The 144,179-nt window shown below is 31.9% G+C and overlaps 1 protein-coding gene across 1 annotated transcript; it reads right to left on the reverse strand.

Moving 5' to 3' along the window:
* Positions 1–25,234: 25,234 nt before the first annotated feature.
* LOC145314538 (leucine-rich repeats and immunoglobulin-like domains protein 1) lies at positions 25,235–116,782 on the reverse strand. Its single transcript, XM_080154500.1, has 11 exons — positions 116,689–116,782; positions 115,941–115,998; positions 76,235–76,358; positions 66,032–66,102; positions 63,508–63,553; positions 53,946–53,991; positions 44,950–44,981; positions 40,445–40,541; positions 39,670–39,763; positions 39,110–39,240; positions 25,235–26,499 (listed from the first exon to the last, which is right to left on the reverse strand). The coding sequence occupies exons 1-11, from the start codon at positions 116,762–116,764 to the stop codon at positions 26,267–26,269; spliced, it is 1,008 nt and encodes a 335-aa protein (XP_080010626.1). The 5' UTR covers positions 116,765–116,782; the 3' UTR covers positions 25,235–26,266.
* Between the last annotated feature and the right edge of the window lie 27,397 nt (positions 116,783–144,179).

Genomic DNA, 144,179 nt, shown 5'->3' on the forward strand with positions numbered 1-144,179 from the left:
GCACTGAAGATTCCATAAAATAGATACCTAACTAAATTAAATATTTCATTAAATAATGAAAAAGAATTTCTATAGGCGATTTCTTTTGGGAGGATGTCATGGTGTCTCAAAACTAGTTATAAAACTTACCAGGACCTATAAGACGCTTCACTTTAAAGTATAATCATATTAGTTCATTGGTTAGTGAGTTAATTATTGTATTTTTATGTTCTAAAGAATGAGATACTACTATATATTTGAATAGTAGTGGCGCCCTTAGCATCTAAGAACTCGTGTTTTCTAAAGGGTAAAAAGGGAGGAGAAAAATAGCCTAAAACCACTCAAAGGATTGACCTATAATAGTGTGGAACCATCATGGGATCTATGTAAAGCTTTCCTAAAAAGGAGAACTCAGTATTAAAAGTAATGAAATCTGAAGCTATAGTCAAATAAACCTTACTTACTACTTTATGTTATAGGATAGTACTTATTAACTTAATAGATTAGGTAGGTGCTTTTTTTACATAATTAAATTACCCCCCCCCCAAAAATTTTACCCCCGGGGTAAATTAGTTTGGGGGGGGTAATTACCCCCCCCAACAGATTTGGGGGGAGTATTTACCCCCCCCAACAGACTTTAGGGGGGGTAATTACCCCCCCAATCAAATTTTACCCCCGGGGTAAAAATTTTGGGGGGGGTAAAAAAAAATTTCGGCGCGCTTCGCGCGCCATTTTACCCCCCCCAAACACGAATTACCCCCCCCCTAAAATTTTTTACCCCCCCCAAAATAAAAAGCTTGGACGCCCCTGCTCTATTATTCTACATTCAAATTGATAATAGTACACAAGGTTATTAGGTACATTGTTGTATTGATTTTTTAAAGGAAAAAAGAAATTTAATTTTAAAAGATAATTTAATAACAACCGTTCGAGATTATATTAATCAATAATAATTTTTAGATTTTTTCGTTTAATTAAATTCTTTGAAATTTTGGCGATAGTTCTCAGTGAGTAAACATACAAAATGAATGTTGTTATATATTTTTGACTTTAAACAAATGCTTTAGTTAAGACAAATTAGTTGTACCAAATATTTTTTTTAGTAGAAGAACTACTCTATAACTCAAAATTTTAATGTGTTCGTCTGTAAGAATTGGTATTTGAAAAAGCTAAAGATTTTAACTGCTATATAATAAAGATGGCTAAATTTTTATGGAAAAATTATGGTTTCCTCAAAGGGACTAGTTGAGCAAAGAACACCGCAAACACTCTAAATTACAAATAAATTGAAAATAATGAATTCGGAAATTTTTAAAGTGAAGCTTCTCTATAATTATGGTCGATCGGTCAGTCTGTCTGTCCGGCCGTGACGGTTAGCTCTTTTTGTTAATTTAGACATTTTTTCTTATCAATTAAATAATTTTGTATGTTGATTCCTATATAAGTCAAATACAATTTAGGAAGCATAGCATCTGTTAAGTAAATGTTACTAGAATTTCTGTATGTCCATTTCAAACATGTTGATTTTAAATTTTTTTTTGCGATAGTTGGCGATAATTGAAATAATGATTCCTAAGACAACATTGTACAGTGTTTTAGCCGAAGCTTCTCTATAATTAAGTCCTAAAAATGTAAGTATGTCCTTAAACAGTATCCTATATTTATGCAGTTTTACACTCTACAAATGTTGATGTGCGTTTGACCTACCACTTCAGATCTTTGCATTTATAGATGTTGTTTATGAATGTTTTCATAAAATCATAATGTTATTATAATTTACTGTATATGCACAAATTTATATCCAATAATATTAACCGTTCCTAACCTCTCTGGAGGGCCTTAACCCTGTCAGGATTATTTAATATTTCCTAAACTAATCTAACTCAACCTAACCTAACCTAACCCCTGGGAAGGGGGGTAAATCCTGGAGGGTTTCTGTTATAACTAACATAACTAAACCTAACCTAACCTAATTTTACTGAGCCAAAGTGAATCTAACCCCTGCGGAGGTTTCAAACCCATTAGGCTACTCAATATTATCTGACCTTACCTAACCTTACCTAAACCCTGCAGGGAGCCCTAATCCTGCGAAGCTACTCTATATTATCTATTCCTATCTAAATAAACCTAACTTAACCTAAACTAACCAATGCAGGGGACCCTAACCCTTTTGGGATACTCAATATTAATTAAACTAGCCTAACCTTACCTAATTGAATCTAAAATAGCCTGACTCCTGGAGGCAGCTCTAACCCTGCAGGGTTACCCAAGATTATCTTACTAAACCTACCCTACCTAACTCTATCCTAACCCCTAACATAACGGGTCTACTCAATATTACCTAACATAACCTAGCGTAGCTTAGCCTAACCTAATCTGACTTAATCTATCATAACCTAACCCCTATGGATGTGCTAACCCTTCAAGGGTACTTAACATTACCTAAACTAACTTAACATATCCTAACCTAACCTAACCCAACCCATGTGGAGGGCCCTATTTCAGCGGGACAACTCAATATAACCTAACCTAATTTAATTTAACCTTGTTTAACCTAATCTAAACCCTGTGGGAGGCCCTGACCCTATGGGGCTACTCAATTTCATCTAAACTAACCTAACTAAACGTAACTCAATCTCTGGAGGAGGCCCTAACCCTGTGGAGCTACTTAATTTTACCTAAACTAATCCCTGTGGAGGAGAGCCCTTACCTTGTTTAACCTAACCTTACCCGTGCAGGGGGCCCTAACTCAGCGGGGCTACTAAACTTTACCTCACCACTGCACTGTGGAGGGCCTCCAGGGCTTTAATCTGATAATTTTTCATTTTTAATATCCGAGGAAAGCTGTCTATAATACGATGCGTTAAATAATTATTACTCAGCTTTAAAAGAAATCAGATTTCTTCAAGTCTTTAACTTCCCTCATGTCCAATTGTTGAAATTTTGAAAGTTTTTTAAATCTGCCGTTTGAATCATATTGTTTGTTACATCTATATTTAAACCTTTAAAGATTTTATATTTCTATAAACCATTTCAAAATTAATTTATGATATACATTATTTAATATACAACATTCAAATATAATTTTTTTATTTCATAAATAACATTTTCTACTTTTCATCCCTATTGTTCTTAAAGTGTTAACTCAGTATAAACTTTGTACTTTCCCCCAAACTAATTTGTCTAACTACGCCTCCCACAATACAAAACTGTATAAAAGTCGTAAGAAATTAAGACGGAAAAAACTCGAGATATTTGTCATGCACGTAATACGTGGACCCACCATTTTAGGGGTCACCTATAATTACACCTTTACTTTAAAGCGCTGCGCTCCCATATATTTTGTTTAAGCTTTGATTTTACATAGTTCGTCGTTCTTGTTTATATATTGGGTTATATAGGTTCAAGTGAGCTTCTAACAACAATTCATACGCGGGTTATTACAAAAAATAATAAAACTTTGAAGGGTTTTAGTTTTAAAAAAGTAGCCAGCTGTAACTAATAACTCAATTGATTCAAAAAAATATTTTGAAATTTCTGCAATCTTTTATTGATTACGCTCCGTAGTAAAGACGACCTTTTTTATCCACAAAAAATTATTATTCTAGATATATTTTGCTTTTTGGATATACCTTATTTCTGCATATAACGTTTAAATAAATGATTATAGATTGTCAATTAGCGATATATGAGATTCTGTAGGGACATTGCTCTATGTACATGTGATTAAATATTTACATTCTATAGCTTTTCCCAATGTAGTTTTACAAAACAAAATATGTGAAATGGCAATATTAAAGTATTAACTAATACTTATTTAACAATACTTTTCTCCAAATGAAGCAAAGGCATTCTACTTTTAAAAATCTTTAACTGGATAAATTATGTTTTATACAACTTTTTAAAATTTGCATTTCCCTTATACACACATTAAACATGTTTCTAACAAAAAAAACACTCAACCTATATAATCAACTATCTTTCTCATTATAGTGTCAATCACTGGTCGCCGGAAGGGAAAAGCAGTTTTTTGAAACAGGCTCTCTGAGATTATTACAGATTATCTGATATATACATATATAGACTAATGAAAAATGCAAAAAACGAAATCAAAAGCGTTCCTTCTTGGGAGAAAATGCGGGAAAAAGATTTTAGCTATTTTTAACCTAAAATTCACATTGGCAAGCCTGTAAAAAAAATATACACACACAATCCAAGGTGAGAAGGAGAGTTTTTACACTTATAGGCAATGAAATTCAGTATAAAATTTTGCTCTGGATGATTGGGCATGTTGTTATAGTTATAAACCTGATCATTGTAAAATCTCTTATATGATTAAATCTACCAGTAAAACTTAAGTTTGGCACTTTCCTTCTCTGGACTAGTGGGGTAAAACTGCCCCCAAAACTACTAAAACTTTAAGTTCTGGGCTTATTTTTAAAATATTGAGCTGATTTTGTTAATGAATTCCTTTTTTTCAAATCACTATAGATTTCAATTAGGCACTCTCTTTCAAGGACTAAATCATTTTTTTCTTTTCATTATGTGAAATAAGTTTTCATTAAAATTCAACATGAATCAACAAGTAGCCTACTTACCACTAAAGCCACTAAAGATTTCATTTTGGCACTTTCCTTCTTGGGCTAGTGGGGTAAAACAACCCCTCAAACATTAAAATTATGTCTCAATATCATATTTTGCCCTGGCTGTTTGGACTTGTTGTTATAGTTATCATTAATGATTCTTTTTTAATATTTTCTTATATGATTGGATCTACCTTTAAAGCTTTAAAAATTGAATTTTGGCACTTTTCTTTAGGGGATTTTGGGGTAGAAAAGCCCCTAAAACACTAAAATTGTAACTAATGAGATTATTTTTAAAGATATCAAGCTAATTTTTAAATGTAAAAATTTTTCACATAATTGAACTAAGTAGTCACTAAAGATTTCATTCTGGCACTTTCCTTCATGAGTCTAGTGGGGTAAATGGGGTAAAACATCGCCAAAATACAAATATTATGAGTTCTGAGCTTATTTTCTAAGATATCATGTTGAATTTTAATGAAAACTTATTTCACATAATGAAAAGAAAAAAATAATTTAGTCCTTGAAAGAGAGTGCCTAATTGAAATCTATAGTGATTTGAAAAAAAGGATTTCATTAATAAAATCAGCCCAATATTTTTTTAAAAAGTCCAGAACTTAAAGTTTTAGTAGTTTTGGGGGCAGTTTTACCCCACTAGTCCAGAGAAGGAAAGTGCCAAACTTAAGTTTTACTGGTAGATTTAATCATATAAGAGATTTTACAATGATCAGGTTTATAACTATAACAACAAGCCCAATCATCCAAAGCTAAATTTTATACTGAATTTCATTGCCTATAAGTGTAAAAACTCTCCTTCTCACCTTGGATCTTGTAAGTTTACAATTGGGTGGTGTTTCACCTCACTATCCCCTAAAAAGAAAGTGTTAAAATAAAATCTACAAACTATACACATTTAAAAGACAATCTTTAATTAAGCTAAAATTGAAAGTACCCAAAATATAAATTTTACCTATATAAAATAATTATATAACTAATAATAATTATAACTCCTAGGTGCTAAGTAATATAATTTGAAAAAGGTTTGTGTAACAAGTATCAAACTTAAAATTCAAGAAAAAACTGCATTTTAAAACTTGTGTATACTTCAAAGGATAGCTCAAAAACTAATAAGAGTACAAAAACGTTATATACCAATATGAAAACTAGAGGTTATGAGCTTTCCAATGGTATGTGTAGCATTTCTCTACCACTTTTAGGTGCTGAGCAATGCCATGTTTAAAATGTGTGTATATTTTTTTTTACAGGCTTGCCAATGTAAATTTTAGGTTAAAAATAGCTAAAATCTTTTTCCCGCATTTTCTCCCAAGAAGGAACGGTTTTGATTTAGTTTTTTGCATTTTTTGTTAGTCTATATATGTATATATCAGAATCTGTAATAATCTCAAAGAGCCTGTTTCAAAAAACTGCTTTTCCCTTCCGGCGACCAGTGCAATACTCCCTTTCTTCTTGAAACCCGTATGATTTACTTCTTTCAATTTTCATTTCTTTATAGCATAAAACTAGCATACCATGCTTATATTCGTATGAATATGAAAGTCTTAAGGTCCCTTTAAGTATATAGGAAATAAACCTCTGACGTACGTACCCACTTATAGAGTAGCTACATTTACACACAAAAATAGTATTTACAATTTACATAACTTCCAACTGTTACCTAAACCTAAAGTTTAAAATTTAGAAAAGTTTGACAGATTGTTATTAATCATAGAAAACAAACACATAATTCAAAATTTTTAATGCATTTTTGGTTAGAGATGTGGGACAGGGATGATTACTTCGAAGAAAAAAATAAATAGGCAGTGTCAATATTCTGATTTTCACCTCCGACTTTGAATGACAGTAGAACTGTAGCTTCTCTTCTCTATAAATGAGACTTATTCGTTTGACTGTTTAATAGCCCGTCAATACAAGATTTTAAATTAGATTATCCACTGTACAGTTTCTATTTACACACTCTCTACCCACATTTACTAACAAAGAAAAAAATTATCAAATATATAAAACACAAAAACATGTCATAAAAGTTATTTTTTTTCAGTTCAGTTTAGTCTATTATTTATTCTGGATTTCTATAAAAAGAACCCTCAGCTTTTTCTGATTCGCTACTTATAAACAGCTGTCCTGAGGAAAATTCTTTAAAAATTTTGGCCTCACTAAAATCTTAGTGAGGCAGAATTATCCCCTCTAAATTTTTAGTCAGCCTCAGTGAGGCAAACTGGTTTTAGTGGGGCAATTTTTTTTAAGAATTCACCTCTGGTTTCTTATATTTCACTCCTTTTTAGATTTTAAGATTACTTATTTCTATCCAATATTATCCCTATGCAAACATCTGAAGGGAAGTGTGGTTTGTGATAAGTAATGCAGTTAGGAGGAAGTGGTAAAACATAAGGGAATATTCTCAAAGCTGTTTCATCTCTATATTTATGATTATAAATGAAGTTGTTTAGTGAAAATTGAAAATTGCCGCTATTTTATATTTTTCCTTTTGTTAATTTATGACATTAAAGAATTTTTGGTATCAAATGCTGTCTTTAAGTCTAACTGACTAAAATTCTTATGTATATATTAAAAGCATTAATAGTTTATGCCTTATGACATTCTAAATGCCAATGTTTCTAGATTCATGACAGGAGGCTGTTTATAGCGCCTATAAGAATGAAATACAAATGACAAATGCACAGACTAAGTTACCAATGGCAAGTCAATATACATTTTAATTAACCAATAGTAGGCCAGTATAACATATTTTTTAAGCACTATAAAAAGCTTCTCAAGCCAGTCCAGTACGGTATTGTAATTGGCTCTATGGATATATCAAAAAATAAAGAAAATCGTCTAGGGTAGGTTTATTTGGCTATATGGTGTAAGCAGAGGAGAAAAGACGACCTTCTTTATAATACATGGCTAATGGGAAACATTTAGGCGTTCCCTCTCCCCCCTCATTCTCTTCTTATTTCATTAAATCTGTATGGAAGCACCCCTAAGTTTATAAAAAAAATCTAAATTTGTTTTTCTTTCTGAAGAATTGTGACTTTTTTATGCTTTTCTTTGAAGTAATGTGTAACACAATTGAATAATTTATTAGATTACAGTACATACAAGAATAAAAATATAAATTCCGAAAAAATATGTTATTTTTAAAATTTATCTTAGTCGATTTTTAAATGACAGGTTTTCAAAAACTTGTGATGTATATGAGATATATCTATGTATGTTTCAATATAGACAAAAATCATTAACATTGATATTTTCTAATTCAATAGGTACATCAAAAGTCTTTCTGTATTTTCTTAACGAATTTAAAATTTTATATCTAATACTATATCTATAAAGTTATTAGAAAAGCATATAAGGACTAATACTAGTCTAAAAGTAAGCATTTATATATCATAAGCTATCTGTTCTTTTATGATAGCTACATTCAAATGTCTAAGTATAATAGATAATTAATCTTTTCATGCAAAAGTAGTAAAGAATAAGTAAGCAATAATTGTCAGTTACTGCACATGACAAAAACATTTTGTGTATAGTGAATATTACTGAATATCTATATCTTGCGGGGAGTAAATGATACAAAACCATTCAATTTGGGATAAAGAGGATAGGTAATGAGTAAAAATAAAATCTAGTAAATTTATATAACACGAAAAATCACATTAATGTTGTTTTAAACCCAAATATCAAAATTGCTCAAAGTAGGATTTTAATCATTTTAATTTAATAAAAGTTACTGTCCTGTCTTAAATTCTTTATTTATATATCATTAACCCTGTATTCCAGGGAATAGTTAATTAACACTTCTTCTTCTTCTAAGGCATTCTGGACCGATAGTACACTGCCTACTGCTCGTGCTTTTACACTAACAGTGTCCGGCCTACATGTTTTTAAGGAGAGAGAGAACCCAGCTACTGTTCTCCCCCTCCGTTGCCAAAAAAAGACTGCTGCAGGTTCCAGGTTGCCCTGTACATTCCAGTTTTGTCTTCTCTGGCCTCCTGGTCGGTTAGCCATCTGGATGGACGTTCCCGCTTGGACTACGTGGAGGTCCGACCATACCCCAAGCAGTTAATTAACACTGTCTCTAATCTGTGTTTATCATCATCATCACTTATATATCCTTATTTCTCTGGAAATAGTCAATTAACAAGAGTATTTGTTCTGTCTCTAATCTGTGTTTATATCTGTATTTATATATTCCTATATCTCTGGGAATAGTCAATTAACAAGGGTATTTGTCCTGTCTCTAATCTGTGTGTAAATCTGTATTTATATATTCCAATATCTCTGGGAATAGTCAATTAACAAAGGTATTTGTCCTGTCTCTAAACTGTGTTTATATCTGTATTTATATATCCCTTTATCTCTGGAAATAGTCAATTAACAAGAGTATTTGTCCTGTCTCTAATCTGTGTTTATATCTGTATTTATATATCCTTATTTCTCTGGAAATAGTCAATTAACAAAGGTATTTGTCCTGTCTCTAAACTGTGTTTATATCTGTATTTATATATCTCTATATTTCTGGAAATAGTCAATTGACAAGAGTATTTGTCCTGTCTCTAATCTGTGTTTATATCTGTATTTATATATCCCTATATCTCTGGGAATAGTCAATTAACAAGGGTATTTGTCCTGTCTCTAATCGTCCGAACAGACAAAAGCATGAATGAGGGAGAAGATATAAATAGTATGGATGCACTATGGAAAAATATAGGATATAAAGAAGATTTTATTTTATTATTTGTAATTCATAAAAATGTGTTCAAAAGTTTAGAACATTTAATAAAAACACACTATAAAACCTAACATAAAAAATCTTTTTTAAACAGTAAAAACAAATTCAGTTAAACATTACACTAATATTAAGATCATAGAAAAGGTTTAATTGTAAAGAACATTTTAATGCAAATAAGAATAAAAATTAGCAACAGCTTTCATTCATAGAATTATTTGAAATAAGACATACATTGAAATTTACCTAATCATATAGTTTTTTTTTAACTGTGTTGAAGGTTGGTGACATCTTTTTGGGTGCGACTGATACTGAATAATAAAAAGATAATCTTTAGAGACATTCTATAATTTATCTGAGTAAGTGTTATCTGAGAACTATTTATAAAAATCCTCCTAAATAAAGTAGTAAGGTTTTTTTAGTTTGTAGCTGAATACTTTGATAATTACTGAAACGATTGAGTCAATTTTAGGAATGAGATGTCTTATTTTTAAATTTAAATCTTAAGATAAATTTAGGCTTTATCACTAACCTCTTGAATACAGAATCCCTAGATGTTAGGGGCTAACCAGCTAGTTACACATACAGTAAGGAAAATAATATAAACTCAATGCATATAGGAAATATTTTTTCAAGCTGTTTAATTTCAGGCAGCAAGCAAACATATTCCCTATATATATTCAAATCTGTACTCTTTCAGAGACATCTATAACAAATTTCTGGAACTACGGATGAAGAAAATATTTTTATCCAAAAAAATATTCAGATTGTCAGACAAACAGATAGGCGGTCAGTCATTTTGAAGTATAGGGTAGCTTCACAACTAAAGATGGCATTCATTTACCTGTAAATTAATCAATTAAGCCTACGGAACAGGCTAAGAATTATATTCTGATCTTTTTTTCTCATATTGCCAATACCTGTCTGAAAACACCCGGAACCAGAAATAAGTAGCGGAAAAAACATGGCATGTATCTTGGATATGTTTGTAAAAATAAACATGTGCAATGACACAGACTAACACGGTCTTGGTTTTGCAAAAACAAATAAAAAATAGGAAGAAAACAGGGACGAGTCTCCAAAATAACATAACATGCATATTGCATAGTCTTCTGGTAAATGAAAATATCAATTATCAATTGGATATTCTTTCGAATATAATCCAAGATATTTATCGTGTTCATTTTGTTATTTATTTACTTTACATTATCATTTAGTCTTGGAAATAAATTGGTAAGGTGTTTTTTATGTCCGTTAAGATTTGGGTTTTTTCCTGCCTCCTTCCATTCAAATATACAACTTCTATAGACAATTTCACTGTTTTTATTCTTATATAAATATATTAAGATTAGAAAAAATCTTATGTTTCTTTTGCTTTATAATCCACTGCACTAGTGTTATCAGCAGACCAGCAACTCTATAGCAAATCTTATTTATCCTCATTCAATTTTGTGACTCAGAGCTTATTTGTAACCTGGAAGCCTTGTTTCAAGATGTAATTCCATATTCTGATAATATGGTATAGTATAAAAGTGATTATTTCTGACTCAATTTTCTATTAAAATTAAAAATGATAAGTTTCAAGTTGTTCCCTGAAGATCCTATGCCGAGGCAAACAAAAGATATTTACTTCAACAATCTTAATAAAATTTTTCATGAAGATATGATACTATGTATAAATTTTCAGTATGACCCAATACCAATACAAACAGTTTTCCGCGGATATAAAAATGTACAATTATAAGATTTAAACCAGCTTTAACGATTTTTCAGTGAGGCTAAGAACCGATTTTGATTCTGCGGAAATTAATCTGATTCGAAGCCGTACTGGAAATTGTATTACTTATTATTATTTAGATAAATTGATTCTTATTTTTTCGATTTAGATCAGGTATGTCAAAGATTTTTAACTTTTTTATGAGGCGAAGTACTAATGCGCCAAGTGCACCGAATTCTTTTATATTTAGCACACGTCATTTTATTTTTTTTTGTGGGGGGGGGGATGGTAGGGTAATCACCCTTTGACCGTCACTTATCTTGATTTGGAACACAACTTTATGACACATAATCATCCTTGTTCTAATTACAATGCATTCCCAATGCGAGCTGTCACTTTTACATTTTCTTTTTATCATAAAGATGCTATTCGCCAAAAAATATGTTATTTTTCATCTTCGCTTATATAACTTTTTCTTACATTTTTTATTTAAAAGAACAGTTAACTATCACCTCTTTATTCTAATGGGCCTTGAGCGGAATAAAGATATGAAATAACCTATCCGACGTGAAGCTTTTCTAAAATGGAGAACTCAATCGGTTCAGCGATATTTTAACAGACATACAAAGAAACTTATTATTTCTACGACCGACAAAAATATGTTAATTTTCATCATAAACTTATGATTTCTTAGTGTGATATCTACTAACCTAATTCATATTGAGTCAAAAAAAGTTGTTTAACTACTTTTGGGTATAGTCCCTTTCGTGGCAACGCACCTTAAGAGGCGATTCTTCGTATTTTTTACAGTAGCTTTTCTCCTATTTCTAGCACCTGCGGTGGGCTCTAACCCTGCGGGGTTAATTGCCTGACCCTGTGTGGCAATCACCTAACCCAATATAACCTAACCTAACCTAAAATAACCTATAATAAGCCATTTTAAAAATGCAACGAATCGCCCCTTAAGAAGCGATGCCACGAAAGGGACTATTCCCCTACTTTTTTGGAGGCAAGCATTTTTCATCAGAAGCTTTTTATGATGCCCGTATTCATACTTTATTGGTCACTAGCGGCTTCGCCCCTGGCCTCTAGAGGCTTTGCCCCAAGAGGTATAATTACATCTTCTATTACTTACCCAGCAGAACGGATCGCAAATTTTCGCACCTACCCAGCAGGAAAACATTTTCTCGATTAAATAACGAATTCGCAAAATTTGTAAAAAAAATAGTCTAATGTGTTCTCAAGAAAATTACTACTGGTGCTGCTCATATTCTAATGTGTTCTCAAGAAAATTATTTTTTTTTAGGGGGGGTAAATTTTCATTTTTGGGGGGGTTGGGGGTGTCCCACCCCCCAAGAAACTAGCTTAAAACCACCACAGGACCGATAGGTAGATACCCTGAAGAGTAGAATCCGATCGGTTCAGCGGTTACCGAGATCTTAAGGGACGGACAGACAGACGGACATACATCGTTCTACTTTGTATTATAGATAGGGAGTATTTTTTGATTAAATATGAAAGAACTTGCGGTTTGCATTGATTTCATTGTAAAATATATCCTATTAAATAATAGATGCTAGGTGCGCAACCGCTAGTATAATATTTTTTTAAAACCTCTATACTAGATAAATTCCTGATAAACCTTAATTCTCATACCTACTCTGAAGGTCCTTGTAAACAAATATGTTATCCTTGAAAATAAAGCAGCGACAGTTGGCGGCTGCAACCTTCAAAAAAAAATACAATTTCCATTTAGTAATATTCGGTCGTTAGGAACTCAGATTTGTTTTATTTTAAACAAGTATCTTCTCCTTACCATAATGTAGAGTGTTGACAATTGTAACGCGATTAAAGGAAAAGAACAGAGTTATCATGAGCTATATATAATTCTGCCCACAGGGCGGGACTCTGTCCCGATTTTTATTGAGTCTTTAAAATCAGCTAATAGCGTGGCAAATAAAAACACAGACAAGTACCTAAAAAAGAACAGAAAATATTTTCCTAGCATACGGAAATGGTCCCTACCACTTTGACCGGATAGTTTTCTGGATTATACATCTAAACTTTTACATTTATAGTTACGCGTCTGATATATTTATGACAAGGCTTTAGAAACAATAAAAACTTGCAAGTCTGAATGACAGAGAATAAAAGTAACGATAAAGTCTTTGTTTATTAAGTGATTTGTATGTACATCTATAAATTAAATATAAATAACTTAAAATCATTTTAGCTTTTTAGCTAAAGTTTGTAGTCATAAAATAAAGCCATTTAAAAATCACAAAATTAATGGTCTGAATATTCTTTTTCTCGATTATGTGCAGTGAATTGTATGGAAGAAAAATTCTTCTTTTGCAGCAAAATATTATTGTCAATGTTTCCTGTATAGAATAAATCACAATGTTCCTGTATGTTTCAAAAAGCACCCTTCCCCGGCCACCTTCCGGCTCTCAAACTGAGCTGCTATTTTTAAGCTCTACAAGTTAAAGTAACTATGGTTTGTTATTTGTTAAAGAAACTTTTCTATAAATTCAATTTATAAAGTTTAAAAATAATTATTATTGAATTACTTGAATGATTCAAACCAACACTTTGATTGAACGAAACTTTTCTGGAGGCTCCTTGGATCTTAGGAGATAAATTGATAAACACAAATTATAGGTTGAAAAGTTTAATCAATGCTGGTTTGCACAACTCATCAAGATTTGATAAAAGTCACTAAAGTTTTTAAGACACTGAATTAGAGAGAGCATTCTAAAACTTTGGGGACTTATTTATGTCCTATTGGGGGCTAAACTATGTTCTTATTAGCCAGATTGGGATTTTTCAAATAAATCTTATATTGTATTTTGATATTGTCAATTTATTCCATACATTTATTTTACTTTTTTTATTACATTTATTCTTGTTTTTTCTTCAATACAATTACAAATAATAATTTGTTTGTATTTTTTAGTTGCATAAAAGCTTATTAAGAATGTTCATATATTAATAGAGGGAGATGAAGTAGGGATGTTTATTACTCTAGTTCCCAAAGTTTTATAATAACGTTTTCTCATTTGTTGGGCCAATAACTTTATTGAATTTTGATTGGTTAATTCATTAATTTGAGTGTCCACACGTTTCAACCACTATTTGTAATCTATAGAAAGTGTAATTTTGTGTAACATTAAGGATATACAACAATTTATCGGCCATTGTCTCATTCCTTTAGATTCCTGACATATATTACAAACCTTTTCCTAACCTCAAAATAATTTTAATAAAAATGTTTAAGATTATGTTTATGTTCAGTTTGGTAACCTATTTTTTTTTTGGGGGGGGGGGGACACTCATAGTAAATACAAGGGTATCCCTCAAAAAAGTATATCTAAAATCAGAAAATATTTTTATTGAATTAGTTCAGTTGTTGGTTTTGCTTTTATTGCTTAGATTTTTTAGTCAAATGCCATGTTAAAGTCAAACTACCTCTAATTAACACACAACAATGTTTAGCCATGTTTTTATAAATATTTTTTGGCTAAATTAGAGCTTTTTTCTAAACATCTTAATATGAAACACAAAGTAAAAGGTGTATCATGGGATAATGGGAAAAATGATGTTATCTTGTGCTACTAACATCAATATTTTACAACTAGATGACTATTTTAAACAGGCAAGAAATATTGAAACTTTCACATGAATTGTCAATAAATCAAGTGAAACCAGGAATATGAGTTTTACTATATTTTATAAAATAAGAAATGGACAGAAAAGGACGTATTTCCAGAGGAACAGACAGGGACGCTATAGCTATATAGTATCTACGCTACTTAAATACTATTTATTACCTGGTCTTAAAACAATATATCGTTCCTCTAGTTAACATTAATAATCTAATCCTAAAACTCTCTTTTGCGAACATATTGTCTTAATTTGAAATGAGTGTCTTTAATGTCCTAACTTATATATTTTCCCTCGCTTTATCAACATAATTTTCACAAACTTATATCTTTCTTTTTCAACTAGTTAAATTGGCTGTTAAAGATGTGTGTTGCGTCTCTATATATATGTATCCCTTCAAGGACGTCCATGCTATTTTATTACGGCACCCCCATATTCATTTTTAGGGAGGATAATCTTTATATCATATAGGAGAGAACGTCCAAGCTTTTTTTGAGGGGGGGGGGATGGTTAAATTTTTTTAAATACGTGGGGTTATCATACGTGGATCCCTTTTTACATGTTATTGAAAATAATTTGAATATAGAACCAATAATATCAAGAATAAAAATGGTCTTATAGTGAACAAACCTACATTCTGATAATGTAAATAGAGTGCAACGCTTTATAAGTTGTACCAAATTGTTTTCAAAAATCATCATAAAAGTACAAAATATGTCGAACGATTCTATACAGTCTAACATGCCTAAATTACAGTCGTATCATCTACGGTCGTGCTTACGGAGGGATGCACCCTATAAGTAGAAATGTTTTTAAAATAAGTTTCAGAATATTTTATCACTTTTTATCTTTTATTTATCTATCTATCCATCCTTCTTCCTGATATTCCCTAAAAATATAATGAAAGTTTGTAATTGTGTTTTTATCTTCACTTACCACTAGATTGCTGTCATTTATCTTTATTCCATCTTAAAAATCTTTACTTTATATTCTTCGTATTATTATTTATGTTTTATTTATTTTAAAGATTTTTATTTAGATAAAAAATAAAGTTAGGATTTCCAGTAAAAAGTATAGAGCTAATGCCTTGGCCATAAACAGGTGTAACTTAATGCCACACACAATTAGGATTACTATTAAAAGATAATATCCTAATGGAAGGAATCCTTTAATTCATAAAACTATCAAATAAGAACCTGCTATTAATATAAGGTTCGACTTGAATAGTTTGCTAAGACAGAATTCATAGTATGTTCTCAAAAGCTATTCTGTATATTGGTTGTTGAATTTTCAAAAAACGTCAAAGTCAGGTCTAACTAAAAGGATAAATAAAAGGATCCAAACTCTCTATAACGTCCAACAGACCAACAACTCTTTGTCTGGAAGTCCTAGCTGTGCATGGTAATGGGTTGCGCCAGTTTTGGTCCAAATTATCCTTCTACTCTAACTATTATTGTCGTGAATCTGACAGAGCAGCAGTGGGAACCATTTTCGAATTCATGTTTTATGATGTGTGGTTGAGTCGAGATTAGAGCACATCACCTTCCCTACAGGTAGTAGGTAAGTAATTAGATAAACTTGCTTTGATATTTATATTTTGGAAAACTTTATATCACGATAAAAACTATAAACTATAAAATTAAAATCTGTACAAATAACCAAAATCAATGTTTACAACCAATAGAGGACATTGACATAATTAATATAAATTGTGTGACTGGCTGTATATTTGTTGCAAACTTATTAGAATAACAAATTTATTTCTTAACACCTTTGCTTTACTGTGAGATAAAAGGATAGGAACATTGCCAATTAATTACTATACATACAACGATAAGAAAGAAAAGTAAACTTTTATAAAATTCAGTCAGGTTGTTTCATGTCCGTTTGTTTGCCCCAGTGAAATACTGTAACGTGAGTGATATAATAAAGGAGAGCAGCTCGTTTTAAAATGTTATTTTTTGTGAATTAGTGTCATCTATAATATAAAGTAGAATGATGTCTGTCTGTCCGTCCGTCCCTTAAGATCTTGGTAACCACTGAACTGATCTGATTCTACTATTCAGGGTATATACCTATTGGTCCTGTGGTAGTTTTAAGCAATTTTCTTGGGGGGCTGGGACACCCCCAACCCCCCAAATAATGAAAATCTCCCCCCCCCCAAAAAAAAGCTTATTTTAATTTAATTTCGTAAATAATTAGCGCAGCATTTCATCAAAACACTAGATTATAAAAAGAACAAAATCATATCTTTTTTCCCTTGACATTTTCCCTTTGTGTTTAATCCTCTCTTCTCTATATAGCTTTATTATTTGAAGAAAGGGTAACAGTTCATTCCTTAAAAAAATATCTTTTGAATAATGAACAGAACAGTCGATTTCAGTTAAGACTGTAATTTGAGTTTGAAATTTAATTTTTTCGTTTATTTTATCACATTTTCTTTTCTTATTCAGATCATTTGATTGGTCTCATTCTTGTTGAAGAATTGACTTTTGACTGCAAAGAATATTAATTAAGTTAATGTGTGTGTGTGTGTGTGTGTGTGTGTGTGTGTGTGTGTGTGTGTGTGTGTGTGTGTGTGTGTGTAAGAAGCCCTTTAAGCAGGATAAAGGGTTATGAAGAAAGGAAAGGATGATATCTTTATCCCTTATTAATCCTACCCTTTCTTACTTCCAAAATTGTCCCAATTTCCCGCATGACTCTACCTCCCTTCCCCTCGGACAAATCCTTCCTGGATAAACCTACCCCAGGATATTATCCAACTAGGATTAATTGCACGTCCACTTAATCCTTCTATCTATCTATCCTTTAATCTATCTATCTATTGCCTCTAAATGGTAATCATAAGATTTGCATATCAAAACTAATTGCCTTAAGTGAAAAGGCCTTCTCTATTACGGGGAGAATCTTAGATACTGAAAAACAAATTTAATCCTATTATATAAAGTATCAAGGTTTTTTTTATCTAAAGCTTAAGATCTCAATAACTACTGAAATGGTTGAGTTCTCCATTTTATGCAAGCTTTATAGGTCCAGGTATGGTTTATACTTTTAGGCTGTTCTATTTTTCGCTTTAAGCCATGTTATGGTTTTAGGCTATTTTCTTTCCCCTTCTTTACCCCCATTGAATAAGAGCCCCTAGAGGGTAGGGGCACAGTAACTATTGTAATTTAAAAATTAGTAAATAGTTACCTTAAAACAAGATTATTATTTGATTGGATAAAAATTAAGATATTTAAAAATTAGTGGTATTTACATATTTCCAAACATTATGCTTAAAATTAAACTGGCTCTCAAAGATTTATAATCACGTTCTCTCATTCATTGGTTAAAATTTAGTTATTTTTAGATTCCAATCAAAGTTGTGTAATTGACCAGTGTTCAAGATTACATTAATAGCATGGGTAATACTGCTGTTTTTATTTGAAGGTATTCATCGATTTATTGTTTTAAAGTTAGTATTTTTTTAACCTATTTTTTTTTTTAAAATACACTATTCTAAGACATGAAGATATATATCGATTTTAAGAATCATACCTGCATCCGATAGAAGGTACGCTCTTGAAATCTTTATTTAAATATTTCCAATTCTCTATAAATATTTGTGACGAAGCCCAATTTGTACCACTTTTGATTTCTTTGACGTCATATAATAAGGGAGATGAGAGGATAAGTGGAAAAGAAAACCCCTAAAAAACAGATGGAAAATCCCTCATTTTTATTTATTCACAGGAATCAAAAGTTGTGCAAAAGTGGTACAGATTGGGCTTCGTCAATATCTACTATTTTGCCCTATTTATATAAAGAAATATGTTACTTAAATTTTATTATAGTAGTAGCTTTATACAATTTATCATAAGCTAAATTTGTCTGTATTATCATTAATTTTATGAATGAAATATTACGTTTTACTGTAATACAGTTTCCTATTAAATACAAATGAAGCTATGTTTTCCATAGTGTTTATATTCTTGTGAGAATGGAGGGTTCCAGGACAAAAGCAGGAGTCCCAAACTTCGGAGTGGACAAACGCAGGAGTGTTAAAATATTAATATAATTAGGAATTTCTATACAGGTTAGGTTAGGTTAAGATATGAATATACAAATTAGCCCCCCGCAAGGGTTAGGCATTTAAAACACCTTAAAATGGTTTTAAATAGGTTAGGTTAGGTTATGTATCCACTTCTGCGTTTGTCCACTCCGACGTTTGGGACTCCTGCGTTTGTCTATTGAAGTATACATTGCACTCTTAAACCAGCAAATGACATGTAATAAGCTTCCATCTATAAAAATCTCTCGACATTAAGCTTATATGTTTTACTTTAGACAAAAAAATCTTACTAATTTTTGAATAATTCATCATTTTTAAAAATATTTTTTGGGTGGGTATTGTAAAGGTTGTTTCAAGCTACAAAATATTTGTTAGCCTAGCCAATATAATATTATGTGGGGAAATGAGGTTTTGCATATTAAAACATATGTAAATATACTTTTATACTTTTATGCTAGTTTTAAGCGGAATTATACAATACATTTTATTCTCATTTAATTTCCTTCAAAATTTGAAACACCTAAACCTACACAAATCTTAATTAATTTTATTATGCAGATAATGTAGATGGAGTGAGTGAAAGTTAAAAAAAATATTTTCAAAATATAATTTTTATCTTATTTAGTCAAGATTCGATAACACAAAATTTGAAGAAAAAAAATATTGTATTTGTAAGGGTCAAGATACATATTATTTTTTTGTATGAGTTAAAACTTTATACATGGCTGATAAAAATCCTATTTTACAAGGTACTACAAGTTGTGTGTTTGTTCTGAAAGACCTCGATAATAAATGTACCAATATTCAGGATTGTTAAGTAGAGGTTTCAGGCTATTTTGAAAAGGCATGCATCAATAAAAAAAAACTTCTACCTCTCAAATAACTTTCTTCAAAATTTTCTTTAATCAAATATAATTGGGGGGGGGGGGGGATGACCCTAATTGGACGAAACCTCTAATGGCTAGTGTTGAAGCAGCTAGAAAGTACAAAAACAATACTTGTTGAAATCTACATGAACCTCAAAACCAAAACTTCTATTGACTGACTAACTATGTAAGTTGAAGAACACATAGTGCACTGCAAACCACCTACCCTGCCCTAAAGCCTTTTTACTTTATGACTTTAAAATTTCCTCATCACAAAGTGGATTTAAGCCCAGAATATTTGACAAGGTCAGGGGAAAAGGAACGTTAGAAAATTTTTTAATTACAATGTAGTTTATTTATACATAATTATTGATTCATATCAATTAAGTACTGCTATATAAGTATTTTAAAGATAAATTGAATAACATGTACACGTAATTGGATACTCGTTTATAAAAACCTTTGTAACTTTCGTAAATCAGTTAAACATAAAAAATCTCAAAACATTTTAAAGACTCTAACATTCAACTTATTGATTTCCGTTTTAAATAGATTAAACCACTTGAATTCACCTATCCCTACAACCCTGATATGAAAGTAGATATAATCCCTGAATTTTGAAAAAAATGCACTTTCGTCAGTGAATACTGTCCTCTAGAGATTTAGGAAGAATGACAAGCATTGTGATAAACTAATTTTAGGACAATACTGAATACTATATACTGAATATATAGGAACAAGGAAAGAACTCTACTTTAGGAAAGTTCTATAGGATAATACTGAATTATGTTAGGAATGCTAAATCTCAAAAAACGCGCGGCTAGGAATGCTGTCACATGTTTATATAGGAAGTGGAAAAGGGTATATACTTTAAAATGTATTGGAAAATAAAGAAAGTATTCTATTAAAATTACAATCATTTAAAAAATTCAAACAACATTTAAAAATGTTTTAGATTTGTTGTCATAATATGAATTTACAATTTTTCTTCAAATGTTCACCATTTCAATAACTAGATAAGAAATGTTTTCAATAAATGTCTAGTAATATTATTTGTAACTAATTTAATTTTATTCCATTTCTTTGCCTTATGATTTTTTTCTATAAAACTATGTCCTATCTCTAGCTCACTTACAAACTCTCAGGGAATGTGTAGGACGGTACTTCCTGAAAAAAAGTAACAAGTATGATAGCTTCATTATTTACTATTATTTTTTTAGTCTGCACAATAAAGTGTTAAAAAATAAAAAAAAATCAAATCTGTAGTCTCAATATATATACTTCTTATAAAAATACTTTAAAGTCTTATTCAAAGCAATCTTGTATTTATGTACAAAATATTTTTCAAAAATGTCCAAATGTCGAACAATTCCATTAGTCCTTGAGAATTCTTTCTGAAGAATGGAAAAATTTGCATAAAAGAGCAATCTAATTAGGCAGTGGCAAACCAGAATTTGTAGTTAGATAGATAGTAGGTTATATAGATATGTATATTTAAAGGTAATGATAAGTTATCTAATTAGGCAGTGGCAACCAGAATATATAGTTAGATAGATAGTAGGTTATATAGATATGTATATTTAAAGATGATTATAAGTAATCTAATTAGTCAGTGGCAAACCAGAATTTATAGTTAGATAGATAGTAGGTTATATAGATATGTATATTTAAATATAATGATAAGTAATCTAATTAGGCAGTGACAACCAGAATATATAGTTAGATAGATAGTAGGTTATATAGATATGTATATTTAAATATAATGATAAGCAATCTAATTAGTCAGTGGCAACCAGAATTTATAGTTAGATAGATAGTAGGTTATATAGATATGTATATTTAAATATAATGATAAGTTATCTAATTAGTCAGTGGCAAACCAGAATATATAGTTAGATAGATAGTAGGTTATATAGATATGTATATATAAATATAATGATAAGTAATCTAATTAGGTAGTGGCAAACCAGAATCATAGATAGATAGATAGATAGTAGTTATTTAGATATGCATATATAAATATAATGAAAAGTAATCTATAATTAGGCAGTGGTGGCAAATCAGAATATATAGTTTGATAGATAGTATGCTATATAGATATTTATATTTAAAGATAATGATAAGTAATCTAATTAGTCAGTGGCAAACCAGAATTCATAGTTTAATAGATAGTAGGTTATATAGATATTTATATTTAAAGATAATGATAAGTTATCTAATTAGGCAGTGGCAAACCAGAATATATAGTTAGATAGATAGTAGGTTATATAGATATGTATATTTAAAGATAATGATAAGTTATCTAATTAGGCAGTGGCAAACCACAATATATAGTTAGATAGATAGTAGGTTATATAGATATGTATATTTAAATATAATGATAAGTTATCTAATTAGTCAGTGGCAACCAGAATTTATAGTTAGATAGATAGTAGGTTATATAGATATGTATATTTAAAGATAATGATAAGTTATCTAATTAGGCAGTGGCAAACCACAATATATAGTTAAATAGATTGTTTGATAGGTTTGAAAGTACAGATTTCTCTCCTTGTCTATAAAGTTGTAAACCTTATGTATGTGGATATCTATGATCATTCTATCCATAGGCGTCCAAGGGGGGGGGGGTAATGGGGCGATTACCCCCCCCCCCCCATTCAAAATTTACCCCTACCCTGGGGGTGCCGTAGGCACCCCCAACCATTTAGGAGGGGGTATTTACCCCCCCCCCCAAACAATTTTGGGGGGGTAAATAAAAATTTTGGGGGGGGTAAAAAAAATTTGCGGCACGCTTCGCGCGCCATTTTACCCCCCCCCCAAACACGAATTACCCCCCCCCTAAAAAATTTTACCCTCCCCAAAATAAAAAGCTTGGACGCCCCTGATTCTATCTATCTGTCTTTGAAGCAGAAAAAGACATCATCGAATTTTATGGATTTCCAAATCCCTTGAGATTTACATATTTGTCTGTTACCTTGTTTACTGCAACAAGGTGTTTGTTGTATTTTTATGTAAAAAGGAAAGGTTTTTAATTGGTCAATGTACAAAAAAATTACAAAGCATTTTGATTTAATGATTACCATTTTGCTTGCTTTATAACTCTATTTTATTTTTTTTGGTGGGGGAGGGGGGTCAAGAGGGGCTTATGTTATCTTAATTTCGTAGTAGGGATGGAGGCATATATCTGATACTAGTTGATAGTTAATAACCAATCTTCTATCTGAAAATTTTGTAACAACAAGGATAACAACATTCATAAAAAAAATGATTAGGCAAATCTTACGATTTCGAATATTAGTACATTCATCTGCAATAACGGGTTGAGGAGTAACCCTCGTTGTAGAGCAAAAAAATGTACAAAAAAAGAAGTTCATGTAAAATTTTGCTGAAGTTTAACACAATAATGCAATTTAAATTTCCATGTTCAGACATGTAAAGAAATATTTGATTTATTATCAAGAATATTATAATACATGTATTACATAAAGAAATTCCGGATCAGACAGAAAATACAACGAGTCCCCTCATAGGCGTCCAAGGGGGGGGGTAATGGGCCATTTGGCACCCCCAAACGATTTTGGGGGTGCCGTAGGCACCCCCAAAATTTTGTGAACAATACCCCCCCCAAAAAAAAATTACCCCTACCTTGGGGGTGCCGTAGGCACTCCCAACGATTTTGGGGGGGTATTTACCCCCCCCAAACCATTTTGGGGGGGTAAATACTCCCCCCAAAATAGAAAATCTTTAACAAAAAAAATTTTTGCGCGCTTCGCGCGCATTTTTAATACTAAATTTTTTATAAAATTTAAATTACCCCCCCCAAAAATTTTACCCCGGGGGTAAATTTTGGGGGGGGTAAACAAATTTTACCCCTGCCAACAGATTTCAGGAGGGGTAATTACCCCCCCCAAGCAAATTTTACCCCCGGGGTAAAAATTTTGGGGGGGGTAAAAAAAATTTGCGGCGCGCTTCGCGCGCCATTTTACCCCCCCCAAAACCAAATTACCCCCCCCTTCAAAAAATTTTACCCCCCCCAAAATAAAAAGCTTGGACGCCCCTGAGTCCCCTCCCCCATACTAGGGATGTAAAAAAGCCTAAAATCATTCTAAAAAAACGAATTTAAACATAAAATTAGCCTCTAAACATCCTTAGACGTATGTAAAGCTTTCCTTATTGGATCAGGGGTTAGTAAGATCTTAGGACTAGCGGCTGCGCCCCTAACGAACAGACAAAACATAGGAGTTTTTAAAAGAAACACAAACAGACAGACTAGGGTACATACAAATGAAATAGACAGATAGACACACATATTGTTACTTTATATAATCTAATAACTCATAACTAAACTATGTTTGCATATCAAAATGTGGTATAGAATAATGTGGAATAACCAACCATTTCTTTTTTTTATGCGTCAACATTTTACAAGCTATTTATAAATCTGGTAATATTTTTAAAAGCGAAGCTTTTCTATAATTAGGGTCGGTCCGTCCGTACGTCCGTCCGTAATGGATAGCTTTTTTCGTTAATTTAGACATGTTAGAATTGTCCTATCGATTTCAAATTCGGCATGGTGATTCCTTTAGTAGTTAGGTACGATTTAGAAAGCGTAGCAACTCTATAATCATTACCAAAATGTCCGTACGTCCATTTTAAACATGTTGATTTTTTTAAAAAAATTTTAATTAGTTTTTTTCGTTAATTTAGGCATGTTAGAATTGTCCTATCGATTTCAAATTTTGCAATGTAGTTAGGTACGATTTAGAAAGCGTAGCAACTCTATAATCATTTCCAAAATGTCCGTACGTCCATTTTAAATATGTTGATTTTTTTACTTTTTTAAATAGTTTTTTTTCGTTAATTTAAGCATGTTAGAATTGTCCTATCGATTTCAAATTTTGCATGGTGATTCCTTTAGTAGTTAGGTACGATTTAGAAAGCGTAGCAACTCTATAATCATTACCAAAATGTCCGTACGTCCATTTCAAATATGTTGATTTTTTTACTTTTTTAAATAGTTTTTTTCGTTAATTTAGGCATGTTAGAATTGTCCTATCGATTTCAAATTTTGCATGGTCATTCCTTTAGTAGTTAGGTACGAGTTAGAAAGTGTAGCAACTCTATAATCATTACCAGAATGTCCGTACGTCCATTTTAAACATGTTGATTTTTTTACATTTTTAACAACAAATTTGTATGTGACCTAATTATCCGATTGGTCTGATTTTTGGTATACTGATTCCTGAGACAACAAAGTACAATATTATAAGCGAAGCAACTCTATAATCAAGTCCTAAAAATGTAAGTATGTCCATAATCATTATCCTGTATCAAGCAGTTTTTCAACAAATTTACTTACAATTTTGCTTTGACTCTTATACATTCGCATTCTGATTATTCAGTTCTGACATTATACAAGTGTTAATTTCCGTTTGTCTTACCGTTTCAGAGCTTCGCTTTTATGGATGTTGTCATCCTTGTTTTTATACAGATGTTACTGAATTTTAGCATAGCAAGGAGAATATATCAGATCATATATTTAGGAAGGCATTGGTGGACAAACAATAGACAGAAAGATAAACTATAAATAGCTTACAGAGTAACATCTTAACTATAATATTAACATTTTATCATTTAAAAATTTATTTTTCTAAAGGTTATTGATAACTCTAAAATTTACATTTTCTTTGCAAGTAATTCAACATATCAGAGATAAATATTTAGAAACGTAGCTTCACTATAATCTTTACTATTCATTTTGTTTTGAAAAACTAAAAGGAATTTATCTTGGTAAATGTCATTAAGTCAAATATCTATCTTACAAAAATCAGTTTTATACTTCTTCCCTATCGTCTTTGATATAACCATAATATAACTTATGTGAAGCAGCTTATAGTACCTAATAAAAAGTTACGTCACACAATACAACTGACAAATACAGTATACATTTTACAGTTGGTCAATTACAATGTATACTGGCCTATCATTGGTCATTTGTATTGTATGACGTCATTTTTTATTAGGCACTATGGCGCTTCTAACTCATGTACTTGAATTTTAGATTATAAATTAGACAGTTGTTTAAATTGATAAAGTCAATTATGTATTCTTATCCATCTTTGCTACTTTTAGATATGGTTATCCTAGTTCATTTTAAATCACATTACATTACTTACAAAACTTAATAAATAAGTTATAATGATTTTGATAAAGGGGTTAATTCAAATTACAAGAAAAAATATCAATTTAATTAATTGAGCAAAATAATATAATTGTTAATAAGATTATTTTATCATGATTTTCTAAAGTAAATTATCACAGTATCTGTAGAAAATAATTGGTCTTTTTGTTTAAAATAAAATAAATAACATTTATTGTTGATAGGTGACAATCAATTAATGCTAATATATTTAACAATATTTTTCAAAAATCAAATGAACCAATTTTAAAAGCTAATTGACATACATATAACTAAAAATTAATTTTCGGGATTTTTTTTCTAAATGTCGTTTAATTTTTGATGAAATGAAACATTCTTATAATAGATTTTAGGGAAAACGTAAAAATGAAAGGAAAATATAGTTTCACTTGCAAGATATTCAATTTTGATTGTTTTACACGGCCGATAAAATATAAATTTTGCTATAATATTATAATTTAGAATACAGACATAATAAACATTGAAGCTAGTAGGATAAATAGCAGGTTGTGTCTACTTACAGGAAAGTATAACAAACTAGTTGCAAAATAGACCGCTAGGCGGCTCAAGTGTTGACTAGCGCCAGAAAGGCTACCAAGACTGTTCTGTACATCAGCTGAGCTACCACTATTGCTACTTGGGATGTTTCCCCCCTCGTGGGATTCTACGCGCAGTGGGGTGATCTTGTTTCCTAAAATAAAATAAGATAAGTTAAAGGGATATTCTCTTTTTTAAATTCATACAGCTATATTGTACTTTTTTAAGATCAGAAAAAGGGTAGATTCTTTTTCTAAAATGTGATGCATACTTTTCTTGAGAAAAAATCATACTTTTTACACCCCCCTCCCCTAAAAAAAACTACACTTAGCCTAGTTGTAAATGCTGGTACTTGTATTGTCGGATGATTTCAGTATTTGTATGGAGTTAAAAAATTTAATAATGACTAATTAATGCAAGATAAATGAAAGTAAAGTAGAATCCAAGGTTTCAAACTTTTATTATTCTATGCACATGATAGTAGGAATAAGATTAACAACTCTAATTAACCAATCTTTTGGTCAGATAATTACTCATCATGAATTTCTACTACTTTTTCTTTTTGCCATTGGTTTTCTCAGATTTACCAAACACCATCAAAAGAATATACAATTTTAGTTTGTATGATGCATTGGTCATAATTGAAAAGCTCACATATTTATCTATTTATTAAATCGAAATTACTGAGATATTTATTTCTTCAAAGATCTTATGAAATTCTGCATGTTTATGTGTCTGTCTGTACCAAAGGGTCTCATTTACCACAGTACTGATATGGTTCTCCTTTAAAATGTAACTTCTCCTAGATCCAGGGAAGGTGTAAAACTATTATGGGAGGGGGTACCATTACTCTAGGAAAAAATGACTCCAACTCATAAAAAATATATTTTAAGCAATTAGATTATATTTTGCTTAATACAGTTCAAATTGCTCACATGAGGAAAGATCTAATAAAGTAAAAGTTATAATCCAATAATAAACTGGAATCAAGATACATGTGACATGAAACTCCATAACTTAATTTTCTACACAGTAGTTATTATATTAGCATGTTACTATATGTTCCAACTAGCAGCTACGCCCCTAGAGGCCTCTAGAGGCAATTGAGGAGTATGGAGTTGAACACTAAAACTCATATTTATTATAGATTTTTTGGGTATAGTCCCTTTCGTGGCACGCCCCTTAAGGAGCGTTTCTTCGTATTTCTACAGTAGCATTTCTTCTATTTCTAGCCCTTATGGGGGCTCTAACTCTGCAGGGTTAATTACCTAACCCTGCGGGACAATCACCTAACCCAATATAACCTAACCTAACCTAAAATAACCTATCGAAAGCCATTTTGAAAATACGACGAGTCGCCCCCTAAGGGGCGTTGCCATGAAAGGGACTGTACCCTAATTTTTGTTGTTGTCTCAAAGAAGCATAGGTACTTGTTTAAGTATTATTGTTTAAGCAACAAAAATTTATTTCGTCTTAACTATGTTGATAAAAATAGTGCTTGTTTATTTATTTAACCAATAACTTTCTTTTATTAGTTTCAAATTTTTTTGACGATCATCAAACTTGAATTTTTTCATTATGTTAACTTTCCAAATAACAACAATTGTTGTATAAAGTTCTTAGAAAAATCTGGTCTTTACAAAAGTTAGAGATTGTCCCTTTAATATCCTTAAATCCCAGATCTAGAACTGACTTTACTGAGTGCAGACATTTGAACAGACCCAGTTAATTCACATAATTACCAACACCAATTAAAGAAGGATTGGGTTTGTTACAGCAACTGTAAATTTGCCACATTTTCTTTTTTTCCTTTTTTGAACAATTAAAAACAAATTTTGCTGTATGATTTAAGTGATTAACTAACCAAAATTCAAAATATTTTGGTTGTAAAAATTTTTCTTACTTTTGCTAATACTTTTTGCAATTAATTTACTGTTCTGTACCCATTGCCAAGCAAATTAGGCTAGGATTTAGCATGTGCTTCTACTCTTAATAATGTGTATAGCTGAGTCTATGTAATTCAGAATTAGTGTATGTGTGTGTGTTTTCATAAGTGTGTGTGTGTTGTATTAATTGTCTCAAATTAATAGGGTAGAAATTATGGTTGGTTGAACCATATAAGGGTATATGCAATATACACATTGATACAAAAAAGGAAACAAAATGAGAGGAAATTAAGAAAATGAATAAAGATAAAAATATCAATTTATTCCAAACAAATAAAATAAAGAAACTTAAAAATTATTGGTACAAAATTTTAGACACTGATTTAAAGAAGACCAGATTAAAACTTTTTTTAAAAACGGTTTTTGGTGTTTATTTTTAATTTCTCTTAAATTAAAGTGAGGGAGGGTGGTTAATATCATGTGCAGCGACAAATGCATATTCTGTTGTATGAGCTTTGTACATGTATCACATGAAAATGCATATTTTCAAAGGAAAAGGGAATAAAAATATCAAAATCAAGTAGAAAACAGAGCATTAAAATATTTAAATAATTCCAATATAATCTTTATGATTGGGATATTTTTTATTTAAATCAATAACATCACTATCCTTGATTACTTATTATTTAATGTTTGTATAATAATAGAAATTCGGGGTCCTAGGACTAATGCAAGAGTGACAAACATAGGAGTTGGAAAATTTAAAACTATCTTGTAGGTTTTCTTAAATGCCTAACCACTTGGGGCTTATTTGTATATTCATATTCTAATCTATCCTAACCTGTATAGAAATACCTAATCAACTACACCCCTGCGTTTGTCAACTCCGAGGTTTGTCACTCCTGCGTTTGTCCTGGAACCAAATTCAGTACTTGTTTGGCAAATCTTAAAGATAAAGGTAATAATCTACAGCATGACCCTCAAAAAAGTATTTTTAAGCATCTGCAGCCTATATTTCTCAATAAAATATTAAAAGGTTCATATGTACTTGTTCTCTATAATTTTCTACATCAAAGGATATCAAAATATTTGGATCATGGAAAGAAAACAAAGTCATTCCTAATTAGGACAGAAGTCACTGGAAATTGATCTAAGGAAGGCTACTTATGTCCTTCATCTAACAAAATCTAACTTAAGGGAGGTGACTTATGTCCTTTATCTGACAAATTCTTACATTAGGAAGGCTGCTTATGTCCTTCATCTTGCAAAACTTAGCTTTTCTGTCCTTCACATTGCAAAACCTCACAAAACATAGCTTTTCTGTCCTTCACATAGCAAATTCTTGCAAATCATAGCAAATTCTTGCAAAACATAGCAAATTCTAGCAACACATAGCAAATTCTTGCAAAACATAGCAAATTCTTGCAAAACATAGCAAATTCTTGCAAAACATAGCAAATTCTTGGAAAACTTAGCTTTTCTGTCCTTCACATAGCAAATTCTTGCAAAATATAGCAAATTCTTACAAAACATAGCAAATTCTTGCAAAACATAGCAAATTCTTGCAAAACATAGCAAATTCTTGCAAAACATAGCAAATTCTTGGAAAACTTAGCTTTTCTGTCCTTCACATAGCAAATTCTTGCAAAACATAGCAAATTCTGGCAAAACATAGCAAATTCTTGCAAAACATTGCAAATTCTTACAAAACATAGCAAATCCTTGCAAAACATAGCAAATTCTTGCAAAACATAGCAAATTCTTGCAAAACATAGCAAATTCTTAGAAAACTTAGCTTTTCTGTCCTTCAAATAGCTAATTCTTGCAAAACATAGCAAATTCTTACAAAACATAGCAAATTCTTGCAAAACATTGCAAATTCTTACAAAACATAGCAAATCCTTGCAAAACATAGCAAATTCTTGCAAAACATAGCAAATTCTTGCAAAACATAGCAAATTCTTGGAAAACTTAACTTTTCTGTCCTTCACATAGCTAATTCTTGCAAAACATAGCAAATTCTTGGAAAACTTAGCTTTTCTGTCCTTCACATAGCAAATTCTTGCAAAACATAGCATATTCTTACAAAACATAGCAAATTCTTGCAAAACATAGCTAATTCTTGGAAAACTTAGCTCTTCACATAGCTAATTCTTGCAAAACATAGCAAATTCTTACAAAACATAGCAAATTCTTGCAAAACATAGCAAATTCTTGCAAAACATAGCAAATTCTTGCAAAACATAGCAAATTCTTGGAAAACTTAGCTTTTCTGTCCTTCACATAGCTAATTCTTGCAAAACATAGCAAATTCTGGCAAAACATAGCAAATTCTTACAAAAAATAGCAAATTCTTGCAAAACATTGCAAATTCTTACAAAACATAGCAAATTCTTGCAAAACATAGCAAATTCTTGCAAAACATAGCAAATTCTTGCAAAACATAGCAAATTCTTGCAAAACATAGCAAATTCTTGGAAAACTTAGCTTTTCTGTCCTTCACATAGCTAATTCTTGCAAAACATAGCAAATTCTTGGAAAACTTAGCTTTTCTGTCCTTCACATAGCAAATTCTTGCAAAACATAGCATATTCTTACAAAACATAGCAAATTCTTGCAAAAAATAGCAAATTCTTGGAAAACTTAGCTTTTCTTTCCTTCACATAGCTAATTCTTGCAAAACATAGCAAATTCTTGGAAAACTTAGCTTTTCTGTCCTTCACATAGCTAATTCTTGCAAATTTGCTATGTTTTGTAAGAATTTGCTATGTTTTGCAAGAATTTGCTATGTTTTGTAAGAATTTGCTATGTTTTGCAAGAATTTGCTATGTTTTGCAAGAATTTGCTATGTTTTGCAAGAATTAGCTATGTGAAGGACAGAAAAGCTAAGTTTTCCAAGAATTTGCTATGTTTTGCAAGAATTAGCTATGTTTTGTAAGAATTTGCTATGTTTTGCAAGAATTTGCTATGTGAAGGACAGAAAAGCTAAGTTTTCTAAGAATTTGCAATGTTTTGTAAGAATTTGCTATGTTTTGCAAGAATTTGCTATGTTTTGTAAGAATTTGCTATGTTTTGCAAGAATTTGCTATGTTTTGTAAGAATTTGCTATGTTTTGCAAGAATTAGCTATGTGAAGGACAGAAAAGCTAAGTTTTGCAAGAATTTGCTATGTTTTGCAAGAATTTGCTATGTTTTGCAAGAATTTGCTATGTTTTGCAAGAATTTGCTATGTTTTGTAAGAATTTGCTATGTTTTGCAAGAATTAGCTATGTGAAGGACAGAAAAGCTAAGTTTTCCAATATTTTGCTATGTGATGGACCAAAAACCAATTTTATGCAAGATTTTGCTATGTGAAGAATCAAAAAGCTAGGTTTTGTGAGGTGAAGGGAGGCTACTTATGTCCTCAATCTTGCAAAATCTTTGTTAACCCATTAGTGCCGAGCGCCACTTTTATGGGCCGATCGAGCTGTAAGTTTCAGGGAAGCTTTATAATGGTCAAAACAGAATTCGTATTTTTTTGTTTTGCTCTAGTGGCGTGCACAGGAAAGTTGCAAAAAAACCCGGTTCGGCTTGGCCATAAATACCAACCAGGCATTAACACCCGTTTTTGGTGCTTTCCCCCAGTTTTAAAACCCGGTTGACCTGTATAAACCCGGTTATTTTGACCAAAAATCGAAAAATGTAATTTTTGAACGCCAAAAGTGAGATGAACACTTTTTAGAACTTTGATACGATCCGTAATTGAAAACTACACAACCTCATGTAATCTAAAGAGCTACAAGTATAATACGAAGCGATTTATTTCAAATTTCGTGTTTAGTTGGCGATTTCGGGTAAAAAAACCCTGTTTTGTTGTTGTTGTCAAAAAAGATCTATTAGTGAAACCGGGTAATAAAAATTTCAGACTCAAAATGGAAATGCCGAACCGGGCCTATATAGGGCGTAAAAAAACGATAAAAAAATCATATAAAAAATAATAATTTAAATAAAACGAATTCACAAATAGATGTACTTGTCAATAAACTTTAGATTTAACGAAAAAAATCAGCGACTTTACTATAAAAACAAAAAAGTTAGATGGGGTATTTTGAATTGTCATGATTTTCAAACTTTGTTGATCTATACCGGCAAACGGAAGTAAGCAAAACTGCCTGCTCCAGGGGGAAATGAAAGCCAGGGTAGTAGAGGGGGGATTCATACTGAGAATGATGCAATTATGAAGCCGGAAACCGGTTTTTTTTACATTTTCTGGCACCGGGTTTTAAAACCCGGTTCGGCACTAATGGGTTAAGGGAGGCATGTTATGCCCTTCATCTAACAAATTCTCACTTAAGGAAGGCTACTTATGTCCTTCCTAGGAAAGTGACTTCTGTCCTAATTTAGGAATGACTTTGTTTTCTTTCCATGATCCAAATATTTTTTTTACATCAATAAACAGCCGAGATTTTTAAAGCCAAAGTTTGGAAAAAGTGCTTGAGAAACTGGATATTGCTAAATATTTCTTAGTTTTTTATTAGTATAATACTTTTTATCAACCAGTTAAAAAACAAATAAGAAAGAAGAGCAAGTTTACAATTGATACATTTTTTATTGCATTAAAAAACGTTTCTTTTATATATAAAAAACTACTTTTCAAATTTTACTGAATACATTTTTCTTATAACCATTTTCCCTCAAATCTTATAATATCTCCCAATTATATGACCTTAAATAAACCCCTCCCCAATTTATGCTCATGACCAAAAGAATTAGCGCCACCCTTACCAATAAATTCACGCCCACTCATCAAATTAATCTAAGACACATAAAAATCATTTAAATTGTTAAATGTTTAATAAAAGTTTGTAGCTGTAACTTTTTGGTTTTTTAACTTATTTTGATAAAATAAAAAGTGTTTGATTTCTGTTTATGTAAACTTTCAATTTGCTACTAATTTTTATAGGATTTCTTTCTGTAAGGGTGTTTTTGCAATTTACACTAATCTAAAAATGCCTTTTAGAGCAAGTGAAAAAGTGCTTTCAGCATGAAATAAATTTCTGGGAAACATCTTTATATAAGTTTTATAAAAAGTATTGAAATTATGAGGAAAACACGTCATTTCACTTTAAAAAAACCTTTTTCTTGAAAAGTTACTTTTTCCTCAGCCACTTTTTCAAAACTTTGGCTCTAAAAATCTCAGCTGTTAATTGATGTAAAAAAAAAATATTTTTATATCTACTTATGTGAAAATCTACAGAGAACAAGGACATATACATTTTTTGATAATTCATTGAGAAATATGGGCTGCAGATGATTAAAAATACTTTTTCGAGGGTCATGCTGTATACTGTTATCTTATCATATTCTTTATTATTTTAATATTTTTGTTATCTTATCATATTCTTTATTATTTTAATATTTTTATTCCTGTGGCTGTAATTTCATGTGTGTGAATAATTTACATGAAAGTAACTAATTATGTTTCATATTTCTTCTTTAAAGTAATGTACCTTTTCTTTTTTTAAAAAGGAATTATATTTCATTCTTTTATTTTATTTTGTTTCATTTAACTTTTATGAAACAACGAGAATCTTTTTATGACTAATGTGTTTAAGGCATAATATTGAAAGTGCTATGGCCCAATACAGCCTTTTTATATTAAGTGTTTTATCCACAAATATGATTTGTATTCAATATAATTTGTAAACTGTTATTTAATCAATATCGCTCAATCTGATCATCAAGTATACTGGTCAATAATGCACTGAATAAATTACATTTTTGCAGGGATAAGGGATGGGAAACGTAGGAAAATATTATTTCAGGCCTATTTCAAGCCTAGGCCTATTTCTAGCCTAATAAACCAGTTTTGGGATAGCGCAGTGGTTCGTATAAAATGCTAATGAAAAAGCTGTGTGTGTGTGTGTAGATGAAGTATAGAATCAAATTCAGGTAGCTAGTTTAAAGTAAAAAACATAACTTTTTATAAACCTATATATTAATGGCTTTTGTTAAAATGAAGTTTTTTCTCTCCCAAAATTTTTTATCTTTTACTTTGGTAATTTGAACTGTCAGAAAGCTATCGTTGGGTTTCCCTCAGACAGATTTTAGTTTGTATTATTTGCATTTTTATTAATGAGTAAAAATTTTATTTGAAAATTTCATTGCTAATTAAAATTCAAAATAAATAAATAAATATGCACTTGGGTAACATTCTATCAAGTTCTTTGGATACTATACTGGATATAATGTAATGATATATCTGTACTGTGTTGTATTGTACAAAAATTAGGGTGAAGGTGTTGTATCAACTCCGTACTAAATTTTTAAAATTCAAAATACAACATCTAATTTATAAACTACCAAATGAAAATTTGTAGCTACCTTCTTTCAAAAAAAATAATCCCGTTATTTTTGTTTTTTCTATGTGGCCCTTTTTTAATGTTTAACTCTAAGCAGATTTAATAATTAAACTAATGTGATCTAACACCATTTATATTTAATTTTTCGTAGCAGACGAAATCATTATTTTTTCTAAATTGTCTGCTTCTAAAATTTCCGCCATCTGTGATTTGGGCTTGTTTTGTATCAACCAATCACCAATTGGCTCCGCCAATTGATGATTGGTTGATACAAAACAAGCCCAAATCACAGAACACTATTGGTTTAGAGCGGTAGCCAATATGAGCCGTCCGCCAGTAAGGTCATTAAATTAGGCAAATGGTAAAAGTTGCATGATCCCTTTCAAAACCAGGCCGAGACCTAATTTATGGCCAGGTTTCCTATCCCTTATCCCTGCATTTTTGAAACTACATTGCACAATAACCCAAAAACATACAAATCTCTTTCAACCTAGAATCTTAGTAAGGATTATATTTGGGTGTACAAAGACCTACATATATATAATTGTAATGCAGCCATGAGGCAGTAAAATGCTCTCTACGTGATATGAATCTTTAATTTTGATTTTTCTTTAAAGACAAAAGATACTTCTTTTGTCTTATAATAGAATGATATAATTTTTTAGGTTTTCCTGGTATAAACAATATTAAAGTCTAGTTTTTGTTCATAGTTTTATTAACAAATAATCAATATGATACGAAATATATTTTAATGGCTAGGTTTGTGTATTTTTGTGTCTGTCTTTATTGACTGTATCTCCTTGCATATAAAGCTCCTTGTTTTACATTAGTATGATAATATGCAATGTATTTGGAAGCAGCTTATTTGGCCTAATAAAAAAATAACGTGGTAAAATACAAATGACCAATTTCAAGCTAGTATACATTATAATTGAACAATGATAAAATGTATACTGGCCTATGTTTATTGTATGACATAATTTGTATTAGACCCAATAAGCTTTTCATGTATTTGTCAACATGAAAATGAAAAAAATAGCCGGCCCGAAATGAATGGAAATTTTTTTACTTGTTTTACATGCCATTATTGGTATCATTTTGCACAATAAAAGAGATTTCCATTCATAACCCTCTCTTATTACTTATCATGGATAAAGTGGCTTCTAGATGGTATAATAAAACTATTGAACCCTTGCACCTTTTATTTCATGGAATTTTAAATTATGATTTAAGCTTAACCAATCACATGTTTCTTCAAATGATTTTAGTTTAGTGACTTTATTCATTACATAAAATGTTCCTTTTTTGTGAAGATATTATGCTCAACAATTTATTGCAAAATAATCATTAATTTTGAAAATAAAATTTAAAAAGACCTCATGGATAACATTTGAAATAATCAAAAACTACGGCAGCTGAAATCTCATTTTAAAGTATATCTATCCCCAAATTCTTGTTAACAATCTAATAAAATGGTAGTTGTTAAGGACATGTGCACTCATTTTTTCAAACAGTTTTCAAAGACATTGATGTTAGAACTTAAAAGCAGAGTTTTTTGAATAAGTATATCTTTGGATAAATTTAGTTTAAGTTGAAGAGAGGTTTGAGAATAACTTTCATCTTGTGTTATTGATGATTACTAGTTTATTCCCTAAGTGTAAAAATACCCTTTGGTTGAAAAACCTTTGACTGGAAGTTGTAGACGTGAAAAAGGTGCACCTAGTAATTTTTTGATGAGTAAAAATTACAAAATTAATATCTTAAACAATTTAGGATGCAAGAAAATATTTTTCTGTCAAAGATTACAATAGTATATCTTTTTTTTTATGGTATTACATAAACCCACAATTAACCCATATTCAATATTCATATGCAGTACAGACAGACAGAGTAAGCATTATGATAGTAAAACTTCTCTATAATTACAAAAGTAGTACAATTCTTTTATATGTCAACCTTTTTACTGATTTTGTCATATGTGCAGGGTGTTTGATACTTTTATATATATGTATTGAACTAATTGAAATATTGTCCATTTAAATTTGGCGCATAAATTATAGTTCCTTTATAATTAATTTTATAATAATAACCATTTGCTTTGCCCCTAGTCTCTATGGGCTTATCCTTAAGAAAAAAATTATAAGATATGCTCGTTATATCTTTCTAAAGTTTAATACAAATAGGGATTGAAGCCTTTAAATAACCTAAAACCTGCTCTGGACTGATAATATAATTGTGATGTGATAGATCAAGCCGTTTGCTAGATATGTTTGGGAAAGATAAAAATTATATACCATCAAAATTGGTAGTAAATTAGTTCCTAGATTTGATAAAAAATATATATATATATAAATAGATGAGTAAAATGTGAAAGTTTGCTTGCCTGAAAAGTAATAAAAAGTATTTTATTGCAATAATATTGTGTGAATGTTTACTTTAGAGGTCATCTACAACATTTATTTACACATTTGTACTGTTTGTTCAGTCGATATTAAATATTGTTTACTTCAGAGGTAGGTTTATTGATTTATACAGTTTGTAAGAGCTTAAAGCAACTAGGGGCTCTGAATTGACGGGAAGGGTGAGGTAATAGGTAGAAAAAAACTTCAAAAACAACTTCAAAACTTTGATTCAGTAATAAAACAGCGAAAATAACAATAAATCCCTACTAAAACTCACAAATTCTTGGGACATTAACTAAACTTTCCTGAAATCCGAGGTACGATATCTTAACAAACAGTCATACACAAAACATATATCCTTAGTTTATTGATAATATTAAAATGTGCAATTATAATGTTAAAAGTATAGACGAAAATAATTTCTCTTCAAATGATCTAAAGAAGGATGATTTGGCTTTTTTGTAAATTATGTTTGTTGTTATCGTTTACTAGGGGGTTGAAGGCCCCGGGGGGGTTATATATTTTCACTTGCAGGCCCTAGTGTTCATACATTTGGATAAAAAATTTATACAATATTTTAGAAGAAAAAAAAGGAAATCATGCTACAGGTCTATAAAATTGCTCTTTTTTTAAAGCAAGATATCTATCAATGGCAGCTTTTGAATAAATTTTTTATATAATAGAAATAATTCTACATTAATAAAAAGTTGAAATTAAAACACTAAAGTTATTTATACAATGCAATATATTTATATGTTTTACAAATAATTTAACTTTAATTCTGAAGTTATAGTAGATAAATTATGAGAAAAAAATATTAATGATTTGGACAAACGGACAAGGAGCATATGATATGTACAATGGTCATTAAAAACATATAATTGTATCGTGTCCGAGAGACCCTCGGCCAAAGTAAATTATGTAATGAATGACGTTCTTAAAATTTAATTTTAACAGCATTTTAAATTACATAACCTTTTATAAAGATGCGATGTATCTCTACCATTCATTTTATTCAAAAGAAAAAAGAAACGTTAAATATCTTATTCCGATTTTTCAAAAATAGAATTTTTGTATGTATTATTTACTGATTTGTGTTTTTTTTTCTTTACATGACGATTGAGAATGAAAACTTATGTTTTTGTATATATTTGGCCTGTACAAAGATGTTAGTTTGATAAAGTAGTCTTGGGTTGGGATGGATCAATAGCTTTTAAAACATTGGGGTAGGGTAACTTCAGCAAATAAGAGTAAAGAATATACCAAGAAATTAGTTTCGTATTACATATTATCTTTGCTAACCAAAATATTGTTGCTAAAATTAGCAGCCAGATTTTGTTGGTTTATAAAACCTTTTCTTTGCAACATTTGCTTAGTGTTTAGAACTTTTCATTGTTAATACTGCACTTTGAGATCTAGGCCTTTATGATTCAGCCTCATGTAGACTAATCTTAATTTGTCCTTCCATGCATGATAACATAGCATAATTATTAATCCAAGGACGTGAAGTATGTTCATTATGACGTGCTCACAAAACTGCTTTGAATCTTTTATAAATATTTCATTTTAATATCTAAGGAAAGTTGTCAGTAACAAGGTGCGATAAATAACTACTAAAGTTTTATATTTGTTTAGAGAAAATAGGTAAAATTGCGGGAACGCTTAAAATAATATTCTAAACAACTTAATCTCACATTTCTTTTCTTCCACCCTCTCATGGGAAATGACAATGAAAACTAAACGCAGATCCCTTTCATAAAACCTTAGGTTTTAGAGTTGTTAGGTTAGGTTATTTCTGACTACCTAATGTAAGAAATATGATACATATAGTTGGTACAATTCTATATGGTTTAATTCTATGTCCCAGTAAAAAATTATATTATAAAGTTTTTTTTTTTGAAGCTTTGTAAACAACTAACGACTGCGCCCCAAGCATCAATGGGGCTCTCTAATTAAATGGGTACATAGGGGATAGAAAAAATAGTCTAAAACCACTCCAAGGAATAAATCTACAATTTAAATGACCTATGTGAAGATTCCCTATAAATGAGAACCCAATCAGTTCAGTATAACTGAAATCTTTAGCTTGAGACAAAAAACGTTAGTACTTTATTAAATAGAATAATGTAAACATACCTTCTTGAATAAAAACATGAACAGTTGCTGGTTCTGAGTTGCTAGGGCTGCACGTGTAGTTTCCCTCGTTTTCTTTAGTTGCAGAGGGCAGGGACAGACGCGACGTTGTACGTGTCCCGTTCTCGTTGGCCCTAAAATTTTTAAAAAATAACAGTATAGACGTTGATGTTTCTGCTTTCATTAAGAAACATGAAAACATAAATAAAAGCTTTTTGTAGTAATTTTAGTAAAAATATTCTAAAATTTGAAATATTTGTCTCTCCATCTGAATTTTTTCAGGGAAACGTGATTTTCTGATCTGCTATTCAAGACAAACAGTTGCAATTTTATAAAAAATTCCTATTGTTAAAAACATATTTAAGTATTAGATATCCTATCAAAGCGATCTTTTATAACTGATTTCTACATTTTTTTGCTTTTTGTGGTCTGATTAAAAATTTTGTGGGCAATAGCATCAAATTAATACTAGATTTCCTGTTGTTGCAAGGGATTTTTATTTCTATGTTATTTTCTTGGTGATTGAATAATTTTTTTGATTAGTTTTGCTTCATCCTACTTACCTAGTATCCACATTAACTCCTCGACCACTATCATAGTTCACCATCCGTCCATTGTGGTACCAAAATATGAAGGAAGGTGGAGTTGGTGTCTTTTCTAAAAAATAAGTTGATATTTGTAAACAGGTTGTCTAATTGAGGAATATTTAGATTTAGCAAAACACCCATTAAGTATCATCTAACAAATTCGATCAAAATATATACATTGATACAATTTGTCTTTTACTCAAACAAAAAGAAATACTGATTTAATAACTTTCTTGCATTAAAGTTATACCTACCTAACAACTACTATAAACCTACCTATAACACAAGTAAGAGACAATGTAGAACCCAGATCAACACAGTATTCATCTATACCTTGCATAAATAATACCTACTATAGAATATAAACCTACCTATAACACAAGTAAGAGACAATGTAGAACCCAGATCAACACAGTATTCATCTATACCTTGTATAAATATTACCTACTATAGAATATAAACCTACCTATAACACAAGTAAGACACAATGTAGAACCCAGATCAACACAGTATTCATCTATACCTTGTATAAATATTACCTACTATAGAATATAAACCTACCTATAACACAAGTAAGAGACAATGTAGAACCCAGATCAACACAGTATTCATCTATACCTTGTATAAATATTACCTACTATAGAATATAAACCTACCTATAACACAAGTAAGAGACAATGTAGAGCCCAGATCAACACAGTATTCATCTATACCTTGTATAAATATTACCTACTATAGAATATAAACCTACCTATAACACAAGTAAGAGACAATGTAGAACCCAGATCAACATGGTATTCTTCCCCGCCTTGTATAAATGCTTCAGATCTCACTACATTCAGGTTCACCTAAATAGCAAAGATATTGGCTATCCTAAACTCAACCTAACAGTACAAACTTTGTCTTGTAATAATTCACCCCTATTTATAGCTATAGTAATTTGACCCTTCCCTTACCTATTAAATAGATACAATGTTAGCATATCTAGTATTATCTAATGTGGCCCAAGAATGAACTCAAAACCTACTAAACAGCAAGTGAATATATTTGCCTTTCATGCAAATGGTACTGAAAAACAAATACTTTAATCATAACTTAATCAATGAAAATAAAGAAAGTTGATGAAAAACATCAAAAATAAAATTAAAACTTTTTTATTTATCTATGCAAAAGATAAAAGTTACGTACAATATTCAAACTATATTCCCTATATTTGAAAGTCTCCCTAACTTGAACAAACACATCACTTTAAAAGTTAAATTTTAAGTCCAAACAATTTCATGAAGATCAAACTTATAGATAGTTTTCAAATCTCATATTCTTTACTCTCAACTTTTTAGTACTTTTTTACATTCTAAATGCATAGGTTTTCTAACAATTGGCTTTGTTTCTTATAGAAAAACTCAAATTTGTGTGATTAAGGAATCAATTATCTTACCCACAAGTTCAACATGTTAAATTTAAAATAAGATGCTGCAGAAGGAGGGTGAATGGACCCATCAAGGCATCCCAACCATTCAACCCTCTACACCAAGGGAGGTGTCAAGGTAAAAAGGCCATACACCCCTTAAATTGAATGTGTGTTTTTGTGTCTTAATTTATCAGTAAAAGGACACTTTTATGACATTTTTATGTTGAATTTGTATAGGGTGGACACAGCCTCTACCAATAACAAAATTAATTCGGAAAAAAATCATGAAACCTATACGTGTTTTTCAGCTGTCGTTGGGGGGCAACACATTGTAAAATTGACGACCTCTCCATTTGCCCCCCAAATATTATTTTAGATTTTTTTCGCTTGTTGGTTATACCTTATTTCTGGGGTGGACACCCCCTTAACTCTATAATAACACCTCTCTTATTATCTATAATATACTGCCTACACTATCGAATTATCAAAAATTTACAGATGCATGTCAAATTTTAAGAATACACTTCAAAAAACCCTGTATAAAACTCCTAATAAAGTAAATAAAAACCTTGAAATAGCACACATTTTATTTCTTCCTAGTCATGTAATATTTTTTTTCAATATCAACACTAAACTTGTTGTTATCCTTGTTTTACTCCCCAGGTCAAAGCCATTCAACATTGTTGTATGGAAAGTAAAATTTTACACTCAATCAAACCAAACTGCAAAATTTTTTAGCACGAGAAGTGCAATTCTGACAAAGATTTTAAAAGAGATTTACATATGAGGAACAAGAAATGTATGGCATTATAGGGTATTATACAATTATACAAATGAACAAATAACTTTAATAAATACCAGTCGGATATACCAAATGGTGCAATTGGATATTTTTGCAACATTTGAAAAACATTTAGTTCAAGTGTTCCTAACTTTAGAATTTTCTCTATGTAAAGTTATAAAGTTGTAAAGCAATTGACAAAATACAGATAGATAACCAAGTTAAGGAGTTCAAAAGTTTTAATGTGAAAACACAGAAACTAGGAATGGGAATTGTAATAACCAGACACAAAAATAAAACAATCTACTCTAAAAACTGATAGGGAATGTATAATTGTCATAGGTTGACAGGCCTTATAAAAACTTGCAGTTTGTAAAATCATTAGTTTTATTAAAAACAAAAGTCAATTAGACTTTGCTTATTACAAAACATGTATTAATCGTAGGCTTTAAAAGTAACTCTAATAGAAAAGTTGTAGCTTTTGATATATATTTAAATTTTGTAAATATTGAGTTTAACGAGATCCAAGTTTATAGATAAACTATTCAGACACAGAACACAAAGATAATAAAGGTACTAAGAAAGAGAGGGAATGTCTGATTGAGCCAATAGGAGAATCGCATCGGTACATACATTTAATTTCATTGGTTGAAATTTTATACACATCTTGTTAAAAATGCATGTTTTTTTTTCATTTCATACATAGTTAAAAGTCAGCTGTAAACAGTATATTTTCTTAGTAGAAAGCTTTGCGGAATCAGAATTAATTGCCCAAAAATTTCGTTTAAATTTGAAAGCTTAGTAACGAGGTGGATTCTTAAAAAAAAGTTTGGCTGGCTACTCGCTGGTGATGCAAAATCATTTTTGTGAAAAATCCTCCAAAATCGAATAAAAGAATTTACAAAAATTAAATAAAATCTTAAAAGGGTTATCAACATATGATTTTGTTTAATTTTTGTAGATTTTTAATGTGCTTTTGAATGATTTTTCACAAAAATAATTTTGCTTCACTATCGAGTAGCGAGTCTATAATTTCTTAAGAATTCACATCAGCTTGAGTCGAAAGTAAACAATACTTTTGTCTGCTAGAAATGTTCCTTCTTAGATTTGACGAAAAAAGGGTTCACAATATGCTTCTATTCTTCTATTTCTATTACAAAGATAAAAGGAAGGATATATCCTCTGCAAAAAAAAAAATTCTGTCTGCAAATCACAAATGGTAGTTCTATTGATTTATTTTCTGTATTTAGCTTACTAAAAATATACAGGAAATTATATATGTTTAAGAGTACTTGAATAATGGGGCATTCCGTATACAATGAACTTGGCCCGTTAGTCTGTCGTTCATACTGTCGTTTACATGGGATTTGCAATGTACTTGACTGTTTTCACCGATAGAATGTTTATTTAAGTAAAGATTTTGCTTGCCAAATGATAAGTACACAATAATTTCATTGGTTCGTCGGACTATCTGTTTAGGACACCAATGTTATTAGGGAAAATATTTTTTCCCAGTTGCTATTCTTGCTAGTTGCTGTGAAATTGTCCATTTGTTGATCATTATGCTTTTATTATAAGGAAAACTTTAAGTGCTTTAAAGATAAAACAGTGCAAAGAAGTCCGTAGCTTTGATTATGAAGGTCTAATTATGCAAAAAGAAAAAAATATAAGAAAACCAAGGCTAATTATTAGTTTATGCTAAAGAAACCATAATATTAGATCACTTAGAAAAGTTTCTTTTTCCATTTAAACAAAACTACACCATAATTAATTTTACATAGCAATGTTTGCCTATGTTATAAGTAAGGGTTGATCATTCATCATTAGCAAACATCCAATCTGCAAAAAAACGATGCATATCAGTTTAAGGAATGCTATTAACCAGAAAATTAACAACTTATACCTTAACTGCCAATTTATTACCTTCATAAAAATAATGCAATTAAAGGTAGATTTTTTTACCTCTGGAAGACAAAATTACATTTACTTGACTAATTTTTGTGTAAACAATTGCTTGATTGTACTATTTTTTGTGCTTTTTATAATAAGCTTGTTTTCTCCAAAGACTGACAAACTTTTATATTATTATCCATAATTTTTTAGTTTAGAATACTTCATCCTATTTCTAATTATTTATTTATGTACTAATTAATTTAAACGTCAGAATAAAACACTATAAAAACTAACAAAAGTAACCCTTTATATACATAAAATAGTACTTTTTTCTTAGACTATTAGAAAATTTTGCGAACTGTAAATATAATGCAATGAATTTCAACTTTTAAGTCATTTGTCAATTAATCCCTGACAGATAATAATAATGATTATTAAAAGTCAATCAATAAGCTATTTATGTTATATCAATATTGAGGAAAAGTGATTTACTGTATTGGTCACTTCTAAAACTCAGTATTGATATAAAACTTGGTGGCCTTTTAGCCCCCTCTTCTACTTTCTCGTTGAATATTTAGATGACGAAATTTTTTTTAATTAAGTTTAGTTCATAACTTTGGAAGTTAAACCAAATAACTTTATTTGTTCGTTTCCAATGACCACGTTAATTTTTATAATAGCAATGCATAATAAAGCAGCCTAGTCTTTAGCACTTTCAATTAAGATTCTCTAAACCAATAAATTATACGTGATCAAAAATGTTCATAAGTCTTTGCAATCTATTCTTGATTTATTTTATCAAAGAAAAATATTTATTACATTATAGAAAACAGGAAAAATACTTCTTTGGAAATAAACTGTAGTCTTCTATCTATAATACAAAGTAAAACGATGGCTGTCTGTTTGTCTGTCTGTCTATCTGTTTGTTTGTAGCGAAGGATCTCGCTAACCGCTGAACCGATCGGGTTCTCCTTTACAGAGTAGCTTCTCATAGGTCCCGGGAAGGTTTATAATATAAAAAAATAAAATTTCCCCCCCAAAGAAATTTTTTTTTGCATTCTTATTTTAAATCTAAAATACGAAAATTTGGTTTTATCAAACCTCTTGTACGTAAAACACATATGTTACTTAAATTTATAAGCTTGCTGCGCTACTGATAATAAAAGTTTACCTGTCTAGAAATAGTTCCGGTTGAAGTAGACACCTAATATATCATCAATAATAAACAACCAATCATTAAGCAATATGAAATTAATTTCATAACAAAATTTTCCAATCACTATTGAAAACTGCAACATTCAAGTGTCTGGATGTTTTTGCAAATTTGTTTAAAATAAATTTATTTTTGCAATAACGAAATTTAGATTAAATATATTTGTAATAAAAAAATAGATCTTACTAATAAATACCATTGATAAGTATTGTTTATAGATTTTTTTGCATTTGATGAAGAAAAAGAATTAATATAAGAAGTAAAGATAAAATAAATAGAGAAAAACAGATTTAATTGCAAAAGTAGATGGTATGGAGTGGGGGTTGAGAAAATGTTTTATGGCAACAAGTTTTGCAAGTACTTTTATGTTAGAATTGTACCTCTTTTTTAAATTACTGCACTTAAAAATAATTTTCTTATGCAAATACAAAATTGAAAAGCAGAGAAGAGTCCGAAAATGAAATCTATGAGAAAAGAAGTAAAAAATATGTGAACTGAATAAAAAAAGAGGTCCAGAATCAAACAGCTGGGATCTTGTGGTAAGAGTTGAAACAAATTGAGACCGTTCAAGTTTGTATTAGTTTTCTTATAATGTACTCAGAAAAGAGTTTGCTTCAGGTAAGAAATATTAACCCTTAACGGTCGGGGGGTTTTTTTCTATCTCATTTTATGTGTGTGAAAGATAAAGCTGCCAAGTACAGCTGCGGCCGCTGAAATTTATATTTTGATATTTCTAATGTAAAATTTACATAAAGATAAACATTTTCTGGAAAAAAATTGTTCTTCTAGCTTCAAAAATAAAAAAAATACAGCCGTTTGAAATTTTTAAGTAAAGAAAGACCTAAAAACAAAGGTTGTTAAATAAAAGAGTGAAAGAAGCGAAAATTGACTTAGACTTATAAAAGGGTCGGATATTCATTATCAAACAGGGGACTTGCACAAAAAAATTTAGCCCTCTAGAGAACCATTTTTAAGTGAACCAATGGGTAAAGGGTAAAAAGTGTTAAAATTCAAAATGACAATTTTAAACTGTAAAAAAAGTGAATCAAAAAGGAAAAGCAAGCATTTTAATCTATTAACAGAGCAAAATATGGAAAACAATAACTTTTCTATGGTTCAATCTTTTTATTTCTCTCTTTTGACATATAGTTCTTAAAATTTGGTAACTTTACTGTATTACACTTCATGTACAGCTGTTACACAGTAGATTCCAATTCAATTATTTCACTTAGATAGATAAATCAATTTAATGTGCAACAACACAATGACTTTTACTTTTCTTTCTTTTTATATAAGATTGTATTTAGGATTATCTATAATTTAAAATAGTAAAAAATTGTTATTTTGTCTTAGGAATAAATTCTGTGAAGTGGTAAGGTTTTAGATCCTCTTCAAACAAAAATAAGTGTCAAGTTACATAATTTTCTGTTTTCTTTCTATTTTACTTGGCATTATTGCTGTAATAAGTTTTGGAGGAAAAGTTTTGATTTGTCAGGTAAAGCACTTCATAAAGTTTCAGGGATGTCAAGTGCAATACTAATTGTAAACAAAGAAATATATTTTCATTTTTTAGGTTTGTATTGAAGGAGATCTATTTTGCATAAGAATTATTGCTAATCTATCAATAAGAAACTTAATAGTTATTTCTCACATCGTATTATAAACAGCTTTCCGCGGATATAGAATGTACAATTATCAGATTAAAACCAGTTTTATAGCCCTGAGGTGCCAAAGGCACGGGCTAAAAAAACTGGTTTTAAACTCATGATTATACAATTTTATATTCGTAGAAAGCTGGATATTATACGATGCTTGACATAGTTTTTTCGTATGGATGAGAACCGGCTCCTATCCACCAGAATCGAATGAATACGAAAAAAAATTTTATTGAATTATTATTTTTCTGTTTGGATCGACTGTTTTAAAATAGCATTTATTTAAATTTTTATGTTGATGACACTGTAAGTGTCCAGGACAGTATAATCAATGCAGGGATGACACCCTTGAAGCTCATGTCCTGTAATTACCATCAAAAGATAAACAAAACTGCAAAGCTTTGGTATTTTTAGCTTCAATAATAGCTGATTAATAACAGTGCATAATAATTTCATTTAAACTAATTTAATTATGATGATTCCAACTAATTTAGATTGGTGATTCATGATCAAGTTGTTTTATCAAATCAATTAAACTTTTTAAAATTAAAACAAAATATCTGTTCATACTTTAAAGTTACCTTTCAGGCCTTTAAAATTAGAAACTATCTTTAAATAACTGATAAAATTTCAAAAGAAGATGTTGTTTAGTTAAATCATAGCAATCATTTCCTGTTTGCAATTTGGTTATAAAAGTTATGCACGTGTGTGCAGGTTATGTTAGATCTCATACAACTGCTAATTTGTGAAGCTTGTGCAAGTGGGGACAATTATGATATTTAATTGCATGATAATCAAATGTTTAAATGTTTGTTGTCAAACTGAGATAGAGGAGTGGGTAAAAGATGTAGTAGATAAAGAGAGAAAGATGTGAAGATGGGAATAGAATGAAATTAGAAAGTGTACATTTTGGAGAAAGGTAGTAATTGAAAGTAAGAGAGACTGCACTTAAGTGCACATAGAAACATAAATAGTTGCCAGGTATATGATGCCAGTAGTTCCTAATTAAAATGTTCTAGATTTATATAAAACCATTACAATTAGTTACTGTGCAATGAATACTAGGGTTCATTAAAAATTCCTAAAATTAACTTTGTTATTCTTTAGGTCGAATTTTTTTTCTAAGGAATAACATGCGCTAAAATATGCACCAGACAAAATTCTAGAAAATGAAAGTTTCCATATTATGCTAGTCTGATTATGGCTTGAATTTTCTTAAAGCATAGCAGAGTTTTTCAAAGGAACTTAAAGGAACATCTTTAGTTAAAAGTTGGTTAAGCAAAGGCTTTGGGATTTATGAATTATGAAATGTACAAAATGCAGCCTCTAGTTAGATATAGCAATTTTCTTTCTATTTGAAATAGAAATACAATAAGTACAAAACTTAAATGCAACAAGCAATGTTTCTAACTTTTAACTTAAAAAGTAAGATCAAACACTAAACAAGAACAGTTGTGTTAGGATTTACAATTCACAAGGTAAAAATTCATATTTGTTATGCAGATAAATAAATAGATTTTATATTGTAAGAAAATAATTGATCCTAAAATTTTAAGACTTTCATATTCAATTATACCCAAGTGTGATTATGATTAAGTTCAAAATTAAAATCTTACATTATCTAAGAATGAAAGATCACATTCATATTCCAATGAAAATTAATTGGAATATGCAGAAATTTAATTTTAATATATGACTTTTAAATTCATGTTTTTTTAGATTTTGTATAAAGTATCTAATTTCTAATTATTAAGTATTTATAACCACCCAGTATTTTATTTAGTTGCATCCTATTAATGGGTCACAGCAAAAATGCAAACAAAATTTTGGCAGTGGCAGTAAAAAAGTTTGTGCACTGGTAATTGATGCCTATCTCCATACTTTTATCTCCTTGATTCCCAGTTGGGACAACTACACTCCCTTGAAGCAGGGATAAAAGGATGTTTGTGTGTTTGGTGTGAGTTGAAAAATGTGACCAGTGTGTTTGATTGTTGTGTAAGTTTACTCTTCCTGAATTTCAAAAGGACAAAGGTGTGAGTAATTAGTCCTAAGGACTTAAATCATTATCAAATAACTGCAGATTGCATATTCAGTGGTTGCCAAGTCAGGTGCAGGTAGTGTCCATTTGTTTTGTGCACTATGAGCAGTACATACACAATGTTGAGGAAGTTGTAAAGAATCTAGTATGTGTGTAACTTTCATGACAAAAGATTTCATAATGAAACCAGAAAATATCTACATTTGATATGAACAAAGCCTAGCTTAAAGATTCTATAGATTGTGTTCTGACTACATGACATGATTTGAGCAGAGATGGCTAAAACTAAGGTAACAGGTGCTACAAGAATTTTGGCGTATACATTAACACTTTATCTAAAATTCCAAATTCCTACAACAATCATATTTCTGGCATAGGATAATGTTATAATTATAAGATTATCAAAATAAAAAAATGACTAGCATTTGCTTAGAAATTAGTTAATTATTTTGAAATTTCTTCCTAACTCAAGTTATAATCTCTCTTTGAGATAATACACTCTTTTATATCTTTTGAAGTTAATGAAGTGCAATTATGATCTGAGATAACTATCAGTAAAAAATATATTGTTCTTTTTGCAAGTAAGATTGGAATTAAGTAATGTTCATTGTATTTAAAAAAAAAATTATTATAATAAAGAATACAGTACAAAAATATTTATAAAAAAAATATTTTTGTTTGCTACTTTCATGAATTCTTTTAACATGTTAAATTTAAGTATATTATTCAGATTTAACAAAAAGCTTTATAGTAATTCTATATTTTGTTTCCTTTTAAATTTAAAATATAAAAAAATTCAAATTATGAATGTGTACAACTATGTCTAAGCTAAAAAGTGAGATTCTTTTTTAATTTCAAACTTTAATTATAGGAAGTTAAAGTTTTACTTTTAGGTTAAAGTTTAAAATTAAATTGAGTTTTTTTAGATATTCTTGTACATCAAGAAATTTGAGACATTTTCTATCATTCAAAATTTGGAGAAATTAGATAATCTTCTGAGAAAGTTTACCCTTGTAAATAAAACATTATTAATTAGGATATAGATTTCTATATAAAAATTATTTGTGATTGGAGAATCACAATTAAAATTTTGTATCTAAATGTAAATAAGAGGCTTTAACAAATGATTTTCTTTAAAGTAATGTAAATAAATTTTCCCTTAATTCTTAATTAAATCATATATGAATATCTTACCAAATTAAACATCATTGTATTATTATTTGATTATTACCAAATCCTCTAATCCCTTCAATATCCTGGAATATTGTGTAGATATGATCAAGTGATTCTTGGATAGTCACAAGATCATTTTATCAATTTGTATGTGTTATTTTAAGACTTTTAAGTACAGTTAGTAGTTGAGAAAATGCTGTATCAAAGAGTTGGGAGTTTGATAAAATATTGTAATTTAGTTAATTTGTACATTTTTGTAATATGTTCTTTTGCTGATCGATCCTAGATTTGAATCTTATTAGAAAATCTTCAAATTTCCCCAAATGCTATTGCTTTGATGAATAGTTCGGATAAAGAAAAATGTAAATGGTTTAAAAGGTTCCTATAGATCAATGACAATTTACTCTTTTCAAATATTACTATAATAACTTTTTGCTATAATAATTGTTAATCTAATAACAGATGAACAAATCTAAAAAAATTATTGGTTGTAATTGTTTCACTTAATTTGTCCGTTCCTTTATCTTATATGAATGTTTATATTTTCATTGAAGAATAATTTGAAATTTAAATTTTTTAACATTCATCTATTTTCATATTTTAAAGTATTTGCCTCAAATAGTTTAAATTTGGTACATACTCTTAGATTTTAGCATTTTTTTTATTGAATATAAATTATTTTGAATTTGAAAAAAATGAAATGTATAATAACTTAAAGATACAATGAAACGTGTAACTCAAGACGTTAAAAATAGATTCGCTGATATGTTTTACACCTGATATAAAATGTCTTAGTATTAAAGTAAATACTGACAATCATTATTTCCATGCACAAATTAAACTTGCAGATGGAGATTTTTGACAAATTAGGTGACTTCTTAACTAAGGGGGGGGGGGGTTAATGCAACCATCTCATAATCAGTGATTAAATGGCACTTAGAATTCGAATTTCGATCTGAAATTTTACGTGAGTAATCCTTTGTAGGTCTATTTTCCCTAAATCGAACAAAAAGTTGGAAAAGTAATGGCTGGCGGCTGGCATCTCAGCCGTTTAGCCTTTTTTTGACTATTTTCAGGGCAAATTCATCATTAATTACGTAGGAATCAACTTTTAAAAACTTATTTTTGGTTTAATTCATGGTAAATGATAGCAATAACCATTTTTTAAATTTCTAGTACCAGCTTCTAAACGGCTATAACCGGCTGAAAACGGCTGGGAGCTGCAAAGATTATGAAGGGTAGATATGGCGTGTGACGTGTCTAGGGGTAGGTTTTTATGGCTACTGAGCTCAAAAATACTTCCAAAAATAGTTGCCGCCCATCCATATGGCAGCTGGGTAACAGCTGCAGCTCAGCTGGGAGCGGCCAAGAGTAGAATGCGTAGATATGGCTTGTGACGTGTCTAGGGGTAGGTTTTTATGGGTGCTGAGCTCAAAAATACTACCAAAAATAGTGGCAGCCCATCCATATGGCAGCTGGGTAACAGCTGCAGCTCAGCTGAGAGCGGACAAGAGTAGAATGAGTACATAGGGCTTGTGACGTGTCTAGGGGTAGGTTTTTATGGGTGCTGAGCTCAAAAATGCTACCTAAAGTAGTGGCGGCCAATCCATATGGCAGCTGGGTAACAGCTGTAGCTCAGCTGGGAGTGGCCAAGAGTAGAATGAGAAGATAGGGCTTGTGATGTGTCTAGGGGGTAGGTTTTTATGAATGCTGAGCTCAAAATTACTACCAAAAATAGTGGTGGTCCATCCATATGGCAGCTGGGTAACAGCTGCAGCTCATCTGTGAGACCAAGAGTAGAATGAGTACACAGGGCGTGTGACATGTCTAGAGGTAGGTTTTTATGGGTGCTGACCTCAAAAATACTACCAAAAATAGTGACGGCAAATCCATATGGCGGAAGGTAACAGCTGCAGCTCAGCTTGGAGTGGCCAAGAGTAGAATGAGTACATAGGGCTTGTGACATGTCTAGGGTTAGGTTTTTATGGGTGCTGAGCTCAAAAATGCTAAAAAAATAGTGGCGGCCCATCAATATGGCAGCTGGATAACAGCTGCAGCTCAGCTGTGAGACCAAGAGTAGAATGAGTACATAGGGCATGTGACGTGTCTAGAGGTAGGTTTTTATGAGTGCTGACCTCAAAAATTATTTCCAAAAATAGTGGCGCCCAATCCATATGGCAGCTGGGTAACAGCTGTAGCTCAGCTGGGAGTGGCTAAGAGTAGAATGAGATGATAGGGCTTGTGATGTGTCTAGAGGGTAGGTTTTTAGGAATGCTGAGCTCAAAATTACTACCAAAAATAGTGATGGTCCATCCATATGGTTGCTGGGTAACAGGGGTAGGTCTGAGCTCAGAAATACTACAAAAAATAGTGGCAACTCATCCATATTGCAGCTTTGTAACAGCTGCAGCTTAGCTGGGAGCAGCCAAGAGTAAAATGAGTACATAGGGCTTGTGACATGTGAAGAATATCAAAAAATGTATTTTTTGAGTAGAATTAAACTTCTCCCAATTAACATTATAACTTCATTTCATGGACATATTACTAGTAACAGTTTTTTTAATTTCTAAAATTCACTGAAAACTACCAATAACGTCTGAAAACAGTTATCAACAGCCAAAAGAATATGTTGTAGATATAGCATGTGACATTTCTAGGGGTAGGTTTTTAACTTTTCATGGGGGTGTTGAGCTCAAAAATACTACCAATAATAGTGGGTGCCCATCCATATGGCCGCTGGGTAACAGCTACAGCTGAGCAGCAGCCTTTACCTTGATCATATGGATGGGCCTTTCTATTTTTGGGGAGTATTAATAAGCTTGTCACCTATAAAAATTTACCCCACACATCACAAGCTATGTCTTAAACTTTTACCTTTATCTGTTGGTAACTGTTCTCAGCCAATTTCAGCTGTTTAACAACTAAATCAATACTGAAATATTCAATATTTGGTTATCCTTTAATAGTCCCAAAAAGTGCTTACAGCTTAAACAACAGCTTACTGCACAGCTGCAGCTGTTACCCAGCAACCATATGGATGGGCCATCACTATTTTTGGTAGTTTTTTTGAGCTTACCACCCATTAAAACCTACCCCTTGACACGTCACAAGCCCTATGTACCCATTTTACTTTTGGCTGCTTCCAGCTGAGCTGCAGCTGTTACAAAGCTGCCATATGGATGGGCCGCCACTATTTTTGGTAGTATTTTTGAGCTCAGACCTACCCCTGTTACCCAGCAACCATACGGATAGACCACCACTATTTTTAGTAGTAAATTTGAGCTCAGCATTCATAAAAACCTACCCCTAGACACATCACAAGCCTTATCTTCTCATTCTACCCTTGGCCACTCCCAGCTGAGCTGAAGCTGTTACCCAGCTGCCATATGGATGGGCCACCTCTATTTTTGGTACTTTTTTTTGAGCTTAGCACCCATAAAAACCTACCCCTATACACATCACAATCCCTATCTACTCATTCTACTCTTGGCCGCTCCCAGCTGAGCTGCAGCTGTTACCCAGCTGCCATATGGAAAGCCATTACTAATTTTGGTAGCATTTTTGAGCTCAGCACCCATAAAAACCTACCCCTAGACACGTCACAAGCCCTATCTACTCATTCTACTCTTGGCCGCTCCCAGCTGAGCTGCAGCTGTTACACAGCTGCCATATGGAAAGCCATTACTAATTTTGGTAGCATTTTTGAGCTCAGCACCCATAAAAACCTACCCCTAGACACGTCACAAGCCCTATCTACTCATTCTACTCTTGGCCGCTCCCAGCTGAGCTGCAGCTGTTACCCAGCTGCCACATGGATTCCTATGTAATTAATGATGAATTTGCCCTGAAAATAGGCAAAAACGGCTAAACGGCTGAGCTGCCAGCCGACAGCCGTTACTTTTCCAACTTTTTGTTCGATTTAGTTCAGATCGAAATTCGAATTCTAAGTGCCATTTAATCACTGATTACGAGATGGTTGTATTAACCCCCCCCCCCCCTTTCTTCCTGGTTTTGTACAAAAAAAGTACAAATCATTGAAAATTAACTGTTAAGCATAGTTATAATTTTTTATCGATTGTTTAAAATTTCCTGGCATTCATATTGTCCGGCATCTCTCTCTTGCACCCATTTGATCTATAAAAAAAAACATAATTAATTTATTAATTATTAAGCTCTATTTTAAAAGTCCAAATATGTATTTTATTGCAATTTATTGCACATCCTTCCATTTTCTTAGTAAGGTCCATAATAAGGTACTGTAGAAGCAGAAAAGTTGAATTAAGATTTGTTGAAATATAGAATAAGCTAACCTTTGAAGAACGCGCTTTACAGGTTAAATATATCAGTCGAAAGAAAGAATTGTTTTGTATCATATAAAATTATTTGGCTCTCATCTGATTCTCCTGCTTTTTCTATTATTCCTGCTTTATGAATGAATTATCCTTTTTAAATATGAATAGTTCTATTATATGTAATATACATCAAAAGTAAAAGCTGCGTAAATTGGGACATTTGAGCTAAGTTTTGTCTGATGTCAAAACTATTTTTAAAACTAAAATACCACTGATACCACACACCCTTTCTCCAAGAAATAATTTTCGGCAAGTTCCCAGTTGAGGAGTGAGATTCTACCCCATCTGAAAAAATAAACCCCCCCCCCCCCGCCATCTATCAAATTAAACCCCCCCCCCCCCCCCCGGCATAATGAAATTTTTACCCCATCTTATGATTTTGTCCCCATCATGTTAATTTATCCCCATCTTCATATTTTGTACCTCTCCAAGAGAAACAAAATAATGTCAGAGAAGGGATAAATTATTGAACAGGGGACAAAAATGAAGGATGGGGTCTAAATAGGAACATGGGGCCAGGATTGGAAAGTGGGGTCTGATTTGACAGATGGGGGAATGATTGGCAGAAGGGGAAATAAAATCTGGGTAGGGGGGAGGGGAGAGTCTGGAGGGGTTTGCGAGGTGAGCCTCGCGCGAAAGAATTTATGTTAGGGTAGCATAAGCTACCATGCTCCACTGTAGTGAAGCTATGCCTTTCACTCTTCTATATTTTCCTATATTTTGAATAAAATTTGAAAATGCCTCTGTTTATTTTTTTTATTTCTCTTTTAAGACTTTTTTTATACTAAATCACCAACATATTCTAATACTTTACTTTACCTAATATTTTAAGAAAAAAATTTGGCTCCATTGAAGAAAAATAACAATAGTTTGTTTGAAATAGGAACATCTAGTGGCAGATTATTGAACTACATAATATACATTTTTCTGGATGTCTTCAAACATGATTAGTGATTGAAAAACACAGATGGGGTAGCAAAACTGCTATGATATTAAAATTGAAGCAAGGGGTTAAAACTCACACATGGAGGTCCAAAAATTAATATGGGGTCATTTTTTCATGATGGGGTAGCTTCAAGTGCTTATATCTGGAGAACCATAAGAGATAGAGGCCTAGTTGCTTGACTGTGGTAACTCAGATTTACACAAGGAAGCCATTTATGCACATAGGGTGTCAAAATTTGATATGAGGTATTTTTTTCATGATGGGGTGTCAAAATTTGATATGGGGTAGGTTCAAGTGCTTATATCTGGAGAACCGTAAGAGATAGAGGCCTAGTTGCTTGACTGTGGTAACTCAGATTTACATAAGGAAGCCATTAATGCACATGGGGGACCAAAATTTGATATGGGGTACTTTTTTTCATGATGGGGGTAGTTTCAAGTGCTTATATTTGGAGAACCGTAAGAGATAGAGGCCTAGTTGCTTGACTGTGGTAACTCAGATTTACATAAGGAAGCCATTTATGCACATAGGGGACCAAAATTTGATATGGGGTACTTTTTTCATGATGGGGGTAGTTTCAAGTGCTTATATCTTGAGAACCGTAAGAGATAGAGGCCTAGTTGCTTGACTGTGGTAACTCAGATTTACATAAGGAAGCCATTAATGCACATGGGGGACCAAAATTTGATATGGGGTACATTTTTTCATGATGGGGGTAGTTTCAAGTGCTTATATCTGGAGAACGGTAAGAGATAGAGGCCTAGTTGCTTGACTGTGGTAACTCAGATTTACATAAGGAAGCCATTTATGCACATGGGGGACCAAAATTTGATATGGGGTACATTTTTTCATGAAGGGGGTAGTTTCAAGTGCTTATATCTGGAGTACCATAAGAGATAGAGGCCTAGTTGCTTGGGGGTATTTTTTTCATGATGGTGGGGAATTAGGTTAAGTTAGGTTAGGTAATATTGAGTAGCCCTGCAAGGTTAGGGCCCCCCGGGGGGCCCTAACCTTGCAGGGCTACTCAATATTACCTAACCCCTGCAGGAGACCCTAAGTAATATTAAATATAGGAGCCATTTTTTATGATGGAGGGGAATTAGGTTAAGTTAGGTTAGGTAATTTTGAGTAGCCCTGCAGGAGACCCTAGGTAATATTGAATATAGGGGCCATTTTTTATGATGGAGGGGAATTAGGTCAAGTTAGGTTAGGTAATTTTGAGTAGCCCTGCAAGGTTAGGGCCCCCCGGGGGGCTCTAACCTTGCAGGGCTACTCAATATTACCTAACCCCTGCAGGAGACCCTAACTCTGCAGGGCTACTCAATATTTCCTAATCCCTTCAGGAGGTTGGGTTAGGTAATATTGAGTAGCCCTGCAGGGCTACTCAATCTTAAACTAACCTAACTTAACCTAGCTAACCTAACCCAATTCAACCTATCTTAACCTAACCTAACCCATTTTAACCTAACCTAACCTAACTTAACCTAACCTAACCTAACCTAACCTAACCTTACCTAACCCATTTTAACCTAACCTAACCTAACTTAACCTAACCTGACCCATTTCAACCTAACCCAACCCCTGCAAGGGGGCCTTTCCCTTTCCCTCAATATTACTTTACCTAACATGACCTGATCTGACCTAACCTAACCTGATTTCACCCCCCGACTGCATCATAAAAAATTGGCCTCTATATTCAATTTTTACCCACCATCAGAGAAAAATGACCCCATATTAATTTATGTATCCCCATGTGCATAAATGGCTTCCTTAATTTAATCTGAGTTACCACAGCCAAGCAACTAGGCCTCTATCTCTTACGGTTCTCCAGATATAAGCACTTGAAACTACCCCCATCATGAAAAAAATACCCCATATCAAATTTTGGTCCCCCATGTGCATAAATGGCTTCCTTGTGTAAATCTGTGTTACCACAGTCAAGCAACTAGGCCTGTATCTCTTACGGTTCTCAAGATATAAGCACTTGAAACTACCCCCATCATGAAAAAAATACCCCATAGCAAATTTTGGTCCCCTATGTGCATAAATGGCTTCCTTGTGTAAATCTGAGTTACCACAGTCAAGCAACTAGGCCTCTATCTCTTACGGTTCTCCAGATATAAGCACTTGAAACTACCCCCATCATGAAAAAAATACCCCATAGCAAATTTTGGTCCCCCATGTGCATAAATGGCTTCCTTGTGTAAATCTGATTTACCACAGTCAAGCAACTAGGCCTCTATCTCTTACGGTTCTCCAGATATAAGCACTTGAAACTACCCCCATCATGAAAAAATACCCCATAGCAAATTTTGGGCCCCTATGTGCATAAATGGCTTCCTTGTGTAAATCTGAGTTACCACAGTCAAGCAACTAGGCCTCTATCTCTTACGGTTCTCCAGATATAAGCACTTGAAACTACCCCCATCATGAAAAAAATACCCCATATCAAATTTTGGTCCCCCATGTGCATAAATGGCTTCCTTATGTAAATCTGAGTTACCACAGTCAAGCAACTAGGCCTCTATCTCTTACGGTTCTCCAGATATAAGCACTTGAAACTACCCCCATCATGAAAAAAATACCCCATAGCAAATTTTGGTCCCCCATGCGCATAAATGGCTTCCTTGTGTAAATCTGAGTTACCACAGTCAAGCAACTAGGCCTCTATCTCTTACGGTTCTCCAGATATAAGCACTTGAAACTACCCCCATCATGAAAAAAATACCCCATAGCAAATTTTGGTCCCCCATGTGCATAAATGGCTTCCTTGTGTAAATCTGAGTTACCACAGTCAAGCAACTAGGCCTCTATCTCTTACGGTTCTCCAGATATAAGCACTTGAAACTACCCCCATCATGAAAAAAATACCCCATATCAAATTTTGGTCCCCCATGTGCATAAATGACTTCCTTATGTAAATCTGAGTTACCACAGTCAAGCAACTAGGCCTCTATCTCTTACGGTTCTCCAGATATAAGCACTTGAAACTACCCCATCATGAAAAAAAATACCCCATATGAAATTTTGACACCCCATCATGAAAAAAATACCCCATATCAAATTTTGACACCCCATGTGCATAAATGGCTTCCTTGTGTAAATCTGAGTTACCACAGTCAAGCAACTAGGCCTCTATCTCTTACGGTTCTCCAGATATAAGCACTTGAAGCTACCCCATCATGAAAAAATGACCCCATATTAATTTTTGGACCTCCATGTGTGATTTTTGTTCCCCATATTTTATATACTTACCCCATATGTAATATTTTGCCCCTATAACTCATAGTTTATTACCACCAAGCTTTGTTTTATACATTGAAAATTACAGGGACCAAAATTTAAGATGGGGTACAAATCACATGATGCCGGGGGGGGGGGGTTTATTTTGACAGATGGCGGGGGGGGGGGGGGGTTTATTTTTTCACATGGGGTAGAATCTCACTCCTCAACTGGGATGGTGCCATAATTTTCAAACACTCTATCCCTCTCATTAATAAAATGGTTAAATGGTTGCAGGAATTAAAAAGACCTGAGTTGACTAGCTACCAAAATTTGAATTAATTATATTCCTCATTACTGGAATGTCATACATGTCATTAATCCATGATTTTATTAAAAGTGCCCGCACAGTGAAACCAAATAAGTTAATGCAAAAAAATTGTAATGGAAATTTGGTAACCTAAGCATGATATAATTTATAGTTCTTAAATCTAAATTTAGGTACTTTTGTTTTTTTTTAAAAATCATTGATTTTCTGAGCAAATACAATAAATTTTATAAGACTTATTATTTGCTTAAGTTTATGATTCCGAAAAAAATAGGCATATAAACTCTAAAATAATTTTACAGAGCAAATACAAATATGAAAGAATATAAAAAATATATTTTGTTAGAACCACGGTATTCAAACACAAAAGAATTTAATTTAAGGCAAATATTAAAAACCTTTTTTAGAACGACTGTTTCTACACATAATTAGTTAAATAAGGGTCATTCGAGTGAGTAATAGTGACCTTTCCCTTAATTTTTTTGTCATTACCAAAGTTTTTCTTTATCATAATATTTGACCTTGTCAATGAAAAGTTGTAAGGTGTTATTATGAACATACTTCATATGTACAGAATTTGCCAATTTCTATTATTAAGTTTATCAAAGATACACAACATTCGTTAGGTGTTGGTTGAAATGGCATGCAGAGGGTTTTTATGGTAGTCGGCATACGGATAGGCCTTTCCTAAAGTATACTATGCTCCGTGTCTACCGAATAACACCCAGACGTTAATCCCTGGCTTATCACAATTCTAGCCAGCCCATTTTTGGCCATTGTTTGATCATCAGAGAAAGCGGTCAACTTATCCACCGCTGGTATCGGGAGGGAGTTGCCCCTCCCCTCTCCATGTTCCAGTAACCTACCCTTTTCCGGGGGACGTCTACCTTACTCGCCGACCGGAGCCTACCCAGGGAGTAAGGGAGGGGACAATGGGCAGTTAATTCAATTTTATAGTTGTGACCCTTTAAGGTTGAAAACCCAGATATTTCCAGATTAAACAAGTATTTGCAATATAGCAACCTTTAGTGGAAATTTTTGACTTTTTGAATTGTTTTTAATTCGAAATGCACCATCCTTAAACTGATGCTTTACTACAAGCCTTGATTCTAGAGATCAAAACCCTTGTTTACAATTCATTTCCATAATTGTTATTATTTAAACTTCGGAAAATTAAGGAAACATTTTACTTTTACAACTTCTTTTACCCAATTTTTTTTATTGTATTTATTAAAAAGCTTAGACATGAAAAAGCCTTTAAATAATTATATTACAAAACTTACTAAAACAATTACCTTCCTACAGAACTTTTAACTCAAGTTATTTCATTTAACGAAATAAAAATGAGATACCTTGCGTCAAAATTTCATACTACATAATTAAATAGTTGAGAACATAAGTACATCTTAATTTTAAAGATCTTAAAGGGCGAATATAGTTTCAATATGATATGAGCTTATATGAAAGGTGCCATTACATACTTTTAAAATATCTATGTTAAATTTAAAAAATCAAAAAAATCCTTAAGTAGATTTTGCAATTTTTGCTTTTACTTCAACATATGATAAATGAGAAAGTCAACAAAATCGTTTATTTTACCCCTTTAAAAGACTTTTTAAAAGCGAAGGGAAGCTTTTCTATAATTAGGGTCGGTCCGTCCGTCCGTCCGTCCGTCCGTACGTCCGTCCGTCCGTCCGTCCGTCCGTCCGAGATAGATAGCTTTTATTCGTTAATTTAGGCATGTTAGAATTGTCCTATCGATTTCAAACTTTGCATGATGATTCCTGTAGTAGTTGGGTACGATTTACAAAGCGTAGCAACTCTATAATCATTACCAGAATGTCCGTACGTCCATTTTAAACATGTTGATTTTTCTACTTTTTTAACAACAAATTGTGTTTTAATTATCCGTTTGATCTGATTTTTGGTATATTGATTCCTGGGACAACAACGAACAATATTATAAGCGAAGCAACTCTATCATCAAGTCCAAAAATGTAAGTATGTCCATAAACATTATCCTGTTTTTAAGCAGTTTTTCAACAAATTTACCTACAATTTTGATTCGACCTTTATACATTTATGTTCCGATTTTTCAGTTCAGATACTATACAAGTGTTAATGTCCGTTTGTCCTACCGTTTCAGTGCTTCGCTTTTATGGATGTTGTCATCCTTGTTTTGACTAGTTTTCTTAAGTTTAATTGATTATTACATTGGCATGCATCTTAATTGATAATTAAAGTGTTTATTTTTTTTATATTATATACTATTTTATTGATTTTTTAAAAAGCATAAAATAATTTGCGTCAATTTGCGTCCGGAGTAATTACTAGGGTAAATAATACATTTTAAAGTTTTTTTTTCTGTATAAAGATCAATGATTAATTCTTGATGATATAATTACCCTAGTACGCATTTTTCAACACACACACACAAACGCACCGATCGCCAGATTTTCTCCAGAAAAAAAAATAAGAAAAAAAACACTATTCACCTATTATTTTTGTCCTCTTTAAATTAATTATAACAATTACCATATAATTTTCATACTTACATGAAATAAAATTTCTCCTGTAAAGGTTTTTTTTTAAAAATAAAATTCATATACTTTACACTTTGTTGGGTAATATTGTCAAGGAAGAAACAATCCACAATACAAAAAAATAGATTGATAACTGGTTTCCACTTTTATTATGACTATCATTTAACGAAAGCTTTTTAATTCAACCTTAAACCGAAGCCTTGTGTGATGCTAGGGTGTTTGGAGTTCTTAGGGAACCACACTTATTACATAAATTTATCCTGAGAATGTTCAGGTTTTAAGCTATAACAGACTTATACATTTGGATATGTCAATATCTTGAAGTTACTTATAATCTATGGAATTGCACGTTTTTTTTGAGCCCATATTATATTCAACCTATATTCGCCCTTTAAGGTTTAAGTAACATATCTTAGGATAACTGGTAGCTGCGCTCCTAGCATCCAGGACAGAAAAATAAAATAACACCATCTTGAGATTTTAATGATAAACAAACCTTGAACAACTCAGGACTTCGTGAATTTTCCCTAAAATTTTGAAATTAATCGGATCATTAATTACAGAAATATTAAGTTAAAGACAAAAAACTTTTGCCTTTACATTAAATCAATAAGAAACATCTAACATGTCTAAAGTAACGAAAAGAGATAACCATTACGGACGTACAAATGTGCGGGACCTAATTATAGGAAGGCTTTGCTCATAATAACTAATAATCTTAATATAATTTCTTTCTACAACGCACTAATCGGAATGAATTAACATTAAATAAGAATTAGATATAACAAGGATGACAACATCCATAAAAGCGAAGCTCTGAAATGGAAGGACAAACGGACATTAACACTTGTATGATGTCAGAACTGAATAATCAGAATGCGAATGTATAAGAGTCAAAGCAAACTTGTAAGTAAATTTGTTGAAAAACTGCTTTTTACATGATAATGATTATGGACATATTTACATTTTTAGGACTTGATTATAGAGTTGCTTCGCTTATAATATTGTACTTTGTTGTCCTAGGAATCAGTATACCAAAAATCAGAACAATCGGATAATTAGGTCACATACAAATTTGTTGTTAAAAATGTAAAAAAAAATCAACATGTTTAAAATGGACGTACGGATATTCTGGTAATGATTATATAGTTGCTACGCTTTCTAACTTGTACCTAACTATCACAGGAATCACCATGCAAAATTTGAAATCGATAGGACAATTCTAACATGCCTAAATTAACGAAAAAAGCTATTTAATAAAGTAAAAAAATCAACATGTTTAAAATGGACGTACGGACATTTTGGTAATGATTATAGAGTTGCTACGCTTTCTAAATCGTACCTAACTATTACAGGAATCACCATGCAAAATTTTAAATCGAAAGGGCAATTCTAACATGCCTAAATTAACGAAAAAACTATTTACAAAATAATTTTCAAAATCAAAATATTCTGTCTGCTTGTTATTGTTTATCTTTTTGTTGACGCGCTAGTTTGCCGCGAGATTATGCATGATTTTGCGTGACGTCATTCATAATTGGTCCCCAAGATTGGTCAGAAACTGCTAAATTCTTGCATGTTCCCTTTAAGCCAGTCCCCAAAGTCTGAGACTCCTAAAAATTGAATATTCGATCCATTGTCCCCTCCCTTACTCCCTGGAGCCTACCCCTCTACTATTCACCTGGATGGGGCTCCTCCCCCATCTTCTCAACACCCCTTCTCTACCTAACCCATTTGTAATCTGTTTTGTATATAAACTATTAAATTGTTGTATGTGTATTCAGTTCAAATATATCTTTCAAACAGTAACTACTTGTAGTACTTTATTGACAGAATCCTTAAGGCTAGGGGCTCTTTTGAATCGAACTCGCGTTGTAGGGTTGAAACGCTTCACCCTACCACATTTTGACACATCCCTTGCGAGTTTTGACACCCTCTTAAACTACACTCGAGGGTTGTGTTTTTTTAGTGTCAGGATGATGGATGCAAACCTCTGCACGTCTCTGAGTGGTTGGTCGGGCTGTAATACTTTTGAATGGCATCAATTACAATGATATCTTTCCACCTCACGTTATATCAATGTATTCTTTTCAAATAGTAAGTAAATAAATCTATTTGTATTTGTATTTCACTTGTCAAGATATTTTCAAAATTTATTTTACACTAAACGTAAAAAGTAATTCCGAAAAAAAACCTCTAAAATCAGTCACAGAAAATAGTACCAAAAACACACACTGATCTGTAGTAAAAATACTATACCTGTAACACCCAATTGAAAGATCCCTCTCGATACAGAACTTTAAACCTAAAAAAATAATTTGCAAAAACTTTACTTTAAACATAAATTTACTTTGCGAAAATTCTCTTTATAATATCGTTGGTTCAATTGGTTGACAGGAAAGTCTGAATTTTGTTAATGATAAACTTCTTGTAAGTAACGAAAAATTAAGGCATAGTTTTTTTAATACTAAAAAACGTTTATTTTTTACTTATTAGATTTACCCTCTTTATAATATAAATCTATTAACTTTTAGCTCATTTTAATTATTTGGATAACATGTATATTTTGCATGTGGTAAAAGCTCGGACAATGATACGTTTTAGGCTGTTTAAATCGTTTTTATGTTCAGGCGATTGAATAATTCATAAAAAAATGTGTTAAAAATGGTGAATACTTGTAATAATTCATACTCATATTTAATTTTTATTAATCAAAATGAAAGAAAGTCTGTAATAAGAATTTAAATTTAATTTATTGTCCTGTTTCTAAGAAAACGTGGTTTTTAATTAGAAACAAGTATCTTTAGGTTAATTGTGCAAATGATTTTAATGTTAATTTTGCATGTTTTATAGACATAAACTAAGTTTAATCAAACAACCTGTGTTTTACAAACCAAAACCTGTTCTATAAAATTTAGATACCAACAGCTATCTCAACAAGGTATTAAGGAAAATATTTATTTTTTGATTATTTCTTTATTTATGTGATATGTTTCTTAATTTAAAATATTTACCCATTTTGTAATTATACCTTAAACCATTCTATTTTAACATATTCGATTTTTGAATTATTTAAATTTTATGTTTTCTTATGGATATAAAGCATATATTTGCCTCAGTCTTTGTATTTACTTTTAAAATTGAATATTCATAAAAGGGGAGAAGTTAAAGCTATTTAGAAATAGAAAAATATCCCAATAATTCAATAAAAATAAAAAATACCGTATTTTATCATTATCATCAGGGATGTAAAGGGGTAAGACAATGGCTGATAAATTGATGTGCAATTCTAGTGTAATAAACAGCTCAAAATTCCCTCCATTCCTGCATTCTCAAATTAGCCAATATTATGATAACATTTTATCAAAATCTTGATCAATATGCTACTCTTTTTTTTGAGTATATATTCAAGGCGGGACGGGACATTGGGCTGTATATTACACTATTCCCCAAAGTCTTATTATAACGTTTTCTTATTCTTTGGCTCAACAACCTTGTGGACTTTTTTTGAATTTTGATTTGTTGGTTTATTTAGTTGAATGTCCAGACGTTTCAACCACTAATTGTAATATATACAGAAGGGATAATTTTGTGTATCAATTGGGTATGTATTATTACATCAATTTATCCGGCATTGTCTTATTCCTTTAGATCCCTGAAATATATTATCCGTCCAGTTATGAAATGAAATACTACACCTGTCATTCTTATGAAAGAAAATTTGTTTAATTTTGAATGTAACTTTATCAGGATTAGAAAGTATAGGAATTTGATGGTTAGTGGTAATATGATAAGAAAAACTATTTTGTCAATTGTCAAAACTTGAAGGCATGCTTTTTACTTTCGCTAAATTATTGGTAATAATCGTTACAAGAAACCTTTATCTACCAATCTTAAAAGCACCTTTGAACAAAGTTGTTTTCAAAATTTGACTAAATCCGGTATAATTAGTAAAAACCAACCCATTTTCCATTTTAGTCATTTTTAAGTAAAATCTATGGGGGGACATTTTTTCTAAAAGCGATTACTCTTCCCCAAAATAGTTATAAATCTTCCCAGGACCTATAAGAAGATGCATTGTAAAGGACAACTATATCGGTTATGTTATAGTGACAGACTAATACAGATATTATTACTTTCATATTAGAAAAGCGGATTTATATCGACTTGAATCATTCATAATTCTTAAAAATCTGTTCATCCCTTGTTCCCTGAAAAGTTTGCAGATTATTTGCATACATATTAGATTGTCAATCATAAAATAGGGAGTTTGGATTCTGAAATTTTTGCAACATGGAAATAGAGGATAAAATGTGTAATTTTTACTGTATTATATTTTACTACTCTTTTCAATATAGTTATCTTAAACAGTTTCGCTTCTATTGGATATACTTTTCCTTGTTATAACTTATTATGGATATGCATATTCTTGTTTTACTTTTCTTATATAACTATTTTTATGCAATTTATATGAAGATGTAGATGTAAAAAATTAGTCTAATTTAAACCTAGGAATGGGACAGGTTTAATTTTTAAGAAAATCAAATGATTATATGCAATCATATGATTTATGAATTTATCTGCCTGATAAAGACATTGATATTATGTGCAATAATGTGTTGATATATTTCCACGAATAAAAAATCTCAAAATCAATTCCCGTAGTATCCCCTCGGGGCCGACTAAAACTGGAATTAATCCACGGAAAGTTGTCAATAATACGATGTGATGCAATATACTTAATTTTTACTTCAATAACATTTTTTAAAATCAGATATTTTACCTTGAATCACTGGTGTAGGTAATTAGTCCATTTGTTAGAATATGCCAGTCCCGTCTACGTACCCAGGATATCTACACAGATAATAAGATAGATAGATAGTTTAATAGATAGATAGATAGATAGATAGATATAGTCTCTATTTGTTAGAATATGCCAGTCCCGTCTACGTACCCAGGATATCTACACAGATAATAAGATAGATAGATAGTTGGATAGAAAGATAGATAGATATAGTCTGTATTTGTTAGAATATGCCAGTCTCGTCTTAGTACCCAGGATATCTACACAGATAATAAGATAGATAGATAGTTGGATAGAAAGATAGATAGATATAGTCTGTATTTGTTAGAATATGCCAGTCTCGTCTTAGTACCCAGGATATCTACACAGATAATAAGATAGATAGATAGTTTGATAGATAGATAGATAGGTATAGTCACTATTTGTTAGAATATGCCAGTCCCGTCTACGTACCCAGGATATCTACACAGATAATTAGATAGATAGATAGTTTGATAGATAGATAGATATAGCCTGTATTTGTTAGAATATGCCAGTTCCGTCTACGTATCTAGGATATATACACAGATAATAAGATAAATAGATAGCTGGATAGATATATATAGTCTATATGTGTTACAATATGCCAGTCCCGTCTACGCACCCAGGATATCTACATAGATAATATAATAGATAGATAGTTTGTTTCATAGATAGATAAATATAGTCTATCCTTTAGTTAGTTTGATATACACTAGTTAGAGTCTACTTTTTTAGGGATCTCCAGATATTTAGCTATACATATACTAAGATAGAAAGATATTTGGATAGAAAATAATTTGGAGGACTTGAAAAAAAATCACAATTCCGGGGGAGGGGGGGATTTACATGCCTCCCATACTATCTCAGAAACTATGAAATATATCAAGACACACACAAGAGGAAAAGTTTTTTTTATTTTACCGCCATGGCACCGTTATTTACCGTTACAAACTGATAACTGTAGAAAACTTAAGTAAACTAGCAAAATAGGTGCATCATTTAATGATGTTTGCTTAAATTTTCTCAATTAATTAGTTTCTAATTAACATTAAATCAAACACCCTAGGATAAAGCTAAAAGAATGAATCGAATATTTTGTTAAAATCTGTTTAAAACTACCAAAAATTCATGATTTGTAGGTTAAGTCAATACTGTTCATTTCTGTGTTTGTTGTAGTGTTCACACTTTGTAAAATATTTTGTTCAAAATAGCAAACTTACATTTGCAAGATTCTGCTATAATCCAGAATAAGGTAAAAATTCTGAAATGGTCAAAACTACCCAATGTAACGAAAATATAACAAGGATGACAACATCCATAAGAAGCGGAGGTTTTAAAACGAATTGATGGACAATCAGAAAAATTTAGTTGCAAGGGTAGGAAGGAGGGGGCGGAGTTAAGGGGTGAAACCTGCTGAAAACGTCCTCAGTTGATAATAGAGCAGTACCTAGTCAGACGAACAGACGGATATTTCGAATTATAGAGTAACCTCGCTTCTAAAAAAACGACGAGTGGATGCGCTACATGTTACGCTTCAATCATTTAATATCATTGTAAGGCACTTTATTTTGTAGCGAAGCTAATCTTCAAGTCAGCCGGTAGGTCTGTTTGTCATCATGTTTTGGGTAATATTGTAAGATAATCTATTCTGTACATGCACGCTTTATGTGTGTATGTGTATTGTATTGATTTCCAATTTTACAAGAATATCAATTTCAATATTCCTTTGTGTCTTAACCTCTTTTCGAGGAAGCTTTGTGTTTATCAAGATCGAAATTAATTCCTTATCATTATCCCAAATTAAGCGCAAATGTCGTCTTTTTTGACTTTCCTTTCATAAAGTGACGCGGTATGGATTGTTTATATTTTGATGCGCCACGTTCGTTACTTTTGAATGAGATATGAGTGTGTGAAGATTTCGGAGAACAAAAATTGGCCTATCATTGGTCTCATAGTGCGTGAACAACCCTAGTATACCAGGGATTTGAAACCATAAGAACTTCAGGTAGAATTTGTTAATTTTATTAAGAGGAATGGTGTATAGGACGATTATATGTAGTTTTAAAAAGGCTTTAGCCAGCTAAGCATGAAACTTAATTATGATTAATATTATGTTTTAGTAATTTTTTATGTGCTTTTATTTTTGCATTTAACAATGATTCATTAAACCAAATAATTTTCCTTTAAAGCCAAAGTTTCCAAAGATTCTTAACCGTAGAGAAAAATGATTTAAAAAAAAAAACAATTAAGATTACGTGGTTATAAAAACTGGAATTTTGTATTAATTGATTTTATAATTTCAGGACTTTGAAATAATTTCATCAATAAATCTATAATCAAACCTGCTGTTGAAACTTGATGGTTCCTGGTATTGGGGGTTTGTATGTTCGCCAACAGATCTCGAGAACTTCCCGCTAATTCGGAAGTCACACTCAACCAAAGTGTCATGGTTGAGACAATTTCAAAGTCTCTGAAGAATAGGCGTTAGCATTCTTCAAGAGATCAATAGCATCCAGTGATTATTGATGCAATAAACTGTGACAATTTTTTCTGTGAAATAAGTACCTAGTGAATCAATATGCCACTAACCAAAAAGCAGAAAATTGAGCGAGCTATCGCTATTGGCAGTGAAAGGCTAGAGGTGTTTGACGAACAGTTAAAAGTGTTTTATGACAATCTAAAAGCCTGCCAAAGTTTTAGTTCATGTGAAAATGTGAATTTAAAATCAATTCGTGACATTTTTAGTGAGGTCAAGGACCAATCTGACCTAATAAAAAGTCTAAAACCTGCCGTGGAGACTAGTGAGCTGCGCGAGTTCAAGCGTGATTTGGATGAAGCTAGTGAACAGAAAACTGTTGCAGATAAAGTTTATGCGTCGTTGGAGCAGTGTACGAAAATTCTATACTGGCTTGACAATGATTCAGACGACGCGAGGTCAAGCACTGTCGCCAGGAACCTCGACGTCATTGAGAAGGTGAAGATGGACATGGGAGTGCTTAAAATTTCCATGGAGTTGCGTGATATGTACCGAAGGCTTAGAGAGATGGAACGTCGTTCATCTAACCTGGATGAGAGTGGAACACCTGCCATGCTCTCCAGAAGTATGTCTGCCGTGGATATTCGGAGTTCCAACCCGCAGTATGGGCGCTGGGACAACAGTTTGCTGCCGTCCTTCGACGGTACAGATACAGATTACTCCAACTTTAAACAGGTCTTTAAGGATCTATGCGCTGGTTACGGATTTTCTGACCAGAGGTTAAGTCTGATGTTGTGTATGGAGAAGGTGATAACCAACCCGGAGCTACGCAAGCAAGTGTCAGCGATTAGAGATCACAATGAACAATGGTTGTTTCTCGATCAGATGTTTTTATCAAACACCCGCCGGTTCATGAAGATTTTAACTAAGCTGAACAAGATGAAACCTGTGGATAAACCTGTGGACGTGGTTAGTGCAATTGCTACCTTCAAGAGCACGATGCAGGAAGTAGAAGCCATCGTTGGTTCTGCAGCTAAGGATTACCATCACCTAACTCTTATTCATATTTTCAAAGACAAGTGCCCTGAAAGTCTGAGAGAGAAAATTATGATGGAGCTAGGTAGCATGAACCAACCAAACATCCAGAAGATTGTAGAACTGCTGGAGAGGACCAGGGGAGCAATGTTGGCCGGTGATATGTCCTATGACACTAGCGCCGGCAAGAGAAATCGTGACAGAGCTGCCGCCGCGCAAGTATCTGGCCGCAGCGACAATAAGAATGGAAAGGCTGGAAAGGACAAGGCTTCCAAGTGGAACAGTACATGTCCTGTGGAAAGCTGCAAGGAGAAACACCCGATTTTCCGTTGCCTCACGTTTAAGAAGATGGATGTGGTTGACCGAAAGAAAGTTGTCCAGCAGAAAAAGTTGTGTGAACTCTGCCTGTGTGACGGCCATGCTGCTGACAAGTGTAATAAATCGGATAAGCTTGGTGTTTGTGGCACCAATAATTGCGACAGATATCATAGCCGGTTGCTCCATGAGGCTAGTGCTGGTGTGAATACAGTCTACAAGTCAAGTTCTGCACCCAGCCCCTGTACCTTCTTACTTCAGTTAGTTCCTGTTGTAGCACCTGGCGGCGGCACCTGCCACGCCACTGTCATGTTTGACTCTGGTGCAAATTTGCCACTTGTGTCTGAGAAGTTATCCAACAAGTTGAAGCTGAAATCTACCGGCAGATATACAACTATTTCTGTAGCTGACGGCAGTGAGTCTTCCTGCCGCAATGTTGTGTTTTATCTGAAGGATAGGGACGGTAATTTGAGGGAGTTTGAGGCAGCTGTCATGCCTACCCTCGGCGGGGCCAACGAGATGCGCTCGGTCCACCCAGAAACCGCCGCCGAAATATTTAAAATGCCGCCAGAAAGATTTACATATATTAGTGGAGGCTTAGATATCATCATTGGAAATACACATCCTGACGTGTTTCCATCAACCTACCAGAAAGTGGGCCAGTCTATGTTGTGGCGAACCATTTTTGGTAGTGGTTTTATCTGTACAAGTGCTGACGGTGGAGCTGGAGATCAAAAGTCGGCATATAAGGCTGTCAGTGTCAGTGGAGGCACCTTGCCAGACTTTCTGACGTCTGAATCGTTTGGCGTACAGCCGCAGGCACTTTGTCCAGGATGTACTGCCTGTCAAGAGTGCAAGGCTATGGCCGACGGCACTACCTGGGACCAGCGTGAGAGGCAGAGGATAATTGAGGCAGGTTTAACACTAGACTTGCAATCCAACAAGTGGACAGGTCAATATGCTTACATTGAAGATCCTCACACTTTGCCCTACAATGAGAGTTTAGCCCGTAAAATTGCTGAAAAGGATCGTGCAAGGATGGTCAAGGAAGGTACCTATGATATGTATGTGCAGGTATTCAATGACGCCATATCCAGAGGCGTGTTTCAAAAAGCAACGCCTGAAGAATTGAAGTATGAAGGGCCTAAGTCTTGTTCATCAATAGTGGTTGCTTTCAAGGAGGATTCAAGTTCCACACCCATGAGATTGTGTGCAAATAGTTCTCTGACGTTCAAGGGCACCAGTTTTAATAACATAATGCTGGGAGGTCCGCCGCCAATGCAGAAAATTTTTTATCATTTGTTGCTTTTCCGCGGTTACAAGGTTGGTTTAACCGCGGATATTTCCAAGTTTTATAACTCCATCCTGGCCACAGAGTTCGACAGCCAGATGAAGAGAGTTTTATTTTCCCCAACGCCAGACGGTCCACTTGAAATTTACCTGACCAAAGTTGTGAATTTTGGCGAGTTGGCTGCGGGAAATTTGGCGGTTACAGCCCTGAAGTTGACGTCCCGCCTGTTCGGCGGAAAGAGTGAAGCAGAGGTCAAGGAGATGTATGGAGAAGGTAACATTAATGGTAGTGAAATTGTTGCCAAACCTGTATTATGGAAGGAGCCACAAATACCTACCTACCCCGAGGAAGATTTCAAGTTACCTCAGATTCCAGTTGCAGTCAAGCTTGAAAAGCACAGCTTCATAGATGATGTTATTTCGGGAGCAGGATCTGTGCCAGAAGCCAAGGAGATGATGAAAGAAGCCGATAGAATTATCAGCAAAGGTAGTTTTTCCTTCAAACAAGTCATTTATTCTGGTGATGATTGCCCGCCAACCAAGGTTCTTGGGCTGATATGGAAGCCAGCCACTGATGTGTTATCCATCGCCACGAGAGTCAACCAAGATGGTAAAGTCAAGGGAAAGAAGGTGAAAGAGGATGCTGATTTGTACAACCTCCAGGACGCCTTGGACGAGAATCTGACAAAGAAGATGGTCCACAGGTTCGCCGCCCAGACCTTCGACCCGATCGGGCTTTGCAGCCCTATTCTGTTGAGAATTAAACTTGTCCTGCGGAAAACATGTTTGCTGAATTTGGGCTGGCAAGATTTCATTCCAAAAAGTCTACGGGATGAACTTGTTAAGTCGCTGGAGGACAGAGCTGAGGTCGCTAAATTGGAGTTTGACCGTTGTGTGGTCCCGGAGGAACCAACTGGCCTTCCATCCTTGATGATGTTTTCGGATGGGTCATCAGAGGCCTATGCATGTATGGCATATTTGAGGTGGCCAACTAGGCAAGGGTTTGAAACGTTCCTGCTAGCCACCAAGTCAAGAGTTGCGCCGGTCAAGACTGAATCAATTCCACGCCTTGAATTGATGGGTTGCCAGATGTCCACAAGGTTGGCAAAGTCCATCAGAGATGCCCTGCCCTTTGATGTTATCAGAGTGATGTACTTTACTGATTCATCGTGTGTTTTATCACAAATAGTTTCCAACAGTGCTATGTTGAACACATTTAATTCTCATCGCATTGGAGAAATTCAATGGACTGGAGGTGGGTCCCAGGGACACACAATGTTGCAGATTTGGGCACCAGAAGCACCTGCAAGGTATCAGATTTAGGTCCAGGTTCCAGGTACAGATTGGGCCCAGAATGGTTGCGCCAGGATGAAAGTGCGTGGCCGGTGAAAACTGCCGAACAAGTCAAGCAGGATTTACCACCGGAGGAGTTGAATACCAAAATGGTTAAGTTATGTTCAATGAAAGTTACCGGAGAAGCCGCTGAAGATGTCTTTAGGTTTAAGCACAGGAGATCATTTGGACAGGCCAAACGTATTATGGCAGCTGTCCTGCAAGTATCGAACACCTGGTTGAAGAAGCTAAAGAGCAGACAAGAAGGCAAGACTACAGCCGCTGGTAGTCATGTAGCAGCCGCAGATTCTGTGTACAAGCCGTCTTTGTACAATTTTATGGCGGCGGCGGAACTTTTCATTGTGTCATGGAGCCAGCAGGATGAGTGGATAAATGACGCTAAAGGCAATTATTCGTCATTGAATCCATTAGTGCATGAAGTATCATTGACCTGGCCTGTCGTTGGTCCCGGAGGTAAATATGTGACCAGGGAGATGAAAATTCTTAAAATGGTTGGTCGTGGCGAGCCCGTCATTGACGCCATTACTGGTGGCCGTAAAATGCTATTTGAAGACATGCCAGGTTTAGTAATTTTGGAGCCTGGTAATTGGTTAGCTTCTATCATTATGAGAGAAGCGCATGTTGAGCTTCATTCTGGTGTCCGTGGAACCTTAGCTGAGAGCCGCCATTGGTGCTGGATTGTGAAGGCAAGGAGGTTGTCCATCATGGAGGTGAAGAAGTGTTGGCCCTGCAGTGTTGAGAGGGCCAAGGAATGTCGTACTACCATGAAGGATGTGTTACCTGACAAGTTGGTCCCGAGCAGGCCATTTGAAGCTGTGCAAGTTGACCTGATGGGTCCGCTGCCGCCAAAACGAGGAGTCAGACAGCAACGAAGAAGGTGTGGGTGTTCGTGGTAGTCTGCAGGTTCTCAGGGGCGCTATGGTTAGATGCCTTGGAGAAGTATGATACCAGCAGTATCCTGTTGTCCCTGCGCAAGTTGGAGGCTGTTCATTGTCTGCCGAAGGTTATAGTAAGCGACATGGGCACACAATTATCCGCTTCTCGCAAGGTTTTAGAGCAGAAGTTGGGCAGCCAGGTAGAGTTTTCTTGGTCTCAGATCCCGGCCCGAGCCCACCATTTTATTGGGCAAGCTGAGAAAATGGTGGGATTAACCAAGAGATTGCTGTCCAAGAAGTTGGTGAATAGTTCTGTTAATTTTAACGAGCTCCTGGTGCTGTTGGCAGAGGTTAGCAAGTTGATGAATAGCAGACCATTGACGATAGAAGCTGCGAACAACGTGGAGAATTGGCGGCTGATTACCCCTGGCCAGCTGCTGGGAAATGTTGACCGCCAGCCGTTGTGCAATGTGGCGATGAAACCGGAGGACCAAATTTCCTCCAGGTTGAAGTTGTTAGAAGATTTGTCTGCCCAGTTTTGGACTGCCTACCGCCAGGAGATTCTACCGAAGATATTACGGATGTCCAAGTGGAAAGATGAGATGGCGGAGCCGCTAGCTGACGGAGATATAGTTCTGGTTACGAGTACCAATCCGCTGATGAGATGTTTGAGGATGGGCCGAGTGACGAGGATTGAGGATGGGAGAAAGACTGCAAGAGTCTTGTTCAGGCTGACAGATAAATCTCCCCTGGAAGAACATGCTGTATCAGTCAGGCAGTTATTAAAAATTATGACTAATAATTGATTCTTATTTTATGGAAATTGAGATTTTTTTTAGTAAAAAAAAAAGCCACATTTTTCATATGCCTATTTTTATGCCTAAAATAAGAATCAAGTGAAATGCGATTAAATTTTATTCTATTTCATATGCTCAAATTTAATTTTATTGAGTTTAACTTCTTTTCAAAAGTACAATTCATTATAAAACTTACCTGAAAAGTTTACCAAAAAGGAATAAATGTGTCGAGGTTGCGTGATTCGATATTTATTCTAAGAAAAAAAATCAAGTATTTTTTTAGCAGATTTTTTTAAATTATATATGAATTTCAATCAAGTAAAACATTTTTATTCAGATCAAGGAATGATTGAAAATTCATATGTAAAGTCTCATATTTTTACAAAGAAAAATTGGTATTTTTTTCATAATTTCGATGAAAATTCTAACGAAGATATTATTATTATTTTGCTATTATTTAAGTATTGAAAAGTTTTATTGTTGATTAAGATAGTACAGTTCTTATTCATTAAGTTGAAAAACTTTCTGCCCAAGGATTTTGAAATATTTTTTCTTACTACTCTTTTTGATGCTTAACAAATTTAGTTTTAAGTACCTATAAATCTTAATTTTCTTGTCTAAGATTTATTTCGTTTTATTTTACCATTATTGTTTACATTTCAACCTGATTTCGTAGGTACTTATTGATTTATTAATAATGATTTATTACCTATTGATTATGAAATGATTATTATTTGGTATAAGTTGTTATATTTACAACATCATGATTAATAGGATTATCCATTTTAGGATTTGTGTATGTGATCTTGTGAGTGTCATGTGCCTGGAATATTGTATGGTACAAACCAATCCCCATCCTTCTATCCTAAAATGTGAGGTATTATGAGTCCTAGTGAGGAGTATAATATTGTGTATGCATTTCACGGGGTTTCATTTAGTTAGGAGCAAAAATTGTCATGTTTTTCGGGATGTGGCCATTCTCATGTGATTATGGTGAGTTGAGTTTAGTGAGAAATGTTGCTAGTGCTCAGCGCAAAAAACCTTGAATCTCGTTAAGGAAGTTAATTTGACTTTCAAACGGGGGGTGTGTCTTAACCTCTTTTCGAGGAAGCTTTGTGTTTATCAAGATCGAAATTAATTCCTTATCATTATCCCAAATTAAGCGCAAATGTCGTCTTTTTTTACTTTCCTTTCATAAAGTGACGCGGTATGGATTGTTTATATTTTGATGCGCCACGTTCGTTACTTTTGAATGAGATATGAGTGTGCGAAGATTTCGGAGAACAAAAATTGGCCTATCATTGGTCTCATAGTGCGTGAACAACCCTAGTATACCAGGGATTTGAAACCATAAGAACTTCAGGTAGAATTTGTTAATTTTATTAAGAGGAATGGTGTATAGGACGATTATATGTAGTTTTAAAAAGGCTTTAGCCAGCTAAGCATGAAACTTAATTATGATTAATATTATGTTTTAGTAATTTTTTATGTGCTTTTATTTTTGCATTTAACAATGATTCATTAAACCAAATAATTTTCCTTTAAAGCCAAAGTTTCCAAAGATTCTTAACCGTAGAGAAAAATGATTTTTAAAAAAAAACAATTAAGATTACGTGGTTATAAAAACTGGAATTTTGTATTAATTGATTTTATAATTTCAGGACTTTGAAATAATTTCATCAATAAATCTATAATCAAACCTGCTGTTGAAACTTGATGGTTCCTGGTATTGGGGGTTTGTATGTTCGCCAACAGATCTCGAGAACTTCCCGCTAATTCGGAAGTCACACTCAACCAAAGTGTCATGGTTGAGACACTTTGTTTACATTAGCAAGTAATACAGTTATACAATGGTCACGGATATTTCAACTCAAGTAATTTTTAATCTTCCGACGGTAACTTACCGTGCGTCTAATATAATATTTACCTAACCAAACCTATCGGTTTTAGGGAACAAAGTCAAAAAGTGGTAAACAACCTGTACGTTTGTAATGCATACAAATAAGAAAATCCAACTTACCAGCGGATAAGAAACAGGTCTATCTCCAGAAGTTTTGATTGGACAGTCCAAAAAAGCAGTGCCCTCCCTCTGAACTGTCACGTTGTGGGGGGCGTCCAAAAATTCGGGAATTTGTTCTCCAGTCCTAAACAAAATTAAATATAGTTAAAAAGCGACAATTATATCCATATTTTGCATGGTAAAACATGTTAAAAGTATTGTAACTATATCAAAGAATGGCTGCTCTACCTTTTCAACAATGTGCTTGTAATTATATCTATTTTATTTTTGAAGCTATTGGTTTCCACGAAAATAGATAAAAGGAAGGAATCCATTATTAATACTCTCATACTTAACCCACCATAACCAGTTAGGGAGTTAAATTAAATTTTATAGAAGCAGAAATATAATCTATGATTCCGGTTTTGACCCTCTAAAAAACGTAATCTACCATTCCACTTTCCCCTCTCTTGGTGATGATATCATCAACGCCGATATGATTTTTGTAATCTACCATTCCAATTTTGCCTCTCTTGGTGATGATATCATCAATGCCGTTACGATTTTTGAAATGTACCATTCCACTTTCAAGAGAGCCAAAACTGGAATGGTGGTTTACACTTTTAACATCGACATAATTGAAATTGTACATTCTATTTTCAAATTATGTTAATCGTAGGAATGTATAAAATACTATTTATGATTTAAAAAATTTTATGTAAAATAAAAAAAATAACTAGAATATACCATTACTATTATGTCGATTTAAATAAGGAAATCAATGTTTATGTTTAGAGGGTCAAAACCATAATCATAGATTATATTTCTGCTTCTATAAAAATGGATTCAACTCCCTAACTGATAACTTTGTAAATATTGTAATTATTATGTTGTTGTTACCTTCCCCTAAAACTATATAAGGGAAAGGAACCAGTTATTATCGCATTTAACCCATCCTAATTCTGTAGCTATTGAATTCATAATTGTTAAACTTTCGTACCAATAAACTTGTGAATATGACCTCTGAATTATTTGAAAAAAGCCAAGTTTTTCTACAGTTAAAACAAAGTAACGTCTGTCCGTCGTGTCCGCAACTTGCGCCTATTACGCTAGAGTATTTCTATTTGAAAGTATCATGAATCATTAAAAATTTATATTCTGTAATATGGCGATCTACATATTAAGATATCAATTTCAATACAAAAAAAAATATTTTTTAAACTTTCTGGCCAATAGATAATAGAATATAAAATACAAATCAAATAAAATATAAATAAAATAGAACAGAACAGACATATTTAGATAAAATATGTCAATTTAATAAATAACAATTGACAAGCACTTTGCTTTGCTTTGTACATTTTTATTTTTATTGGGTTTGTACTTTAAAACAAGTCTGCCAATGTGTGTCCATTACAAATTGTACACAAATATTACTCATATCGTTATGTCGGACATGCTTGCAGCCTTGATAAACAAGGAGGGAGGGGACTGAGGGTTGTTTGTTTATTACACTAGTGCCAAAAGTATTATAATGCCGTTTTCTTTTTTTCGTTGGCTTAATAAGCTTGGAGACTTTTATTGAATTTTGATTAGTTGGTGTACAAACGTTTCAACCACTAATTTTAATCTACAGAAGGGATAATTTTGTGTATTGTCATTGGGGATGTAAATAAATTAATCGACCATTGTTTTATTCCTTTAGAACCATGTTTGATACAAGCGATATAGGCTAGAATCTAATCATGTCGGTAATATATCAGCTATGAATATAAGTGAGGTATCGATTAAAATATTAACCTTTTTTGATGCAGATGTTTTCATCCTTGTTTTTATAGGAAAAGAAACTAAGAGTCGTCAATATTGATACACAAACTTTCAGTACTCTATTATTTCACTAAAGACGTTACAAATGGTTTCTTCTGCTGCTATGCAAGGTGCACGACATAAATAGTTAGAGTAGGGGGAATGCCTTAGCCAAAAAAATAGGCGTATCTCATTACCCTACACAGTTATGACTTCCAAAAAAGGTCGTGCAATCAAAAGGTTGTTGTCAGAAAGGCGTGCACATCAATGGGTAAGATTGGGTTCAGAGATGTACCAAAATTAGATCATGTGGCTTTACCGTCCTCATAGGCAACAACGGTAAGAATGTGTCCTTGTTTTAAACGAATTTTATTAAAATCCAAATAATTAGCTTCTATTTTGAACAAATTGTTTTAATTATTGAACAATTTGTTTGTAGACAAAGGAAAATATATATTTTCCCTCTTTTAATTGTTTCTCTATGCAGGAAAATATAAAATTAGGTTGATACACACAGTAATTACTAAAGTAAAATTGTGTTCTAAAGACAAGGAGCTGTATGTCATAGACAACTAACAGGGGCAACAAGTTACATTGTACAACATTTTTTTAAAATTTTCTGGAATGTAAATTTTATCATACCTCAAGAAATTTTAAAAGTTGTAGTTCTGCAAGTAACTTTTTAGTTTTTGGACTGCCAAGTTTTATAAAGAGTTACAACTTCTAAACAAAGGTTTAAATCTGGTTGTCCTAAAATGTCGGGTTAAATAGTGTTTCGGGACATAAACAATGTTAAAGTCGTTGCGTGATTATCAACCATCCCTTGTTATTACTATTTAGGCATATTTTGATTACGTTGTACAAATTACAAAGATTTGTGTGGGACCATTTGAAATTGTGAAGTTTTATTCTTTGATCTGAGATTCTACAGATATTGGAATATTGAAAACCTGTACAACAGAGATGTATCCATGCAGGTGGGCGGCTCACAAAATAAATAATAAAAACATATTTTGTTGAGGTGTTTTTAGAGTGATTAAGACCTTTTGATCATTAAAAAAAGTTGTTCTATATGAAATCAAAATACAAAATTTTATTCAGACTAACAAGACATGCCTCCTACTACATCATCAAACGAATGTATTTTCTTCTATTATTTTAGGCATAAAAATATTATGAAAATCTTCTTAAAATTCGATAAAGCGATTTAATAAAAAAAAATACAGGCAAACGTTGGAGACAAAGGTTAACAATCTGCATCTCTTAAATAACTATTGAAATACTTATAAACCTGTACATGATTTAAGTTCACTTTTTTCAATTTTTGTAGAACCAAATTAACCCATAGTGAATAATTATAGTTAAACCTATGAAACATTATTTTATTCTATTCCCTATATGGGCTGACAACATATCAAAAGATTATGTACTTTCTACAGAAAATACCAAGGGAAAAATTTTAAAGCGGGTAAAAAATTGTTTGGAAAAAAAAGTACTGTTTTTCCACATATCATTGTGTAGGTTTTCAGCAGAAAATAAACTAATATAAAATAAAAGAGGATGACTGTCCTTGTTTACCGAAGGATTTCATCAACCTCTACATCAATATAGTTATCCTTTACAGTGTAGCTTCTCAAATGTCATGGGAAGGTTTATAACTATTTTGGCGAAGGGTACCAACAAACTCCCGAGAGAAAAATTACCCCACTAAAAAATCAAAAAAAATTCTTGATTGAATAACAACAAAAAAAACATCCAAACTGGTTTAAATTAAAAGCTTCGGCGCTGCTGCCGAGCCCTGGTAGTTTTAACAATTTATATGTAAGTCATTTGAACATCATTGTTCTTGTTGAAATCTTCTTTGGGGTGGCTCACTAATATTACATTAAACAAATTTAGATACTATAATGAAAATCCATTAATCTTCATTTTCCATAGAGACTTTATGTAGAGACTTATATTCTAAATAAAATTGAATAAGCAAAACACATTAAATGGTAAAATTGAATGATATGTAAGAACTAGTTTACATATTAAAGTGTCTGTCTGGTTTTAGGACACTCACCCCTTCTCAATCCCTTATTTATATGGCCCCTAATAGAGTAAAATCAAAACTTAAGCCTTAATTTAAATGTTTAAGCCTAAGGTGCTAATAACTCTATGCTTAGTAGACGTCTTTGCATTATAATATTTAGTATTTATAAAATATATATTTTAGTATTTATAAAAGTGCCGGCATAGTAGTAATGAAAATAAAAATAAAACTAATAAGTTTAATAGTTCAAAGATGTAGGTTACATAATCTCTATCTTACACAACGTTTAAAGATTTGGTAAAAACATTTTACAAAATATACCTAAAAGTTTAGGATTGAAATATGACAGACATATCTTTTTGCAAATGTCCAAGGATAGGAGAAAAGAATTCTGAAATTTATAGAGAATAATAAGGTCATATCTTTATGATATGCCTCACAGATAAAGATATAAAAATTTTAGCCCAAAATTCAATTATATAAAATTACTAAAACTTTGTTCCCAGTTCCAATACAAATCTAAGATTTCACTTTAATAAGAATATGCTAAAGAAAGGTCGTCTGTAATATGATGTTGGACTAGAGGCCTCTAGAGGCACTTGATAAGTTGGGAGTATTTAGTTTTTCTTTCTGGGGGCGATTTCTCTTGCGAGGGTGGTGGTACCCTCTCCCAACATAGTTATAAACCTTCCCAGGATCTATGAGTTTTACCCTGTAAAGAAGAACCCTATCGGTTCAGCAGTTAACAAGATCCTTTGGTACAAACAGACAGACAGACAAACATCCATTTATTATAAGGAAAACGCTCGAAATATAAAAATTTACAGGTAAAAATGAAAAAAAACTTTACATGCAAATGTTGGCAAGGGCAAAATAGTGGTTTCAATCACACAATATTAAATATCATAACAAAAATATTATACTATGTAATAACTAGAACAACTATAACATTAGTTATAAAAGTATTTTCAATTAAAGAATCTTGCAAATTGTTAAAAACTTATTTAAAAGTTTCAATTAATTTCATATTCTTTTGGTTTCAAATAGAAATAATTCAGTTAATATGATAAAATAGATAAATCTATGATGTAATTGCAAAATAAGTTTTCTTTCCCAATCGCAGTTCCTTATAAAAGTATTTATTTAGGAAAAGATACCCCACTTTCATTTTCAAATATTTTTTTTTATCAAAAAATACACAAATTTCTCTTAATAAATCTCATAGTACCAAACACTTTACTCCCTCTTAAAGAACTATTTCACCCTTCTTTTGACCCTTAGAAATCTTATATTTTGAAAAGCTGAAAGCTTTTGTGAATATAGGCTTGCCTTTATTTGATATCCATTACATGTAATGGGAAAATGATCATATATGAAATAAAATTATTATATAAATAAAACTGAAAGGAGAAACAGCTGTCAAATCTATCAATATTAAGGGTAAAGAAATACAAAATAAAATTCTTTAATATAAGAGAATTTTAAAAATCTAATATCATCCAATTATATAAAGAAGTAAGCTGCATTGTTTTAAAAGATCTCATAAAAGGCCTAACGTTCCATTATAATTTATAGAAAAATAACAATATTCAGTTAAGTATTTTTTTGCTATTTGGTGGGAGGTGATGATTCAACAACCCCTTGAAATAAGTAACACATCTCTTTAATTGTTTTTCAGAACCCCAAAAAAAGTCCCCAGACTCTAAGTGTTATGGGCGAGCCCACTAGTATGATAAAAAAATTGTATTACAGAATATCAAGTAAGAAACTTAACCCTAGGCATTTAATTAATATATTGTAATGTCTGTTGCTGCTTTTAGGGAAGTATTCATTACTCCATAAAATTGTATTATTTATTACATGTTGGATTCTCAAAACGATTTTATTAAATATACCTTTAATTTGCATTGGTAAACTTCATTTTAGAAATTAATTTCCTGTACTTTAACATTATCGTCATACACCTGATAAAGCAGTTATAACCAGTAGACATTTTTAAATATCTTAGTCAGAGTTTACTTCATGGCATATTCCTATATCCCTCATAAAAATGTGGTATATATATATGTATATTATTTCTGTAAAGTCAAAACTTTTGCCACAAAGCAAAAGACGATCAAGTTTGGTGATCTCACAGAAAATTTACAAATATTAAATCCACAGGGACAATTATCATTAAAGCAATAATAATGATATTATTTTAAAGATTGCAACACGAGTGGGTTTGAACTCGAATTCTCATGACCGTAACTCAGTGCATTACCACAGAGCTACGGTGCCCCCTTATGCAACATACTCCAGGAGTCTTAGATCCAAACTCTAAGAAACTATGGCTAATCAAAAAAAAAAAAAATATTATTTTAAACAATTGAATCTTAAAGATAAATAATCTGGAAAGTTTTAATTATTTATGTATCTTATTGATAGATTAATCACAGATAAAAAGAAGCTACAGGGAGAAAAATGTCTTAAATGAGGTAAATACCCTTTAAAAGGGAGCATTTATAAAATCGAAGATATTTTTGTTAAACATTTTAATAAAGTCCAATGGTGGCCATAAAAAGCTGAACAGATTTACAAATACAAATTTATGGATATTGTCAATGGACATCACAAAGACACAAACACATACCTACACACACACACACACACACACACACACACACACACACATATCAATACACACATATATGTATATATATACAGACCAATATATAGACATAAATTTACACTAACTTTTCATTGAACACAAAAGTCAAACTATAAGGAAAAATATAGATCTATATTTATCCTATAAGATTTGTTGTCCGAAGCTAAAGATCTCAGAAACTGCTACTCCGAATGGGTTGTACTTTACTGGGTTGCTTTATATGTGTCTTGGAGTGATTTTAGGCTATTTTCTAGACTTCCTTCGGACTCTCCTAGAGACTAAGGGCGCATCCGCTAGTTATGTATAATATTTAACAACATATCATTTAGGTTGTAGAGACGCTACCTTGCTTATGGTGTTAGGAAAGGTTAAAATAAATTACAAAACATAAATGTTTAATAAGGATAATATATACATACAGACAAGGAAAAGTGTTCTAATATAACATATAACCAGAAGATACTAAACAACCAAAAAAAAATTTTTTTTTTCAAACAGAAAGATATAATCATTTGGCATATTGTTATATTTTATTTAAAATCTACGAAATTAACCGAAAACATTTTACAATACTTTTTTTTAAAGTACACTCATAAAAAAACATCAATTTCGAAACGTTTTTCTTCCCTTTCTAAAATCAAAACTCAAGAACAAATTTATACACAACAATAATAAGATAAAATAACGAGAAATAATTAAACTTATATTTTGTTTGTGCAGATAACGTTGACGTTGATTTTTGGAAATTGAAAGTCTAGTTTAAAAAGAAAAAATAATATTAGAAAGTTGTTTCAATTATAAAGTAGATGCGCTTCTAGCAAAGCTTGCAGCCTATTACTACCAAATCCAGTTGTAAAGTGAGTAGAATCATTTATCATAGAATTCAGAGGCCTGTAATTTACACCCAGAACCAAAGTATAATGCAAACATTATTCAGTTGGGACAACGAAATCATGCCTTACTACGGGATGAAGCAGGCTGGGGGCAAATAACCAGGTAATTATTTATAATAAAAACTTTTCATGTAGACCTTGGCTTTTAATTTACAACGGAGCAATAAGTTAAAAAAAAAAAACTTTAGACAAGAAAACTAAAGTATAGTATTCTAATATATAAAACCAGTTGTGGACACAAAACTAAGCCATTCTTTAAAATTAACAAGTTATGCCTGAGAAACAAAATTGTGTAACTTATATTTATTTCCAAATATTTTCCATAAGCACGATTAAAAGGATTAGTTTCGTAGTCACGACTAACAAAGGGCTAACAGACACACTAATATTCACCACCAACAGACACACAAGAACATAATACGGACCTTTGATCCTTAATTTAGCTTGAGAACCGTAATTCAAACAAATTTCTAATTTGCTTTTGTTAAAATCATTTTCTTTATAAAACCATAAATTTTAATATAAACAAAGAAAATGAGCGTGAATTATATTATAGCGTGTTAAATGTACACTGGATGACAATCAAAAATGAAGGATTTAGTTTATTATAATAATTATATTTCCAGTATGGCTTCGAAATACCCTTGCCTCGAAACGATTAATATTCGCTGGATTAGAACTGGTTATGAGCTATACTGAAAAATTATGTATAACATCGTATTACAAACAATTTTCCACGAATATTAAAATAAAAAGAATAAACTTAATACCAGTTTTATTTCTATATTCGCAGAAAGCCTTCTATAAAAGCAGTAAAATAGTTGGCAAATTAATTTACTGCTTAAAAAAGGCTTTGTTTGTATTAGGTATGAAAATCGTCACAAGAAACAACGTTTTGTGTTCCACCCTGTAATTGTGTGTGTAATATATTATTTAATATATGTTAATGTATGCCCCTCATTAAGGCCGCCAGAAACAGACATGCAAAAAAACAGCCTTCCTAACCGAGGGCATAATATGCATTTTTTGGGGCGGGGAGGATTCTACTTTGCTTTCATCCTGTTGATATTTGTAGTTGCTATGATATAAACATAACATCAAAATCCTAGCTGTATTTCATAGAAGAAGTAGGTTTCCAGTAGTAATGTTGCACATAATGTCAACATAATATCAATTATTTAGATTATTTTCAAACATACAGATAATATGTTAGATCTAAACTTTTATACATCTCCCTACCCTCAACTGTAATGCTACGCATATTTCCTTTTTAATAATGAAATGAAAACTAAGTATGGTTTGAAAAGTACATAAAAATACTAACATTTACAAAAGTACAAATGAGAAAAACCTTAAATATTTTTTAATAATAAAATATTTTTGTTTTATAGTTAGAATGTTTTTCAATCTATTTTTGAACATTGAAATTCGATTTTAGATAACATTCTAATCTAATCTAATCTAAAAAATTCTCAATTAATTTTGTCTCTTGTAGCAGTTAATCAAGCAAGATAATAAAAACAACGTACATAATAAATGTAGTTACATTAAAAATTTATTAAAGTACAACTCAGAGGCTTGCAGAAGTGCCAACCCCCATGCACCTCCCATCCATCCCCTTAAAGTTAAAGGTGGTGGTTAAACATTTATTTTTCGGGCTTCACGCGTCAATTAATCAGTTCATAGACACTTATTTTACTTTTGAATCGTTGGGTGGACTTTTAGTGAGCTGAAAACAACCTTCTAACACTAAAAATACACCACTCTTGTAGGCAGTAATACACCCCATTTTGTTTATTTTTTAATCGTTGGGTGGATTTTTAGTGGGCTGAAACCAACCTCCTTAACACTAAAAATACACCACTCTAGTAGGCAGTAATACATTTTGTTTAAGGTGGTGTCAAAAAGCGTTAGGGTGGTGTCAACTTTGGCAAAACCCTGTACACACTACTGAGTACACTTGAAACTTTTCTTTAGTCACGTTAATAAACACACATAAATGATAGATAAAATGACATTGAGAGTGAACTCTGCGAAGCTCTTTATAGTGCATATAAAAAATTTACGTCATACAATATAAATTAACTAGCGGCTACGCCCCCTAGAAGCCTCTAGGGGCACTTAAGGTTGGAGGAGGAAAAGTCGACATCATCCCATTTTAAATTTGAGTTTCAAAAGAGTAAAAAATATTTTTTTTGGGGGGGGGGGAGGGAGGGGGGTAAAAACACCCTCACCTAAAATAGTTTAAAACCTTCCCAGGACCAATAATAAGCTTCACTGTAAAGGAGAACAATATCAGTTCAGCGGTTAGCGAGATCCTTCGGGACAGACAAAAAACGCTTACTACTTTATATAATAGGATATAGGCCAATACACAGACTAAATTACCAAATGCAGGCCAGTATAACGCCTTTTTATAGCCAATATAAAAAGCTTTGCACTCTGCAAAATGAAGAATAATTCTTAAATAACAGAGATTAAAAAAAAGGTATCTAAGAATATCCAAGCTAACAAAAAATATTTTACTACTTAATTTAAAATTAATTGCTGAGTTTTTCAAATGTTAAAATTTTGGTTTTCTTAATACACAAAAAAAAACTTTGATATGCCGCCCGCCCTTTAGTTTAAACACGTAATTAAATACTTTTAGTTTATTCAAATATTTGCTTAATAACTTTTACACAAGGAATTAACTTATATTTTAAAATAAAATAAGTTTTAATTTACCAGTGGTTTGTGTTATTTACCAAAATTATTATTAAGAAGACATTTTTTTAATTTAAAATTTTCAAATTAAACTTTTTTTTTATCAGGCAAAGGCCAACAACTAAAATACAGCAATGAAAGTCTAATCTATATTTTAATATTCTTTATTTGAAAGCATATATGTACATATTGGAGAAACTTTTGCCCAGGGGTAGCCATTCTAACAATTAATTCTACAAAAAATCACGAAACCTTTTAAATTAAGGTTGAAGTATATTTTGTTTTTACATGTAATTGAAGAGGGGTCTGTAAGAAGGGGTGGAAAAGGGGAAGGGGGCTGTGAGGAAATTTTCCGTTAGAATTGTTTGTCAGAATCACATTCCCTTTTCCTTGACTTTTGCCAAAAATTATTTTTTTATCTTTGCCTTTATTTTATCAAATGCTCTTCTAAATTCAAACTGACATTAATTAGACACATTTTGTACATTTCATAATTGATATATTATTACATGGATATTGCGCCAGATTTTATTGTCCCTGATAAAGTGATGCTTTTGGATGGCTAAAATAACGATGTCCCCCATTCACTCTCCAATCCCCTCCCCTCCTATGAACGAAATGACTATTTAAATTTCTTATATTTTTAAGATTATATGGCATTTATTCCCCTATTAAATGAATAAAGATTATAATTGCAGAGCAAGTTATAGAGTTGCCATATCTATACAAATATGGCCTTAGCCTAAAAGTAAAAAAATGCAATATATTGTATGTGCCTTTTAATTAACCCTTTTTCAATCTTTTAACTTATATAATCAAATGGCCTAGAAGGTGCAGCTAAAGAGAAGAATAACCTCTAATAAAGTCTTCGCCTGTGTGATATACATATATACAATTTTCAGGAAAGTGTTTATTGATTAATGAAATATTTATGGCTTACAATTTAACAAAAGTTGATTCTTTATGTCGGTTATCTTCCAAATATCATTTATAAAGGTCTAACAAAAAGCTTTCAAATTCCTCATATCAATATGCTATTGTTTTTTTTATTCATAGGGCTACCGTCTTAGAGGTCTCTAGGGCGATTGAGTCGAAGGGGTAAGGGGGAGGGGGAGGAGTTTACATCCCCACATTCAATTTTAGTTTTTAAAAGTAAAAAAGATATTGTGAGAGTCATTTTTTTCTTGGGGTGATTTCTTTTTGAAGGGTTGTGGTACCATCCCCAAAAATAGTTTTAAACCTTTCCAGGACCTAGAAGCTACACTGTAAAGGAAAACGCCTCCTGTTACTTTTATATAAGGAAAAAAATTACGCAATAGTAATTAAAATTTGCTTGATTCTATAACTACTGTCTACCCTATTCTATAAACTTTTCACTTTCCCTGAGAAGTTGTGTGTGTGCGAATGGGGCGTTTGTCCATAGTTAGGTATGGAGACCGCTCTTCTATGAGTACTACTAAAACCTAATTTTAATGTAATACACATAGACATCCTCATCGTCGGTTCGTTTGTTTAGAATGCTTAACCCTCTATTCCCACAAGTATAATACGAATTTGGTTGAGCTGGTGGAAGCTCAACAAAAGACCCACGCGAAGTATTATGTTGCTTTAACCTAGGAATAAATGGTTGGTTTTGATATTCGATCAGAATTATATAAGTATATTAAGTATTAAGGAAGGAAAATGTTTTTATAAAGTGTATTTATATTACAAGTGCATAAGTTAAGTATGAAAATATTTACAGGATAAGTGTTAAAATTATAAGTAGAGTAGGACAGAAATGTGCCCTAAGTCCCAAGCAGTGAATTGTGCTAAGTGTTAGAGTTCTAACATAAGGCCTGAGCTCAATTCATGCTAAGTACTAAGGGGCCTAAATTTAAACTACAATGCATGCCAAACAACTAAGTCATTACCTTTTAAAGCCAGAAAGAGAAGTTGATGGTAGGAGAGTTAATAAATAACTGAATAAATTCAAGAGGTACATGCTATAACATTAGCTCTGGACCAGGATTTTAGTGTTTGTCTGTGCAATTAAATATCTGTGTGTTAATATGTGACGTAAATCAGGCATGGTTGTAGGCATACATATTTGAACTGGTTGTTTATATGATTACATTAACTATAAACATAATATCTTTAATAAACATATACTATTAGCAAATCACATACAGATTACCATGAATAGGCTAGCGTTACCCATATATGGTGTCATATAGGTAAAGATAGGCCTATGAATGCATAAATTGATACAAATAATGCCTTGGGCCTAGCTAAAGTAATTGTGTCTTGCCCCTGAGTGCTACTAGATAATTGCAGGGCACGTGTCAATCAAAGATTCATAATATGATCTATAAAGTGTTGACTTTATATCAAGCATAGATAGATAGTTATAGATGCGAAGCATTTCTGTAGAAGTCTCATATGTACGTTCAAAGAATTTGAAAATTGAGGATCGCATCTCCAATGGGGGTAAGTTGTTAAAAAAGAAAAAAGAGAAAAAGAAAAAGTTTAGTAGTCCCAGTATATAGGCATATATAATAAACTATAAATGTATTCCAAGCTAAGTTAAATACGCTTTCCATTAAGAAAGTAAGCTTTGCGTATTTTCATAGCTGGGTATACAAGATGATAAACCTCCCAAATAGAATACATTCTTTTCTTGAGGGGTTTAGTTTTATCTAACATTGTCACATCAATAAATGTTTTTGCGTTGGTTGTTCTGGATAGTTCAGCTTCTTCTGATGATGAACCAGGTGGTGAAATGCTCTCTTTCGAAGTGTAGGTTGAGGTTGGGGGTGAGGTAGATATGTAGCCAAGGGTATCCACTTGTGCTACCTCGTTACCATTCTCGTCCAAGGTGATTGAGTGATTTTCCAGGTCATAGTAGAGTTGATTGAGGTCATTTGTAGAGAGGGATAGTGTGCTGCTGGAGCTGATGTCACTATCGGTCTCCACTCTACTATCTTCTGTGGTATTCAGGGCTGTATTTAACAAGAAATTCCTGATGGCGATGGACAGGTTCTCTGAGAATCCATCGTACTCTGGTGTGGTGATAATGTTGTTGTTCTCGTCTATAGTGTCAAGGTGTTGACAGGAACACAACCGCAATCCGTCCAAGGTAGGGTGGTGGTAGGGCTCCAATACTCCATGATCATCTAGGTTATCTCCAGGCTGGTCCATGGTAGATCCTAAAAAGAGTTAGTGCGCGTGCTCCAACCGGTTCCTTGGGGTATCCTGGCTATGGTAATCTAAACAAAAGAAGTTTTAATAATCTTTTATTAATCCTTTTATCCCTGGGATATTCTAGAAATTCTTTTCGTTACAGATAGACCTATAATGGATTGGTTAGTTATCTCTATTTCTGTTAAATATAACTGTTTCCTGAATTTAAACAATATTTTATATAAAAATGTATAAGTACAATTAGTATTTACATATCGTATTTAATTTCTTTGGTTACATTACTCGTATGTATGTAAAAATATAAGATTTTACTAACAATAGTTGGTAACCCTTGTTTGTATATTTTGTATATGTACATATGGTTTATACCATTGTTGGCATTAGCTGTATTTATGTTATTTTTAACATGAATAAATTTTAATCATTTTAAAGACTAATATCTTACATTACGTCGCTGTCAAGTGTACCTTTTAGACTTAATATCTACAAAATATATCGTTCGACGTCCGTAATTAAATTTTACGTAACAATAAGTTGTCAACCCTTTGTTTATGTTTGGGCGGTCAAAAGTGATAGGGGTTGGATTTGAGCGAGGTTATAAAAAGCTGGCGGCCCAGTAATTATGCTCATTTTATTAATAATTGTCTTTGCGAGCGGAGCTTGCGTTCGAGTGTTTAATTTTACCGCTAAATTCCAAGGGAATTTATATAAAAGTGATAAAATATAGTAACCCGTTTGTTTTATATGAATGTTTTTATGTTATAGATTGTTGATATGCCCATTATTGCATTCGTTAGCCGCTATTTAAGACTCAAGAATCTTATTTTCTTCGTCGATAAGGCCTTTATCACTGTATTTTTAATCGAAAGTGGGTTAGAAGCAATATGGGTACATCTTCAATATATGACAATTTTGTTTTATATAATATTTGTAGTTTTGATAGGACATATCTGAATCATCAGGTAAATTGACGTACCTTGTTTTGTTTACGTTTTCCGTCTGCAAAAGTTAAATTCGTTCATCGTAAGCAAAACTTATATTGATACAGATATGTTCCATCATTTTATTCGTTGTAACATTTGATTACAGCGTCCCCTTTTATAATCAAAATTTATTAAATCTTGACTGAAATCTTTTTAAAACAATTTTACTATAGGTTTTAAAATAAGATTTTCTGTTTACTTAATTCAATTATAATGACGCTAATTGATAGGTTATTTACGTTACGAGTAACTCAGCCATATTTATGTTAAAATGGTTGCTTATAAAAGTTATAGTTAGCTAGCTTTATCGAAAGTGCTTTTAAAGCGTCATTGAAAATATTCAGATTTAGCTAGTACATAAGTTTTAATTGCTTGATACATCATAATGAAGATGTTTTTGATAGCTCAGCGATAGCTATTTTTAGGCGTTGAATCATGTAAAATTAATTACATATTCTCTAACTTAATTGAATCTGATAAAACAAAGTTTTAATGTTTGGATAGCTTAGCGATAGCTATTTTTAAGCGTTGAATCATGTAAGGTTAATTACATATTCTTTTAACTTAAAGAATTTTACTTTAAAATGATAAATCAAAGTATTAATGGTTAGGGAGCTCAACCATAGTTGCTTAAAATACTAAAAGTTATTCGTGTGTACAGTCTCTTTCATAAAATCAACTTTACTATATTGCTTTTCAGAATCACTAGTCCTCTATTTTAAATTTACATCCGCTCATAATGTATATACCTGACAGCCTGGACGCGCATCAGAATATTAAGGAAAGATTCGAGGAATCAATGAGAGCGGCTGCGGCCACTCTTGCCAATTCCTCGTTTCTTGAAAACTCCTTAGACGACTCGAGTTCAGTGTACAGCGACACGTCTGGGATGCCAAGCCTTGCTGATGTCGATGACTATGGGAGTACAAGTACTTTTGAATCTGTAGAGTCCGAAAGGGATCAAGGGGAGATGTTTGGCAACGAGCATCTCTCACTGATGCTTAGTAGAACGATACAAATCATCTGGTCTCTCCTCAATTCGGTGATGCAGAACTCCTGCGGTGACATTGGTGACGATGTTGCCGGAGGTGATTCTGGGTCTGCCGAGTCGAGGAGAGACCAGAAGACGAGTCTGGACACACTCAACATGGATGGCTTAATTAACATGTTGTTGGGTTTAGGCTTGTTTTCATGTGCTCTCATAGTGGTCTTCTTCGGTGCTGTAGGGCTTGAGACTCTAACACGTTTAGACAACACCTCAGACAGGTCGCTGGCTCGCTGGATAAGAGATGTATGTATGCGCCTCCGAAACATAGGCGTCAGGACCATTGAGCTTCTTCACTGCGGTAACAGGACCAACAGGACTAGATCTGGGGTTACGTCGCCAACTGTGGAGACGTCGGATACCATGTATGAAGCCACGTCCTCTGTGATGGATGATATTCTGTCAGATACACAGGTGAGTTTTCTTCTGTTGTATATTTCTTTTCTGTTTTGTATATTTTTTTTTTTCTAGCCACCCGTTTTGTATAATAAAGCATCATGTTGTTGCAGGGTTGTTCTGTCCTATTCTCACTTCCTCAACGTTGACTTTCGGCTCTTCCATATATATCGCTCACCGTTTGTCGTCGTTTTATGTCGCCAGAGAAATCCGCTCGGTTACCGCAATTAAATTGAGATACCAGTTAACATTTGCTAAAATCTTAATTAGCAACCTAATATTATTTCCCTCTGGGAAGGTTAAGAGTTTGCTCGTGCCGCACGCTTCTCATTGGGGGTTTAAATGTTAGATCAAGACTTTAATGTTTTCTTTTTGTTTTAGGCTCCCTCTGCTAGTCCATCGACTCCAGCCGAAGTGAGATCCAAAGTTGGGCTGTTTGCCGTACACCGTCTGTCTGCCACTGAGGATCGAGTTACTGGAAGTAATGTGCTTGCGGGATTGGACACCTCGTCTGGAAGTCCTGGCTTCCGTCCGTTGATCTTTGATCAAACAGAGCGTCTACATGTAAGTATCCATGCTTTAGTTTTCTATTAATTTTCAGAAAGAGGCTGTACACTTGTACACGTATCCAGAGGTATTTGCAACTAAAATTCTTTTATTGGTAGAATATTAATCTTAAAATGTATGGTTGCATAAGCATTTTTCAACCGATCTAAGATTTTAATTCTAGTATAAAGTGGGTTGAATTGCTACCTAATCATATATCTTTACAGGATTTTAGGCATTCTCATTTCCTGATTTTCCTAGATTCTTTGTTGGCGTTGCGATTAAACTAATAAGATCTATTATATTTTAGGCGACCAACTCAATCAATCTGGAGGAACACTATACAAACATGCTAAGGTTTAGCCCGCCCAGTACTGGAGGGTCTGCAGAAAGATCCAGCTATAGTTCATCTCTATGCCTTAGTCGCATTGATTCCCCATCTGCAGCGGACCTTTCAGCGGTAAGTTTGCTAAATTCGTTTGCTATTACTAGTCGCTAAAATTACGTGACTTGAGGTAAAGAATTTGGTGACTTTAGCTATGCGTATATGCAATAAGTTATTTTAACCATAGTGCTATTCCCTTTCCAATGGTTAGCATTATGACTTTAGCGGAGTTAATAAAAATTTTCTAAAAGTATCAGGGCTGCTCAATTATCTATATGGGTAAGTATTATTATATTTCTCCCTGATTATTTGTTAAGATTTTCTGTTTTAACTAATATTTACTTCCCTATTTTAGGAAGCGGAAAATACACTTCCTCTGGTGAACGTGTTCGAGATCGATATACCATCCAGCCAGTTCGGTTCTATGGGTGGTGAGATTCGGTTCCCATTGCCAGAGAGAATTGTTGGAGGTTTAGAGCGGCTGTGTCTTACAGTCGAGACTCCCACCCCATCTCTTCCGCCAGAGACTGCCTCAGAGACGGCTAGCCTGACTTCAGTTGTGCGTTCGTCGGATAATAGCAGGGAGGAGTCCGATGCTGAAGGTGTCCCTCGGCGACGGGGTTCTGCCGGCCCTAAGCGTACGCGTTGAAGTGGCGAATGTTAGCTTGGTCATAGACATTGTAATTTTTATTAGACAAAGACTGCTCAGACACGTGTGACAAAATTCCTAAACTATGTAACTAGTCAAAATAGTGATTACTATTTAGTAAAATATTAGACGTTATGACTTTCATACTGTACAAGACCAAATAATTTATACCATTGTTATTTTTGTTATATCATTACATGTTAGCTTGTAAGGAACTTAGTATGTAAGGAAATAATGGTATAAGGTTGTATTTTCTTTTCCCCTAATTTAAAACTTCGTGTAATCCCAATTACTTTCGTCATAGTTGAACTAAATTTCTTTTCTCAATATTATATTAACAATTTTAATTTCAGCCTTATATCACAATGTATTCATTCTTGTTAGCTTTTAAGGGTTATGTATATAGATATTTAGTCGAACTTGCGCCTCAGTACCTTTTCTCTGATCTTTCATTTATATCCATCCCTGTGCATTAATCGTGAATTTTAATTGTGCTGTGATATATATAGAGGACCTGTAAATAGCATATATTTTTTTTGTAACCAATATCTAAGTAGACTGAGAGGCTGACGTTAGACAAAGCTATTTAAATATGCTTATTCAAGTACTTGTAAGAGAGATATGTAAAGACTGTTTGTAAATTTTAATATTTGAGCAATTAAAGTAGTATCATTGATCGGGTAATTTCATTAAGGAAGAATTGTTTAACTTATTAAGGTTTAGAGTATATATCATTCCTCTTCAAAACTATAGAACTTTACATCCCTTTAATTCTTACTACAATAGCCGTAAAACTTAAGTTTCGGGGTAAAATTTTCTTAGGTCTTGTCATTAAAGCTAAATCTAAAATTTTTTTTTTTTTTTTTCATCAAATAGAATTTTCCTGATTCGAGTAGAGTCGTTGATAGGCTATGTGCCTATATATATGTTTTTACATTTATTGCTCAATTATTTTTAATGATCTCGGAATTTTTTCTTATGTGCCAGTATACAGCTTAAATCCAAAAAAAAATATTAACTAAATTTGTTAAAACTTGTCAGATAATTTTTTCTATTATCACAATTTTGTTTCCAAAGATTTGTTAAATGGGAGTTTATATCCTGTTTTAGAATTTGTCTTATCTTTATAATTTTCACTAAAAAGAAGTATTTGTCAAAAAAAAAATTTTTATACCTTTTCTAAAGATTATCTACTTTTGTTAAAATAAATATAGAGATTTTTAAGTAACATACATACTTTGTTAATTACTGGTTTAACATATGTTGTATAAAATTACGTAGCTACTCTATAAGAGTTACTTGTTCGTTTATCTCGTTAGTAATGATAATAATCAGATAAAATTGTTACCTTTATGAAGCGTTTTAGCTTAGTTTTGAAATTTGCTTATTTTATAATGATTAAATAAGTAATATCATTACCTACTATGTTCTTTTGGTATCATAGTTACTATATATGTGGTTTATTTTCTTACCGTTTCTATCATTACCCTTTTAGATAAATCATATAATAATAACGTGGAGATTTTTATAAGAACGTACAAGAATATAAGTACAATATTGTATAGGTAAGTACGAGAGTATTATATTTTTCCGATTGGCAAAATCTTTTATATCATTGGGAATGTCCGTAAGTCTTTCCATCTGGATGCATTAGAAGTTAAGTCATAGGAATCATGTTAACTTGTATATTTATCTGACTATTCTGTTTGAGTTTCTAAGTCGATAACTAGAGGTAGTTGCGGCGGGGTGACCTCTCCTGCCGTAGATTACCGTTAGGTTATGATGATGTGCATCTGGTCGTTGAGGGATAAGCGTTCTACCGCGTATACGCAAACTCCTCTGAAATACTCTTAATATTCTTTTCAAGAGTCTGACTAGGAATGTAGTGATTCTGTCTAATATTATAACCATGATAATTGTTATTGTCACGTATATAGCTATTTCTTCTATATGAGCGAAGATAGTTCTAATGGTCAATGGTTCTTTAGGTTTAGGTGGGCACAGTGATTCTGACGCAAATGGTAAAGTTCGTGCCGTGGTCTGTCGGTCATAGCCTAATGCGAATTGTGTGATCGTATCTCCCAATGTGAGATTATATGATCCTCCTGTTATAATAAAAGGAGTGGATGTAATAGTTATTGATGCATTCTCTAGACTGCGATTAGTATTCTCACTCAAGCTAGTAAAGACAATTCCATCTTGTACATAAGCGTAGGGATACGTTTGTTTCGCCAAAGGGCAGTGCTTGGTTATCAATGTTTCATTAACGCTAAGTAGTCCCTTAAGGCACTGGTCAGCTTCAACCGGTAGATAAGCGTTATAGTAAGATTGTCTGTATACTCTTTTGGTTTTATCCAAGTAATAAATGGAATCGATATAGCATTCATCAAAAGGAATCGGTGCGTATCTGTAGATTTTTATTGGCTCAGAACTTAATTCCATGGATAGGATAGTGGTGAATGATGTTGTACCACCACTTAAACGACTTTGGACTTCCAATCCAAGATTATGAGTATAGTCCAAGTTAAGCTCTTGCCTTACAAAAGTTTTAATAGAGTCTGTGATGTCTGTCTTTGCAAGATCTTGAATTAGAGTAAGTCTGAAGTTTAAGTCTGCTTTAAGCTCTTCTAAGTTCGTGATGGCTAAGTTGCTCAAGCTATCAACATAAGAGTATTCTGCTGTTTGCACAAAGTTAGCTGCTTTGGCATGAAGAGTTATACCGCTTACAATTTGTGGTACTATCTCCGCAAGCAATAACTGTGTAAAATCAAACTTATCATGATCTAGCTTATAAGAAAGTTTATTTACGTTATTAGTCACTTCAATGCGGTTAGAACTTATTAAAGGAGTTACTGTTTCAATAGCTTCCTTGATTTTGCGGATAAGTTTTATTACTTCAATAAGCAAGTCCTTAATCTTTTTGGTATATAACTTGCCTATAAGTTTAGTTTGTGCTGAAGTGAATGTGCGTCCATCGTAGCTAATGTCTAATTGAGTCTTCAGGCCATCATAGATTGCTATTTCAGGCGCTGTATTGCCTACAGATATATCAACTTGAATGGATTGAATTGCTACAGCAGTGTAGCCTATATACTCTCCACTTTGATAGTGAGTGGGTATCAAGTCTGTCATTGTGTTTGCTGTTGTACTATAGTAGTACGTACTTAGTATTATTAATATTATCTTAGAATACATTGTTAAACAGTTAAGTTTATTTAATAGATGCTTATATCCACAATCAAAAGTTACTTTTCTGACTGATACACTTACACTAATAGATAAGGTCTTCACTGCTTGGAGTTCTATGATAAACTAACTTATTTTTCCAAAATCTATTTATTATCCCACTTTCGCTACTGCTAGATCCTGAGTGGGCGTTTCCGGTTTCTAACTATAATTAAAGTTTTTGACATATTTTTTTTTGTATGTAGATTGGTTATAAGCTTAATAACTAATCAAGTTCATCTCAATTCAAGGCATTTATATATAGGTTGTCTAATAATATTTTTATGCTTGTGTGATTTACATAGTTTGTATTAGATATTTTAACTTTTAACTCAATTTTGTATATATTGGGTTACGCAGTGACATGCGTATATTTGTACAGTTTGTATTACTCGTTTGACTCTGTTTAGATTATACAGATTCAAAACTTATACATATACAATTTTCCTTTTATATAAATATTTTTGAAGGGATCGACTTATTTAGTCGACGTGTATTGTATATGGTTGGTCTCCCCCTGTCAAGAGAGAAGACGTAAATTTTACCACTGGATATATAACCTTGAGTGGGAAAATTCTACATAAATTATGATATCTCTGTTATCAGATTAGAATAACATACTATTATATTGTTCCCGAGTTTACAGGGTAAATGGAAATGCAAGTGATTGTTATTGGACTGGATTTATATCTCTTGAAATCTGATATTATAATTTATGTTCAATGTTTTATAGATATGAATTCTGTACGTGTGCAGAATTATAGGTTTTGTATTAATTAAATTTGCATTTTGTTATAATGGTAATCATTCCGCTGCTTATTTGTGCATAAAGAGATGACTGTGCACATATTTCTGGTCGCAGATTTTGCTTTGGCCAGAATTATAAGCGGAAATGTCTCGTTTAGTTAATTATCTTTAGTCCATGACTTTATTGTAAGACTTTATAATTACTCTTTTGTATTCTCTATGAAAGTGTCAAAATATTAGCCAATTGGTTTGAAACTCTTTGATTTTGAAAGGGTATTTAACTTGTCTGTATTTATATCAGATCTCCTTTCAACCATGTTTATTTTGAAAACTTGCAATTTATTAATACTGTGAGAGGATATGTGTGATATTAGGATTGGTCTTACGTGGAAAGTATTTAATTAATTCCATGAATTTTCTGTAAGTTTACCTTTTATTTTTATGTGATTTTTAGTTGTAATCTTATCTTTAATTAGCAATTAAAACAGGTTTTGGCATCTTTTAAAATAGATATAGGGGAGTTTTATTATTTAAACTTTTAAATATCCCTGTTTTATCAAAAATTGCGTACAGCATATAATATCGCGTAAGGAAAGAAGAGCAAAAGTGTTCCCTTCTTATAGTATGAGCTATAATTAGTTCATATGGTTTATAACTTAAATATTTTATGGCATTATTATTAGTTGTGTTGTTGTTATAGCAGTTCAAATCTAATTTGGTTAGAACTGTAATATTCCTGTTAATCATTTGTTGACAAGATGTATTGGTATTTGGGTTATATTATAGTTCGCTTGAAAAGTTTAAAGTTTTAAAGAAGTCTGAGTACAATATGCAAGAAAGAAAAACTTAATCTTGTTTTGACTGAAATTTTCTTTGAGGGTAGGCAATGGTTTTTGCTTAATTACTAGATCTTTAAATAAAATCATTGATGGGTGAAATTGTGGCATATCACAATGTATACTGTTGCTGTGTTCTTATAATAAGAGCATTAAAGATATAGTTTTGTTCGTACAGATCCTAATCGATAGTTTTTGTCTTTATCACACTTATATACAAATTAGATGCACTTTTGCCGCAACATGGTTTTGGGTACATATTTCAGGCATTATTAAAGGCTGATGGGTTAAGTATCCGAGATGTGTTTCTTAGACTTAATGTTAACTGCAAGGTTACTTAGGAATTATAATTCATAGGGTTTTCAAGATAATCAAAAATTAAATTCAAGCGATTCAATACCGTTTTCCCTAGCTTGCAAATGCAACGATAAGCTTGGTATCTTATCACCAGGAATGATATAGTATTGTATGCTCATATAAAGATTAGATCAGGTGATAAAAGTGGTCTGTGAGTTCTGACAATGCAGTTTATAATAAGACTATTACATAAAAGCTAGAGGTGGTACCAGCTTTATTTGACAGGGTTATTTTACATGTCAATGTGCTAGTTAATTCTACCAAAATTGGTCCAATTGCCAAACTTTCTTAGTGTCCTCTAAGTTTCACCTTTGTGCTAGGATTGAGACAAAAGCTCATCCAACCCGAAAATATAAGTGAGATCGAATGTGCTATTGGTTCATTTATGCCTATTGTTGTGAATATGCGCATAAAAAGTCTTCTTTCAGTAAAATCTGTAAGTCCATATATCTTTTGAAAACTGCTATGCTTGTTTTCAATTTATACTGCGATAGACATGTAAACCTAGAACCAAGGAAAAGTTACAACTTTTCAAGGTAAGTGAAATTTTCTCAAACTAAATTTTCTATCTTTTATGTGCGTATTCTCCACAACTTTCTTCAGAATATTCAAAATGTATGCTCAATAATTCTGACTTCGGTTTTAGATAGTTCAATCAATTTAATGATACTCCCTAAGTATACTGGGCTCCTGGGGTGGAGTGTACTATCTAGGTCATGTCCTAATATATATATTTTTGTTTTATACAATTTTGTCTTGTCTGTCTTAGGTTGAGTTTTAGTGTAAGATTTGCTTCACAAGTAATGATAGTCTTTAGGCAAAGTCCCAGTGGTATTTTGGCACTGTTGATTGTTCAGGACTTTTCTGTCTACATGTGAATGTATGAAGATTTTAGAATTATGCCATAAAACATTAGCTATATTACTATTCAAGTTTCTCTTTTTTTTTTTTTTGAAATAGTAGTGTGTGAAATTTTCAATCTTGACCATACACCTTAACCTAATTTCTACAACATCATCTATGTGTTCAATGAATTTACTGTATTCAGGAGTAGATGAGACTGGAATTTTTATTTAGCATTAAGATGATAATCAGATTAAGATCACTCATGATATGTGAGTGCCCTGTTCGATAGCTGTATGAATTAAAGTGTATCTATCAGCTTAATAAGTTAATCAATGTAATTATTGATTTTGTGTTTCAGATTGGTATAAGAGTATTATTGGGTTGGTTACTAGTAATTAGAGTGATCTAATTAATAGCTGGCGTGTTTCGGGCTATGGCAAGTTGATCCAATTCGTCATCAGATTCGTCTACTTCTGGTAGCATAGGTAGTCCATATATGAATGATCCTGAGAAGTCAAAATCAACGACTACCTCTCTGACAATAGATTGGTCGCTGGACTCTATGTAACCAGTGATAACTGTGTTGGTGATAGTATGATTGGAGTTATTGATTATTAAAGCTCTGCCACTGAGTTGTCCATCATCATTGATAATGAGTTGTGTTTGTCCAGGTAAGATCTTAATTCCTGCATTTTCGTTTGAAATATGATCGTCGCTGAGGATCACTTGTGTTCCAGGTGCTAGGTTGAAAAAGTGGTTGATATTCATTACTATCACTTGGGTTTCTTTAGCTTTGATCTTTTTAACTACTCCTGTACAGAGCTGGAGCTCAAGTTCAGAACAGAAGATACTGCTCAGCGGTCCTTCAGGGTGAAGAATAGAATACAAACACGGTGCTAACCGGTATTTGTCTGTGACAGGCGTCCATGTTAGCTGTAGGCTTCTAATACCATTCAGTCCAATTATCATAGGTGCGACATCCTCATGGTCTTCAGCTACAATTGAAAAGAGAATTGGGTAATGACGGCTTGAAAATGATGTGGGGCGAATCATGAGAGTTACTTCTCTGGGTTCGGGGATCTTGTGATCTGCACATGTAACTGGTAGATCATGACTTTCTTCCAACTGATTCTTATCATCGTTCATTACTATGCCAAACAATTTGCTATAGTACCTGGCTGATATGATGTTTTTATCTGTTGCTGAGTCAAGTAAGGCTGTCATGCGTACGTCATAGTCATATTTACAATCTATTTCTTCTGGCATACAACCAGAGCAATGAAGGTACAATTTTCTTTCTTCCTCCTTTGCTGGTGTAATGTTATCTCTTACTTGATCTTTAGGCTCATTGGGAATTATTTCCGCTGTGGCAGCTTTGATTCCACTGAGGTTACAATCTCTAGATGATTCCTCAGCATTGGCTTTAGCCCAGTCTTCATATGTTTGCCTGAAGACACCACTAGGTTTCACCTTACCACTATGGTATAATTCCATCATGGCTGGCCTTCCAGGACATAAGTGTCGAGAATGGTATAACTCTTTACCATATGTCTTATAACAGTTTGTACAGAAAGCTGATGTCAATACAGTTGGGTATAACCGCCCTGTATCATCACATAATAATCTACATCCATCAGATATGTTGTGAGAATATTGTCCACATGCTACACAGTAGCGTCCAGGTGATAGCCTATAAGAAGCCTGATAATCCCGCTTGGTATTCCTTTGAAAATGCCTGTCCCTGTTATCCCTGTGATAAGGTTTGGGATTGGGTGATTTTGTAGCCATTTCTTTAACGGTGGATTTTCTTCTATGATAATTTGAGATGGCCTCTATTTTGGCAATTTGTCTGTCTCTGTAGTTAGCTCTTCTCTCTTTAGATTTCAAAGTGTTGGTGTTGTGGGTTCTCTTGTGTTCCACACTCGTTGTACAGTTTGTGCAGAGATTCCTTCCAACGTCAAGTGAACCACTCGTGTTAGGTCTACCAAGTTGTATTGTGTTCAGTTTCTGTGAGAGTAGAAGTTCTTCTACTGGTTCTGCTACTTTTGTCCGCCTGCGGGAAACAGTTTTCCACGAGTCTGATAAGTTAGCTTGAGTTGATAGTGAGGCCAGAGATATCGCATTCAATTCAGGGCTCATATTCCTCTTGCCAATTTGTTCTGATTCTTCTAGATTGGATATTTGTATTTCCTCATAAGCATCGGAGTCTCTAGTGTCTGTATTAGCTGAAGGGGTGTTTATACCAGGTGTTGTCGAGCGTCCCCGACAAGGAGTGGTTTCCTTATCAGCTTCATCATCCTGCTGGCCTTGCTTGCGGGCAGATGACATGATAATAGTTGTAAAGTCTTAGAACTAATTGTAAGTTCTTTTAGATGCCAGTGGAATGTTGTACTATTTTTATGATAAAAATAGCGGAAGTTCGAGAGGAGTACAAATAATTGGTATAGTTTAAAACAATCAAGAATCTGTTTAAGTTAACAATTCTTTGCTTTAAAATGTGTTTAGCTATAGATGGGTGTGATATATGCTTCACCTATAGTTGTTTCTACGTCGTATATACGTGCGTGTGAGCTTTTGATTGATATTCTAAAAATGTGCGCTAATGCACCCTTATCCTTAATTAAGCTCAACTGTAGAAACACTCCTACTTAACTTTTTATATAGGTTTATTTATGGAACCAATTTGAGCTAGTTAGCTATTCAAATTGGTTATCAAGTTAAGTAATGTTTGCAGCGGAGTTAATTTGGGTATGCTTATATACTATCGCAAATTAACTTTTAGTTTGCTCAGGAGTCGACTTTCCTAGCAAATTATGGTTGTCGAGAAAAGAAAACAGCAATTTATAATCCTTGTTGAACTCTTACTTCACTCTAAGGATATGTGTTTATAGCCTACGATCTACTTATTCCTGTAAGGCTATTATGAATATAACTTACTAAGGTTCACTCCCAAAGGATCGTCTATATTCTAATAATATTGCAACAATTTTGCCTGAATGTCAAAGATCTCGCCACCTCTTACTTATAGTTGTATTAGGGGTTTCCTTCCAATCCTATAACGTAATTTGCGCAAAATTGGGGCTTCACTTGTGACTTCAATTCTTATAACTGTAGTAAGATATACAATTTAGATATACCTATATTTATATATGTAAAGATTGTTTTCAAAATTATCTGACCGGATGTAATCTAATTATAATTAGTAGTAATACAGTATTCAAGTGCAAGTTTACTCTGAGGAAGTGTGAGATCCTACACTAGGTGGCCAACCTATAATGTGGAGGTTGTCAATCAAACTTCAAAGGAACCTATCAACTTTGAATTAAACAATACTTATACTTTTTTTTTTTTGAAAACTAATCTAACTGATTTTAGTGCACTTTTTTTTTTAACTTATCTAAAAGTAATCTGTTAGGTTATAAAAACTCTGGGCTATATGTAGACACACTTTTATGTTACTTGGTTATAGTCTATGTGCTAGTAAGCCTAAGTAAACATACGTTTCTCGATATGTAAAAAAAATTTATGATTCCGGATATTTAAAGACAGTAGGGTACTTTTCCGTAGTACTTCTGCTACTTCTTTTAGAGACGCCCTACTCTCCCAAGGTAGGCTGCTGCAACCTCCTGCTGCGTTTGGTTTATAGAACTTTGTCTCTTAAAGTGTGCTATTCAGTACATATAGGGCCTATATTGTTGACTATACTTTTATATCACTAATGGTCACTATCACTAGTAATTAACTTGTCTTCACTTTCACTGCTGAATCCTGGTGGTACATGAAATAGAAATGTTAGCATTAACAAAGTAAGTAAAAATTTAGTTTTCATGTCCTACTTATTGTTGAGTGAACTGTTTATTGTATTTATGTATGTATTTGTAAGGAGCATACAAACAAAAGTTTTCTAAGTTAAGATTGAATTAAAACTTTCTAAGTCAAAATAAAATAGAATCACTCTAAGTCCAAGGTTGGAAAATTTTGACTAAGTCCAAAAAGTTTCTAATGAAATTATTCTAAGTACAAAATCAATAAATTTCGGCTTAGGAAAAAAAAAATTCTGAAAATATCTTAAGTGCAAAATTAATAAATTTTGACTAAGTCAAAAAAAAATTTTTATTGAAATTATCCTAAGTACAAAGTTAGTGAATTTTGACTGAGTCCAAAAAATTTCTTTTCAATGAAATTATACTAAGTACAAAATTAGTGAATTTTGACTAAGTTCAAAACTTTTCAATGATATTATGCTAAGTACAAAAATAGTGAATTTTGACTAAGTTCAAAACTTTTCAATGAAATCATGCTAAGTATAAAAATAGTGAATTTATCTTGAGACAAAAGAAATAGAATTACTCTAAGTCCAGACGTGGAATATTTTGTCCGAGATGAGATTTCCTAACAGTTCATTCACAAAGCTACTTTAGAGATTGCCTATAAGTCAAAAGAAATAGAATCACTCTAAGTCCAATGTTGGAGTATTTTGACTAAATGCAAATCTCGCTAAGTTAAGGATTTTAAAATTATAAAGTATTAGAGTGTTAGAATTATCCTTCACCAAAAGAAATAGAATCTCTCTAAGTCCATAATTGGAATATTTTGGCTAAGACAGAAATACTCTAAAACAAAATTTTCTTTTAAGTGTGGAGAATGAAATTTGTTAATCTAGTTGGAAAAATCGCAATTATTACAAGTCCGAATTTTGGTAAATTTCCAACCAAGTTCACAATTTCATAAAATTACTATAAGTCCAGAAATTCGAGATTCTCTCTGTAACAAAAGAAATAGAAACGGTGCTAAGTCCAAAAGTGGAATATTTTGCTCAGAGTCTCAGGAAATCTCTGGAATTATGTCTGATTGCATACAGCAATTTGTCTACACTTATATCATTCCAACCGATCGATGTTGAGAATATCTTTGAGACTTTGAAATATTTTGTTTAACTCAAAATTTTGGAGGCAATAGTTATTTTGATACATCCGCATATAAATCAGAATTGCATTAAGAATATAAGTCCTAGGCATGTATAAGTAAGTGCAAATCTCAGAAAATCGGTTCTAACGGCACCAAAGTATTAGTACAGTTTAACTTGAGTATAAATGCTACAAGTTTGTAATAATCTTTTGGCCCTTTACTACGACTCAAGAGTACTAACTGCTTTCGGCATATTGTTTCAGAAACATGGCTCCAAAGACAATATGTATCCCAACTAACAGCGTTTCCCGTGTTCTATAGGATTTGCTCCTAAGTTTTCATTAAATAAGACAGTTCAAAATGGTCCTTTACAAATAGTATTTTGATAGCTTATAAATGAAAAGTTACTCCATGCTTGATTCTTAATAAGTTCTGGTTTAAGTATCAAAGATTCAAGTATTTCAACACTTAGAGAATTTCCGAATAAGTAAAAATCATACTAAGTCCGAAGATTTATATATATACTCCGCCACCTAGCACAACTCCTAAATTTCAAAATTCTGACTAAGTCCAAAAAATCAAAATTTTGCACATAGCTTAATCATAGATTGTTCCAACCCAAGTGTTTTACTAAAGAGAGGCGGACATGGAGGTGCCGGTGTGCTGGTATTCTCTAGGGCCTCTAGAGTGTCAACCAGTGCGAGTGTCCTTATAGGGCGGCGACCAATGGCCACAAATATGCTAGCATTCTCTAGGGCCTCTAGAGTGTCAGCTAGTGCAACTGCTCGTACACGAGGCTCTCAATTGCATTTGTGTCGTGCCTTTCAGTCCCTATCTCTTCAAACGCCTCATAGTCCTAACCTTGCTCTCAAATAGTTTCACAGGTTTTGGTAAATCCGATTTTGCCATAACTACAATTATTCGATTTTGGTAAAAATACCTGCCTTAGGCGGTTCGGGTACGGTAAGGAAAAAAAGAAAAAAAAATTTATGAAGTAAAATTTTTCCAAGATACAACCGGTAAGTTGCACCATTGTGTGTGCGAATGGGGCGTTTGTCCATAGTTAGGTATGGAGACCGCTCTTCTATGAGTACTACTAAAACCTAATTTTAATGTAATACACATAGACATCCTCATCGTCGGTTCGTTTGTTTAGAATGCTTAACCCTCTATTCCCACAAGTATAATACGAATTTGGTTGAGCTGGTGGAAGCTCAACAAAAGACCCACGCGAAGTATTATGTTGCTTTAACCTAAGAATAAATGGTTGGTTTTGATATTCGATCAGAATTATATAAGTATATTAAGTATTAAGGAAGGAAAATGTTTTTATAAAGTGTATTTATATTACAAGTGCATAAGTTAAGTATGAAAATATTTACAGGATAAGTGTTAAAATTATAAGTAGAGTAGGACAGAAATGTGCCCTAAGTCCCAAGCAGTGAATTGTGCTAAGTGTTAGAGTTCTAACATAAGGCCTGAGCTCAATTCATGCTAAGTACTAAGGGGCCTAAATTTAAACTACAATGCATGCCAAACAACTAAGTCATTACCTTTTAAAGCCAGAAAGAGAAGTTGATGGTAGGAGAGTTAATAAATAACTGAATAAATTCAAGAGGTACATGCTATAACATTAGCTCTGGACCAGGATTTTAGTGTTTGTCTGTGCAATTAAATATCTGTGTGTTAATATGTGACGTAAATCAGGCATGGTTGTAGGCATACATATTTGAACTGGTTGTTTATATGATTACATTAACTATAAACATAATATCTTTAATAAACATATACTATTAGCAAATCACATACAGATTACCATGAATAGGCTAGCGTTACCCATATATGGTGTCATATAGGTAAAGATAGGCCTATGAATGCATAAATTGATACAAATAATGCCTTGGGCCTAGCTAAAGTAATTGTGTCTTGCCCCTGAGTGCTACTAGATAATTGCAGGGCACGTGTCAATCAAAGATTCATAATATGATCTATAAAGTGTTGACTTTATATCAAGCATAGATAGATAGTTATAGATGCGAAGCATTTCTGTAGAAGTCTCATATGTACGTTCAAAGAATTTGAAAATTGAGGATCGCATCTCCAGTTGCATTTCTAAATATGTGTTTATGTGCCACGGTCCACATGGATTGCCATTAGCACATGAGCACAGTAAGTTTTTCATATCCTTGTATAGAAGTAACAGAATGTTTGTGTGGCTGTTTGTCTATGAGTAATTAAGAAACTTTCTAACCGTTGAACCACAAAACTCCCAAGAAATACCACCCCTAAAAAAAATTACCCCTAACAGTTTTTTTTTACTTTTACTTTTTATAACTAAAATTGAATATTTGGGAGTCCCCTAGGTGTGTATCCGCTAGAGTAAAAGGAGTAAAGAAAATTTCTTATACAAGACATTTCATAGATGAGTTAAAACAGTATTTCTTTTAATTTAGCTTTTTTCAAACTGTAAATTTGAAATTTTATTTGCATTTGTACGGTGAAAATATCAAAAAATAGATCCCCTGTTTTAAATTCCGATATTATGTATTTATTTTTCACTGCTACTTTAAAATTTTCCTGGTATTTGGATGTGGTGTATGGAAGTATAAATATAAATGGGTTCTCTTCCTGCAAAATCAAGGTGTTATTACCAAGGGTGATAAAATTATTCTATAGTTATTGATTTTTAACTATAAGCTGCCCCCTCCCCCTCCCAAGTCTTAAGGTTTTTTCACTGACCCCTAATAGATGACAATTGAAATTCTTACATACCCAGAGGGCTCTAGGGGCACTTGAGATAGACGGAAGTCAATTCTCCGTACACTTTAAATTTTAGTTTTGAAAAAAAAATATTTTTTGGGGTAAGGGGGTAATTTTTATTATATATCTATAGACCAAAAAAAGCTTCTTACTATATGATAGAAAAACATCATTTTTAATGTTAATAAAATTTTTATGTGCAGGAATTTGTATATATTTTTTAATATTTAAGTTTTGTATCTATGTGCAAAACAAACATAAGTTTGGCTTTGGCTTGGGCATAAACTGGAAAATCGGAGTTCTAACAGTAAATATACTTTAATATAATAGCACATCAGTAAATAATGATAGCAATGTCTTTTTGAAATAGTAAGATTGAAAATGATTTAAGCAACTTGTCCTCTTTTACAAATCAATTTCCAACCAAGAAAAAAACTCATATATGGAGTTTACAGCCAATGAAAGAAAGAAAGGTGCCTTTGTTGTTAAAATAATTCATATATATATATATGTGTGTTAGCGTTTAGCTAATTTTATAATTAAAGAAGGATTCGGTGTTTTGAAGACACACTCTCAAACCACAATTTATTCAACTTTAGACTTACCATTATATATACATCTTTTTATGTAAGCATTATACTTATAAAAACTATTTGGTTCAAGTACACAGAGTTCAGCTATTTGGCTGTAATTAAAAGGAATTGACCTTTTTAATTGAGTTTTAAATAATCAAAATTTATGCTCGAGGAAAAATCCAGCTAAAACATGAAATTAAAAGTATAATATATTCTTTTTTATAAATTTTAATGCTAGTATTTATTAATATAATACACGAATTGTAAATGTCATATACTAATAATCAAAATGGCTATATTTGTTAAAATTTCTGTATATTTTTAATAATGGTAGATGTGTTAAACGTTATAATCGATATCAAAACTTTTAAAAATCTGAGTTTCAGTGGATAAAAATTATGCAGTAATATGCATAAAATTGTTATTCTTGTATATATTTTTACCTTAAATATTTAAATTAGGTGAATGTCTATGAAAATGATATTCTTATACAAAACATCATAAAAGTTTGGTGATAACATCTTTTATATTGCAAGTTAAACATCTATAGCCCCCCCCCCTTCCTGTACATATGTTAAATTGCAATATAGAACTTGTGTACTGTAATCACAGCAACATAGCTATGTTATATGTTGTTAGTAGAATTATATGTCTAGTATTGTCTAATATTACTTTTTAAATTTTTTTTTTGAAAATATTATTATAATTATTGCCCAAAGATGGTATATCTTCCCTAAACATTTTCATTGAAATAACAAGTCGACATTGTTTTTTAACAAGCAAAGCTTAGAAAAATTACATCGCAAACTCGTAAATAAGTTTATTTTTCAAAAAAAAAAATAGAAGTAAAATCCTATTTTTAACTCCCCTCTTATTAAGTTGTTATTATATTTAAGGGATTAATGACATGTCTGCAATATGTCGGTCAATTTCATGTGGAGTTTAACCAGGTTTTACTTGGCATAAAACAAGTTCTTTAATAATAGTGGTTTATTATGGTGATTTACTTATAAAATATGAGATTTTACCAAGTTTTTTCTTACAAGATATCAACATAAAATTAGATGCATATAAACACTTTTTCTTCATCAAAGTTTGCCAGCAACCCCGTGGGTTTCCCTTCCCAAATTCCCAACAAGTGAAACTATTTTCAAGGATTCTCTTAATCCCACCATTTCTTCAAAACAGAAACAAGCATTCTCAAAATATTTTTTGCCGAAAGTAAATTAAAGACATTGAAAATTTTCTCAAATAAAAGCATGACTTATGTAGGTTCCATAATGTTCCTATGTATTCTATTTTAAAAATAAGACATATTACAGTTTTAAGCTATTTTACTGTCATCCTTACCATATCTATTAGGGGCGTAGACGATTGTAATTGAATAAAATACTCCTATTCTAAATTGTATTATTCTGCTGAAATGTCCTACCAATTAATTTTAATATATGAATCCTTGCCCATGCACCACTTTCTCTATCTTGATACTTTCATTGGATGCATGTGTTGATTTTTATCTATCTACCTGGCAACTTTGTGGTGCATATTATTAAGTACCTTTCTATCCATCTATCTACTTATCATCCATGCTATATTTTTCACTAGCGGCTACGCCCCTAGAGGACTATAGGGGTACTTGAGGAGGGGAGAGTCAAATTTGATAACCCAATATCTTATTTTAGATTTTAAAAGAAAAAGTAAAAAAAAAATTTGGGGGCGGGGGAATTTTTTTTTGGGGGGGGAGGTATTTTTCATTTTTGGGGGGGTTGGGGGTGTCCCATCCCCCAGAAAATAATCATAAACCTTCCCGGGACCTATGAGAAGCTACCCTGTTAAGGAAAACCCAATTGGTTCAGTGTTTAGCGAGATCCTTGGCGTTATCCTCTTAGAATTTTTTTTGTGTTTTGAAAATTTGAGTACCCCCCTCGACAACGACGAACAACTATTTTAGGTTAGGTTAGGTTTTAGGCTAGGGAGCCGAGCGCTGCGGCTAGGCAGGCAAGGGGGACAAGCGCTGCGGCTAGGCAGGCTAGGGGGCCAAGCGCTGCGGCTAGGCAGGCTAGGGGGCCGAGCGCTGCGGCTAGGCAGGCTAGGGAGCCGAGCGCTGCGGCCAGAGTTCATAGTTCGCTGTCGGGGAGGGGGGGAGGGGGTACTCAAATTTTCAAAATTGAAAATTACTTTAGTATAAATTACTTTAGTATAAGGATATATATTTTTAGTAGATTCGTTTGTTGAATTTTATTTATATATATCTCTTACAATCTATACTAAGCAAATTTAGATCTATATGTCTTTAAACTGTTGGCGTATTAAATATTGTTACAACTATAGTTACTGATAATTAGATAATATTTTAATTTAATCTATCAATATGTCTACTTTTCTATTGATGAAATAATATTTTGAAAATATTATAATAATATAATTATTAATGTATACCTTGCAGTCTTGCTAAACTTGCTATCTATCTACAGTTTACTTTGTAGTTTTTTTTACTTGCTGTTTAATTATCGTCGTAATTCAATGAAAAACTATATATTGATCTAAAGGGATAAGACAATGGCCGATAAATGGATGTACATCCCCAATGATGATACATAAAATTACCCCTCTTGTATATTACAACTAGTAGTTAAAACGTTTGGACACTCAGCTAAATTAAACAACCAATCAAAATTTATTTAAAATCCACATGGTTGTTAAACCAACGAATAAGAAAACGTTATTGTAATACTTTTGGGACTAGTGTAATAAACAGCCCAATGTACCTTCCATACCTTGAAAACTATTCATGAATTAAGCAACAAGAAACGAATCAATATACTAGGAGCGAAGCCACTAGTACGTGTTATAAAGTATACTTCTTGTTGTAGTGAAAATGAGTGTTTATTATAAAAGTTTATCTTGTGAATGCATCTTTTTATGCAAATATTGCCCCACAATCCATCCCCCAAAACATTAGAAAATTCTTCCCCTAAAGGTTATCTTGTCTCTTCTCCAAGAAATTTACTTTTACCTTTTAAAAAAATACTTTCTTTTAAAAGATTTAGTTTAAGAATAAAAAAAACTCAATTATTGACTAATGCACATCGAAAAGGATTGTAAATCTAAGCCCATTCTTCAGTCCTTCCTTTCCCTGCTTTTATTTAATAATTTGGCATTTCCACCTATATATAAACTAAACCTAACTTTTGAAATAAAATTGACAACTCTTTTTGTGAAATATATTGGGTATAGTCCCTTTCGTAAAATCGCACCTTATGGGACGATTCTTCTTATTTTTCACAGTAGCTTTTCTCCTATTTCTAGCCCCTGTGGGGCCAATTACCTAACCCTGTGGGGCAATCACCTAACCCAATATAACCTAACCAACCTAAAATAACCTATCAAAAGCCATTTTAAAAATACGACGAAAGGGACTATTCCCAAAAATATTTTCTTTAAAATTTCCATCAATTTTCCATGGTTATCATTGAATATTTTTCATTTTTGTCCACTTCTCTTTTTGTTGTTGTTGTTGTTGCAACCTCCTTGAAAAAGTTTTATGATAATATCTGACTTCAGTTGTTGCATATCCCTCCTTAGTTTTTGCTGTGGGAAATTTGGTGGATTTTTTATGAAAAATAAACTAAACTGTATTGAAAACTATATTGATAAAAATTTTAAATGGAAATTTTACAGTTACTTTGCTTACTTGACCCCCACCCTTAAAAATAAGATAAAATGTCTTTTACTTTTACATTATTGTTGAATTTTCAAACCACAGTACTAACATAAATTTGTCTCTGTGTATTCTTTGTTAACTTTTTCCCTATTCATGTTTTATTATCATACATTCTGTATCGGCTACTTACATTATATCTTTTTTAATAAAAAAAACCATATGCAAAAAGATAGAAAAAGATGCTAGAAAAGGATTGAAAAAAAAACAGTGTATTGCCATACTATTTCCATGTAACCTAGAAACTTATCACTTATTGATTAAAGTCCATGGTTAATTTAATATCAGCAAAGAGTTTTATAGTGGAAATATAAAAGATTACTTTTAAAACTTTATTACAAATTAAAATTAATATACTTATCCTGAATCCTAGGTATGGCAAGATGTTTTATTTGTACAGACCCTCTTCCTGCCTTTTATTATATTCTAGGCTTATCAGGTATAATAGAAATAGACCAATTCTTTTTTTAAAATAGGATATTCAGTCAAGCAGACGCAAATAATGATTGTAAACTTATTTTATCAAAATGTCTTCCCATTAATGTTTCTTTTCTAGTGTCGACCTTAATATACAATAAGATGATGTTTTAAAAGAAATATAACATATAAAAAACAGAATGGCGGAAAAATTAAAAACAAGATATTTTTTCTTAAAATTGCATAATCCTCCCTGAATATTTCCATTTATTGTTAGGTAATATGTATGAGAGATGAGAGTATGGTCTAACTTTCAGTATTTCCTGTTTGTAATGGTGAACCACACAAAATACCAGCTCTTAACATTATGTATTAAGGTATCCACAGAAATACTCATGGTGGAATGTGAAAAACGACCATTCCTGTAATGGTAAGCCACATAAAATTCCAGCTCTTAACATTATGTATTTCAGTATCCAATGATTTTCTCTTTAATAGTAAGCCACACAAAATACCAGCTTATAGCTTAATGTATTAAAGTATCCCCAGAATTACTCATATTGAAATATATAAGGGACCTTATAATATAAAATAGTAAACCACATAAAATATTAGCTCTTTACATTATGTATTAAAGTATCCATGGAATTACTCGTATTAGAATATATAGAAGAGACCTTTTTAAAAATGTGAAAACACATAAAATACTAGCTCTTAACATTATATATTAAAGTATCTACAGAAATACTCACGTTTGAATATAAAAAGAGACCTTATTTATAATGGTAAACCGCACAAATTTTCAGGTTAAAACATTATGTACTGCAATTATAACAATAAAAGTTGTTTGCAATAAATAAAAAGTTTAACATTTTTTCCATCTGTTTCAGCATAAACATCTGTATGCAAAAGAAACTTGAATAAAAAGTGTAAAAATTACATTTAAAAAGCTAACAACAGAAAGCAACAAAAATGTAAACATGTCCATATGTAGCGTAAAAATAGCTATCCATAATTTACCCGCATTTTATATTTTGAATTTACAATTTCCATCTGTAATAAAAGTAGTCTCTCTGGTTTTTTTTCGATGAGACCTAATATCCCGGTAACAGCTGAACTGAACAGGTTAGGCTTTTTAAAATTATACCTGCTTCTAAAAAATAGCCCCTTTCCCTCCCCGCATAAAATATATATCTATATATCTTCATTTTGAAAGTAAAAACAAATAAGGGTTGGTCATTTAAATTTTAGGGGTGAATCCACTTAAAAATATCCTAAGACATATAAATTATCTAATTTTAAATTTGAATTTAAAATAGATTCGAAAAAAAACCATGTAAAATTAAATATTTGACCTTAAAATGTGTTTAAGAATTTTCTTATATTTTATGTGTGAAGTTGGTTTAAATGTGATGATCATACAGTCACTTTACTTTTTAAAAGCGAAGCTTTTCTATAATTAGGGTCAGTCCGTCCGTCCGTAACGGATAGCTTTTTTCGTTAATTTAGGCATGTTAGAATTGTCCTATCGATTTCAAACTTTGCATGGTCATTCCTTTACTAGTTAGGTACGATTTAGAAAATGTAGCAACTTTATGATTATTACCAAAATGTCCGTACGTCTATTTTAAACGTGTTGATTTTTTTACTTTTTTAACAACAAATTTTTTTGTAATCTAATCATCCGATAGATCTGATTTTTTGTATACTGATTCCTGGGACAACAAAATACAATATTATAAGCGAAGCAACTCTATAAATAAGTCTTAAAAATGTCAGTATGTCCATAAACATTACTCTGTATCAAGCATTTTTTCAACAAATTTACTTACAATTTTGCATCGACTCTTATACATTTATATTCTGATTATTCAGTTCTGACACTATACAAGTGTTAATGTCCGTTTGTCCTACCGTTTCAGCGCTTCGCTTTTATGGATGTTGTCATCCTTGTTTCTACTCTGCACAGTCTTAGTTATATAATACAAGTTTAACTTTTTCATCCAAAAAATGATCTATCCTCATGTCTTGATACCTTTATTTTATTTTTGATTATTTTCTGGCTTTTATCTAAATTTATATATATTATCTTTACCAATTGAGAGTCGGCGATGGGGAGATACAGTTATTTAACCCTTTCCCCCTCCAGTGTTTTACTCTAATGTTTTATCTGCTTTTCATGGACACAATGTCCTTATTGTACGTTTTTGTAAAGTATAGATGAAGAATCTAAACTGTATGTCTATAATACAAAGTAGAACGATGTCTGTCTGTTTGTTTGTCTGTCTGTCTGTTTGTAGCGAAGGATCTCGCTAACCACTGAACCGATCGGGTTCTCCTTAACAGGGTAGATTCTCATATGTCCCTGGAAGGTTTATAACTATTTTGGGGGAGGGTACCACCACCCTCCCTAGAGAAATTAAATTTTTTTAAATTTCTCAATTTTAGAAAGAGAGTTCAACGAAAAACAAACATCAAACGTAAATTTTTTTTACTTTTTCTTTTAAAATCTAAAATAAGAAATTGAATTACTAAATTCGACTCTCTCCTCCTCAAGTGCCCCTAGAGGCCTCTAGGGGCGTAGCCGCTAGTAATATATAATGTAAAGTGTTTTTAAATGTCTGAACTATTTTATTTAGGTAACTTTGAACATATAAAACATAAAATGAAAATATAATATAATATTAAGAAAATAGAATATTTTATTATTGTCTGAACTAATAAAAAAGATATAAAAAGTAACCGATTTATACTTTTAAAACACCTTATACCAAACATACAAAACATCTTGTAGATTAGCCGCTATACTTATATGAATAAAAAATGACTGGAAAAAGTAAAAAAAAATGATTGCAAGAAAGTTAGAACACAAGGACGACAATATACGTTAATAGCGAATCTAAAAGAATTAAAACAATAGATTAGTTCATTCAATCTTCACATCAAAATTCAGCCATCTATCGTTAAAAACAGACGAGAAAAATACATTTTTCGATCTAGTGCATTACAGACATACAAACCGACCTATATAATGCTCATTTGTCATCAATGGTTCAAAGTAGAATTTTAAAGAACATTACATGACCGACAGACGGACGTACTTCATAAGTTGTTACTAAATGCTTATTTGCAGGTTACAGACTGACGGAAGGATAGACAAATGATTTGTAGTGTAGCATCACTAGACAGAGAGAGAGAAAGAGAGAAGGAGAGAAAGAGGAAGATTGCGAGTAAAAGGAAATGAAATTGCAAATCGAAAATGAAATGCAAATCAACGTTTCTATTGAACAACTAAACAAATGAAAATATTGTTAAATGCATAAATTAATTCAAATAATCAGCCACCAGTTATATGTACACTGATTTCATTATCATAACAAGTAAATCGTTCTTAAGTAGTTGTTCCTATAGTAAAAATATATAATAAACTTTTATAAAAATCATTATAAAAATAAAAACAACACATAATTACATAAAAAGAGCATTATTCCTTCAAAGCCATTATTTTTTAGTACCAATCCTACATTATCATTTTATTATTCAAAGAAAATTATCCTTGTATCATTAATAATTTTGCTATAACTTATAACATGTTTACATGTTATAACAACACCAGTAAATAGCCTAAAGAGTATTCTCAATAGATTTATAATTTATTTACATATGAGATATGTAGAACAACACTGCATTATAAATGTTAAAGAATTTAATATTATAAAAACAACTGGCGGCTACTGGTCTCTAGGGGCTCTGTATTCTAAGAAGCAGAAAGTGGCTAAAAAATAGCCTAAAACCATTCAAAGAATTAAGTCTAAAAATAAGATTGAATAAAATCATAACTGGAGTTATGAAAATCTTACCGAAAAAAGAGACTCAATCAGTTTAGTAGTTATTGAGATCTGAAGCTTCAGACAGAAAACCCTTACAAATTTATAAATTAGGACAATACTCTGACACAATCTGTTGTGAAACTAAGTAAAACGAATATTTTTTATTAAAGAAATTAATAAATTATAGAGTAGCTTCGCTACTAAAAAACTTATAAAAATGGTACTTACAATTTTTCGATTGGTATGTATTTGATAGAATCATCGTGGGTCATCACTCGGCTGTTTTCTAGAATTATAATATTATTATAGAGTTACTTTGCTACTAAGTAATAGTATCAGCTATGTATGTCCCTAGAGAAACTTTGATTTTAAGGGAGGTAGTCGTGAAATTTTAAAGACGATATTATTTGGGAGGGTTAACCTTCCCACCCACCATACCCCTCAGCCGAAAACCCTCTTAAATAAATAGATAAAGGCCTTCCTGGAACCTATAAAATGCTTAACTTAAAAGAAGATCCTTATAAGAAAATTACATAGTGAGATCTTTACTGGCATCATGCAAATAAACACACTACTCTAAGCGTATACAATACCTTAAAATTACTGTGATGTCTCTTAGTCTTTAAATTGGTAAAACTACAACAGGCTTTTCAATAGTATTCAAAGAAAATAAACATTTTTGTAGACGCAAAATAGTGTTTCGTCACGTGCAATTTCCATTAATTTTTCCTATGTTAAATTTGGAAATCACATAAAATTAAAACATTTTGGGTCGAATAAAATTTAATTTATTTTAAAATTAATGAAATTTAACCGCATATTAAAATATTAATCATTTTCAAAGTATCTTATTAAAGTTTAAATAATTTATATATTTCTAACATTCCATCATAACATTATCCATCTATCTTTTCACTCAACTATCTATTTATCTATCCAATTATCTATCAATCATCTGTGCATCTATCCATCTTACCAAAATCACTCAGGTCTTGCATAGAACAATGTAGTAGAGTTAGCAGGACAAATATCCAGCTCAGATCCTTTGTCATTTTTATATTACTTGTAACTTTTCTGAAATATAGTTTGTAATTATTATCTTTAATTGGAATGAAGTTGTATCCAAAATGTTAAAATAAAGATTTTTTTAAAATATAAATTAATATCAAAAACAAACTACTAGGACTTACTAACCAAAAAATTATATGTAAATAAGTTTAACTGTTTTTTTTAATTATTAGCTATTTATGTATACTAGGACTGTGTAAAGAAAGCTTTAGTGAACCATGGTATTATGTGAATAGTTAGTACTCAATGAGGTGTATCTGTAAGAAAGAAGTGAGTAAGGCTAAGCTATATAGAACTTGTTATTGAAAAGTAAGTACACCTAAATTGTAGATCTACAAAATTGCATTTTCTACAACTTTATGTTTCCACATAGCTCTGAAAATTTAAGATCAAAAAAGTGTTATTTTATTTTATGTCAGTAAACAACAATAATTCAATAGCAAAACCTTTAAAAAATCTTTGATTTAATTCAAATTTAATAGTGATCTTTCATAATTAAAATTTAATTAAGGTACCTATTAAATTATTATTTTTTGTTAACTATTATAATGAAAGGAATGAAAAACTCAAAAGCATAATAAAATTATTAGACAAAACAAAACACTTATATATTGTTATAAGACCTAGGTTTCACAGAATCTATTATTTTTACTTTTTTGAGTTTTCATAGAAACCTTTTTGGTTTTGGTTGACAATAAATAAATAAAAGGTTTGTTCTGAATCTGTTTACTACAATGTTGTTTTAAATTCAATCAATATGAGAAATTGGTCAGTACTCAAATACCTTCACAAACAATGGATTTAAAAGTACTGGATAAAACAACAATTTAATTTATTTCATGTTGCAACTTAAATACAGGTTTAGAATAATACAAATTTTAATTGTCAGATATATTTTTTTCATTAAAGTAAGACAATGTAAAAATTTTTATATAGATATTTTTTTGTTCAAAATAGACAAACAATAATGGTTGAATATTGATACATCTTGTTTGTACTTCATGATATAATTTGTTTTTAAACATATATATGCAAGGCTCCTTTTTTAACCATTATGATTTTGTATACAGATTATACCATTGTTATATTATTTTCATTATTGTGTTGATCACTCTATGGTATTATTTTAGTTAGGATATAGGAAAGTGTATGGAGACCTGTATTTATATTTGTTTGTATGCAATAGTTTTGCATATTGAGTGATTCATAGAAACAGAATATCATTTTGCAAATACAGTTTACAATAAATTCAAATAAAACGTATTACTTTCTTTTCATATATATTGGAATTTTATAAATTAAAGCTCTAAAATGCTTTAACAAATAAAAAAATGCTTATGAACAAATTACAGCAAACAAATGCTTGACATTAAGACTTAATCTTGCCATTTACATGTATTTAAATGTGTTATTTGATTTATTTCTATATGCTAATGGGTGCTTCTATCCTTGTTTTATATCCTACAGCAATAGATAGCAAAATATGTTTTGATGGGTGAATAAATTTATCCAGAGAGACACTAATTTGGGTTCGCTGCAGGACCTCACCAGAATCTTAGGGATTTGGAATTTTTATTAAGAAAGGACAGAAATTAGGAAGCAAGAAATTCTATTACCCATCCTATAATATAAAAAGTATTTTGTCTATTTTGTATATCTATTTTGAATAGGCTGTACTTTTCAGATAAGATTTATAAATGTTTTGGAGTCTTATTAGGCTATTTTTCAGAACTCCTAGTAACTTTTATTCATTTCAAGTAAAATTTTTATTTATGGCTTTCAAAAATTATATTGGTCATATTTTTCAGTAATATTGATTACAATTCCCTCAAAAATCGAAGTTAATCTCACAAAAATTGTGTATCTTAACCAACATGTCAAGGCCATTCAATGCTAGAATTTTAAAAGATAAACAAACTTTTTATCTGATATAAAATGTCAGGTATACCTGGCAGGACCTTAGCTGCGGGTACACACCAGGAAAACTTTGCAGGCAGATAGAAAACATGCATTACAACAAAAATATTTTTTTTGTGATGAAAAGAAATATTTATTTTAATTAGATATGTATGGATTACATAATCATAAAATCTTTTAAATCTATATTTTATTTTTATTCTCCGCTATTCAATTTAATATTTAAGATTGAAATTATACACTTTTTAGTGTTGTCCAGGTAAAGTGTAATGAATTTAATTTCAGATTATTGTCAGATTAAAGTAAAAGAATACATGGGGCATGAACTATCTGTAACTCTGTCCACTGGGCCTTTAAAATCTGCTAATAGCATTAGAAATATAAACACAGAAAGTAATTTGATAGCAATTTTGGGCAGGTAGTTGTCTGAATTATATATCTATACTTTTACATTTAAAATGGTCACTGATTTTAAATTGAAATGATTGAACATGAACTTCAACATTAGACTATAAAAGTTTTAAAGATTTTTAATCAATATAATAGATTTGAAATCTGCATAAAATTTTAAGGATTTTTTATAAAATTAGTTTTTTATATAATTCTTTATTTAAAGGCGCAAATACAAATTAAGTTAAATAATTTTGAGATCTGTGATTGGTGGATTGAAAACTATCTGCGCTCTGATTGGAGAAGCTTAAGTGACGTACATCATTCAACCAATTAGAGCGTAGGTAGTTTCCAATCCAGCTATCCTATTGGTCAAAATTTATTAACTTAAATTGTATTTGCGCCTTTAAATAAAGAATTATATAAAAAACGAATTTTATAAAAAATCCTTAAAATTTTATGCAGATTTCAAATCTAATATATTGATTAAAAATCTTTAAAACTTTTATAGTCTATTCAACATTTAATAAAGGCTATCAAATACAAAACACAAATAAGACAGAATAATTGAGTAGAAAAATGCTAACTTTTGGTTTCAGAAGAAAGAAATACTTTCTAGTTTAGTATATAGTATATTATTGAATCCAATGTATAAAATCAATGATACCTCAATTTTTAAACAAAATCTATGAAGTTATAAATAAATATCTTCAAAACGGCAAGACAAATTGGCATGGAGATTTAGGGAAATTGTTCTTAACTAAATCTAGAATCAAAGATTTCACAACCAAGTCTACCCCACCATATCCCAAAAATAGATTTTATTTGCTTACAGTCAATCATACATACATAGTAAGTAGAGTCATGACTTTCACAAAATAAGGTCCATAAAAAGTTTTATCCACAATCATACCATCTAATGTGTTGTAAACATATTGTAGGTGCTAGAACTATCTAAAATAGCTCTATAACAGAACAAGAGTGAAGCAGACTATGCAGAAAGTATTCTGTAATTTCAGGGAACTAAACAACTACAAGATTCTTCCATTGTAAAACTTTTATATAATAATTTTCTCTTTTTATTGCGGCCTATAATAGAAAACAATTTAACTAATTAGATTTACCTTTATTTGACGTTTCAGTTGTTTTATTACAAATCATTTCTTAATAACAATAGTTTTCTTCAGACTTCTTTGTTATAGAAAGAATCTAATAAAAAACGAAATTCGGATCATGGAAAGAAAACGAAGTTACGGGTTTCGTCGTATTTTCAACTTAGCTTTTAATTGGTTATTTTAGGTTAGGTTTGGTAAATGTTAATGATTGCTCCGCAGGGGCTTGAAATAGATGAAATTCTACCGTCAAAATACGACGAAACCCGCTACTTCGTTTTCTTCCATGATCTCGAAATTTTGTATGTTAAACTCGAATTGTTATTAACAAACAATTAAGCTGACAACTCTTCATCTGTCAATTTATCCATCTATCTATAGATTTATCTAATCATTCATGTATCCATCCATCTTTCTTGAAATAAAGTCAATGAATGATTTTCATGTTTTAAGTACTATTTTGTGTTTATCTCTTTATTTACTTGTGTATTTGAAAAGTAAAATCCAGACAGAGAGAAGAAGAATAAGGTATATGTTCAAACCTACTCAGCAAAAATACAAAATTTAATCATCAAGACTTTCCACTAGTATTTTGTACATTTTTATAGAACCTTTCCTAAACAGTTAATACATTTTTTATATTTTCATAGATTTTATCACATGGTTAAAAAAGAAATTACACACAAAAACATACTCTAATAAAAAATGAAAGATTTATATTTATAAAGTTTATTTTTATATTCCTTTTAAATCACTAATCAACATTTTGTTCAAATCAAAATCTACTTTTGACTATTTATATTATCTTATTTTTTTTTTGAGAGAAAAAGGTATTAAAATGTACAAAACCATAATTCCCATTAATGCTAAACTTGAATTCACCTAGACCATAAATCTTACATTTTTACAGCTGACCTGGCTTCCAACATATAAACTTGACCTCATAGATAAATAGGTAAATATATAGATAGCGAGACAGATAGATAGCAAGATAGATAGATAGCAGGACAGATAGATAGATGGATAGATAGATAGATAGCAAGACAGATAGATAGATAGATAGATAGATAGATAGATAGAAAGATAGATAGATGGATGAACAGTTAAATAGCAAGACAGATGGATAGATAGAAGGTTTTCATCTTGACCTTTGAATATAGATATTGAAAGTTAATGGAAATTGGGAATATATAGATTTAAAATGGATTCAATATGAATGGATAATAAGTAATAAATCTTGATTCAAAGATTTTTTTGACGGGGGTTGTTGGGTTCAAACTACTCGCTACAAGAGCTGTATCTAAAAATTTTCAGGGAGGTTACAATTATTTTTTAAACTTTAAAAGATTTATCTCATGTTCTTAGCTTTTACCTAAGGAGATGTAAAATATTATTCATGTATTAATATTCAATAATTCATTTCCTATTACACGTTGGAAAATTTATGCATTTATTGGTATTATGCATTCATACATTATACATTTGTACTCTAAGATTTCAATATTTGACAACCAAACTGACAATAACTTTCAAATTACATCATAGTTTAAATTGATTTTTGTTTAATTATTTCATCAATTTTGTTTTGTACATTCAATTAAATAAGCTTTTTAGGATATTTGTAAATTTCGAGAGAAAAAAAATAAAATGTACAGAATATGCACTGTACAAAATCAGATCTGAATTTGATTTTGAATTGCCCGACTTTTCATCATTTCCCCAGTTTAAGGTTTATTTTTCTTTCTTCATTGATTAATTTTGTTGCTATGCTATTTATGGTTATAATTGTCCTTGTTCAAATAAGATTCTAGAATGAATTGTTAATATAGGGTATATAACCAGAGTACCAACTAATTAAATGAAATGTAAATGTTTGTAGACTAACCAAGACCAAATTTGCCCTTACATTGTTTGTAGATTATTGAAGGGTAGGACAACCAAGAATACAGAGGATTTAGAATTCATCAAACAAGTTTAAAACATTTCTAATAAGATTCAGAATATTGATACAGTACTCATGGCTAACACATAATGTTGAGTTCCAGCTGTAAGTACTTTTTCTGATTTTTGTTTCGGCACTAAAAACAAATTTAAAATTTTACTATGACTTTGTGAATTTAGTCTTTGGTAATAATTAGCGATTAGAAATCGTGTAATAAGCGAAGTATCCTATTATATAAAGTAGTAAGCATTATTTGTCTGTCCCGAAGGATCTCCCTATCCGCTGAACCGATTTTGTTCTCCATTACAGTGAAGCTTCTTATATGTCTTGGGAAGGTTTTAAACTATTTTTGGAGAGGGTGTCTTTACCCCCCTCCCCCCAAAAATATTTTTAAAAACTCTTTTGAAACTAAAATTTAAAATTGGATGAAGTCGACTTTTCCCCCTCCTATCAGTGCCCCTAGAGGCTTCTAGGGGCGTAGCCGCTAGTATAATATAAAGTAGTAAGGTTTTTAGAGATCTAGAAAATTGCTATTCCGACTTAAATGTTCTTTTCAGGGAAGCTATACAAATATTTGCGTGGGGAAGGGCTTTTAAGCAATATTCCTAATCTCTCCTATCCATTCCTTGTGGCTACGGGCGAAGTAAGAAATACTATATGAAATATAATGAATTTATTATATTAATCAGTTTATGTTTACTAATGTTCGTTTGTCCGTCAGTTTAGTTTTGTATCGTTTTTGATTGATTGAAAAAGACTGACCCTGTTATCCATGAAGGTTCAGGTTGATGTATGCAAAACAAATATTACAATTCAGAATCTCTGCTTCAAACTTAGATCCTGAGTTTATTTCGGGGAGGGAAGGGTTTTATGAAGATAAAAAGTCCACTGTACAAAATTTGAATGTTGACAGATAAGTTTAATAACTGATGAAGCTTATTATTATTTATTTTTTGCTTAAGCGCTGTACTGTCTTAAAGGCCATTGTTCATTATGGCTAAGAGTTTGCGATTTTGTGATATATAGAACAAGAAATATAAGAACTCTATTTGGCGTCGACCAATTCCACTAATTAATTACAGCTTTCATTTTATGTCAATAATAATTATTTTTATTGTCGAAAAAGCTATAAATTAATCAAACGTACTTTTAACAAAATATTCTAAAATATGAAAATAATTTTTTATTCATTCTAGGAATAGTGAATCCTATCTCTTAGTACCAATACATTCAATACAAATCTTAATTCATATACTTTGATATTTACTAGTGCCTTCGCCCCTAACCTCTGGGGGCTATACAGGCAGGACAATAGCATAAAAATATCAGTAGAATTTTAGGGTTAGAAGATTCCCGCAGGGTTAAACTTTCCAACAGGGCAAAAAACAGGACTAAAGAAAAAAAATATAAAAATAAGGTGAGGTTAATAATCTTGAAAATATAATTTGGGACTTTTTTCAATGCGAATATTAAAAATTTTCTTCGTTGATTTAAAATAATTGTTGCCTTACTTAACCAGTCAATCCTTATCATATAGCATAAATTGTTATATAAAACTAAAAGTAAATGTTACTGCATAAAGTTAATAATATCATGACAAATTGTTTAATAACTAGTTGGATTTAAATTTTAGTCTTTGCATGGATGAAAGGATACATCAATGGGAAAAAAATAAAACGTTAACTTACTACTATGAAACAATCTGTTATTGAGTTTAATTCGTTCTTCTCCAAATAAGAATGCTTATATTGTTATTAAGAAATTTTTTAATCATGAAAGAAAACGAAGTAGACCTTTTCGTCGTATTTTCACAGTAGCTTTTTAGGTTGGGTTAGGTAAATATTAAGGGTTATCCCGCAGGGTTAGGAAATTGGCCCCTCAGAGTTAGAGTGCTAGAAATAAGATAAGCGATAATGTGAAACTTCGACAAAACTCGCTACTCTGTTTTCTTTCCATGAAAAAGATAATTTATTCAACTATCCCTTAACCCTGTGTCTCTGCTATACTGCAGTATGATTGATATGATTAATTTTAAAACTTTTAAATTTTAAACTTTCCACCACTCATACTAGAATTCACGGATTTCGACAATTCTGACAAAAAAAAATGCGAACAACAACTAAAAATCTTCCAAGTTTAAAAAATCCCCTAACTGTCTCTCTGTAAAGTTGATTAAATGGAATTTTGCAAAGGAGTTAAAACTGACATAAAGTCATAAAACCGAACATGCATATTTAATTAATAATTTATTTTTCCTCCACTTGTAATAAGAATTCGTAAAATTATAAAGTATTATTTAAGCTTGTCGTTATGACATGGTTTGTTATACAAAAAGGTCTATAGGATATTTCATATAGGACAGCAACTCTGAAATATAATAGAATGGATATAGAATATACGTAGCTATTATATCAGGGGGAAAAATTGTCGTCAATTTAGGTTGCTAACATGGACATCATTCAGTTCGTTTATCCAGTAGGAGGGGAGGGTATCGGGTAAAAGGGTTAGATTGGGAGGATCGTTATTTTAGCCAACTACAAGTTTTACTTTATTATAGTATATGATAGTCTGGTGTAATGTCCAAGTAATAATCCTTTCATTTGTCCGCATAAGACATTTATCGAAAATAAGGTTTCACGACTAATATAACAGATATAGGTCTGAATTTTGTCTTGTGTAGATTCCCATGTTGATGGTGCATGTTTATGCATTTTATAAAAAAAAACTATAATAACGTAAAACTATTGCATTTAAATCATGAAAAAAAGATAATAAATAATAGATTCATCACTTTAGAGGTTAAAAGAAAGATTTTGTCTGAACCAATCTTTTCTCAAAGATTTGGAAATGTTTTAGTAAATTATTATGCCATTTAAAGATAAAATAATTTTTATTGTATTTTTCACTATTTAGTTAAAGTGTTCATAGCTGATCGTTATTTGGTATAATTGTAAATAAAAATTTTTGATATACATATCAATACTAGGAACCTAAAAAATGTAACACTATTATGATAATGAAAATTATATTTCCTCAGTCCTACCCCTGACCTTATAACCAATGTTATTATTTGTAAAAATGTGCAATGTTCCTTAAATACCTCATATGTCTTACTCAATTCTTCTTTTTATACACTTAACCTTGGGCTGAGCAAAATAAACAATAGAGCTAAGATTTTAGAGTTTTGAATATTTACAATTGGTAAATAATTAGATACAGTTTGAATTAAGCAAAGCATTTGACATAAAAAGGAATAATAGTTTCTAGGACATTATGAACAGGTAATTTTTAATTTCACCTTAACATATACGTGCATATTACTTAAAAATTGTCGTATTTAGATGTAAAATCTATGTTTCGTGCGGATTATTTTATCAAATTTTACTTTATTTTTAAGAACAAAGACTAAATATAACCTATCGAATCCAAAGTAAGCATAAGCATTTTATTTGTATAATTTACTTGCTTGTGTATTACTCTTTTTTTACTCTATTGTCTAGTTGTGTAAATGTATTGAATAGCTGTCAGTCACTTACTCAGTCAGTTATCTATCTATTTATATTTCCTATTATCTGCATTTATTCATTTATCTGTCTATCCAACTTTTTATTTGCATTTATCATTCCCTGTAAAAGTAAATAACATTTTTCTTCAATTGCAAAAAAAAAACTAAAAATCAGCCTTACACTTGTGTATCTTTTTTGTGTTGGGACAATTATAACGAGAAACGATGATAAATATACATACAGCATGGTTTAGCAATCAAACGAAAGATTTTAGTTTATTTTAAAATACCTATAAAAAAAACTGCTTCTTTTAGTGTAACTATTAAAAAATACTCACTTAACTCAGTGAATTAAACAGTATTGAGGTTAACCATCTAACTTTAACAGGGTAAACCTGTACAGTGTAGAGCTATTTGCAGTTTTATCAGTTACCAGAAATATAAAAAGAAAGATGCAATTGTTTTATATAATATCAGAATGAACTGCAAACATCGAAATCTTTTTTTTATATAAAACTCTCCTATAAAATATGATATTATTAATTATTTTATGTTAGGGTCGGGTGGGTTGAATTCCATGCTACTTTATATTGAAGTAGTGGCTGCGCCTTTAGCATCTAATAGATCCTGGGTTAAAGTATATACAGAGAAATACCTAAATTCATCCAAGGACCTCTTTAAAGCTTCCTTAATATTAAGAACTCAGTCGGTTTAGTACTTATCAATATCTTAATCTACTGAAAAAACTTCTTTTTAAAATACTAATAGGATAAAGATTTAATACTTTTTATTTCATATTTTATAAAATATTTACAAAAATCAAAATATTAAAAGTGTAGAAAAGTTGATTTATTTATGAAGAATTTATAAGCTTAAATTAAAACAATTAATACTGCACTGTATGAAATATAAAATTATCATTATTTGTAAATGGGCTAAACACCTCGACACATTATATAAGTAGTAAGCTTTTTGTCTTTAGCGAAAGATCTAGATAACCGCTGAACTGATGTAGTTCTTCTTTACAGTGAAGCTTCTTATAGGTCCAGGGTAGGTTTTTAACTATTTTTGGAAAGGTAGATATCTTCACTCTCCCAAGAAAAATTTACTTACCATTCAAAAAAAAATTTACATCTTTTTTTTTAAAACTAATATTGAAAAAGGGGGGGGAGTGTCGTTTTTTCCTCCTCTTACCTTAAGTGCACCTAGAGGTTTAAAGAGTCATAGCCACTAGTATTTTATATTTTAAAATGCATTTAATGGTTCTCACAGATAGATTAAAAACTTTATTATGTTATGTACTTATTAATGCTTTTTTTTTAAATAAGCCTATATTATTTCTAAAATGGCGTTATTTCAAACAATTACTCTCAGTTTGGTGGCCATTTTTGTGGTTTTAATAAATTATGGAGAAAGTGTAAATATGTTTATACTTTTCCGGTGTTGGAAGAAATAATTAATTAATCTAATTGAATAATTAATCATCTTTGTAAATACTTTGTCCTATAGTACATACATATATGATGGTAAACTGTTTTTCTTTTTATAAACATTGTTTTTTAATAGACAATGTTTTTCTTGTATGTATTCAGTCTGTCTGTATGAATGAAACGCTTTTTTTTATATATCTGTGTTTGAATAGAATTAAAAAGTAGAAACTTGTTGTAAAATTACTTTTAGAGAAAATTAGGTGTTTGAGATCAAGTGAAAATTGTTTATTTGGTTTTGTAACAATTAAAACAGGATGACAACATGCACAAAAGTTAAATTGTTAAAATACACGGACGTACCTTAGTGAGGAAAAGTTTTGATTTTGAAAAACATTAATGTAATATGATATCTAAAAAAGATTTATAAAAAAAATTTATACTTTTTTTCAGAAAATGTGTATCATCCCAAATCTGTTCTTTTGTACAGTACGTTTTATTATATAATAATAATACTTCTATTTCCAAAACCTATCCAAATCCTCCAACAAAATTTTATTAAAAAGAATGATATATAAAATTTAGGGATAAAAAAAAACATTGTAGTTGGTTAGTATTTTATTTTAAAAAAACAACATAAGTGGATTTATCATTACTTGGATCTTCCATCATATTATCTTGTACTCTTATAAAGTAAAACTCGTAGCTGGCTAAAAAAACTACTCCACAATAATATCCATGTATATCATAGTATCCGTTAGAACATAATAATTATGAAGGATACTTAGGTACAAGGACAATCACATTCAATAGTAGATATGTAAAAGGATTAGGTAAATATAATAATATGAATTTAAATTGAAATTACCAAAGAAGAATATTTAGAGATTAGTATTTTAGATTTAAAATAGGGTCCAATAGGTATAAAAAAAATTTAGATAAATTTAAAATTTAAGGGAGGGTGGTGTTTTTTCTTTGCTCACTGTGGGGCTACCTAGTACCCACTGAAAACTACTGACCAAACCCCAATTTACTCCAAATATAAAGGCAGGGGGATCAGTGCTCACCAAGGTACTTTGTGGAAATGTGCCAATATTTTTTTTTACATATTGAACATTATTTACAAGAGTGTATATCTCTGAAAAAATGCACCGAAACAACTTGGGACTAGCTGCACAACTAGTAGTTAAAACTAACCTTTTATTAGAAATAGGAAAAACAGTGTAAAATAGAAAAAGAAAGAGAATTTTGTTTTTAAAATATTTAGTAAGAAGAAATAGATCTAATGGTTTAAGAGATCTTACTGAAAAACGTTACTTAATATGTTCATTGTCTACTATCATTTTTTTATACAAGTATCTGATGTTTCGGCCAATTGTATTTGAAAACATGTATTTTTATTTACAGTTCAGAACTGTTTTAAATGTACGGAAAATAAATGAATTCTTTAATGCTATAGTAAAATGATTTAATATATAAAACTCTTTTTTAGAAAACCTATACCACTCTTTCTTTTGTAGTGCAAAAGAATTTTCAATAAATGCATATTTTTCAATGAGAAGTATTTCTCTATTAATCCAACAAAATTTCAATAGAACAAGGATGATAACATCCACATATCCTCTGAATTACATACATTAGTATAAAATTATTTCTTAATTAATGTAACAAAATTTTCGATTTTAAAATATCATCATATCAATTGAATGCATAAAAAAATTCTTTTAAACGCAATATAGTCACATTTAAAAACATCCGTATAAAGGATTTGCTATGTTGAAAAACATCTGCTTGAGAAAAAATTGGATTGTTAAAGGGGAAAAGGACACTAGTAAAGATACTACGCATCTAAATATTCTTTAAAGACTTTTTGTTCTATGAACTAGTTTTAATAAAATTCTATTCAATTTTGTAATTTGTATAGACAAATTTTATAAACAATTTTAATTGGTGTTTCAGAAGTTATGAAACAAAAATACAAATTGCTAAATAAGAAGTATTAGAATTAAAAGTATTAGGCTGTCCATCTGAATTAGAATCTTTCTGCAACTAAGGCACAGATAAGGTTGTTGTCTGACATAAAAACAAAGTGTCAAATATTAATATGTTCAATATATAGTTTATGTCGACTGAATGGTACCAAATAAATTGAAAACTATATAAAGCTGCATGATGTTGTAAATGCTGATTTGCCTAAAACCTAATTTGCCTAAAACCTAATTACAACACAAAGTGTTTACTATTTTCAACCTTTTTAACCTTTTAACCTTTGTCAATATAGTTACAACAAGACTATAATTTTATGCTAAAATGATAAAAAAAATGGCAGTTATAAGATATTTTCCAGTATGACTTTAAAACTGATTAATATCCGATTGATTAGAACCGTTCTAAGCAATAGTGAAAATTCATGTATAGCATCAATCTTATAATTTTTAGTTACAATATCCGTGGAAAGCTGTCTATAAATACGGTAAGGTAAATAACTATTATTGGTTGCAAAGATAGAAAAGACCTAATTTGTTTGTCCCTACAGCCCTGTTCTAGAATTATTTTAAGTGCTTGGCCTCTTTATATACAAAAGAGGTTTTTCAAACAAAGGCAAGCTTCTATAAACAATAATACATTTTAGATTCACATCAAAATAATGGCTTAATCTAGGTCATTATTCTATTGTGATATTTTGTTGTAGAATATCTGTAGAACCTATGAAATTGTTTGAAAGTATGGAATATAAATCAGCTCTATTTTTCCCTTCTTGACACCCTACACTAAGGGTAAGAATTTCTTTTTTAGTGGACAAAAGTCAGAAGTATTATTTTGATAACGGTGTGAAACTCCTTAATTACTCTTCTATTTTTCAGCCTTGAAAACCTGTCTCATTATCTTAAGCTATTTAAAACCAATTTTGACAAAAATAATAATTTTGTAGAGCTTAACATTTGATTTAAAATGACCTAAGCAATCAAAGAAGGTGTGGTTAGGTGGGGGGGGGGGGGGGGTATTAAAAAATTAATGTAGGCCAGAATTAGAATAAATCCACATTACCTGATTTCAATCAATTCAAATCGCCAAATACCCGCCATTCTCAACTAATTTTCTTATTTTACCCACTGTGTTGTATATTGTAAAATTTGTAGAGTAATTAATGATGTTTTTGCATACCGTTCCTTATAAGTTTTGGCAAATTTATTGATATAAATAAAATCTAAGAAAACCATATTTATTATCTCATGTCAATGAATATTAAGACAGACAGTGTGAGCTATAGAGAAGGTGTTAATAAATCAGAGGAATGTACACAATTTTAAGTTTGTTGAAGGTTGTTGAAGACAATTGTATTTATAAGTAGCGCAGCTATATCAAGCTAATGACTTTTTTGATATAACAAGAACATTAAAATCATTTTGGTAGGAATAATTTATAAACTTCTGAATATTACATTTCGCAGCTATAACTATGGTTTACAGTCAACCAGCCCGTTAGATGTATATATATTAGATATACCCTAGTTGTAGAGTGGTCTTGCCTTGAAAGGATAAAAATGAATACAGTGTCTATATGATGTATAAAAAGTGTTTTTGTGTATCATTTTACCAATACTGATAATATCTACATATACATTTGCTATCAGATTACACCCCTACATTGTTTTCATAATAGAGTTATTTTAGAGTAATAATATTATATCTACTTATACATTTGCGATCAGATTACCCCCCTACATTGTTTTCATAATAGAGTTATTTTAGAGTAATAATATTATATCTACTTATACATTTGCTATTAGATTACCCCGCCTACATTGTTTTCATAATAGAGTTATTTTAGAGTAATAATATTATATCTACTTATACATTTGCTATCATATTACCCCCCTACATTGTTTTCATAATAGAGTTATTTTAGAGTAATAATATTATATCTACTTATACATTTGCTATCATATTACCCCCCTACATTGTTTTCATAATAGAGTTATTTTAGAGTAATAATATTATATCTACTTATACATTTGCTATCATATTACCCCCCTACATTGTTTTCATAATAGAGTTATTTTAGAGTAATAATATTATATCTACTTATACATTTGCTATCAGATTACCCCCCTACATTGTTTTCATAATAGAGTTATTTTAGAATAATAATATCATATCTACTTATACATTTGCTATCATATTACCCCTCTACATTGTTTTCATAATAGAGTTATTTTAGAGTAATAATATTATATCTACTTATACATCTGCTATCATATTACCCCCCTACATTGTTTTCATAATAGAGTTATTTTAGAGTAATAATATTATATCTACTTATACATTTGCTATCATATTACCCCCCTACATTGTTTTCATAATAGAGTTATTTTAGAGTAATAATATTATATCTACTTATACATTTGCTATTAGATTACCCCGCCTACATTGTTTTCATAATAGAGTTATTTTAGAGTAATAATATTATATCTACTTATACATTTGCTATCATATTACCCCCCTACATTGTTTTCATAATAGAGTTATTTTAGAGTAATAATATTATATCTACTTATACATTTGCTATCATATTACCCCCCTACATTGTTTTCATAAAAGATATAATTTAGAGTAACAATTTAATATATAAGACATTTGATACATAAGACTACTACGTTTGCTATAGATTACCCCATATCACAATAGAGGTAATTTAGATACATATAAATATGCGATTAGTTTACACACCTTGATTATTTTCATGATTGGGGTATTTTAGATCAATAACATAATATACAAATGTATTTAATTTAAAGGTAGTTTGACTTCTGTACCACCTTTAATATGTTAAAAAAAGGTGTTCTCCGCAATAAGCTACACAGATCTTTTTTGTGTAATCAATAAATCTATAAATATAGTTGTATAACCAGAAAACTACCCGAATGCCTCTGTTGGAGACCTTTTTCTTCTGCTAGCAAATTGCTTTCTGCTCTTATGTAGCGACTTGGCTGTGTTAATATTCCCGATGTTATTGGCTGATTTTCAAAGACACACAGGGTCCACGGTATAGGGACAGAGAGTTATTTGACCCCTTCCCCCTTCATTGTTTTACTGTAATGTATAATCTAATGTTCTAATGTTGTCAATAGCTATTGTAATATGGTGCTAACACCTAGGAAATAAAATGTACATAAATACATACATAACGAGGAAAATCATTTTTTTTTTCTTAAAGACAAGCGAACATTACTTGAAAAATAAAAAAATCTTTTTAATAAAGTATTAAGATTTTTTTTGCTTTATGCTAAAGTCTCGAAAAATACCAATCCAAATAGTTGTAGTTTTCAGAGAAGTTTTATCAAAATATTGGGGAGGTTTTATGCTATTTTCCTTACCTTCCCTGCAATCCCCCTAGAGACTAGGGGCGAAACATTGGAAAGATAATGTTTAAATATATTGTCACACATTTTATAAATGTTATAGCACCAATGTAGGTAAGCTTGTCATAATATCATATTTGCTAACAGACAGACAGTACAGACTTTGGAGTTGCTAAGTTTTATAAATACATATATATTCCTTTTTATTACCACTGCATTATAGGTATAACAAAAGCAATAGTACAACTTTTATACAGAATATCATAGTTTGAATTTCTTGTTAGGAAGTCTTTTCTGAAATAATTTTTATAGCACATTTATATCACTAAGACAAACAATTTGGATCATGGAAAGAAACCGAAGTTGCGGGTTTCGTTGTATTTTCACAGAAGCTTTTGATAGGTTATTTTAGGTTAGGTAAATGTTAATAATTGCCCCGCAGGATTAGAGCCCCCCCCCCCCCCACACCGGGGCTAGAAATGGGAGAAAAGCTACTGTGATAATACGACGAAATCATTTGGTGTTGGTTCGTTATCAATTGAATAATGATAAAAATTAAATAAAAACTATTCAAACATTATTAGTCTAATGTACATTATTCATTAGGACATTGTTTTTTTTATATGTTTCTTAGGAATTGATATTTTATATATGTTTTATTTTTGTTTACTGTACATAATTATATCATGGGAGCTAGAAAAAGTAATACATTTAATTTTACGCAAAAATTGCATCTTTGCTTTGCCTCTAGGTATATACTTTAGATTGGATAAGACCCAAAAAGGCGTTTTCAAACATGACACCAGCTAGACATTCTATGTTTACAACTAATTGTATTTTATATCCCAAACGTTTAATGTTTTTTTTTAAATATCGCTCCATTCTTAGTTAATCTCTAAACGGTATTAATGATCTAAATATATATTTTTATTATTTTGTAAAATATAAATACTAAATAGTTAGTTAAACAAAAAATGCGCCTATTTCTAAAACTAGAAATAAATGATGAAACTTGCTATACTATTTTACAAGGTTAAAGGATAGGTAAATAAAATATTTATTGTTACTTTGTTACTTTGTAAGTCATAATATATAAAGCGCAGCTACACTTACTACACTTAAGATGTAGAAGTTGATTACCTCACATTTCTTTTGATTTCAGTTTTAAAAATAAAAATCTAAAAATAAATTTGGAGTTGGGGGTCATTTTATTCAAGTTGCGCTTACCCTCCCCAAAAAAAGTTATAACCCTGCCCAGGATCTATAAGAAGCTACATTGTAAAGGAGAAGCATGTATATTGGCTGATTGGCTGTACCCCTACCCCTGGTATATAAATATATATAAGCTTGGTATAGCAAAAAATGAAACTTCTAGACTTTGTGAGATAAATGATACTCATCCCAAAATACAATCACATTCAATTCCGGGCATCACACACACAACATAAAATATAACAAGGACGATTATGGCAAAACGGTAGGGTTATTAAGATAACAGTAAGAAAATAGTTTAATGTTTCAATGGCTATTAGTTCCAGTAAATCAACTGATATGATCTTCAAGCATGTGTTTTTAAATCTATTTATTTTCAGAATTTTAATAAAGAAGAAAGTTTTGTTAGCGATTTTTTATTAATTGGTTACATACTTTCCACGAATGTTAAGGAAGCTGCTCTATTTAAAAATACAAACAGCCAATTTGAAATGTTGTAAATATGACAAGTCAGAAAAAGATGGTCAGTAGACCAAAATTTAAATATAATATTTGAAAAATTGCTGAATAAAATATGGTGGTATTGTATACTATTATTACATCTAAATATCTAAAAGATCCATTTGTGAAAAAAAAACATTAACTTAGAAATTAATAAGGAATAAGATTTAAGAAAAGAAGATAATTTTACGTAAATTTTGTTTTAGCTCTAAACTTTAAGAATATATTTTCATTGAAACAATTATTCTTAATTATCTTAATAACAAATTATAAAAGTTAGCAATAAATAAGAAAAGGTAATGAAAATATGAAGGTTTGACTAAATAAAAATCATGATTAAGAGCAATAAAAAAGTTTTATAATCGACATTAACTTTTTTTCTCTCTTTTTTACGTTATTTGTACTTTTTATGTTTTAGTCAATTAACAAATACCTAATTTGCAGGTAAAGAAGGGATGACAACATTCATAGAAGCAAAGCCCAACAATTATTAAGTCAAGCATAAAACGTTAAAAATGTAGAGCTACAGATTAAATATTAAAATATTAGAGCTAAATACTAAAAAAGTTACTTAAATACAAGATACTTCCATCAACAGATCTATAGTATAGATGTATACAGATAACTACCTCCTCCTTTTTCAAGGACGTTTTTCGTCTGCTAGCAAAATGTTTTCTGCTACTTGGCTGTGTTAGTATTCCCGAGACTATTAGATGATTTTTAAAGACCCAATTGAGAGTCATTTTACTCATAATTTTATGCCTTATTGTCCTAAGATTAATCATCGGTGAAAAAATAGCAATAGGATATTCATCCTAATATAAAGATTCCTGAAGGGCCAATAAGAAGTTTGCCATAAACAATCGATTTGTTAATAATCTTTTAAGACAAATTGTCTTTGAGAAATTGTAAGAAAAAATGAAAATACAATAGTATCAAACATTAAGAGGAAAATTTTCTTATAGAAAATATATTGAAAGAGGCTTTGCAGAGAAAAAGCAGTATGTAAATGAAGTCAGCTACAGCGCTTTGTGTCATGCGCCAACTAATTGTCTAGATTTTTGAAAATTCCCTGTATCGACTACAACTTTATTTGTTTATTAGCGGCTGCTCTCTTATAGACATCTAGGGAATCCTGGGTAAAAGGAAGTGGTAAGTAAAAGTTCACCCTCCATTTTCAATTTTTATTTTTGAAAGAAATTTCGTAGAACTATACGAAACTTTACTGTAAATGAGAAACATCTCGGTACAGCTGTTTATCAGTATAGTATTATAACAAATTATAAGGATTACTTTTAGAGCCATTCTTTAAAACCAAATTATATTTTTTTCTTGAATTTATCTACTTATCTATCAATCCATATTTTTGCACACAAAAAATGATAATTTGCACTGTAGAAATATTATGCAAAATATACTGGCATTAATCTTTCCACTTTCTAGCATTGAGTTCCTTCGCCACAAGACTCGAGTGTATTCGATTAGAACAGGAAAATTAAATTATTTTTAGAATGTTGGTTTAATTTGTGTTTTTTTTTTTACTTGTGATGCGATATGTAAATCGGATATTGATCAGTTTCAAAGCCATACTTGAAAAATAATTGCAATAGTTTATATTAATTTAGAAATTTCGGTACTACGTCAAACCCTGGATACGTCAAACAGTAGATGCGACAAATGCTAGACGGACAAACAGTAGACAGACAAACCCTAGACACGACAGAAGCTATATACGACAAACGCTAGAATATGACTCTGTTAAAAAGAAAACCATTTGAAAGGTATAAGAATAGCAAACCTAGTTTTATAGAATTTATACATCAATGAAAAAACATCTCAAAAACTGAGTGGCCCAACTATTAGTTGGGACATATATATGGTAACAGTTGGTCACAATTGGCACATTTAATGTTATTAACAATACCAGATACAGATAATTCATATTAGTACCAAAGGATATTTCATCTAGAAAAAAATAAATTTGCCTCCAAAATTACTGACATTTATTATGACGTGGAAAAATAACAACTGCGCCAAAAGAATATACGGGTGCAATGAAAATGGAAAAATATGGGCAAAAATTATGTTTTTGATAATTAAATTTGCCATCAATAGTGGTATTTCCAAGAAGGATATTTAAGTTTTAATAAGAAATTTACTGATTATCAACACAAAATTTTAGTGCATCGCCCATAGCTTCTAGTGGAGGGTGAAAAAAGTCCGAAAAATAGCACAAAACCACCCAGAGACATTTATAAAGCTTCTCTGAAAAGAACAATGAATTCTGTCCAGCAGTTTCCGAGATCTTTATCTTCAGAAAAAAATCCTTATTACTCTATATAGGATAACACATATTTCAAAAATTAAATTTGTTATTCATAAACTATAAAAGTTTAATAAAATTAAATCCAATTTCAACCCCCTTTTTACTGACTTAAGCAAAATATGCGATATATTTATTTACATTTATTTTACATTAAATTAAGTCTGAAAAAAATAACAGGGAGAAAAGGGACAATAACCTGTAAATTTTACTTGTAGCCAACGTTTTAAAAACACAGTCCTGCATTTGGTGACTTAAAAAATTTGTGTACTTTCACAATTTCAGAAAAAAAAATTAGCTATCATAATTTCACAATTTCAAACCTAGAAAAGAATTATTAACAATTGCTATGTTTAGAATGTAAAATATATAGAGCGTATGAGGGAATGCATTGGATGATTAACAGGCATCATGTAACTCTATTATATTAAGTTGTAATGTATTTTTTGTCTGAAGCTTAAGATCTCAATAACTTCTAAAGCGATGAGGTTCTCTATTTTATATAAGCTTCAGATACGCATTGTGATTGTTTTAGACTATCTAATTTCAGATTAAAGTCTTTGGTTGGTTTAAAGCTATATTTTCCGTCCTATCTGTGACCCTCTAGATTAAAAGCGCCGAGATGCTAGGGCGGTACCTACTAATTGTTTAAATTGAAGCCAAAATCGTGAAATCAATTTTAGGTTCATTAATAAAAGAGGATAAATTTTCTTAATAAATATGAAATATGAAAAATATGAATAAAAGGAAAATTACAACTGTTCGCCTATATTATAGTTATACAAATATTGATAATTGATATGTTAATACCCAATACATAATATTACTAGTAAAGTGTCAATATGTATAACAAAAGAAACTTAGTTATAATTGATTTAGTGTAATACATGACATATTAATTGTTATGGATATAGCGATATTGCATATAAAAATACTTTTTTTAGCTCAGTTGTCTATAAGTACATTCTAAAATTTAAATTTAACTAACCCTTTAATTGAGTTGCCTTTGTAGTTCTGTCTTTTAATATATGTAAAAATGCATGTCAACATTTTTATAATTAACTATCGACAAAAAATGGACAAGAGGTATGGTATACAAATTGCCGAAGGAATATTAAACTTCTTTAGAAGCGATGATACTCAACAAGTGTTTGTCTTTGTGTGCTATTCTTTCTTTCCTTCTGTTTGTCTGTAATTTATGGTTGGCCCCTTTTTTATTATAACCCTGCAACTTATAAATACTTTAAATCGTGCGGGCAATCGCAACGAAAGCGCGCTCAAAGCTCGACTTAACTTGGTAAATGACAAAATACATGTGTTAACCGGGATATAACGATCAAATAAGTTGTATCTATATTTTCTTATAATAACAAGCAGCTCCGCTTCTATTTGGCGTATTCGACCTTGTCTTTAGCAAATGCCTTTCCTTGGCTTTCCATAATCCTAAATCAGTTTTCACACAAAACCATGAATATTAAAAACAAAGCTTATAACATCCATAAGTTGCGAAGCTTTTTGGTTCTAGTTTAACAAAAATAAGTAAATGTTTACATTAATTTCCTTTACAGTAGAATAGGATATCATGTTTCCCTCCAACACATTAAAAGACAGACGGACAGCTTTAATTATAAAGAAGCTAAAAATACTATATAAGAAGAATGTTACTATAAAGTTATACATTATTTTCTGACGCAAATTCAGAATAATGTAACATAATTTCAGCAAACACAGGGTGTGCGTATAAAGTAACGCTTTTTTTGTTATTCTAAGCATAAAAAAAACATTGCAGGACATTTATTAGTACAACCTATTTCTGGAAAAACTTTGGAACCAAAAAATTCTATGCGGTTGATAAAGCAGCAGTAGGAATGTCGTGTAACTTTTTAAACATATTACAAAAGAGGGTTATCATTTTCGCGTATTTTCTGTAAACATGTGTTGTGTGTATTAAGTAAAACTGTTCTTTTATGACTATTTCATATATATACATTTGGTCATAATTAAGAACAGTTTGACTTTATAAGCGCATTTGACTAAAGGTACCACACAACTTTACGGAAAATATCCGAAAAAATTACCCCCTTTTTTACCAATAATAATAATTCTAACATTGTATGAACAGAAAATTTAATATAAAACACTATATTATACAATGATTTAAAAGGGTTAAAAGGGTACAATTTAGTTTTCAATATATTTTCATGCAGGGATTAATATTCCCATAAACAAAATAAAACTAATTACCTTGCACTGTTTGGATCTTTAAAAAAAAGGCCGTGCAATAAAATGGCTGGTTGCAATATTTGTGATATGAATCATGTTAATAGGGCCCATTGTAAATTATGGTTCTAATTTGTTTCTAATCAACTTCCCAGATACTAAAAGGTAGACAGAAAATGTATAAATATAGATGTATAATCGAGATAACTACCTGCCCCAAGTGGTGGGGACTCTTTTTGTCTGCTGGCAAGTTGTTTTCTGTTCTTTTGTAGGGACTCGGCTGTGTTTATATTTCCGACGATTTTAGATGAATTCAAAGACCCAATAGATAATAGGGATAGGGCCACTGCCCTGTGGGTAGAGTTACATACACCTCTATTCTTTTACTTTAATAGGTTGACGTCAAATTCCATATTTTTTAGACGAATATAATCTTTATGATAGCAGCTGTATATATCCCTAAATCTATTGTAAAAATTTGTATTCTGCATGTACAATAGTATAATGTAAAATCCTTCAAATTCAAACATTTCAATTCAAATATTTCTATTTTTCCCTCATTCTTTCTTTTCTAAAAATCTTTTTTTAACCAATCACTTTCGATTGTTTGTACAATAAACAAGGACAATAACGTATAAAAGTGGCGCAGCAACAAACAGCTTACAATATTTTCTTAATGTAAAATGAACGTTAAACTGTAATACAGATCTTAAGAAACTGTTGTTATTCGAGGAAGCTTTCCCTAAGTACTAAACAGTGGTCAATGTCATTTAAATTGAAATTCTTAGGTTCATTATTTATTCCATATAGGGTGAAGTTCAGTCTAGTGATCTAACTCTATTGTATATTGGTTAGTTTACAAGTTTTCTCTTTAAATGCATTCGATATTATAGAACACGGTGTGCGTTCAAAGTTTATGAAATTCTACCAAAGTTTATATTATACAGAAAATTGAAAGGCTAAAATGTATCAAAAACTGGCAAAGATTTTATTTTATTTGAATCTTTGGGTATAGTCCTTTCCATGACATCGCTCCATATGGGGCGATGATTTTAATTGATCGCCTCTTATGACAAGGGGCGATGTATTGGCTCCTTGAAAGGAGCGATTTAATAGCCCCTTATAACAAGAGGCGATGTTATGACTCCTTGAAAGGAGCGATTTGATAGCCCCTTGCCCTAAGAGGCGATTAAATGATCCTTTATCGCTCCTTTATCGCCCCTTCTAAAGAGGAGATGATATGTCCTCTTATCCCAAGGGGCTATTTAATTAAATATCGCCTCTTCATGGCCCCTTCACTATTATATATATCTTAGTCCCTTGATGGCCCCTACATCGCTCCTCCATCGCTCCTTCTCCAAATTTATATTACATTGTACTTTGATGGCCCCTACATCGCCCCTCCATCGCTCCTACATCGCCCCTTCATCACTCCTTCTTCAAATTTATATTACATTGTACTTTGATGGCCCCTACATCGCCCCTCCATCGCTCCTACATCGCCCCTCCATCGCTCCTACATCGCCCCTTCATCGCTCCTTCTTCAAATTTATATTACATTGTACTGTGATGGCCCCTACATCGCTCCTACATCGCTCCTTCATCGCTCCTACATCGCCCCTTCATCGCTCCTTCTTCAAATTTATATTACATTGTACTGTGATGGCCCCTACATCGCTCCTACATCGCTCCTTCATCGCTCCTACATCGCCCCTTCATCGCTCCTTCTCCAAATTTATATTACATTGCAACTTGATGGCCCCTACATCGCTGCTACATCGCTCCTTCATCGCTCCTACATCGCTCCTTCATCGCTCCTTCATCGCTCCTTCTCCAAATTTATATTAAATTGTACTGTGATGGCCCCTACATCGCTCCTACATCGCCCCTACATCGCTCCTACATCGCCCCTTCATCGCTCCTTCTACAAATTTATATTAAATTGCAACTTGATGGCCCCTACATCGCTCCTCCATCGCCCCTTAATAGCCCCTTACCTTAATTTATATAACAAAGCTCCTATATGGCCTCTCTATCACCCCTTAATAGCCACTTTATTTAATTATATAACATTGCCCCTACATAGCCTCTCCATCGCCCCTTAATAGCCCCTTACCTAAATTTATATAACAAAGCTCCTATATAGCCTCTCCATCGCCCCTTAATAGCCCCTTACCTTAATTTATATAACATAGCCCCTACATAGCCTCTCAATCGCCCCTTAATAGCCCCTTACCTTAATTTATATAACATAGCCCTACATAGCCTCTCCATCGCCCCTTAATAGCCCCTTACCTTAATTTATATAGCATAGCCCCTACATAGCCTCTCCATCGCCCCTTAATAGCCCCTTACCCTAATCTATATAACAAAGCTCCTACATAGCCTCTCCATCGCCCCATAATAGCCTCTTACCTTAATTATGTAACATAGCCCCTACATAGCCTCTCCATCGCCCCTTAATAGCTCCTTACCTTAATTTATATAACATAGCCCCTACATAGCCTCTCCATCGCCCCTTAATAGCCCCTTACCTTAATTTATATAACAAAGCCCCTACATAGCCTCTCCATCGCCCCTAATAGCCCCTTACCTTTATTTATATAACAAAGCTCCTACATAGCCTCTCCATCGCCCCTTAATAGTCCCTTACCTTAATTTATATAACATAGCCCCTACATAGCCTCTCCATCGCCCCTTAAAAGCCCATTACCTTAATTTATATAACATAGCCCCTACATAGCCTCTCCATCGCCCCTTAATAGCCCCTTACCCTAATCTATATAACATAGCCCCTACAAAGCCTCTCCATCGCCCCTTAATAGCCCCTTACCTTAATCTATATAACAAAGCTCCTACATAGCCTCTCCATCGCCCCATAATAGCCTCTTACCTTAATTATGTAACATAGCCCCTACATAGCCTCTCCATCGCCCCTTAATATCCCCTTACCTTAATTATATAACATAGCTCCTACATAGCCTCCCCATCGCCCCTTAATAGCCCCTTACCCGAATTTATATAACATAGCCCCTAAATAGCCTCTCCAGCGCCCCTTAATAGCCCCTTACCTTAATTTATATAGCATAGCCCCTATATAGCCTCTCCATCGCCCCTTAATAGTCCTTTACCTTAATTTATATAAAATAGCCCCTATATAGCCTCTCCATCGCCCCTTAATAGCCAATTCATATAACATAGCCGCTACATAGCCTCTCCATCGCCCCTTAATAGCCCCTTACCTTAATTTATATAGCATAGCCCCTACATAGCCTCTCCATCGCCCCTTAATAGCCCCTTACCCTAATCTATATAACATAGCCCCTACAAAGCCTCTCCATCGCCCCTTAATAGCCCCTTACCTTAATCTATATAACAAAGCTCCTACATAGCCTCTCCATCGCCCCATAATAGCCTCTTACCTTAATTATGTAACATAGCCCCTACATAGCCTCTCCATCGCCCCTTAATAGCTCCTTACCTTAATTTATATAACATAGCCCCTACATAGCCTCTCCATCGCCCCTTAATAGCCCCTTACCTTAATTTATATAACAAAGCCCCTACATAGCCTCTCCATCGCCCCTAATAGCCCCTTACCTTTATTTATATAACAAAGCTCCTACATAGCCTCTCCATCGCCCCTTAATAGTCCCTTACCTTAATTTATATAACATAGCCCCTACATAGCCTCTCCATCGCCCCTTAAAAGCCCATTACCTTAATTTATATAACATAGCCCCTACATAGCCTCTCCATCGCCCCTTACCTTAATTTATATAACATAGCCCCTACATAGCCTCTCCATCGCCCCTTAATAGCTCCTTACCTTAATTTATATAACATAGCCTCTAAATAGCCTCTTCATCGCCCCTTAATAGCCCCTTACCTTAATTTATATAACATAGCCTCTACATAGCCTCTCCATCGCCCCTTAATAGCCCCTTACCTTAATTTATATAACATAGCCCTACATAGCCTCTCCATCGCCCCTTAATAGCCCCTTACCTTAATTTATATAGCATAGCCCCTACATAGCCTCTCCATCGCCCCTTACCTTAATTTATATAACATAGCCCCTACATAGCCTCTCCATCGCCCCTTAATAGCTCCTTACCTTAATTTATATAACATAGCCTCTAAATAGCCTCTTCATCGCCCCTTAATAGCCCCTTACCTTAATTTATATAACATAGCCTCTACATAGCCTCTCCATCGCCCCTTAATAGCCCCTTACCTTAATTTATATAACATAGCCCTACATAGCCTCTCCATCGCCCCTTAATAGCCCCTTACCTTAATTTATATAGCATAGCCCCTACATAGCCTCTCCATCGCCCCTTAATAGCCTCTTACCTTAATTTATATAATCCTTACCTTAATATATATAACATAGCCCCTACATAGCCTCTCCATCGCCCCTAAATAGCCCCTTACCCTAATTTATATAACATAGCCCCTACATAGCCTCTCCATCGCCCCTTAATAGCCTCTTACCTTAATTTATATAACATAGGCCCTACAAAGCATCTCCATCGCCCCTTAATAGCCCCTTACCTTAATTATATAACATAGCCCCTACATAGCCTCTCCATCGCCCCTTAATAGCCTCTTACCTTAATTTATATAACATAGCCCCTTCATAGCCTCTTCATCGCCCCTTACCTTAATTTATATAACATAGGCCCTTTATGGCTCCTGTACAGCCTCTGTAATTGTATTGCCCCTTCATTATAGAAGGTAGGGCATTAAGGTAAGGAAGGAATGTGACCCTCTACAGTTTTAAATTTAAGTTTTAAAAGGATGACAAGGATGACAACATTTATAAAAGCAAAGCTCTGAAACGGTAGAAAAAAGTTTAATGAACATAGGTCCTGAGATCGTTCTCCTTAATAGGGTAGCTTCTCATAGGTCCTGGGGAGGTTAATAACTATTTTATTTTAATCCTTATAATAAAGTAACAGGATCTTTGTCTGTATGTATGTCTGTCTGTACCTTGCTAACCACTAAACCGACATGGTTCTCCTTTACAGTGAAGCTTCCTATGGGTAATGAGATGGCTTTAGGCCATTTTATTTTTAATCCTTATAAAAAGTAACAGGATCATTGTCTGTATGTATCAAAGAAGATCGCTAACTGCAGAACCGATATGGTTCTCCTTTATAGGGTAGCTTCCAATAGATCCTGGGAAGGTGTATAACTGTTTTGAAGGAGGATATAAGGGGCTATTAAGGGGCGATGGAGAGGCTATGTAGAGGCTATGTTATATAAATTAAGGTAAGGGGCTTTTAAGTGGCGATGGAGGGCTATTAAGGGGCGATGGAGAGGCTATGTTATATAAATTAAGGTAAGGAGCTATTAAGGGGCGATGGAGAGGCTATGTAGCGGCTATGTTATATAAATTGGCTATTAAGGGGCGATGGAGAGGCTATATAGGGGCTATTTTATATAAATTAAGGTAAAGGACTATTAAGGGGCGATGGAGAGG

This window comes from Acartia tonsa, chromosome 1, assembly GCF_053477335.1.
Source record: "Acartia tonsa isolate MP-2025a chromosome 1, ASM5347733v1, whole genome shotgun sequence".
In the NCBI taxonomy this organism is placed as follows: domain Eukaryota; kingdom Metazoa; phylum Arthropoda; class Copepoda; order Calanoida; family Acartiidae; genus Acartia; species Acartia tonsa.

Excerpts from the sequence above, each read along its gene's own strand:
- LOC145314538 (XM_080154500.1), bottom strand. The coding sequence starts at position 116,764 with ATGACAAAGGATCTGAGCTGGATATTTGTCCTGCTAACTCTACTACAT. Across the intron at positions 115,999-116,688 it reads GCAAGACCTGAGTGATTTTG|AAAACAGCCGAGTGATGACC; the intron begins GTAAGATGGATA and ends TTATAATTCTAG. Across the intron at positions 39,764-40,444 it reads GTCTCTTACTTGTGTTATAG|AAAAGACACCAACTCCACCT; the intron begins GTAGGTTTATAT and ends CTTATTTTTTAG.